Source organism: Diabrotica undecimpunctata, chromosome 2 (genome assembly GCF_040954645.1).
Source record: "Diabrotica undecimpunctata isolate CICGRU chromosome 2, icDiaUnde3, whole genome shotgun sequence".
NCBI lineage: Eukaryota > Metazoa > Arthropoda > Insecta > Coleoptera > Chrysomelidae > Diabrotica > Diabrotica undecimpunctata.
The window spans coordinates 114,821,357-114,959,892 of NC_092804.1; the positions used below are offsets into that span (position 1 = coordinate 114,821,357).

Sequence of the window (138,536 nt, forward strand, 5' to 3'; positions counted from 1 at the left end):
GGTAACATTCTACGAAGAGTATAGCAGACAGAGATTATAATCTTGAAAAACTAAATACTTGAATATATACATTACAACAAATCTTGAAATAATATCAATAAAGATAAAAAATGTTATTACCTTGATATAATTGTTAATAATAATTACATAAATAATGATTTAATTAAGACTATAAGAGATAAGGACTGAAAGTAATAAATACTTAAATATTTTGCAAAGAGATGATACTTGAGGTTGGAAATAGGGATGCGGCCGCTCTAAACAGTTCGATTGATATGTATCTGTAACATTCCCTCCAGTTACACAACCATGAGATTCTTCTTCTTAATATACTTCTCCTGTTCTAAATTTTCCTTTGTATAATCAATTTAAGTATGTCGTATGTCTCACCATGCATGACATACCCCAGGTATTGCACTTTTTTTGGTTATTTTCATTCTTTGTGTGTATATATACAGTGATGAGTGCCTTAAGAACCGGCAAAATAACGCAAAAGATAGAAACCATAATACTTTGTGAAATAAAAAGAGATGAAAGTAGTAGAGGTGAGAAATTATCGATAGAAACCTCTAATTTACATTAAATTACATTAGGACTATCGATAGTTTCCCACCTTTAGACGTTAGCTTATGAGCTAGTTGACTTCAGTCATAATATTACAAGTATGACGTCGAACATTTACATTTTTTAAATTTCGCATAAAGTATAAATCGATTGAAGGCAATAAAGCAAATGTAAGTAAACAGTTTAATTAGTAGTAATTTGATAATTAATTCTGTGTTGACGAATACAGAATTACAAGCTATGATAATTCTGTATTGAGAAGAGTGTATGCGACGTCACAAATCATAGTTTATTATTGATCAATATTTTAATTTTGGATAAAAAAATACTCCTACTTAAACTGTTTTACTTACATTACGTGATACGTATTACTATGACCGAAGTCAACCAGCTCATAAGCTAACGTCTAAAGGTGGGAAATTTTCGATAATTCTAATGTAACGTAAAGTAAATTATAGGTTAATATCGATAATTTCTCACCTCTACTACTTTCATCTCTTTTTATTTCACAACGTATTATGTTTTCTATCTTTTGCGTTATTTTGCCGGTTCTTAAGGCACTCATCCCTGTATATATATATATACAGTTCGAATTTACCACAAACCTTTAATTTTAAATATAGAATATATCGTGTGCGGTACATCATTAGACACGTATTTTGCTGTATAATTCACGCATCCATGATTATGCTTTTCATTTAACTCTGTTCTTAAAACAGTTCATAAAACCATAGCAGGAGTACTAGAGAAGCCCAAGGGTACAAACAGGCCACGGGAGAATGCCATCACCCCTTCCAACAAAGAATTGCTAAAAAATCAAGTAATTAACTTAAATATAGCTTATCCCAATAATATGCCCAAGCACCCCATTAGAAACTCACTTATGTCCCTTAGAAAGAGGCTGATGAAGCAGCCATTAGGACTCGTCCAAGGAAACATAATCAAGACCATAATATGGAAGACTGCTTGTTGAAAAATCGGAAGATCGGGAGGACGTGCAAACCCTAGTCTACACGATGGACAAGTTCTGCTATAAATCATTAAGGGTTGCTTATTTCAAGACGGATTACAGAATTGAAAAGTAGAAAAGAAAGTCCTCCAGAATAGTGAGGCAACATCGGCAAAACTTACTGAAACAAGAGCCCTCGATTTACGAGGGCAAAATAAGAGGTCTATTGGGCATTAGAGGAGAGCATATATCTAGCCGATTTGTTGTAATCACCGAGACACAAACCAATTTTCGTTACTTTGCAATGAAAGAAGAACACAGCAATAACTGCGGAAATATTAATGTTCCATAAAGTATCTCAAACTCTCAAAGGACCACTCAGATAAGTATTCCCTTACGGCAAAAGGAATGAGGTGAATACTCATAATGGTGACCCAAAAAACTTTTTAACACGCACTTTTGTGTGACTAAAGTAACAAATTGTTCTGAAGCTATTTTCTTGTTGCATTTTAAATTAATTACTATTTAAATGGGAATAAGCCACAATTAAAGGTTAAAATACGTTTGTTGACGTTTCAATTTCCACTTCGGAAATCGTTCTCAAAATACAAACATTAGTAAATTTACAATGTTTAACTTAAATGTAAATTTAAACAATTTACTAATGTTTGTATTTTGAGAACGATTTCCGAAGTGGAAATTGAAACGTCAATAAACGTATTTTAACCTTTAATTGTGGCTTATTCCCATTTAAATAGTAATTAAAGCAACAAATTATTATCACTAGACACATGGCAGCACACTGGATACGCTGACTTATGATTCTAGAGAAAACTGGCTGACTGAAGTGTTAATTTAATATTATTATTATTTACAGTTCTATAAATTATTAGTCATAGATTGTATTTGGGGCTTTTTTATTTGTACTTTTTATTTCTAATTGAATCACTTATTTAATAATCCCCATAAGTCACAAAACTAAAACTTAGGAAAAAAGACAAAACTGTGTGAGGTAAACACGAAGATTTCTACATGTTAAAAGTTGACCTAATTCCATTTATACACTATTTCTTGACTTTTCCACTCCAATATATTTTGAAAAAAAGATTGAGAATAAGTTCTATATAAGTTCAAACTTGATTTACTTATGGGATTTCCCAAATAAATTGCTCAGCGTCACCTAAAACTAAACTTTATAAAGAATTGAAACAAAATACACATAGTACTGTAATTTATATTAAAAAGAACAAAAATATTATTACAGCTCAAAAAAAAAAACGAAAATAAACAATCTTTTTATGATTAATTGGAATCTTTCCATTGGGATATGCCAATGCTTCAGGCAATATTATTTTACTTTTTTTATTATTTATTGTTAAGCCTGAAGGTGTGATTGGCTAATCCGTTAATAAAATAATGTGCTACAACCAAGTTTAAGTTCTCGTAGGAGTGGTCAAAATGCATGAATTGGCTTATTTTTAGTTAAACCTTCTGATTCCTTGGAATATTTTTGCCACTGGATTTCGGAGATAACATGTTTTTTTTTGTGGTACTCTGCCCACCATCTTTTGTATAAAATTACATCTTCAGCATAGACTAAGCTGACTAAGAAAACAAAAATCTTCAGCATAGACTAACACCACAATAAAGCAGTTATTTTTACATTTTTATCAGCTATTCATATTCTTCCATGGTATATATACGGCCTACTTTTCTAATTTTTCTGTTAATCACCGCAAAATCATTATCACAAGGTAGGAAGGAATGACCCCTAATAGAGAAATAATGGTCAATGATGTTAAATTTTTCGAGCGAAATCAAAGCGGAAAAAAACCTTAACACAATGTGGTTTTTATTTTGCGCTCCACAACCGTCAGAGAAAACTGAAGATATTTCTGTTGTTGCTTATAAAATACCTCGTTAGAAATGAGCAAACTTCATTCGGCTCCTTCGTACCGTTATCCTCATGATACAGGAAGAACGTTGCTTTTCCTGTTTTATTATTGTTAATACAAAAAATATTCACTGTTACCTGGCGAAGATAGAAAACCTCTTGCACCAGAATTTGTGGCCGTTGAAGGTTCTGCATAAGATGTATAGAAATAATTCCAATTTACTCGTTGGATTCAGCCATTTCTTTAACAAACTTCATTTGAATTAAAAATTTCTTAGCTTGACGTAGATGAATCATTTTCTCGGCGGCAGCAACTCTCTTTGTATTATCGTTCAAATGCGTACTATTTATTTTCATTGCAAGCTCCTCACACACTCATGTGTCTACCTGAGGTTTTCCAAATGATAATTCAAAATCTTCCTTAAAAACTTTTCTGTAGAATGAATACTTAACAGTGGCATATTCCGGAAATTTTTCTGTAAACATTTTGTACATAAGAGTGATATCTAGTTTCTCATTTAAATAATACTTTTCCTTGCTAATATAGTGAGCTAACTTTGTGGGATATGATTTAATATGTTCACGAATAGCATCTTTAATAATACCAGAAATTGTATTGCCTGGTTTTTTTACTTTTTCCCCGTTTGTCGAATGGTGATTCTCTTGCACTTAGGAGAATACAAGCCGCCTCACTCGGCCAATTGTTACTCCGTGAAGAAAACAGAAGGTTAATTTACAAATGGTAATTTTTCTATTAGGGATTAATATTGAGTATACATAGCTACTACTTCTATTAGGTTGTGAAGACTTACCAAGTTCTTTTCTTCTACGTCGTTGCTTAACTCAAATTGCGAAAATTAGGCTATTTTTTCCGCACCTAAAAATTAAGTACATATTAACAAATTTAGATTGATCAGTAAACAAAAAATTGTTTTCAATGAAAACTTTTTATTGGAAAACAACAAATTATCAACTTAATTGCAATGTTTGGAGGATAGAGAAGGAACTGCAGGAACATTCTTCCCATTCCAATTGATTTATTCGTTTCCTTTGACTCTAGCTCGTTTTATTATTTCATTTCTATATTCGTAGGGTTTTTTTATAACTTTATTTTTCTGATTAGTTAAATTAATATCGTTATGGTCACTGTCGCTTTCACTCATTTTAAAATATTTTGTCCAGATAATACAAATAAGTAATCCACAATATTATTACTACTGTATTCATATTTACTACACATTTATTTATCTACGTGCATTCACAACACAAGATTGAACTTACTTGAAAATTATTGGCATAATAAAGGAGAAACTCCTTAGTCATGTACTTATGGTGTTTCTCTAATATATCGCCAAATCATACTTCTGTACAAATAAATTACGCATGCACTGACTGAACGCGCTTCTTTACAAAAATGTGTATTTACAGTTTAAAAGACCATTATACAGGGTGAGTCATGAGGAACTTTACATACTTCTACCATATGTAGAGTCCCTCAGGGAGCATATCATGTGGCCACTAAAAAATGTCAACTCCTCTTCTTTAATAATTAACAGGGTGATTTGTGTAATTGACCATTTATTTCATTTTACTGTAGTGTTTATACGGCTTATTTGATTTTTTAAATTTTTGCATGATACAGTACACTACTATCAAGCATTCGACTGGTATTAGCTAAACTAAAGAATTCCAGGACTGGCTTTGGAAAAATTAATTTAGGGATTCGTATTAAATATTACACCCTGTATAAATTTTTTTTAAAATGCAATAAGTGATTTTCAAACTACATAAATAGCCAATGAAAACGACATATGCGACAATGTTGTCGCACTTTTATTAAATTTTTAGTGAACGATCAAATCTTACCAAAAATAGAACAACCATAATGAAGTATCAAATTATAAGGTATTAATTTAAACAAATGTTATAAATTTCAAACATTTTAATTAAAATGAGTTCCTACAACATAATCTAATACGTAGAAAATTAACATCTTTACTGTCACTTTGTATTATCTCTACGATAGAATCAATTGTTTTTCAATTTTAAATTTTTACTCATAGATCGTATTGGGGCATTATTTTCGATAAATAATAAATTAAATTGATTAAAAAGTCAAACCTCTTGTATGTGTTAGTTTTTGTTGATTGTAAATGATTAAAATTTTATGTCAAATAATAATACATTGCATCAACTGTACTAAATAAAAATAAATCTAAAAAAGTTTAAAATGAAGGTTGGCGTTGACCGTTTGACGTTTCTTGATATTTTATACCCATTGTCATTATTGTCATCATCAATTGTTATTTATGTGTACAAGAATACATATTTCTTCTGTCATATCTACGTTAAGTACATTGTTTTAGTTTTGGTAGAGCTTTTGTTACTTTCGTTCAAAATGCCATATCAGTTTTCGACCACAGAATATGCAGACATAATATTTGTTTATGGATTCTGCAATGGGAATGAACGCTGGGAACGCTGCTAGTAGAGAATATCGCAGGAGATTTCCTAATCGTCGAACTCCCAGTCATCCAATATTTGGGTCAGTTTTTAATTATTTGCGAGAAAATGGCACTTTTCCTAGTGGAACAACAGAGCGACATGTAGATGAAGCGCAGGAAGATGACATTATGGATGCCGTTACGATGAACCCTACAATAAGCACTAGACAAGTAAGTCGAGAACTCAATGTTACTCAATCAAAAGTAAGTAGAGTCTTACAAAAAAATAATCTATACCCATATCACATTCAAATGGTTCAGCGACTACATGCTGGAGATGAGATCGATAGGTTGGAATTTTGTAGATGGATTAACAATAATCGACCAACGCTATACAGGACACTATTTACAGATGAAGCCCAATTTACCAGAGACGGGATAAATGATTCACGAAATTCACATGTGTGGGCAGAAGAAAATCCCCATGCTATTCGAGAACGTCGTTATTAGTTAAGGTTTTCGGTTAACGTGTGGATTGGTGTCATAAATAACCAATTAGTAGGTCCTCACTTTTTTGATGGTCCTTTAACAGGGCAGGTCTATTTGAACTTTCTACAAAATATTTTGCCGAATTTGCTTGCCAACGCGAACGTTGCTATCCGAGGGATGTATTTTCAGCATGATGGGGCACCCCCACACTTTTTACTGGCAGTGAGACAACATCTCAATAATGTTTATGGCAACAGGTGGATAGGACGTGCAAGTCCTATTTCGTGGCCTTCAAGATCCCCTGATTTCAATCCCGTTGATTACCATATTTGGGGACGATTGAAGCAACTAGTTTACGCAGTGAATATTAATAACCGACAACAATTAATTGATAGAATTATACATTGTTGTAATACTATTAGAAACGATCCCCAGAGTATCCGTAATTCAATACGTCAATTAACAATTCGGCAACAAAAATGTGTACAGGCTGCAGAGTTCCATTTCGAAAATCTATTTTGAATTATTTTTAGTTTTTTTTTAATTGTTCTTCGTTATTGTTAGTAGTTACTGTTTTTTGTTGTGCAGTGACTCAGTTTATCATTTCAATTAAAATGTTTGAAATTTATAACATTTGTTTAAATTAATTACCTTATAATTTGATACTTCATTATGGTTGTTCTATTTTTGGTAAGATTTGATCGTTCACTAAAAATTTAATAAAAGTGCAACAACATTGTCGCATATGTCGTTTTCATTGGCTGTTTATGTAGTTTGAAAATCACTAATTGCATTTTAAAAAAAATTTATACAGGGTGTAATATTTAATACGAATCGATAAATTAATTTTTCCAAAGCCAGTCCTGGAATTTTTTAGTTTAGCTAATACCAGTCGAATGCTTGATAGTAGTGTACTGTATCATGCAAAAATTAAAAAAATCAAATGAGCCGTATAAACACTACAGTAAAATGAAATAAATGGTCAATTACACAAATCACCCTGTTAATTAATAAAGAAGAGGAGTTGACATTTTTTAGTGGCCACATGATATGCTCCCTGAGAGACTCTACATATGGTAGAAGTATGTAAAGTTCCTCATGACTCACCCTGTATATACATATATATACATATATATATATATATATATATATATATATATATATATATATATATATATATATATATATATATATCAAATAAGTGATTCAATTATGAAATCGACAAAAATACGTACAATTTTTGGATACATTTTTGGCAATTTTTGATTGCCCTTCCCATTCTAATATCCTAGTTTCTATATCGTTCTATTTAAAACCAATTCTCTAGTGTTAAGGAAAAAGGGCATAAGTCGAAATCTGTTGTTTTTCAGGAGGATTTATTAAAGGTTTCATTCTTGTCATATAAATCCATTTTTAAATTAAACTACCATTTATACTAATATTATAATACAATATATTAACCAAACCTATAGACAATAATAAAGTAGATTATATATTTTCAAATTGATGCTTTTTAATTGACTTAAGTCTTCCGGATCTGACTTTGATTGCGATTGCTGACTTAAGTCTATATGAACTAACATCCTAGCCAAGTATAGTAATATTGATAAGACTGTTATTATGGTTAAATAATGATAAGTATAATAATATTCGAATAACATCTAGAAACACAGATAAATACTGAAACGTAAAATAATAGATGACATTTTATTAGCTGAAAAAAACATTACAAGTAAAATACATCACTGAAAATGTTTATTACGACTCTTCTAAGTCTGGATTTTCGGCGTCTGGATCTAGGTCTTCTAAATCTGGGTCAACGTCAGCTGTTATATTTGAATTTACAAGTTGCTCATAAAAGCTTTTGTACACATCTGGAATAAGGGGTAGTAATTTCAAGAGATCATCTTTGTTGGCCTTGCAGATTGCAAGTGACTCTGTATATTTTTTGATAAAGAGAGTGCAACCGGACGGCCACGGCGATTTAAATTCAGAATGGAGAACTCTTCTGTTCCTTGAAGTGATTTTTTACAATAAATCAGTCCCCGTGCCTTTGTGTATCTGAGCCATTTGCAGTCGTGCTATAGAAATTTTCGTTTTTCACTATCTTGTTTTCTTTTTACAAAGACACTTTTCAACAAGGCTGCAAAGTCATAAAAATCATCTTGTGACATTTCAAGCACTTGGAAAGGTTTTTTTTTATTTGCGCATCGTATTAATGTCGCCCAATGATGTGGGTAATTCTTCATAATTCTTTTACATCTTTCTGCTTTCTGACATTTTTACGTTCGCAAAAACACAAGTAAATACAAATTTTTATCACTGAAAAGCAATACGTGTGTTTTATTGTAACGGGTCATAAGGAATTAAGTCAGCCTATCCTTGGCAATTGTAAATATACGATTGTAAGATTGCCGCGGTAAAAAGACTTTAGTCAACATAAGTCCGTTTGTCCAAACAGAACCGGTTTTACACGACTTGCGTCTATTAGATCAATAGATATTAAAGCTTTTAGAAATACAATAGACTTATGTCCTTTGGATCTCAACTAAATTGATTAAATTTCATGTCGCCAGTATACTTAAGTCAATATAGTAAAAATTTGACTTATGCCCTTTTTCCCCAAAACTAGAGAATTATTCTGTTATTTTGGCGAAATATAAAAACATTGTCTTCATAAAAAATAATAAAAATACATATTCTTGTAGTGTTTCTCTTGCCAAATAATTTATATACAATAAAATTCTGCTATTTTAAAATACACAGTGCAAAGTACAAAATCTTTGCAACACTTATATAAAATTTATCCCACTACTTAAAATAATGAGATACGTATAAAAAAGAAATTTTTTAGATTAATTTAGTAATCTTAATAACTGAGTCAAAATGAAAGTTTTAATTTGTGGAATAATCTGTTTATTCGCTCTTTGCGAAGCTAATCCATTAAATCCATCGAGTCATGAAGTAGTGTCCAGAGCTTTAGAGAGCATTGATTATAATAATATCATTCCCAAGGAGTTGATCACTAGACTAAAGTTTTTAACTGAAGCTGATATCTTAGGGTTAGTATTTACTGATTACTGTATTTGTAATGGGAGATTTGATATAATTCTAGTTTATAACTCACCGTTTTTTAGTATGGGTAACTACACCCATTTTGGATGTGTTTGTACTGTCATGACGATTTATTATTATTAATCTCTAGCCATTTTCTTGTTTACTCAGAGAATTGTTTTATAACTTGACTTGCAATTTTTGTTTTCCAAAACAGGCGTTTCCAATCCATCCGTTTAAATTGAAAATATCATTTTCGTCGAAAATTTTTTGTAATTTTGTAGCAATAGATGTAATCATAAATATTTTTACGATATTCGTATAATTTTTTGTCGTGTCATTTCGAAGTCGTGAATTTATTTACGTTTAATAGTTTTAGCTCTAGATATCCAATATTTATCAGAGTACTGATAACCAAACAAAACTAGAATAATTGTCATAGTTTGCGTTTATCATTAAAAATATTAGGTACTCAATCTTGTCATACTTAGGCAAGGATATTTCTTTGCACTATATTTCATCTATTGTAAAATCTAGGTTTTTAATTCGTTGGATAATTATATCTCTAATGTTTTCGATCAATCCCAATATTATTGACACGTGGTTTTCCTACCCTATATGACATGACCAGGAATTAGTTTTTCTGATGTTTCGTCTTCCAATTCTACTCGATGACGGTTATACAGGTGATAATAAGTTAATTGACAAGAACTCCAATCGTTGTCATATCGCCGCACTCGCAGATGAAATTTCAACAAGAAATAATTCCAGGCAATTGCCTATAAGCACGCAACATAATGCATTATTACAAAACACCGGCAGTGAAATGCTATACACCTTTAATTTTAATCTTCTTTATACTTATTTTTACTCATTTTCTCGACTCATATTTTGTTTTCTTATTTCGTTATCCAAAATATTATTTATGGACTGATCGTAATTAATATTAGATTTGCATACGTTAAACCTGTATCTTCATTTTTTTTTCTTCTTATTGAGCATTCTACTTTCGAAGGTTGGGAATCCAAATGATAAATGTGGCTTTGGAAACTGCTACACGCAAGATTTCTGCGGATGAGAAACGAACGAGACCAACCAAAGATGGTAAAACCAACTCCAGCTCTTCCAGTTATGAGTTCTGGCATCTTTCTGTTAGCAGTTTTTTTTGTTTACTTATGCTCATGAAACTGATGTTAGAAACTCTTTAATAGAGGAATTAGTAGGACAAGAACAAGATTTAAACCCAGTAGAAGTGAAAAATTAAGTATATATTACAATTTAAGACTTTTAAAAGTAAATAAAATATTATTTAATCTGTACCAGTATCCATGTTGTCATTTAGCAGTGTGAATAAAAAATAATTGTTTACTTTAAGAATTCAGTTAGAGTATAAGTACAATCTTATTAGATTCAGCTATAAGTTTAAGTACATTCTGAAAAATTTGTATTATACTTATAAGTATAAGCAAAATAATATTTTGCTTATACTTATAAGTGTATACTAAAAAATTTAAGTTTAAACTAACAACAGGAAACACAAATCTAGAAAAAACTAATAAAAACCAGCCGTATTCTATTTTGGTCAACAGATTTTTCAGTTTATTTAGTTATTTATTACAACCATGAGCAGACACACGTTTGTAAAAGTGTTAAAAATGAGTTCCGAGTACTACAGTGAATCTCTTGAATCCGAAGTCGGTGAAGAACAAAGTGGCAATTTGCGCTTTATAGAGGCTTTATCTAATCACAAAGTTTTATTTGATAAATCGCAGTTGCCATTAGTAAGAAAAAATAAGGAAATTTCCCTAATTAAAATGCAGGAATCATACCAAACGATTTATGGCAAAAGTATTAATGTAAAACAATTGAAAAAAAAAGATTCAAAATATGAAAAACGAATTAAAAAAGAAAACAGATATGAAAGCAACTGGAAATGAAAAAATTATTTTGAAAGATTGGGAAACAAAAATTGCTGGATATTATAGATAAAGATGAGAAAAACCCAACATTGCATAATATTCCTGGAGCGGCGACAACGCGATTGAAGCCATTGGAAAATGTGGAAATGCAAAAACCAGCGAAGACAAGTTTTAGTCAGACCTCCTCCTACTTCATCTTATATTACACCATCACAAGCATCATCCTTGCCAACTCAAATTTGAAATGCAGGACCATCGAAGAAATATCTATATTTTTTGTCTAGGATTTAATGCTCCTCCCCTTGTTTCTCCAGTGTCTTCAAGGAAATTTTCTGCTAACAACTCCACATTAATTCTCGAAAAACGATATAAATTATGATATTCCTCATCCCGACACTCACTTCGTTGAGAATAATATTTTCGACGTCTGATGTTCATAAATTGAGCCATTTTTAAACGTGTTCGATTGAAGTTCTATACAAGACTAATTTTTAAGCTGCACATTACCTGACTTAAAAAATTCAAAGTTGTTACTTTAAAATTTCAGTAATGCTGTATTTTATTAACATATAAATACATTAAAAAAAGACAGAACATACTTAAAGCAAACAGAATAAACGTTATATAGATTACTTTATATAGAAAGAGTTATTAAGTAACTTTATTAATTATGAGTAAGTAATTGACGGTTTTGCAGAATTAAAACTGAGAAAAAAGGCAATATAACAAATCAATCTGGGTATATTTTTTAAGTACTATTATTTGTTTTAATAAAATATGTTTATTTAATTTTTGTACATGTATATTATCTTTTTCCGTTTTTTTCTTGGGATCCGATAACTAAATGGAGCTGCATACTATATGCCTTGAAACTGAACTACCAAACGAAAAGTATGTGTCATGACTGAAAAATAGGCCCGAAATGTTGCCTAGGGCCCGCTTTAGTCTTGGTCCGCCACTGAATACCCTAAATATTTAAAATTATTGTACATTTTATCTATTAACTATTATTGTTAATTAACATATTATCTTTTAGAGGCAGCGAAATTAAAGTAGTTCTGAATCAATATGCAGATACAATATTCAACAATTTACAGAATTTTATTAGAAACCACAACTGGCAGAATATCGATATTCCAGATACGCACTTGAAGGTATGTATTCCAAAAAAAAAATCTATTATCTTTGGATCTAAATTTATTTTGACTAACCCTATCTCCCTATAGTACCTATAAAAAATATCAGTTATAGTTTTTATCACAATTTGCTTACATACAACACAAAAATTTTACAGATAATTATTGTTTTTAAATTATGAAAATAACGATCTTATACTTGTTGAATTAATTATATACACAAGTATCTAATATATAGTACGCCTTAAAATAATCAAAAATGAAGTAAAGATAAATTCATAGATTTGGAAACTTATTTTTTATTTATTAGAAGTACGATAACAATCAGTTCACAAATACACATACTTACGAGCATTATTAATTTACAAGTGGGATCCAGATATACAAATAAAAACACGAATAGAACACTCTAGGAACTTCTTCTTCTTCAAGTGCCCTGTCCGTTGCGAACGTTGGCTATTAACATGGCAATTCTGATCTTATTTGCGGCGCTTCTGAATAGTTCGACCGATGTGAGCCCGAACCACTTCCTCAGATTTTGGAGCCACGAGTGTCTTCTCCTGCCTGGCCCTCGCTTACTGTCTATTTTTCCCTGGACAATCAATTGCAGTAGACGGTACTTATCGTGTCTCAATATGTGGCCTAGATATTCAAGCTTTCTTTGTTTAATTGTATTCACGATTTCTTTCTCCTTTCCGATTCTTTGGATTACCTCTGTGTTGGTGACATGTTCGGTCCAGGATATACGAAGAATGCGTCGGTACACCCACATTTCGAATGCTTCTAGTTTTCTCGTGAGCGTCTCCGTCAGCGTCCAGGCCTCCACACCATACAGTAAGATCGGAAAAATGTAGCATTTAACTAGACGTAGTTTTAGGGGAAGAGACAAATCCCTGCTTATGAGGAGCTTTTTCATATTGCTAAATGCTGCTCTAGCTCGTTCTATTCTCTAGGAACACGTACAATAAATGGAAGTAACTTTATATATATATATATATATATATATATATATATATATATATATATATATATATAGAAAAGAAATTTAATCTTTGCAGATTAGTTAAATAGTAAACTCTTAAATATTGGGGAAATCTGCAAGAAAGACTCTAATGTGTATCAATGTGCGTCCCAGGAACGCAACTCAACAATATTGGCAATATTATTTTAAAGTCGTCTACTTTAAAATGTATATAATATATGTCTGAATTGTCAGATAGATGAGTCAGATAAAATTAAATTATTAGAGGAATTTTAAGTAAAGTAACAAAAAAACAAAATTTGTTTAATTTACTAATGTTTGTATTTTGATAACGATTTCCGAAGTGGAAATTGAAACGTCAATAAACGTACTTTAACCTTTAACTGTAGCTATATATATATATATATATATATATATATATATATATATATATATATATATATATATATATATATATATATATCCGAAAACTAAGCTTAGACATCTTAATTAGAGTTATTAAATGAAACGTTTGGCCAGTATTTCTGTATGGAGTTGAAGCCTGGACATCAAAATTAAATACCATGAGACGGCTAGAAGCCTTTGAGATGTGACTTTATTGCAAAATGCTCAGAATATAATGGACACAACACATTACGAATTGAACATGTCCCAGACACAACAAAAATGCTCCAGAACCAAAAAAGTCGCAGAGGGAAATCGTGTCAGACTCAGCCAATAAAGCGACACACACAGTTTGGAGAAAGTCTCTATCGCAATAAACTTTTGCGCAGACGGGTACTCTAAATAAGAGTTAGAACTTTAACAACGACTAAGAAAAGAAATATTTCGTACCTAGGCCACATAATGAGAGAAGATAGAGGGTCGAAGAGAAGTAGGTGGAAGAGCCATGTCGACGACTTTAAAATAATATTGCCAATATTGTTGAGTTGCGTTCCTGGGACGACTTTACTTTTAAGATAGTTCATTTGATTACATGAAATCAACTTTAACTTGAGAATATCCGCCAGAAAAGATCATAACATGTAATTCGTCTTTAAAAAGACAAACACATGCCATGATGACATTAAAATTCTCCTGTTAGTGATTCCATAGTAAATTATGAGGGAAAAACCAGGAAAAAAAACCTCATAATACTATCCCGACATGGTAAGTATTTGGTCGTGCATTTAATTTACCTTCAATAAACACCAAATTCTGATTGTATATGTTTGTTATTTAAAAAACATAAATGATGTATTCTCTATAATGTTACTGACTTACCAATACTGGTATTTTCCTTTTAATAACTTCCTCTTTCAATATGGGTAACCAGATCCTACTACATTCTGCCGAGGAATTCGCGACACAATTGGTCTCATTTAGCATAATTAGAGCCGCTTCTTTGATTTTTCTCTTTTTACCATCCGTTTCTTTTAGGACTATATTTGAATCATTCCATTGAAGCCTATGTTCATTATCCCATGCGTGTTTACATATTTGAGATCTATCAAATTCTCTATGTTTAATATAGGATTGATTACTTATTCTAACATATAATGGCCTTGATGTTTCACCTAAATAAAACTGATCGCATTCACAAGGTATTTTATAAATGCAATTCTTTGTCCTTTCTTGTTCATTGTTAGGTTTGGTTTTGGACAAAATAGATCTCAACGTGTTTGTTGTTTTGAATGTTGTTGAAATGAATATTTTGATGTAGGGATCGCAAACCTACAGTACTCGAGTGCACCAGAGGAAGAAGACATAAGATGTATTTCTCCATCATTGAGAATTAACGGCTATAGATCTGCTTTTGAGTTCTACTCGTATTAATATAGTATCTTTTCTCTGAGAGTACCATATCAAAAACTATGTGTGATTATCTCGCTCACCTAATATTGTCGTCTATTTCGGGTGCATTTATGATAACTTCGTTCCTCAATCTCTTCTTATGAATTTTGCCCATTATCATTGTCAAATTCCTGAATCTTGGCAGGTTTTAATATGCTTTTCTCTTTAAAATACATACTCGTTTGTTATAATATAATATATGTTTGACATAGTTTCACTTGGAAATTATTTGTTTCCCTAGTCGGTCTCTTAAGACATTTTATTGCAACTGCTGTTATAGTTATCTGATATTTAGCTTACTGCATCATGCTTTTTAGAGATAAATTTTTTTAGCAAATGTCACACTTTTAAATGTTTGGATATATAGTTTTTTTTTTTACTTACCCTGAGACTGCATGCTCAGTTTTATTATTATTATTACGTAATCAGAATCAAACCATGCCTACCTAGTTATTCTGAAAAGCTTGTATGTCAGGTATAAGGAGGTAACTAGGATTTATGCATGCCTCTATGATTTTTGTCATGATTAAAATTTTCTTCCTATGGTAGTATAATTTTTGTCGCTAAAAATCGTCAGTTCTACACCGGTTCTAAGCACATTGGCTTATTTTTCATCTTTTGTTAATTATTAGATTTTAGAGACTGCAGTATACTTGCTATACAAGCTCTTCGCTGCATCACTGTGCTAAATGTTCACCTGTAGGTTCTCTGATTGAGATCAGTGACACTTATTTGGGACCGATACTTTCTGTCATGCTCTCTAGATTTTTATTTATGGAATAATAAAAACCACTCATTTCTGAGTCTTCTTCTGAACTATATCTTTTTGTCTTGTATTCATTCTATTCCTGCGAGTTGAGACGAAATTCTTTCAGGCGAAAGTACTTCCATGCCGTGCCAAACCCATACTAGCCCAGAATTCGTCAGCACTTTGGAGCATCGTTTATATAATACTTTTCTTTCTGCGCCATGTATTTCTGGATATAATGGTGTTATACCTTAAGATTAGATAACGCAATAGTCACAGGCCAAATTTTACCATATGATAAATTAGTTGTGGTATGGTTGTCTAGTGATTTGCCTATTAAGCATAATGGAGATGTACATGTGTATTTTATGTGTGGGTGTGTGTTTGTTTTATATATTTCTGATAATTATCAGAAATATATAAAACTGATATCTGATAATTATCAGATTATTATATAATCTGATAATAATTTATCAAGCTGTTTGCTTTGCAAGTTTTAGAAAGCACAGTGGTAAAAATTTTAATTCGGTTTCGCCAGGTAGAAATCGTTTGATTTCTCTTTTTGTTTTGAGATGGCGTAGTTACGTCCCTATATAGTTATTTTGATAACTGTTGTTTAGGACGGGAAAGATTTTTGTTTTGGTTCAGAACAGTGGCTATACTGTTCTGAGGAGACCTAAAGAGGTAGAAATACGCATTAGCTGCTTGTCGCTGCCTTGTATCGAAACAAAAATCTAATACCGTCATTATGTTTTATTACTTTACTCCGTTTCACGAGTAGCAGAAACTGAATTCACTACGAATTTTGACCATGATGAACGGCATGTGGAATGCAATTTTAGATTCCCTTGCCGAGCAATTTATCGACCTGTTTGCTTTGCAAGTTTTAGAAAGCACAGTGGTAAAAATTTGAATTCGGTTTCGCCAGTTACGTCCGTATATAGTGTTACGTAAAAATATGAGTCATAGTTTTAACCTGTAACATGTTTTTATTCTAATATGTTGTAGAGTTTACGAGAGGCATCTATTTACCTGAACGACCTTCCAGAAACGGTCGAGCCGATGTAAAAATACCCGTTTGCCTTACCGTTATAATTTCGCCGCTAATCGAGAAGGCTGTTCGATGATTCTAGCGTAAAGGCAATGGCATATATAAAGGACATTTTATTTGGAAGGAACAGTTAATTCTCAAGAGTCGCGCTCGCGATATTATTGTTACGCTCGCCTACTAATAAATTATTGTATATGTAGTGATAAATAAACTTATATAAATTATCGTGCCTTTTAATAAATTAAAGTAGGAACAATATAATAAATTAGTAAAGACATTATAAATTAAAGACATAACAATTAATAAATTCACAACAAATGGTGTCAGAGTGAGATCGAACATAAATTAGACTTATAATAATAATACAAGTGAATATAAAATAAATTGTGAAAATGGCTACGATTTATGAGCTGACAGTGACTAATTTAAGAAGACATCTTGAAGACAGAGAATTAGCTTCCACCGGAAAAAAGGCTGAGTTAGTCCAACGACTAAAGAACGCTTTGCTAGAAGAAGGACTAGATCCAGAGACTTATATATTTGAAGACAAACATGATGCTGTCATCTCGTCGATTTCGAAATTGGAGAACAAAGTTTCTGACGATATTTCGAAAGTTTCTTCTGATGTAGCCAAAGTTTCTGGTGATGTAGCCAAAGTTTCCGGCGACATCGCATCATTGGAGAACAAAGTATCCGGCGACATCGCTTCTTTAGAAAGCAAAGTTTCTAACGAGATTTCTTCTCTGGAAAGCAAAGTCTCTGCTAACATCTCTTCGGAAATCTCTAAAGTCACTTCTGAGATGTCTGCCCTGGACGATAGAATATCTTCATTAAAAAACCAAGTTGCTGCCGATATGTTAGCCTTCGAAGAAAAGATATGGAAAGAGATGGAAAAGAAGATGGAGGAAACAGGGACAGCAGAGAGAGGTAACAATCCGATTACAGTGGAGATAAAAGAAGACGAGACGAAATTTAAGTTGGAGACACGGCCGAAATTTGAAGGAAGTGGAGGTTCTATTCATGTTAAAGTCCCAACTTTCGACGGAAAATCATCATGGAACAACTACATGAAACAGTTCGAATCAGCCGCAAGAGCGAATGGATGGTCTGAAAAAGAAAAGGCTGTAAACCTGACTATCGCTCTTCGAGGAGATGCCTTAGATGTGCTGCAGACCATAGCCGTAGAGGAGACCGATGATTTCGAACAACTGAAGAAGAGGTTAAATATGCGATATGGCCACGAACATTTGGAGCATGTATATCAGTCGCAGCTTAAAAATCGTAGACAGAAGAAAGATGAGGCTCTTCAAGAATATGAGGTAGATATTGCCAGATTAGTACGATATGCTTATCCAACAGCTCCCGAAGACATGATGGAAAAATTGGCCGTTCAAACGTTTATTGATGGTCTTCGTGATCATGAAATGCAGAGAACACTACGATTAGCTCGTCACAAGACGCTGGTTGATGTCTTATCCGCCGCCCTCGAATACGAGTCAGCTACGCAGGCCTCTGGCGGGTACAGTAAAGTTAGGACTGTAAAAGAGGAAGGAGATGAAGATAAACTTGACCAGCTCTTTAATTTGATAAAAAGCATGACATGCAAGAAAACGAAGACCATAAAATCAAGAAACTCACCATCGGAAAAACCAGAACGAGTCGGCTTTAGGGGAGCAGCTTCGACCCGGAACCTTTCCAAAGACCCTCTTATACTAATAGCTTCTTTGAAATGTCGTGAAGATAGTGTATATGTAGATGGAGAAATAAATGGTAAAAGACATACGTTGTTGGTGGATACCGGAGCGACCAGAACCATTATACGTCCAACAGTTATAAACAGCCGTAAGAAACTGTTACCAACGAGGTTGCGACTTCGGACCGCTACAGGTGAAAATGCCAACATTCATGGAGAAATCCAGGTACAATTGGGAATTGGAGCAGAAAAGTTCGTCCATACTGTTATAGTTGCTGACATCGAAGAGGATGTTATATTAGGAATGGACGTAATGAATATGCATGGATTCCAATTGGATTTTAAGAATAAGGTAATCAAAGTTGGCAACGAGGAGGTATTTCTTCATCCACATAATGACAACACTGTGCAAGCAGCCATTACAGAAGATACAGTCGTGCCTGCGAGAAGCGAAACGATCATAGTAGCGCGACTACAGGGAATTGTAGACGAAGGGAGACCTGTTATGATGGAGCCTTGGAACCACGACGATGAGGTTGGCCGTGGAATCATAATTGGAAAGGAATTGGTGACTTCGGCTAAAGAAATTCCTGTGAGACTTATCAATGTCAACGACTACCCAGTGACCATTAAGAAAGAGACAAAAGTAGGAACTTGTGTACCTGTGACATCCATAATCCGTCAGGCGACAACATCTGATAATTCCAACGACAAATTCGACCAAATGGTTGCAGTTGCAGGACAGTCTCTAAATCAGATGGAAAAAAGGAAATTAAGGGAATTTCTTCGGCAGTATCGTGATATTTTCGTACCGAAAGGAGGAAAGACGGGAAGAACTACCGTTGTTAAGCATAAAATTGATACTGGTAATGCTAAGCCAATTCGTCAAACAGCTCGACGATTACCACAGGCGAAAAGAGAGGAAGCTGAAACGATTGTTCAGGAAATGAAGAAAGACGGGGTGATAGAACCTTCTACGAGCCCATGGGTCTCTCCGGTGGTCCTGGTTAAGAAGAAAGACGGAACGACGAGGTTCTGTGTGGATTACCGTTTGCTGAACAACGTTACCAAGAAAGATAGTTATCCTCTGCCTCGGATCGATGACACATTGGACACATTGGCTGGAAGTAAATTGTTTTCTACTTTGGATTTGAAGTCTGGATACTGGCAGGTAGAAATGGACCCAGTAGATAAAGAAAAGACAGCCTTCACCACAGGATCTGGATTGTGGCAATTCAACGTTATGCCATTTGGACTCTGTAATGCTCCTGCGACATTTGAGAGGCTTATGGAAAATGTGTTGAGAGGGTTATCTTGGAAAACATGCCTGGTTTATTTAGATGACATAATCGTCTTGGGGGAGACATTCGAAGATCATTTGAGGAATTTAGAAAACGTTTTTAATCGACTTAAAGCTGCCCAATTGATGCTAAACCCCAAGAAGTGCCAGCTATTTCAAGGTAAAGTCAATTATCTGGGTCATATAGTCAGTAAAGAAGGAGTGGCCGTGGATAAGGGAAAAATCGATTCCATTAAGGAATGGCCAAAACCAACTGACAAACATCAAGTGAGAAGTTTTCTTGGACTATGTACTTACTACCGGAGGTTTATTAAGAAGTTTGCAGATATCGCTAAGCCATTAACGCGACTTACAGAGGAAGCAAGAGAATACCGCTGGGATATAGACTGCCAAAATGCCTTTGAAACGTTGAAAAAGCATTTAATAACAGCACCAATTTTGGGGTATCCACTGCCAGAAGGAGAGTTCATCTTAGATACGGATGCAAGTAACGTGGGAATTGGAGGAGTGCTGTCTCAGATTCAAGGAGGACAGGAACGAGTCCTCGGATATTTTAGTAAAGTCCTTTCAAAACCTGAGCGGAATTATTGCGTCACGAGAAGAGAACTTCTGGCAGTAGTGAAATCAGTAGAGCACTTCTATCAATACCTCTATGGAAGGAAGTTTTTAATCCGAACCGACCATGCCGCCCTTAAGTGGTTGATGCAGTTTAAGAATCCAGAGGGTCAGATAGCCAGGTGGATCGAACGACTCCAAGAATACGATTTTAAGATTGAGCACCGAGCCGGAGTTAGCCACAGAAACGCTGATTCTCTTTCCAGAAGGCCATGCCCAGCAGAGTGTCCCCACTGCAACAAAACGGAATCCAAGGAAGCAGCAGTGCTAAGAACGACGATTGTCAACGACGACTGGACGCCTACTAAGATAAGGGAAGAACAAGAGAGAGATCCAGTTATACAGAAAATCCGAAAATGGAAAGAGGAAAACCGTCGACCACCTTGGCAGGAAATATCAAACCTATGCTCAGTAGTTAAGACGTATTGGGCCCAGTGGGACTCATTTATCATCGAAGATGGCTTGTTTAAACGAGTCCTGGAAAATGATGACGGTTCAGAGAAGAGAAGACAGTTGGTGATCCCAAAGAGCAGAATAGCCGAAGTACTTCGTCAGTTACACGACAGTCCATCGGGAGGGCATTTTGGTGTAAGGAAAACCCTTCAGCGAATTCGGGAACGGTTTTATTGGATGAACAGTTCCGACGACGTAAAAGACTGGTGTAAGAAATGTACTATTTGTGCTACGAGTAACGGGCCTCACCGGAAAAGGAGAGCTCCTATGAGACAATATAATGTTGGAAGCCCGTTTGAAAGAATAGCTTTGGACATTGCAGGGCCATTTCCAGAAAGTGAAAATGGGGGCAAGTACATGTTGGTAGTAATGGATTACTTCACTAAGTGGGTCGAGATTTACGCACTTCCAGACCAGAAGGCCGCCACCGTTGCAGATAAGTTGATCCAAGAATATATCAGCCGATTTGGAGTGCCTTTGGAGATCCATAGTGACCAAGGCAGGAACTTCGAAAGTGATCTATTCCAAGGAATATGTGATAGACTAGGCATGAAGAAAACAAGAACTACCGCGTATCATCCGCAATCGGATGGTATGGTAGAACGAATGAATAGGACAGTTGGCAAGTATTTGACAAAGATGGTGTCCGATCATCAGCGAGACTGGGACCAATACCTTCCGTTCTTCACAATGGCCTACAGATCTGCTGTTAACGAATCAACGGGCCAGACACCAGCCAGAGTCCTATTCGGACGCGAAATGCGACTACCTTGTGATCTAGAATTTGGGTGTCGACCTGGAGAAGATGTAGCAGGTGAAGATTATGTGATCGAATTACGAAGAAGAATGGACGATGTACATGAGTTGGTCCGTTCCCACCTTCAGATCGCTAGCGACCGAATGAAGAAACGGTACGATACACAAGCCGAAAAGGGTTGCTTTAAGAAGAACGACAAAGTATGGCTGTATAATCCCAAGAAGCGAAAAGGTTGTTCTCCCAAATTGCAGCAGTTTTGGGAAGGTCCATACCTTATCATGGAGAAGATCAACGATGTCATCTACCGAATAAGCAAGATTCCGAGGGGAAAGCCGATGATAGTACACCATAACCGGTTGGCATCTTTCGAAGGTGACCACGACGTAGATGAAGAAGTGGAAGTAAACCAAGTCCAAGATGTGTTTGACCTCACGTTTGAGGAATTCATGGGTGCCTATGGAGGTACCGGTAAAGCGAGACATGGTGTTACCACTGAAGAAAAGCAAGATCTACTCGCGCTCCCCGATGACTACTCGCTGGCCCTTACCATCCCGGCCAGTATCAAAGACGCACCAGGGTTGGCATCCGTCTTTCGAAGGAAGTTTGGTCGAGTTGCAGAACTTCAATGCCAAGTGCCAGCTCCCGGTAAAACCTTGAAACTCCAAGATGCATCACGTTACCTTTTCTACCTGGTAACAAAAGACACTGCCCGTGACCAACCTACCTACCGAGATGTATGGGAAGCCTTACTTCAATTGAGAGGGCACGTACTAGAGTCCGACGTGCAAAAGTTAGCCATGCCAAAGTTGGAGTGCCGCCAATTAGATTGGAGGGTTATCCGAAATATGGTGGAGGAGATCTTTAAAGACACCGAAGTCCAGGTGTTAGTCTGTTGCAATCCGCATAGTTACTGGTGCGGAGAGAAAACCGTCCCTTGTCATTTTTATACAACTGGAAGTTGTAAAAGAGGGTCCAGTTGCCGATACCAGCATACCGTTCCAGTTCTAGCCCCGACAAGGTTCCAGGAGGAACCATCTTTTGAGAGGGGGGCAATGTTACGTAAAAATATGAGTCATAGTTTTAACCTGTAACATGTTTTTATTCTAATATGTTGTAGAGTTTACGAGAGGCATCTATTTACCTGAACGACCTTCCAGAAACGGTCGAGCCGATGTAAAAATACCCGTTTGCCTTACCGTTATAATTTCGCCGCTAATCGAGAAGGCTGTTCGATGATTCTAGCGTAAAGGCAATGGCATATATAAAGGACATTTTATTTGGAAGGAACAGTTAATTCTCAAGAGTCGCGCTCGCGATATTATTGTTACGCTCGCCTACTAATAAATTATTGTATATGTAGTGATAAATAAACTTATATAAATTATCGTGCCTTTTAATAAATTAAAGTAGGAACAATATAATAAATTAGTAAAGACATTATAAATTAAAGACATAACAATTAATAAATTCACAACAATAGTTATTTTAATAACTATTGTCTATGACGGGAAAGATTTTTGTTTTGGTTTAAAGCAGTGGCTATACCGTTCTGAGGAGACCTAAAGAGGTCGAAATACGTATAAGCGGCTTATCGCTGCCCTGTATCGAAACAAAAATCTAATACCGTCATTATGTTTTATTACTTTACTCCGTTTCACGAGTACCAGAAACTGAATTCACTACGAATTTTGACCATGATGAACGGCATGTGGAATGCAATTTTAGATTCCCTTGCCGAGTAATTTATCAACCTGTTTGCTTTTCAAGTTTTAGAAAGCACAGTGATAAAAATTTGAATTCGGTTTCGCCAGGTAGAAATCGTTTGATTTCTCTTTTTGTTTTTATATTTTTGATAGTTTTTTGCATTAGCTTTTTTGAGTGCTTGTTCAAAATATTTCAGAATACCACCTCAAATGTGTTATTTTTCCTTGCCATATAACTTTTCACTTGAATAGGTACAAATTCTATGTGGTTCAGTTCACAGTATTTAGAAGGAAGTTTAAGTGCTAAAATATTCCATTTTTATCATTTTATCGATAATGTATTTTACACAACGATGTTTGCAATAGCTCTTTTTTACCTTATCGTCTTTAAACAGTTTTTAGAAAGTTATTATAATTATTTAGAATTATTTTTCAAGCAGTTGTGGACAATTTTTAAGATAGTCTTGAATGATATGCAAACCAATTTTCACAATGTGTTACATGTGCTACAATGATCTGCTCAAAGTATTCCTCGGAAACATTAGCCTTTTTATTATCATCCTTGTAACCAACAGCGTGAAACCACTGAAATTATACTTAAAGACCATTTAGAAGGCTCTCCGCACTACTTGATGTTGATAGGTGATAGTGTTGATAGAATAGTCTTTTTCTTTACACGGATACTTCTATTTCCATAAACTTTCGTTTAGCCAGTGTTATAGCTTGTATCATACGATCCTAACATATTTCTCATTTATTAGTACTTAGACATAGACCTAGAATAGGAACTAGATATAGTATCAGATCACTACTCAGTAATAATGACGGTAAGCGATACTATGTTTATAAAGGAAGAGAACCCAATATTGCCTAACAAGACAACGGATTGGATAGTCTTGGTACAGAAATTAGAAATCAGAATAGAACTAAACTTGAAAGCTCAGCTTGAAAATAATTGAAGAGCTTGACCAATAAGCAGAGACATTATACAACAGGTAGCGTGGGTGTCATACTAAGTCAGTTAAAAGAAGGACAAAAGATAACCGAACTTGCCGAAATTACTGAACTGAGATAAGAATTATGGTTGCTGAAAAAAGGTGGCTGAGAAAAAAGGGCAGCAATGCAAAACAACTAAATAAAACCAGTTTTGTAAAAGATATAATCTTTTAGCGAAAGTCGCTATCGCTTTATTAAATTAAATGGCCAAATATATGGCCTAGGAGGACAAATTCGTTAAACTTCCCGTGCTCGAATCGGTATCAATAAAGTGTTATGATCATTTCGGCCTAGCCCAGCCTCATCAGACACTTTGGGCTGATACAAATTCAAACTCGGAAAGTCCAACGAATGTCTCCCAAAACTTCACTACAACAGTAGTTAGCTACAAAGGCGCCACCTGCTTTGGCGGCCGTGAACGAAAACGATATGATAATATCGTTTTCTGTATCCTCTGCGCTATGCGAAATGTGTAAAAGATATAATCTTTTAGCGAAAGCCGCTATCGCTTTATTAAATTAAATGGCCAAATATATGGCCTAGGAGGACAAATTCGTTAAACTTCCCGTGCTCGAATCGGTATCAATAAAGTGTTATGATCATTTCGGCCTAGCCCAGCCTCATCAGACACTTTGGGCTGATACCGTTTTCGTTCACGGCCGCCAAAGCAGGTGGCGCCTTTGTAGCTAACTACTGTTGTAGTGAAGTTTTGGGAGACATTCGTTGGACTTTCCGAGTTTGAATTTGTATCAGCCCAAAGTGTCTGATGAGGCTGGGCTAGGCCGAAATGATCATAACACTTTATTGATACCGATTCGAGCACGGGAAGTTTAACGAATTTGTCCTCCTAGGCCATATATTTGGCCATTTAATTTAATAAAGCGATAGCGGCTTTCGCTAAAAGATTATATCTTTTACACATTTCGCATAGCGCAGAGGATACAGAAAACGATATTATCATATCGTTTTCGTTCACGGCCGCCAAAGCAGGTGGCGCCTTTGTAGCTAACTACTGTTGTAGTGAAGTTTTGGGAGACATTCGTTGGACTTTCCGAGTTTGAATTTGTATCAGCCCAAAGTGTCTGATGAGACTGGGCTAGGCCGAAATGATCATAACACTTTATTGATACCGATTCGAGCACGGGAAGTTTAACGAATTTGTCCTCCTAGGCCATATATTTGGCCATTTAAAACCAGTTTTAATCAACTAACTCAAAATATAAGCAGAAAAATTTTAAAAAATAAACACGAATTAATAAACAAATTTTTAAGGGTGTTTACTTATAAAAAAGATAGTGATTACTTAATATGGAGAGCGACGAGGAGACTCAAGAAGACAATAAAACAAAATCCGTCCATTAGAAAATCTGATGAAGCATCAGCTAAAAGTAACTAAGAGAAAAATTACATATTTGCTGATCAATTTGTAAAATACTTTTAAAGCTCATGATTATATGCAATCTTAAATTGACAATTTTCCAACAATGAATGAAAATATTAGAGAAACAATGCAATTAGTAACACTTAAAAAAATTAAAACTGAAATGCTAAAAAACATTAATCCAAGAAACACACGGGGTATGACTTTATATCTGAAGAAAACTTGAAAAACATGTCCAGAAAAGCAATAGTATAAGCTATTAAATATATTTAATGCGTAGATTAGTTTCAAATACTTCCCAAGATGCTTACAGGTAGCGAAAATAGCAGAACAGTAGAACAGAAATAATAGCAGAACCCAGAAAACCATCAAATGAGGTAACATCATATCGGCCAATATCGTTACTGTCAGTGATTTGAAAATTGTTTGAAAAAGTTTTACAAAAAGTTAAAAACCTATAAGATTGATTGATTGGCGGTCAGACTAGTAGGACGTGTGTAGTGTCGCTCCGAAATTAAATTCCAATTTTGGGTGGTTTCGAGTGTAATCTGCATGCAAGTTAGTGTAAAGTGTGTTTGAAAGGGACCTTTATGTAAGTAAATAATCAGTTATCTGATTTTGAACTGTATTAAATTGATAGTTTTAATTGCCCTACGGATAAAAGTGAAACTTCTGAGTGGTCGAAACGAGTTGAGCTTTTTACGCTAGACGGGTGATTAAGAACGATAAACAATAATAATTATCAACAAAAACAATAGGTCTGTTATTCAGGTTTCGGTAAAACTATACAGAATTATAAAGGCTGAATTAATTTGCTGTTTTGATATTTATTGTATTTTGTATTTACAAGTGGTAGAAGTCGAAACTGATTAGGATCGAGAATAATTGATAAGATTTAACTGTAGAGGTAGGCGCGGCGCTTGTCGAGATCCGTAACCGTTATTTATAATATTTATATTTATAAATACTTTAATTACTTGAATAAGAAGAAAAATGGCGGATGGTAAGGTTGATGAAGATGGTAAAAGAAAAAGCAAAGAGGAGATAGATATATTTAGCAGGAGCAGAAAAGTGAGCCGAACGCCAGACAGGTCGAAACCAACAACGAATGAAACCAGCAGCCAGAACGAAATGATGGAACTAATGAGACAAATAGCAAGCGATAATAAAAAGAAAAACAACGACCTGGAAGAGATAAAAAATACAATGGGTAATATGATTGAGGAACTAAAAGAAATTAGGAAGGAAAATAGTGAATACAAATTGCAAATGAAAGAAATAATACGAGAAAATGAAAATCTAAAGAAAGAAATGACAGCGATGAAACAAAAAATAGATAAAATAGAAATAGCATTGGAAGCATGCCAGAAAGAAAAGAAGAAAAATAACCTAATTATGAGAGGCTTACCAATAGACACAATAGAAGCAGAGCAACTGGAGAACTTCATAGAAACAAAAATGGGAGTAAAATCAGAAATAAATAGGGTACAAAAGATAAATGAAACAATGTGTGTTATCGAATGTAAAAAATTCGAAGATAAAATGAAAATACTGAAAGCCAAGGGTAAACTAATAAACTATAAGCAACATAGAGTATATATAGAATGTGACCTAACATTAAAAGAGATAGAGATACAAAGAAATCTTACGAAGATAGCAGCAGATGAAAAGACTAATGGAAAAAGGACAAAAATTGGATATGGTTTCATAATTATTGAAGGCATTAAGTGGAAATGGAATCCAAAAAAAAGCCAGATAGAAAAAATAACATACAATACAGAACCAACTAGTTCAAAAAACTAGCTGAAGAAAACACAATAACGGACCGAGAAACAAAACAGGCACAGAACAGGGACATGAGCAGATCTAAAGATAATAACACAAACGGGAGTAAAAACAAATTGAAGTACAACTTAAACACAGAAAAGAACAAAACAATTTGGAAAATGGCATCATGGAATGTGAGAGGTATAAAGGGGAAGGAAATAGAACTGGGGGAAGAAATTAGAGATAAGAACATTGAAATAGTAGCTATAACAGAGACAAAGAAAAAAGGAAAAGGATCAATAATATTAGAAAACGGAATGTTACTAATATACAGTGGAGTGGAAGAAACGAAGAGAGCTCAGGCAGGAGTAGCGTGCATGATAAAGAAGGAGAGTATCAACAAAATAAAAAATTGGATATATTACAACGAACGTATACTAAGAGTAGACATAGATATGGATACAGAGGAAACCAATACAAACCTAATCATATGTTATGGACCAGATGAAGACGCAACAAAAAACGAAAAGAATGAATTCTGGGACAAATTACAAGAAGTGATAAATGATTGTACAGAGAAAATTGTGATCACAGGAGACATGAACAGTAGAGTGGGGAAAGAAACAGAAAAATGGAACAATGTCATCGGACCTTATGGGGAGGACAAACTAAACAAAAATGGAAAATTACTACTCGAATTCTGTCTAGACAATAACCTGGTGATTATGAACACACACTTCCAACATAAAAGGGTACACAAGATCACAAGAGAAGTCAAATCAAGAGACGAACAATCAATTATAGACTATACTATAGTGCAAAAAACAGAGAAGAACTGGATAAGAGACGTAAGGGTAAAAAGAAGTTATGAAATTGGTAGTGACCACTATCTACTAGAAACCACATTCAAAAGCAAAAGAAAAGAAATAAAAAGAAATGAGAACATATACAGAAAACACAAAGAAATAATAAAAATTTATAAACTAAGGGAAGAAACAACGAGAATAAGATACTCAGAAGGACTAGAGAAAGAGATGGATAATGAACATGAAATAACAGAAACAATAGAAGAAGAATGGGGAAAATTTAAAAATGCGATGATAAAAACAGCTAAATCAATATGTGGAACCACAAGAAATAACAACAGAGGAAAACGAACATCTTGGTGGAACGATGAAGTGAAAAGAGAAATAAAAGAAAAGAAGAAATTATGGAAAGAATACATCCAAGACAAAACACAACAAAAATATGAAAATTATAAGAGACAAAGAACAAAAGTTAAAGAGATAGTTAAAAAAGAGAAAAAGAAAAGTTGGGAAAAATTCGGGGAAAAAATGGAAGAAAACAGCACAGAAAACGTAAAATTATTTTACAGAAAACTGAAAAACCTAAGAAGCAACAAAGAAACGAAACTGAAACAAATAATGAACAAGGAAGGAACAATAATAAACGACGATAAGACAATAATGGAAAGATGGAAGGAACATTTTCAGCTGATACTGAATGGAAATCAAGCGAATACAATGGAGAAGGAAAGCCACAACAGGAGAGTATCCATGAGAAACACGGAAAATACAGAAACTATAGAAAAAGAAGAACTGGAAGAAGCAATAAGAAAGATAAAGATTGGAAAAGCACCAGGAAGCGATGAAGTAGCACCAGATATGATGAAATATATAGGAGTAAAAGCAAAAGAAAAATTGTTATACATATATAACCTAATATGGAAGAGAAAAGTAATACCCAGAGAATGGACAAATGCAGTAATTATACCTATATACAAGAAAGGAAACACAAGAGACTGTAGGAACTATAGAGGTATATCACTACTATGTATAGCAGCAAAAGTATACGAAACCATAATAGAAAGGAAAATTAGAAAAGAAATAGAACATAAATTAGAGGATGTACAAAGTGGATTCAGGAAAGGACACAACACACAAGACCATATATTCACCATGCAACAAGTAATAGAAAAAGCCTTAAAGAAAAATAAAGAAATACATCTGAGCTTTATAGATATGGAAAAAGCATTCGACTCAGTCAAAAGAAAAAAAATATGGGAAAGCCTAAAGAAGAAACAAGTAAGTGAAGAACTGATAGAAGCAACAAAGAGTATATACATGAAAACAACAAATACAGTAAGAATGTTAAATATACAGTCAGAACCATTTCAAACAACCCAAGGAGTTAGACAAGGGGGAAGTCTCAGCCCAGTACTATTCATAAATGTAATAGATGAGATAGTGAAAGAATGTAAGAAAACATTCAAGAAATACGGCATCGGTTGTAACAGAATGCAAATGATAAATGCTGAGATGTGTATATTTGCAGACGACATAGTATTAATTGCGGAAACTGCAGAAAAACTGAAATACAACTTAAAGAAATGGAACCTAGAAGCAAGCAAATACAACTTAAACGTAAACAAAGAGAAGACTCAAATAATGAAAATATCAAGGAAACAAGGGACGGAAGATCAAATAGAAGTAATGATAGACCAACAAAAAATAATACAGACAAATTCATACAAATACTTAGGAACAGTAATCAACAAGAAAGGAGACATCGAGGATGATCTTAACAACAGAATGGAAAACACAGGAAAACTATTCCAAGCACTAAATAGAGGATTCCTTAATAACAAAGAAATATCAACAAAGACCAAGATGACAATATACAAAACAATATATAGACCTACAGTGACATATGGAGCAGAAAATTGGATATTAAACAAAAGACATCAGAGCAGAATTCAGGCAGCAGAGATGGAATACCTCAGAAGAACGATAGGAGTTAAAAGAACTGATAGAATCAGAAATAAAGAAATAAGAGAAAGACTCAAAATCAAACCGATACTCGAGTCAATCAAAGAGAAAAAATTGGCATGGTTCGGACATCTAACTCGGATGGACAATAATAGACAAGTTAAAAGAGTGTGGGACGCCAAACCAATAGGGAAGAACAGAAGAGGAAGGCCCATTAAAGAATGGAACAGTGACATCTCGCAGATACTACAGAGTAAGGGTAAGACTTGGCAGGAAGCAACACAGATGGCATCCAATAGGAAGGAATGGAGAAAGTTCGTTAAGAGCTAGGACACCTCAGAAGACTGTCAAATAGTGTAATGTAATGAATTGTATTTTAAACGGCCCAACACCTAAAGGTACAAATGGGTCTACTGATTAAGTAAAGTAAAGTAAAGTAAAAACCTATAATAGAACACAAATGTATTATCCCTCCAGATCAATTTGGGTTTGTAAATAATCACGCAATACTAAATCAGGTTCACAGAATCAGTGATCAAATAGAAAAAGCTCTAGAGAAAAAAAAAAGTATGTCTGGCAGTTTTTCTGCATGTTGCCCAGGTTTTTGACAAAGTCTAGCATAATGGGCTAGGATACAAACTGGATTTACTTTTGCCTGAAGAACATACTTAATTACTAAAATCGTATATTACTGAGAGATTTTTCAAAATAAAATATGAAGAATGTTACTCTAACTTGAGAACAATAAGTGCTGGAGTACCCCAGGGCAGTGTTTTAGATCGATTACTACATCTTCTGTACACCTACGGTATACAGAAGTAAAAGTTAAATTGCAAGAGGTACTCAATGAGGTTAATGCATAGACCAAGCAATGGCGTCTAAACTCAATGGGACTATATCAATACATGTAGATTTCACCAATAGAAAATAAATAAGACACCGATAGTATTAAATGGTACTACTATACCATATGCCAATACAGCAAAATATCTGGGCATGAATCTAGATGTCAGGCTAAAATGGAAAGAACACATTAAAAAGAAAAAAAAAAGAAAATTAAACATTAAACATAAAAAATTGCACTAGCTCCTTGGAAGAAAATCGCAGCTGTCAATACATATTAAGCTCATGATAAATATTTATAAAGTACTGAAGTCGGTATGAACATATGGCATACAGCTCTGGGGATGTGCCAGTGCGATTAACAGCAAAATTATTCAAAGTTCAGAATAATGTACTGAGGGACATTGTAAATGCTCCCTGGTACATACGAAGTAATGACCTATATATAATGAAATGGCTGCAGATGTGATTAAAGTATTTGCAAAGAAGCGTGAAAACAGACTTTATAACCATGTAAACGTAGAGACCATTCAACTCCTGGATCAGAATAGAATAGTGAGAAGATTCAAAAGAACTAAAGCTTTGGAGTTAGTGTAAAACCTATTTAGTGCAAATAGTTTATGTCTGAAAGTTTTGTGCGCGTTAAGTGCTATGTACAAGGCGTTAAAAAAAATAAGAAACACCATTGGGGAGATCTCAATAAACATCAGTTTTAAGATTTTAATAGAAAAATGTTGCTCGTTAGTCTAATATTTTGTGTCTAGTTGTAAATAACCAAGTCACCGCTTAGGTGTTTCTTTTTAATAAAAATAAATTAGTAATGAAGGGTACGATTGTCTATTTATATTTATTTGTAAATGTATCTTTACCGCAAAAAATCGAAACTTTGTTAAACGTCTTTTATTACCTCATAAATCTTTTTTATTACCATAATCTATTTTTATTAATTCAGACCCTTTGAAAAATATTATTTACATAATATGTGATAATACGCCTAAGTAAAGGAGAATTGACTCTCTCTCTCTCTATGTCTTTCTCTATCTCTCGCTTTATTTTTCTCTTCTTCTCACTCATACTTCCTGTCGCTCAATACCAAGTCAAATTTAATTATTTAAAAGTATTTTGTTTTACGTATTCTTATGATGATTATTCTTTCGATGATTTTTTCTTTTGTGATATTTAATTACGCCTGGCTTTAAACGTATATTTTAGATTTCTGTTGCTTATTTTTATATCTTTTATTTTTGTGTTTGTGTTTGTTTTCTTTTGTGTTTTACCTAGTTTACTAGATTTTTTTTGTTGTTTTTAGAACAATTTTTTGATAAGGTTCATATTATTTGTTCCAAGTTCTATAGGTCTTTTAGTTTTTAAATTTCTTTTTCATCTTGTGTATTATATTATTGATTAATTATAAAGTATTATCGATACCGATTGTTTATTCATATTTGACATATGGATTTGCATAATTTATTTTGAGTTATTGTTGTAAATTCTCATTGACGATTATTATTTTGAATGAGATTTGTCAGATAGGGTCGTTATAGATAACGAGATGCGTCATACAGATTTAATTTTTTAATCTACGAAATAATGAGTAGTATTGTATTTAAATTTTGCTATAAAAAAATAAATAAAAAATATGACAACGTAATCAGTTTTCTACTTCTCAAAACAATTTTAAAAATTCACGGCAAAAATTGTAAATTGCAATTTAGAGTCAAATGTTTTATGAAAGTACTGGAAGTAGAAAAAAGTTTTTTTTACTTCCAGCACTAGCTACCTACGCTCAGGAAGCGTAACTACCTGACTTGATAATGGCAATTGCGACCTTGCCGAAACGTCATCAAAACAATGGTTCTTCTCAAAACCATACTTATTTAACGCTAAGTCGAACCCGGAAATTCATAGACAGCATATATAGCTCCCGCGTAAATTTCAATTGTGTACTATATGTTTAAGTAGTACTATAAATGTTAATATTCCTAAATGTTTCTCAGGTACAACCTAAGAAATATTTATAATAATAATTACCTCAATCGAATGTTCCAAATAATATTTTCTCACAATAAATGCAAGAATAAGTAGATAGATAGGGTTCCTTCTGGAGCGGAAGTGACGTCACACGTCGATCGTCAAGCGTACGTATCCTCATGGGTCAAGGCCACGCCCCCCTCGTGACGTAGGAACGTGCCTAGGGTCTCGAGGCCACGCCCCTCGACCAATGGTGACGTAGGAACGTACCTCGTGTCTCTAGACCACGCCCCTCGGCCAATGGTGGCGTAGGAACGTCCCCCCATGTCTTGCTGACCAATGGTGGACGTCCTCGTGACGTCGGAACGTGTCGTCGACCAATGGCAGCATAGCAGCGTCAGTTGTGGGAATAGCAACACCCCCAGCGACCAATGACAGCTCAGAATTTGAATAAACATCATAGAAATGGCGGTATAGCGATGAGGGACCAATGGTGACATAGTAACGCCCTCCTCGTGACGTCGGAACGTGTCGTCGACCAATGACAGCATAGCAGCGTCAGTAGTGGGAATATCAGGCCAATGGTGGCATAGTAACGCCCTCCTCATGACGTCGGAACGTGTCGTCGACCAATGACAGCATAGCAGCGTCAGTGGTGGGAATAGCAGGCCAATGGTGGCATAGTAACGCCCTCCTCGTGACGTCGGAACGTGTCGTCGACCAATGACAGCATAGCAGCGTCAGTGGTGGGAATAGCAGGCCAATGGTGGCATAGGAACGTCCCCCAATGTCTTGCTGACCAATGGAGGACGTCCTCGTGACGTCGGAATGTGTCGTCAACCAATGACAGCATAGCAGCGTCAGTGGTGGGAATAGCAGGCCAATGGTGGCATAGGAACTTCCCCCAATGTCTTGCTGACCAATGGTGGACGTCCTCGTGACGTCGGAACGTGTCGTTGACCAATGGCAGCATAGCAGCGTCAGTGGTGGGAATAGCAACACCCCCAGCGACCAATGACAGCTTAGAATTTGAATAAACAACATAGAAATGGCGGTATAGCGATGAGGGACCAATGGTGACATAGTAACACCCTCCTCGTGACGTTAGAACGTTTTCCTCGACCAATGATGCCACAGAAACGTGTCCTCGACCAATGGTGGACATCCTCGTGACGTTGGAGGCCAATGGTGTGCATCAACGGCCAATGAGAAAGACGTGCATCGACTAATGGTGGAGTCGTACCACAATATTAACGAAAAGACGCCCCCAGTCCCCCCCATTCCCCCGAAAAGACGCCCCCCCAATAATAACGAAGCTACACGTCAACGTAACCAATGAGAACGATGTTCAATCGCTGGTCGGTGACTGCGTTCTATGAATTGACAAAGAGAAGAAGACGAATGACAGACAAAGAGAGCCATTTTTCCTCGTATTTTTTTGTAATTAAAACCTACAACCATTAGCGTAAAACTTCTAAATTTTTTCAATTTATATTTTACGAGTTACCTCGTATATATTTTATCGATTACCATAATAACAAAAATTCGTTTATTTTTCAATTTATACTTTACATGATCAGTTGAAATCTTTATAAAATAGATCTTGCTACTGAGAATAATGACATCATCGGATACGCCGGCTATTAAAAATGTCTCACGCGATCACGATATATAGCCGGAAACACGTGCATATTCCAATTTCATTATTTAATGTGAGATAAAATATATTCGCATGGAGGCAGGAAGCAGGTGCACATTCCGTTGTATTTAATAATTAAGCCCGGCATGTGATGCATAAATGAATAGTCTTACGAAATATTGCGCAACATAGTTTTAGCGTGGGAGAGGCAGTTAGATAAAGAGCAGATGCACTACATATCGTCAGTTCAATTCTGATCATCCTTCAGACAAGTTGTGTGTTTTGTGCAGCGTCAGCAATTATACAAAGTACCGTTCGGAGAAGTTCTGTGTTTGTGAAGTGCCGGCAATTATATATACAAAAGTAAGTTTTATAATACTTAACCTTTTTTATATCATTTAGAATTCATCATTATCTTTACTAATTTCCAATTCTTAATAATTTTTCTGATTTAAACATTTTATTCAAATTACTTGGTTATATTCTCCGTTCTAAAAAAAAAATGTTTGTAAATAGTGCGGTATTTGTAATTTTTTGTTTCTATGAAAGTTTTGTTAGTTAAAACTATTTCATTGTTAAATTAAAAAATATACATATTATAATAGATAGAATTTTTGTAAAATAATATTGCTAGTCAAAGATATTTCACTGTTAAATTAAGAAACTGCTAGTCAAAGATATGTTACTGTTAAATTAAGAAAATACATATTGTTGCAGATGGACCTAAAAAAGATTAATGCATCCTCTCTGCTTACAGAGAAGAAAATCAAGACAATTAGAAAGCTGAACAGCCTACCCGTAGGAGTACCCCAGAAGATAATTGCGGCAAGAGAAGTCGATACGAAATTTGGGAAATCCATCCTTATTGAATTAGAAAAGGAGGTGACGTTCTTGCCGCAAAGGGTGGTTGAACTCTACAGGCCGCATTTGGAACATTTCAGCGAGGGAAAGTACAGCTTGGTGTTCCGAGGAAACGTTGCCAGTGGAAAGGTGCAGCCAGCCGCCTCGTTTGAAATAATAGAAAATTAGAGGATTAAGAAAATATTGGTGAGTTTTTCATTTATTGATTTATTGCTTTTTACTTAATCATGAGTAACATTGGTGATCTTAGTAGTGACATTGTACAACATTTAATTCAAGCGCGTGATGTTTTGTTTCGAAATTATACACCGCGAGAAGCGAATATTTGGTTAAATCACATTAAAAGGCATTTGACTTTGTTTACTAAAGCGATTCGGTGTGGGGACTTGGAATTAGCTAAATTACGGCAACTACAGACAAACGCGGGGCATTTAAAGACAATTAAATCGGAAATTCAAAATTTCGGTCTTCGCGTGGGTGGTGGAATTACTAAACATCGTCGGGTTAAATGGGAAGATGTAAATTCCGCATTCAAGAGTAGAATCAGAACAGGTATAATTATTAATCTAGGACACAAAGATTTAATGCAATTTTTCGGGGATTGTTTTAAGTTATTTAGAATTCGAATTAAAAACATTTAAAAAAAATAAAATATGATAAAATGTAATATGACATTATGTGGAGAATTTAATAGAAAATCAAATCAAGGAGGTGATTTTCTCCACTAACCAATTTAAATATTTTAATACCAAAAACGAAGCCATAGACGCAGGAACGGACTTGGTTTTATGGTTTCACACAAACATAGTCGATAAATTAATGTCTAAGCTATCGGAATTTGAAGAAACGGGATCAGGGTGGGCTTTGAAAAAAATAGTTTCTTTAGAAGTCAATATAAATAAATATGAAGTGGGAAATGGAGCTACGTCGTTCATTAGACTACCAGAACAAATCCAAAAGAAGCACGCATGTATTAATATCAAAAACGATGATGAAGCATGCTTTTTTTGGAGCATAGTTTCAGCGATTTATCCAGCTAAATGCAGTTCAGATCGTACATCTTCATATCCACATTATGCGACTGTCTTAAATATCGATGGGCTAGAGACACCTATGACTATAAAGGGTATTTCAAAATTTGAAAAGTTAAATAATATTTCTGTAAACGTGTACGGGTTAGAAATGAATGTTGCTAAAGAGAGAACATTTTACGTAACAACGCCGGTAAGGCTATGCAAAACCAAATTAACTAAACATGTAAATTTATTGATTGTACAAGATAAATATTTTCCAAAATTGAATGACTACGAAGCACCTATGGCTCACGATGAATCTGTAGAAATTAAGTATCATTATTGTATGATTAAAGATATGTCTCGACTTATGTCCAGGCAGTTAAGTAAGAAACGTAATAAAAAATTTTTATGTGATAGGTGTTTGAATTATTTTAGTAGTTTTGATAGATTAAATGATCATGCAAAATACTGTGAGAAAATTAATGAATGTAAAGTTTCTTTTCCATCATATCAGAATGTTGAATTTAAAAATCATATTTATAAACAAACAACTCCTTTTGTAGTCTATGCCGATTTTGAGTCAATGTTGAACAAAGTTAAAAATAGTCCATTAAAATGCAAAACAATTAAGTATCAGCAGCATAAAGCCTTTAGTGCAGGTTATTACGTAAAATGCTCTTACGATGAATCTCTATCGTTTTACCGAAGTTACGCAGGTGAAGATTGCATGGAGTGGTTTGCCAAGGAAATGACGTTGTTGGCGGCATTTGTGCAAGGAAAAATTAAAGATATTGTACCTATGAATGTCACACCCAGTTTTAATGCATCTAATTGTCACATTTGCGAAAAAACGTTTTCACATAAGGATGTAATTGTTCGTGATCATGACCATTTTACCGGAGATTTTCGAGGATTCGCACACCAAGTGTGTAACTTAAATTTCAAAAAACTTTTCGTTGTCCCAATTTTTTTTCATAATCTTAGCGGTTACGATTCGCATATGATGATTAGAGATCTTGCGAAAAATGGTAGTATCAGCTTACTACCAATAAATAAGGAAAAGTATATTTCATTTACAATATACGATTCTGAGGTCAGTATTAAGTTGAGGTTCGTTGATTCACTGAGATTTTTAAATTCATCATTGGACAAGTTGGCTGCCACATTGCAACCTGAGGATTTAAGATATTTAGCTAGCGAATTTCCAAATACCACTCCCGAACAAATGGAATTATTGAAACGAAAAGGCATATTCCCGTACGAATATATTGAGTCTTTCAATAAATTGAATGAAACGCAACTACCATCAATTGATAAATTTTACAGCTCATTATCGGGTGAACACATCTCCAAAAATATGTATCATCATGCTCAGAATGTTTGGCAGTCATTCGGTATTAAAAATATTTTGGAATATAGTATGTTGTACATGAAAACTGATATTATGTTACTGACTTGCATTTTTGAAAATTTTCGACAAAAATGTCGAAGTACATACAGTCTTGATCCTGCATGGTACTATACCATGCCTGGATTTTCTTGGGATGCAATGCTTAAATATACTGGATGTAAACTTGAACTGCTGAATGATATCGATAAAATCATGTTTATTGAGAAAGCTATCCGAGGTGGTATAAGTCAAGTAAGTAATCGGTATTCTGAGGCAAATAACAAATACATGCATAATTATGATCCATCAAAGCCTAGTAAATATGTGCTATATTTAGATGTCAACAATTTGTATGGTTGGGCAATGTCTCAATTCTTACCATATGGGGGTTTCGAGTGGGTCGATACCAATATTGATGTCTTGTCTATTCCTGACGATGGAGATACAGGATACATACTACAAGTGGATTTGGAATACCCAGAACACTTGCATGACTTACATCGAGATTTACCGTTTTGTTGCGAACATCGTGTGCCACCAAGAAGTAAGCTTCCAAAACTTATGACCACCTTGTACCATAAAAAAGAGTACACTTTGCATTATCGCAATCTAAAACAAGCTCTGAATGCAGGACTCAAACTAACAAAAATCCATAAAGTGTTGAAATTCAAACAGAGCGCTTGGCTTAAGCCATATATCGATCTTAATACAAAATTGCGAACTGCAGCAACTACAGCATTTGAAAAAGACTTGTACAAGTTAGCCAACAACGCCATATTTGGTAAAACGATGGAAAACATTAGGAAACATCGCATTGTAAAACTTGTATCAAAATGGGATGGAAGATATGGAGCGAAAAATTTGATTGCTAGTCCAAGATTTCATAATAGAACTGTGTTTAATGAAAATTTAATGGCAATCGAACTTAACAAAACAGAGCTCATTTTCAACAAACCATTGTACATCGGCATGTCAATTTTAGATATATCCAAAGTGTGTATGTACGATTTTCATTATAACTTTATGCTGCCATATATGGGAGTTGAAAATTGTAAGCTAATGTATGGGGACACTGATAGTTTTATCTATGAATTAAAATGTTATGACGTTTACAGAGATGTTATTAAAGCAAATTTATCCAAATTCGATACATCAGACTATTCTGAGAATAATATTTATGGAATACCTCAAGTCAACAAAAAAGTTCTCGGAATGATGAAAGATGAGGCAAACGGTCGCATTATGACTCATTTTGTCGGACTTAGATCTAAAATGTATTCGTTTAAGATTAGTACGACGGATGAGGATCGAAATGCATTGTGGGATAAATACAAGAATAATATGGATGATGCAAATATTGAAAGACTTGCAAATAATTTAGGCGTCACAAAAAAATCTAAGGGTGTAAAATATTCAACGGTAAAAAATGACATTACTTTCGATGATTATGTTAAGTGTTTAAACGAATTTACAACTAAAAGTGTATCCCAATCAACGTTTCGTTCCTACGCCCATGATCTTTTTACAATAACACAAGAAAAAATTGCATTAAGTCCGTATGACGATAAACGTTACTTGCAACAAAATTCTCATGACACTTTACCTTGGGGTCATTATGAAACCACAATGATTGAGTAAAAACAAAAATTAATAAATGAAAACATAACCAATTTTTTTATAGCTTTATCAATCTCCACACGAAAATGGACTGGCTATTTGTTAAATGAATATGTAGAATGATAATTGTAATTTAGTGAAAATCAACATTTGTAATTATTATAAGTAGAAAATAAAAACTCTAAAAAATATACATTGTTTTCCTGTAATTTTAAGTCTCAGCTTATCTTTTACAGCGTTGTGAGACATTCAACGTGAAAATAAAAAAAGACATGTTTGCATAAATAGCATTTATTTTGATTATTACATAAAATCATTTACAACTTTAATTTTATAATAATATAAATATTCTCTTAAAGCATTACTTAACAAAGAGTCTGTGGAAATTTCGCAAAACGCAGTTAGAGCTTCAAGTGGTCCATATAAACTGCTTCTGCTGCAAAAGTTTGATTGTATCAAATCGATAACATTTCTATAATAAGCATAAAAGTGTAAATTATCCAATAACGATACACGATGACACACCAGACTGCTGTTTACTTCTAGGATTTGGTTGACATCACTTTCATCTAGATAGTATTCCAGACCATGCTTTTTAATAACAAGGAACTTGGTTGAATCATACACTATTTGTTTAATTTTACAATAGTCTCCACACTGAAACTCGATAGGATTGTAATCATCTTGAGAGGTGCTGTTAAAGAAATCGCAAATCTTCTGCTTAAAAATTCCGATTATATCATCCCACTCGAACGTGTTTAAACTAATTCTTGCATTCTTGTTGTGCTGACACAAAATAATGGCTGATGAGAAATGACGAGCTGGAGAAAGGCCAACTTTGATTATACAGTTGACAAGCGGAAAGGATGCTTCTAGTAAATAATATGGTTCATTTTTGGCTGCTTCTTCGAATTTCGCCAAAACTCCATCTAATTCAGCATCATAATCGATATCATCTGATGGTGAAGCAGCAGCTACCACCATATCGTCTGATGAACTATAACCACTATCTTGAGAACTCATATTGATGAACTGGCAGGAACAACTGGGTATGAGCTTGCAGCATTTATGAAATTTATACTTTTTGTCACCCCCCACTCATTTAGTGTATATCTACGCGGTGTATGTAAAAGTAGATCCTAAATGATATCTTTAACGTTAATCCAACTATTATGGCTACTATCGAATCCCAACCATTGAACATACATCTTATTTCCACGTCTGCGCAGTACTTTCTCTACTAAATATATGTCTTTATTTTTTGTTTTCTGTAATTCTTCTTCGTAGAATGCTCCTTTGATAGGTGCTCCAGTCATATCTTCAATCAAGTATGTTGTGGGATTCGTTATTTTAATTTCAGTAATTTTAAACAGTTCTGTTGTCCAATTCGGTTTATATCCCTTATCGAAAATGTGTTTATTTTTACTAATGCGAACCACGTCACCAACTTTCAATTTTCTTGGACCGGCAATTTTCAAGTGAGTATAATATTATTAGTATTTTCGTTAGATTTATTAACATCAATAGGTCTAAGTCGAATTTTGCTGTGTTTCGTGTTGTTGTACTCTTTTGTAATTTGAGGCAAGATATCAATCCATTTGTAAGTTCCATTAAGACTGAAATACTTGTAAAGTTTTTCCTTCAATGTTCGAATAACTCGTTCACATATGGCTGCTTTTTTAACACTAAAGGTATTATAGTGATTAATACTATGCTGTTTCATGAGATTTTGAAACTTGGAATTAAAAAATTCTGTGCCTTGGTCTGTTTGTAAATTTTTCGGACATCGTCGAGTATGAGCGAGAATATCCGAAAATGTTCGAGTAATTTCCTCACCTGTTTTCGTCTTTAATGGTCGAGTCCACACAAACTTTGAAAAACAATCAATTACAACAAGAATGAGCTTGTAAGATTTATTTTGACTGGCATAAGGCCTCATCTCAGCAAGGTCCATTTGCCACAAATCGTCTAGTCCTTTAATGATTGTTCGTCGACGAGGATAATTTTTTCGTACAGGCTTGTGTAGCTCGTTAACTAGTTGTATCTTCTCCTCGGTAAATGCCATGTCTAGCTTCCAACGATTCGATTCTTTGAACTAACGCTAATTCGTTGTTCCGTTAGCTTTATAATGTAAGAGGTAATCTTCCATTACATTAAGACGCTCATCTAAATCATGTGATTTAAGATCCGCCGTTTTAATCTTTTTTTCTATTTCCAACGTTTTCATCATAATTTGTGCATTTTGGTTGGCGGCATCTGTAATATTCTTCGTCATTTCTTGTTTAAATATATCAAGATCATTTTTAAATTCATGCATTTGTTTTGATAAATCAGATATTTTCGAAGCAGTCATTTTATTCTCATCAGACAACTCGTTAACTTTTTTACTTAAATTAACTTCTATTTTACTAATGGAGTTTGAGATTTTTTGTTCGAGTTGAGTATCTTTTTGAATTCTATTTTTTTGTATCAAATTAATCTCTTTTCTTAGAAAAGTTTTCGCACGAACAATGCTGTCATCTACATATTTCTTATTGGAAAGATGATTACCTGCTACAGGAGGATCTCGTGTAATGTCTTTATGTACTTCATGTATCTGGTTTTGTAAATCCAAAATGGATTGCTTTAAGCCTTCACGTAGCTTTTTAACAACTTGTTCATTAGAACGGTAATGATGACGACCAAACTTGTCAACACTCATGTTGGAAATGATGTTCCAATAATCCAAACATTAATATATAATATCTGCTTCACGTAATTCGTTGATAATGGCAACAATTTCGTTATTGTGAGATGTGTTTCCTGCTTCTTGGGAAGCAACCAGCAATTTGAGTCTGTCGCATAGTTCGTTTGGATCATCCCAATATACATATTCAATAGGATTATCGTTGTAGATCAAATGAGAATTATCGACGAGCCCTGACCCTTTGGAGCTAGATGGTGAAGATAACGATGTTCGAGGAGACGTTGTCATCGATGATGAACGAGTCGTTTTTGCTAAACGAACAAGACCTTCGAAAGGTTGTCTCTTTAATGCAGTAGATCGAGTTTTCGGTGGCGATTTCTTTGTTGTTTCATCGGTAGGTTTAAATAGCGGTTTAATAATATGATGATATTTTTTCCCAGTTGCACCTTTAAGACGACCTTTGGAATCCAGATGAACTTCTGTACTATTTAATAAACTTTTATAGTGCTTTAAATCTGTATCATTATAATCTTCAGGGTTATCATAGAAAATTAGTTGGTATAGACCTGGCGTTCCCGGCACCCATCCTCCTTCCCCACTACCATCACTGATAACTTGTATACTACCTTTGTTTTTGTTAAAGTTTATTCGTCGTTTACCCAACATCCAGCCAATTTCATCATTGTAAATAGGTCCGTAGTTTTTATCAATTTTATTATCTTTCATCCAAAATTCTTTTATATACTTATGGCTCATTGGAGGATATTGCTCGATATATTCATCAATAGCCTCTTTCGAAACATTATTAGGATCAAATATATCATGTTCGTTAACTTGATCGATTGATACTGCATCGGAAAATACATCGTCATCTCTGGCTTCTTTTTTTATCTCTTCCTCCGTTTTCACCTCTTCTTTTTTAACGTGTCTAAGCTTGTTATTAATAGCATGATGCAACGTTTTTGACGATTGCGCAATATCTGTTAGAGGTTTAGCTATGGGCTTAAAGAGTTTATTTAGCGACTCATCTTGTTCTGTTTTACCTAACTTTAATGCCAAATACTTTTTGCGAATGACACGAGCTAGTTCGGCAACTTTACGCGTGCGCGCAGCTACCTCTTTGTCTGACATATTGTTATACAATGCGTGTTTTTCGATCATACCTACAGTTTTATAAACTTGTCGAAACCTTTACGATATCGTCCGTTAGAAATATCGAAATCCTTAACAATGACGAATGTACCGTATTTGTCCTTCCAACATTCGGAACAAAATTGTTTAAATTGCTCAAATGTCATATCAGGTGATACGTGGTCATCAAAGACGTGTTTCAAATTGAGCTCATCTTGCTTAAACAATACAATAAGATTCGCATTATCACGTAAAAGTTGTTTGCCTGCTCGACTGTATGATTGACATAGGTATGCACAATCAATGTCTTTATGTCTACCCATACAGTAATATTCACGTATTGTTTGTTGTGGATCCGTTGATACGTCATCAAATATGAATATTGAGTTTGGTTTAGCTTTACTTGGGCTTATAACATCATCATTATCTTTAAATGGAAAATAACCTACTTCTTTCACAGACTCCAACACTTCCTTCAAAAATTGATACTTGGGCTGAAACAACGACTTTGAATAAACGTAAACATTTTTGAATTTAGCGCCATTCAGGTCAAAAAGTAATGCCAACATAACATTAGTTTTTCCACATCCGCTTGGACCACATATGATAGCACGAAATGAATGTGGTAGCAATGCACCATGTTTGCTGGTTCTTGTCACGTTGTCGACAAAATCCAAGTTTTCCACTGCTAGTGTCTTGTCTTGTTGAATGACCTTCATCTTGTGATTGAGATGTATTTTGTACACATGGTTATATAAAGACATTTTTCAAAAAGCGATTCATTTCAATGTTGATCGTTCAAGGTGAAGGAGTGTTGAATTCTCTGATCAATAGTCTACCGTTTGAATTGCATGCTCCTGGTTACCAATATCTAGGACCTGGAACTAAATTACAGAAACGTCTAGCTCGTGGAGATCCGGGGATAAATCCGTTAGATCGAGCTGCGAGAGATCACGATCTCGCATATTCCCAAAGTAATTCATTGAAAGATCGACATAAAGCAGATTGGGTGTTGGAAAATAAAGCGTGGGAACGAGTTAAAGCAAAAGACGCATCTTTGGGTGAAAAAACCGCTGCCTGGTTAACTACTACAGCAATGAAAGCTAAACGAAAACTGGGTATGGGTATGAAACGTGGTAAAGGTGTTGGTTCATTTAAGCGACATGTGTTACAGCCAATTATCAAAACATTGAAACGTGCTCCTCCGTCACCAAATCTGCGTAAATCCGCTCTACTTGCACTTGCAGCAGCTAGAACAGCCGTTAAGAATGTAGGTGGGAAGAAAAATGTACGTGTTCCAAGAATTATTCCATTTGAACCAAAATCTGGTGGGATTTTACCTTTAATCCCAATCTTTGCAGGCCTATCAGCTCTCGGAAGCCTCGCTGGGGGCGCAAGCGCGATAGCGAAAACTGTTATCGATTCAAAGAATGCTCAAAAGAAACTAGAAGAAGATAAACGTCACAACAATGCAATGGAACATCTAGGCAAAGGATTATACCTGCGAAAAAACGCTAAAGGTGGCTTTGGATTATATTTAAAAAAGACAAAAAACTTCCGCTGAAGCTACCTAATAGGCCTTTAACCAATGTGGATTTAAATAGATTTGTTAAACTACTTAAAATTTCAAATTTCCGCGGCGTGTTCATGCGAGATAATTTACCACGTAGCCCTCGTAAACATGAATGTGCTATTATTAATCTCGACATTTCCACAAACCCCGGTACACATTGGGTAGCTTACAGAAAGATAAACAACGATATAGAGTACTTTGATTCATATGGTTGCTTGAAACCACCGCGAGAACTAGTATCCTACTTGAACGGTGGAAGAATTTTCTACAATAACGACCAATATCAAAGTTATAACCAAATTAACTGTGGACATCTTTGTTTAAAGTTTCTCTACAATGGAACCATCTAACGATATATTGAGAAGTGCCATTTGCATTTTTATGAAAAATATAACGAGCGTTGTTTGGTATGAACTACCTCAAGATATTCGTCGCGCACTAGAAGATTATTTACCCTGCAAGAAAGACTATGATAGACATGAATGGAGTGATGTTTGCGGCATGTATATGGAAAGTAGATGTGTATTTTGTAATGTGTCATATTATGAGAAAAATTTGTAACAGTATAAGAATAAATAAAGGAATTTTTAACATATTTTGCTATTTAATTTCATACACCTATTCAAATGTATCAGTCATGTCTCGATTGTTGACCTTGACAAGTACTTCCAACGAGTTTTCGTTTACTCCTCAAGTACCTCTTGTGCTTGACCCTAACCGACAGTATTATGTAGCAGTGTTGGGATTTCATACATTTAATTCGATTCCAAACATCGATGGCGAAAAGTTTTACTACTACGAGAAAAATGATCGAAAAAAGTTGTGTAGCATCGATATTCCGTCTGGATCTTATGAAATTACCGATATCGAAACGTATATTTATAACGCATTAATCGATAAATATAATTCGATTCGAGATAATGAGTTCATCTTAAGACCCAACAACAATACGCTCAAGTGTGAAATCTTTAGTCAAGATCATGCTGTTACTTTCGAGAAAGATGACAGTCTCGGCAAAATATTGGGTTTCTCATCAAACAGAATATTGGTGCCAGGAAAAATGCATTCTTCGGACCAACCTGTAAACATTATAAAAGTATCGAGCCTACTTTTTGAATGCAACATTACCGAAGGCGCCTTTTACGAGGACAGACCTGCGCACACCGTTCTACATTTTCCGATAAGTGTTGATCCTGGTTTCTCTATTGACGAACGTCCTCATAATCCTATATACATACCAGTAAGCAATAGCATACGTGAAATTGCCAACATTACCGTTAGCGTACTCGATCAAGATTTAAGACCAGTCAACTTTAGAGGAGAGAAAAGTACACTTCATTTGGATTTTAAGGAAACGATATAGATGGGTTTAATTATAAAACAAAGCTCTACGCATCAATATCCATTAGTCTCACGCAAATCTTACAAGCGACGTGACGTGTCTGCTGTCAATAAAGCCTTTCTTGTTTCCATTGGATTACAGCTAAAAGATGTCAAAACGTCAATACATTCGACGACAGGTTCAGGAACCTCAACCAGCTATTTTAGATCTGTACCAGAAACCTCAGTTCGACGATACTATTAGAAAAGAAGAATTTCGTACATATACACCTTACATCAAGTCATTTAATAATAGCGACGTTGTCGAGTTTATCATCAATCAATCAGATGCATTTTTTGCCATACACGAAACACTTTTGGAAATTAAAGGAAGTATAAAGAAAGTGGGTACTGGAACTGTTTCTCTTGCACCGAATGCTGGAGCCTTCTTGTTTGATACATGTACATACATCCAAAGTTCACACGACATGGAAATAGTTCGAGATCCTGGTGTAGTTAGCACTATTCGCAGTTTGTTGTGTTACACTCCTGACGATTCCAAGTATCTCAGTACTCCAGGATGGAACTATCCCAATAATCCACATTTATCGGGAGACAGCTTTAGTTTACTGATTCCGATAAAACATATTTTCAACATTTTCAACGATTACAATAAATTAACCTATGGTCGTCAAGTGTTTCGATTTGTTCGAGCACGTAATGATAGATAACGCCGATAACCATACCTTTCCGTAAATGGGAACTTAATGAACTACCTTCACTTACGGCTGGATCCCGACGTGAGATATGGAGTGTAAAGACAACTTCAGCTGTTGAACGTCCACGCTATGTCATTGTAGCTTTTCAAACTTCTAAACGAGATGACATTCACGCCAATCCAACGTTATTCGATAACATTAAGGTGTCCAGCGTACGAGTGGTTAGTAATGGTGAATATTGGCCTAACGAGAGAATGCAATTGGATTTTGCGAAAAATGATTATGCTATAGCTCACTACAACTATACCCAATTCTTTCCCAGTTATACTCATTCGTCAACAAAACATCCAATTTTGGATTATAATGCTTTTAAAAAATATGCTTTGTTTACTTTCGACTGCTCCAAACAGGATGATACGTCATTTAGATCGGGAACCGTTGATATTAAGTTGGAAATCGAAGCAGATGAAGGTTTTCCTGCAGGCACTCGAGCGTACTGTTTAATTGTCCACGACAGTCTACTCGAATACTTTCCTCTAACTGAAGTTATCAAAAATATCATTTAACTTGACTTATTCAATCATATCCAATTCAGTATACTATCAGCCATCATGAGGATCGCATTAGTTGACATTCAAGGATTCACCGTAGATGGGTGGTTTGTTCCCAAAGAACTCAGCATTGAAATTGGCTTTAAACATTGCCATTATATATTTAAACCTCCACAACCGTTTGCTACATTAAGTAATCAAGATAAGAAGACTGCTGTGTACTTGGAGAAAAACGTGCATGGTCTTCGGTATTCTAATGGAGATGTTAAATATTCAAAAATAAATAAAATACTGGAATCTAAGTTGTTGTATGCAGCTGACTACATCTACGTTCGCGGAGAACAACAAGCAGAATTTTTAAGATGCAAATGTTATATGCTTGACGTCTGTCCCATAATTATTGATGTTTGCAAGTTTGATGATTCTCCATACTCCACTGGAGGCTTTGCTCCACATGAATACAACTGCCACGCTACTGGACTATTTTCCTGCTCCTCGATAAATGTGGATCACCTCCGTCAATGGCTGTGTAACAAAATATTACCTATATAAATTGGATTTTTTTTTTAATAAAAGATTAAAAGTTTTATTTTAATTTTATTTTAACAGTTTTACATATTTATTTTAATGCAAGATGATTCGCATTTACGATTTACAAGAAATTTTTTAATGATATTAATCGCTATAAAGGCATTTATTACGAATATAATACTTAAGAGTATAATCGATAAACCATATTGATCGATGTCATCATTATTAGTTTTGTACCATTTTGAATCACTTTCGGTGTTATTTGGGGATATTAGCTTGATCTTATAGAATGCTCCTCCTGATTTTGGTATCGCTTTGAAAAATACTGGAAGCTGTCCATAATTCACCACTTCATGATCCATTAGAGTCCAGTTCGGTCGATTACAATCAGTTTTTTCATCATTAAAACATATCGCCTGGTTCTTAACGTTGTTTGGAACGTTTGTATAAAGGACATTGTTAACAATAGCTGTAAGGATGATGAATGAGGTTGTTAGTGGAGGCATCTTGTCGGTTGAATTCTTTTTAACGGGTATTGTGTTGTTTTAGGTAACTTTCTTTCTGACAAATTAAACTCTGCAAATCGTTTTTCAATTGCAGTTCTATCTTCGTACCACTGTATGTCGGCTTTTAACTTTTGTATTTTTTCGTACAACTCTTCTAATCTACACCGTATGGAAGTCATCGATGAAATAAATGTCTTTCGCTCCAAAAGCCAATATAAATAATATTCTTAATCACCCCCACTACCCTGGTATAATAAATAGAAATAAATGTTTTAATCCTTTATTCAAAAATACTGTTATTTAATTCACTAATTGTATCTTCCTTATAATAATACAAATATTCCCTTAATGCTAAACTTACAATACTAGTATCACAAGAAGCCTCACAAAATGAATATAAAATGTCTATTGGTTGTAAATCGTTTTTGAATGAAGTAGCAATTTTTAACGCATTGCAATAGTAATCTAAAAATCTCAGTCCTTCGAGAAAACGAATGCGTGGTAAAATTAACTTTTCATTTCCTTCAATAAGATTTTTAACATCTTTTTCAAATATCTGCAAAGTAACACCAAGTTTCTTAACATTGAGCCATTTAAGTTGATCTGTCGCTTGAGTTTCAATTGCTAACAATTCACAACATTCTGGAGGTTCATCTTCACAATAGCATTGCAGAGGCATCAGGAAAAACTGATTATATTTACGATTAAGTTCATCGATGAATTGGATCCAATCACATATACCGAACGATATCTCATTATTCTCGCTGCTTAATTTAACACCCGGTCCAAATGATCGAGCTGAACTTAATCCAACTAATACTTTTAAATGCTCAAAATTATACAAAGTATTAAGCAGCATCATTTCACTTTTGGCTCTTACTTCCACACTGTTCATGTTGTAATGACTACGTTTTACGAAATAACGCTGTGAACATGAACACGTTTAATTATATCTTCTTACCTCTCCACACCTGCCTCTCCCACGCTAAAACTATGTTGCGCAATATTTCGTAAGACTATTCATTTATGCATCACATGCCGGGCTTAATTATTAACTTCCTGCCTCCATGAGAGAATATATTTTATCTTACATTAAATAATCGAATTGGAATGTGCACGTGTTTCCGGCTATATATCGTGATCGCGTGAGACATTTTTAATAGCCGGCGTATCCGATGATGTCATTATTCTCAGTAGCAAGATCTATTTTATAAAGATTTCAACTGATCATGTAAAGTATAAATTGAAAAATAAACGAATTTTTGTTATTATGGTAATCGATAAAATATATACGAGGTAACTCGTAAAATATAAATTGAAAAAATTTAGAAGTTTTACGCTAATGGTTGTAGGTTTTAATTACAAAAAAATACGAGGAAAAATTGCTCTCTTTGTCTGTCATTCGTCTTCTTCTCTTTGTCAATTCATAGAACGTAGTCACCGACCAGCGATTGAACATCGTTCTCATTGGTTACGTTGGACGTGTAGCTTCGTTATTATTGGGGGGGCGTCTTTTCGGGAGGAATGGGGGGACTGGGGGCGTCTTTTCGTTAATATTGTGGTACGACTCCACCATTAGTCGATGCACGTCTTTCTCATTGGCCGTTGATGCACACCATTGGCCTCCAACGTCACGAGGATGTCCACCATTGGTCGAAGACACGTTTCTGTGGCATCATTGGTCGAGGAAAACGTTCTAACGTCACGAGGAGGGTGTTACTATGTCACCATTGGTCCCTCATCGCTATACCGCCATTTCTATGTTGTTTATTCAAATTCTAAGCTGTCATTGGTCGCTGGGGGTGTTGCTATTCCCACCACTGACGCTGCTATGCTGCCATTGGTCAACGACACGTTCCGATGTCACGAGGACGTCCACCATTGGTCAGCAAGACATTGGGGGACGTTCCTATGCCACCATTGGCCTGCTATTCCCACCACTGACGCTGCTATGCTGTCATTGGTTGACGACACGTTCCGACGTCACGAGGACGTCCTCCATTGGTCAGCAAGACATTGGGGGACGTTCCTATGCCACCATTGGCCTGCTATTCCCACCACTGACGCTGCTATGCTGTCATTGGTCGACGACACGTTCCGACGTCACGAGGAGGGCGTTACTATGCCACCATTGGCCTGCTATTCCCACCACTGACGCTGCTATGCTGTCATTGGTCGACGACACGTTCCGACGTCACGAGGAGGGCGTTACTATGCCACCATTGGCCTGATATTCCCACTACTGACGCTGCTATGCTGTCATTGGTCGACGACACGTTCCGACGTCACGAGGAGGGCGTTACTATGTCACCATTGGTCCCTCATCGCTATACCGCCATTTCTATGATGTTTATTCAAATTCTGAGCTGTCATTGGTCGCTGGGGGTGTTGCTATTCCCACCACTGACGCTGCTATGCTGCCATTGGTCGACGACACGTTCCGACGTCGCGAGGACGTCCACCATTGGTCAGCAAGACATGGGGGGACGTTCCTACGCCACCATTGGCCGAGGGGCGTGGTCTAGAGACATGAGGTACGTTCCTACGTCACCATTGGTCGAGGGGCGTGGCCTCGAGACCCTAGGCACGTTCCTACGTCACGAGGGGGGCGTGGCCTTGACCCATGAGGATACGTACGCTTGACGATCGACGTGTGACGTCACTTCCGCTCCAGAAGGAACCCTATCTATCTACTAGAATATATTTTGTGGTGTTTCCAATTAGCAGCGTTAGCGTTAGAAACCATATTAAATCTTATATATTTATTCAGTTTTTTGCGTTCCTATGTTGTTTGTGTAGGCCATTTGTTAAGTGATCACTGCACACTCTTACAGAGGGAGTAAGGAATAAAGGAAACTTATCGAATTGATGTGTGTATGTATTTATATGGGTTTATTCAATGTACAAGTGTTGTATGAGGCCTTTTCAAAGGTATATAGTCAAAAAAATGATGGAAATATATTAATATGAACAATCTTATCCATTTTTTATTCTAGGTGATACATCTAAATATACATCTCTTTAATTATTCAATACAACTTTTAAAATTTCTGCATTTCATTACTTGTAATCTAAGTACATCATATCATCATCAGCCCATACTCGTTCACTGTTAAAAATAGGCCTCCTGGAGAAACTTCCACTCAGGTCTATTTTGAGCGGTTGCAATCCAGTTGGCACATATATCCTCTCTATGTCGCCAGTCTATTTCGTGGGTGGTTTTCCGGGTTTCATCTATCTGCTCTCAAAATCTTTTTGGTACATCTATTATCTTTCACTCTAGTAATGTGTCCTGCCCACTATCACTTTATTTTAGCTATGTGTTTTATAATGTCCTCTACACCACTTTTTCTATGAATTTCCTTGTTTCTAACCCTATCTCTCAACATTATACCCAACAATGATCTTTCCATTATACGTTAAGTCACTTTTGGTAATTTTCGTGCAGATGTCTTTGTTAGAGTAAGTATCCCTGCTCCATATGTAAGAATAGACAGGACACATTGATTAAAAGCTCTTCTTTTTAAGCTGATAGGTATATCACCTTTAAAAACATCACGCTGTCTTTCATATGCAGTTCAGCACTTTAATTATCCCTGCTGATTTTTACCATATGCCCAAGGTATATGTAGCTGTCAACAACTTCAATGTCGATGTCTTCTACCTTTTGAAGGATGACTTAGAACTAAATACGTCATCGTTTTTGTCTTTTGGTAACTAATATTCAGACCTACTTTACGTGCTGCATCGCTGAGTTCACTTAATATATAATTGGCAATTTTTAGGTCATCTAAAATCAGAAGAATATCACCTGCTAATTGTAGATGACTTTCCATCTCACCATCAATATTTATTTCTTTATTTTATCATTTCAGTGATTTCAAAGCATGTTCAGGTACAGTAATGAACAACTTAGATAACATAATATCTCCCTGTCGGATAACTCTCCTGATATGTATTAATATTGATAGGACTGTGCAGATTTATAGTTGTTGTAGCATTGCTATATATTTTTTTTATGTTGGTGTACCTATGATCAATTCGACACTCTTTTAATGTCTTTAGAAGTGAGGGTGGTTCGATAGTATCAAACCCTTTATGGAAGTCTATAAACGTTAGAACTAGAGGTCTTTGATGCACTGTAGATGGTCATTTGTACCGTAGTTGGAGCGAAAACCAGCCTGTCCTCTTGGCTAATGCAGTTCAAATATTGTTTATAATCTATTGGTTATTATTCTTGCGTAAAATTTGTATAAATGGTTGAGTATGGAAATTGGTCTGTAATTCTATAGTAATTCTATAGTATATAATTTGGTTTGTGTATAATATAGTGTGAAACTCTTCGACTATTCCTAGTATTTTGTGTCTGTCTTATGTTACATCACCCTATTTATCCTTAAACTTGAAGAAGAGTGAAATGTGAAGGCTCTCATGACCGGTCAGGTGCAATTCATGAGCGTATGAATATTTATACATATTGTACGCAATCTTCATTGTAAAATCTATAAGGATACTACCATTTGTACTCACCCAACTCACTCCGTCATCACTGATTTCGTCAACTGTAAATTTAACTTACATGTATTAATAGCGATATTGGCAGCGACGTAGTCTTGAATATGGAGAAATTACGTAGACGTAGTCTATAATTTGTAGTGTATTTAATTTTTTTCACTGATTTAAAATAAGTATCCTACTTTTACATTCCATTATATATGATTTAAGTTTAAAAATATTTCAACTAAGGTCTGCTTTATTATATTTTTGTTAAAATATATAATATACAATAGTTCTAAAATAAAATAAAATTTGTCATGTGTTACAGGTTAAACGCCACAGCAAAAATATTGTTTTTTTCTGTTGGGCCGAAATTTTCTTTGCATGTTTTTGGTTAGTAGTTGATTAATTATAAGTATTATGGTAATTAAAATTTATTTTAAAAGTAAAAATTTGTCAATATTAAAAAAAGTTTTTGGCGGTCCCCAGGGACCGCCACGGCCACAGAGTATAATTTTATTGGCACAGCACTAGCGGTCCCCTCCACGGTCCAGCTGAAATTCTTGTCGTGACTTGTTTTATTGTATTGGTTAGTTGTGCATCGAGTGAGCTTTGAGCAACATCAGTTTATTATGGCTTCGGAGCGTACAAAAAGGATGTTTTTGCTTGCAAAACTTGCCGTAGCTGATAACGAAGGTAAGCAAATAATAATTTACGTAATGATAAATACAAAAAATGGTTTAGTTTACTAGAAATGGGCATATGCAGGTAATATTTAATTAGAGAATTAAGTTATTACTTAAGTTTAATTTGCCGATTACCTACACGCAGGGCAGGTTTCACCAACAACAAATAAATCGTTGAATAGTTATTGGTCGGATAAAGTTTATTAGTCGATTATATTTTTACTGTTTCAATAAAATTTTGATAATATAAAGTTAAACTGACGAATTTTCTTTGTTGTAGATATTTAAAGCAAGATTAACTTGTCAATTTATTCGAAGAATAAATATTTATTTAATAAATAGGTAAAATAAGTCTTATTTGACGTTAGTCAAACGTAGATGTGTCAGTTTTATTTGTCGAATCACTTTACTCATCTAATAAACTACCTACTATTCGTCGTTTGTAAAACCGGCCACTAGAAAACTAAATCAAATATCTTTTAAATTATAAAATACAATTCTGGATATAAAACTACCATTTAACTTTATGTAAGTATTTATTTTTCTTTTTAGATCTTACCGATAATGAAACAGACGACGAGCCATTTTCTTCTAATTCAATGGAAGATCCCAACTACTCTCCTGAATATTTGAATTCCGAAGATGAGGTGATCCCGGTGGTTGAAGATGATCCAGTTTATGTAGAAACAGTAGAAGATACAAACAACATTGGTTCGAATTTGAAAGAACAAAGCGATTCATCTTCAGAGACATCAGAAAATGAAGTTTACAGGCAGCCAGGTTGGAGCATTCCGCAAGGAATTCACCAAAATTTTTTACCTACTTACCATGAGTCCGAAGGAATACGACCAGAATTTGCAGCAGCATTGGTCAATGAAACCCCTTTCGATTATTTTTCTGCATTTGTAGATAAGGATATCATCGAGACCATGGTTCACCAATCAAACCTTTATGCGACTCAAATACTAACTTCTGGAGAGGATGTTCCAGAAGGTTCCAGATTACATCAGTGGACTCCAACTACGACTACCGAAATGTATAAGTTTTTAGGTCTCATAGGATACATGGGATTGGTAAATATGCCCACAATACGTCATTACTGGAGTCGAAATACATTATATAGTAGCTTTGTACCAAAGGTGATGAGTCGAAATCGGTTTGAGTTATTGATGCAGGTTTGGCATTTTACAGATAATACATTGTGTCCACCAGGTGATCGCACATTTAAAGTTCAGCCTCTTGTTGATACACTTGTAAAAAAATATCAACAGGTATATACGCCAGGAAATACATTCTGCATAGATGAATCGCTTATTCCATTTCAAGGACGTCTTATATTTAAGCAATACTTACTGCTTAAAACCCATAAATATGGAATAAAAGTATTCAAACTGTGCTCTGGAGGAGGGTATACATGGAACATGAAGATTTATTGCGGAAAAGAACAAGACGCAGGAGCTAGTGTTCCTACAAAAGTCGTAATGACTCTTTCTGAACAACTTTTGGATGCAGGAAGAACAGTAGTTACCGACAATTATTATACAAGTTTAGATCTAGCAAACAAACTGTTAGATAGACAAACACACCTCTTGGGTACACTTCGATCAAATCGACGCGGTAATCCAAAAGAAGTTACATACAAGAAGCTAAAACGTGGAGAAATTGTAGGAAGAGAGAATGAAAGAGGAATTTGTATTATGAAATGGCGTGACAAAAGGGATGTCTTACTTTTGTCCACAAGACATACAGATTCAATGGAAGAAGTAAAAGTCAGAGACCAAACAAAGTATAAGCCAACTGCTGTTCTGGAGTACAACAAGGGAAAGAGTTCTATAGACCTTTCTGATCAAATGGCATCCTATAATTCAGCTTTGAGAAAGAGTATAAAGTGGTATCGCAAAGTTGCAATTGAAGTTCTGTTTGGTACTACAATGGTTAATTCGCACCACCTGTATAAAATTATTAATAATTCCCGTATATCTATTACTGAGTTTCGCGAAAAAGTGTACAAAGATATGCTGTTTTATGAAAAAGAAGACAAAGAAAATGTGGGGAATGAAACACCTAAAAAAAAGCGAAAATCTGAACATATTTTTAGCAAAAAGGAAGGACCTTCACACAAAACAAGAAAGTATTGCAAAGGATGTTACCAGAAAAAAAGAGAAGGAAAAATTTCCAAAAATAACGTAAAAAAAGTTAATACCTTCTGTCAAGATTGTGACGAACATGTGTGCATTGAATGTTTCAATATTAGTCACAAATAAATTCAGTTTTTTTAATTACTTTGTTTCACAATTAAATGTTTATTTCTTAGTTTTTTCTAAATATACACACACTTGCATAAAAAATTATTGTTTTATTGTTTGCATAAAAAAAAACAAAACAACAGATAAACTTTTATATCTAAGCCTAAGCTGTACGCCTAGAGGTCCATTGGATTTGATAAAATCAATGAAATTGTCGGTCCCTTGGTCCACAGGAAAAAAACACTGAAAGCATAACAAAGCGGTCCCAATGGACCGCTCTGGCCCGGTGCAATAGTATAGGATCGGTCCCAAGGGACTGCCATGGCGTTTAACCTGTTAATTATCTAAACAGGGCATGCTATCCAATATCTTTTACTGAAGCGCGGTTTACATTTTTTTTTAAACAGAAAATTTTTCCGTGTCTCTGGCCCTTTACATTTCTTTATCACATTTGTTTTAAATTTTTTAGATAACTGGTGGAAGTGTGGATTTAACTAGAGGTAATTTAAATGACCTTGATACAATTGCTAGAGGAGGAGATGTTATTCTTACATACGAAGGGGATAACAAAAAACTTGTTATTGAACTTCCAATTACTTTTGGAGATTTACGAGTAAGTATTATTTTTTGAGGTCACATAAATGCATAGATTGATTTAATATGTATATGTTCCTTTAGCAATTATTATTCAGTAAGGTAAACTGATCTACAATGATATATCTTCAACAAAACTTGATTTATAATTATCTATTTACGAACATTTATTTTTAACGTCTTTAATTGATGCCGCGTTGCATAACCCTTAAAAACTTTATACTAAAAACTTGCAAAATATGTCATTTTATGGGTATATCACTATATGTTCCAGTAAACTCAAAACCTTAGAAGCCTTTGTTAAACAAGATAAAACAACATAATGGTATATAGAACTATAATACTCAACTAACAATAAATATAAGGAAATAGCCGAAGCCAAAGATATGATTGCTGCAATAAAAATTAGACGCTTACTGTGGGCAGGACATTTGCCAGAGCCAATCAAAGCTACCCTGTAAGAATTATTCTATTGGTAAAACCCGAGGGAACTAAACAAAGAAATAAACCAAAGTTAAGATTAACATGTGGTCTATGAATAGACCAGATAAAAATTAGGTATAGATACAAATGCTAGGAATCGGTGTGGCAAGCTGACACCAAATTTCATAGAATAAGACCGAATGTAAAAATAGGTTTAGGAAGATTAAGGCTCAACTAGGGTCATAGCACCACTAACGATGATAATGATCTGCCAGTTGATGATTTTATTGCTATAATAATTTTAAGATTTATTATGGCGCGTTTATCGAAAAAGAATAGAAAATTAAAAAAATAATAATAATGCTTGCTAGAAAGGTATGTCAATTATTTAATAATAAATACCCAGAACATACCATTTCTGTCTACAATTAGTAAAATAGCAAAACAATTTCGTATAACTAGGCACATAACGCATGTTCGTATTGCAAGAATAATCCGTAATGAAAGATAACTGTGGAAAAATAATAAATAGATATCACGCAGATACTTAGAAAAAATACTTTCCTCGGACGAACATTTTCTTTAAACCATACTATCAACCGACAAAATTGTCTTTATTGGCAGGGCTGATCCAAGAGAGTAGGCCGTCCGTGTGCAAAGTCCTAATGCCGCCCTCCCTCTAGAGAATGTTTCATATTTATATTATGACTTAACGTTTACATAAACTCATCTATTTGTCTAATAATGGGAAGTAAAACACTAATAAAAATGCAAATAAAATTTGAAACGTAAAAGTTTATTTTTTGACCAGCCAGATCGCCACCCGCGTGCAAAGACCTAATGTGCCGCCTACCTCTAGAGAATATTTTATTTTTACTTAACAATGACATAAACTCATCTATCGGTCTAAGAATAAAAAATAAACTACTAAGAAAAATGTAAATAAAATTTGAAACGTCAAGGTTTATTTTTTGGTCAGCCAGATTATAAAAGTGAAAAAATACTCCAAGATACTAAAAAAAAAAACAAAAATAAAACCTTTTAAATAGAAATAGACATTTTATAATTATAAATAAAAAACAACAGTAATCAGTCAGAAAATACAATCTAATAACAACAAGTACTTAATAGTAAATCTCATAAAGAGGAAAGTATATAAATCTGTCCTTCTTCAAAGACTACCTAATAGTCCTAATAACTGAAGGGTTTGAACGGTGAAGGTGCTATGTTACAAATAACTAAATGTGAGATAATCTAGCTTAAAGTTTTTTTATTTCATTAAATTTTGAATCTATAATCTTTCAGATAACAAATGTTTCGCAAGCAATTTTTTTTCAAAAATATAAATTTCTTTCTTTAAAAAAAAATAAAATATGTACATAGGACCTATGTCTACCAACTTATTAGGCTGTAGGCTACACGAAAACAATTACATAATGCTATGTGTAGATCAGAATACAATGCAAATATGGAACACAAACATGTAGGACGCTACCCTTTTTAATTGCCCTGCAAAATTGCTTCGTAATACCATCTTCTGTGTTCAAGGGGTACATATAGCAATAACTGTTTGATGTTATTTTTTCCCTACAGACAAACTGCCAATCTTCTTGTTTATCCATAAAACTACAAAGTTTGGGGGTATAACACACATTATTTTATTTGTCTTATTGGTAGACCTATAACGTTGAATGTCCACTTTCTTGAGCGGCATGTTGGGGTCGCAACTATATTTGAACAGATAACTACCAAATTTATCTATCCTAATCCATTTGATGCCATCCCTAAAGTAAACAGTCTCTTAAAGGAGGTCTTTTTTTCAGTTTACAAGTTTTAGAGGTGTAGCTAATTCCTTAATGTTCGTAAAGTGAGGTTCCATATCTATAACCTGGTTTCCTTTGGTTGTTTGCAGTATTATATGTCGATAATCATTTGGTAAGAACAGATTGGGCTGTTTCCATAGGTTCTTTTCGATACGACGAAAGTCACGGTCTGAGTCTAGGTAAGAGTGACCCACCTCTGGAAATTTGTGTTTTATAGTTTTGAAGTACCCTTTCAACATCATGTACTGATACACTACATGATTTTGCAGATGCAAAATATGCAGATGCAGGTGCAGATACATTTCAGATTTTTTTCTCGAAGTCTATCACTTTCAACCGCACTCAACAGTGAACTTGAAACTTCTGTACTGCCACGATTTGCTATGTCTTCTGTCCAGGTAAAAGATGGGCCCCTGTCTACATTATTTGAAATTATATGCAGGCCGAGATTGTAAAATGACATATGTCTTTTATAAAAAGCTTTTGATGTGAACAACTGAGGCAATCCCATAGTATGTTGAAGATTCATAATGACGTATGAAACATCGTTCAACACATTGACACTTTCCCTATCTGTTTTTTGAGCCTCAAATGCAGATTTATAAATATGAACATGTTTTTCTGAACATTGTTTACTATCACATGTAGTATATGTGCACTATAATACACTCTCTTTACTAAGAATTTGTCTAACGCTTAGTCTAGTACGCATTGCTCAATGTAAAGCTTGTACATTTAGGTACTAACAACAACGGTGATAATTATTTTTTGTTTGGATTGTCAGCTCTAGAATAATGAGACAACTCAGGAGGAAACAAAGCAATATGTTCGATAACATATTTTTTACATCTGGATCAAGCTTAGTAGGCCTGTTTTTATGCTTGCCCCGTCTGTCTAAGTCAGACATACTATAATACTGTATTTAAAAGAACCAGTTTTATGCCTGATTTCATTCTTGCGTTTTCGCAGAGGTTCCCTTTTAGACATTGATTTAAAAATAATTACATTTTCCCGTTAAAATCATATTTGTAGAAGTCATAATAAATTGAATTTCTTGCATCCTGGTTAATCCTAGTTGAACATTTTATTCGGCACTTCGTATTACAAATAATGTTATCTTCAATAATGCGCTTGGCAGGAATCACTACACCATTACGAGATAAGTAACTTTCTCCACATTCTCCTGCTTTAGCAGCTACATTTTTTTTTGGCATTATTGTTTGTTTTTTTCTGTCGTTTCCTGGACAATTTAGGTTTTTTACTTGTGGTTCTATATTTAAAGTAGCCTGGTCACTATTAATAGAGTTACTTACCAGTTTATCCTCAACACACCTACTGTTTGTAATTGAAATGGGAATTTGTCGGTTTACCGCATAACTTTCTTCACCAGGCCGTAGATGTATTTTTCTGCAGAATTTGTACTTATTGGAGGGGATTCTAGAATATTAGCTTTATCTGGACAAGAAAGAAACCTTCTAGAAGGAGAAGTAAGAGAATACAAATTCATCACTTGATGGATCGTCGAAAATGCAACTGGCATCTTGATTTTCACCCGAAACCAATTAAATACAGTAGCTTAAAACATTATATTGTATTATTATAATTATAACATTGCGTTTAAATTGTTATTTGATAAAATATTATCTACTTTAACTTTTAACACAACCCCAAAATCGTAGATGTAAGGAGAGCAATGTTTTAATTTATTTGTAATGGTAATTTATTTTAGTATATATTAAATTAATATTTAGTATATTACTTATTAACTACGGCCAGTTATTTCATCAAGCTTACCTTCATAACTGTCTTTTGATTTCTTAAGCACCAATTCTAGTATTTGTATTTTGTTTCTGTCAACAAAGCACAGTGACTAAGTGGATGAAGGTGGTATGTGCATGATGAAGACACATAGCACCTTTTTCTTCCAAATATTCTGCATGTTAGTGTATCATAACCCCTTCAGCGGCTGACTAAATATTAAATTATGTCCAGAAATTTTCAAATTATTGTAAAATAACAACGGGGAGTAAGACAAGGAGACGCCATCTCTCCCAAACTATTTACCCTTGCTCTAGAAGACATTTTTTAAAAACTAGAATGGAACAACAAGGGTATTAACGTCGACGGATCATACTTAAATCACTTGAGATTCGCAGATGACATAGTTTTAATAGCCGATAATATCCAAGAGCTAAATGATTTGTTACAACAATTAAATGCAGTTTCAGGAACGGTAGGCTTAAAAATGAACTACAATAAAACGAAAATACTGAGCCGAGACCTGACAAATATAACAATATAAAATCATAACATAGAAAATGTTGAACATTATGTATATCTAGGTCATGTCATCAAACTAGGAAAACCAAATCAAGATGCTGAAATTAAAAGAAGAACACAACTGGCATGGGGCGCTTTCGGCAAACTAGCATATATCTTGAAAAACACCTCCATTCCTGTAAACTTAAAGAAAAAGTTGTATAACACATGCATACTACCAGTTTGTACCTAGGGCTTGGAGACAGTAGCCCTTAAAAAAAATCTGCTAAAAAATTAGAAACAACACAAAGAGCAATGGAACGAATCATGCTTGGAATATCACTGAGAGACAAGATTAGAAACACCGAAATAAGACGTAAAACGAAGATTAGGAATATTGTGGAAGAAATTACAAAAATGAAATGGCGCTGGGAAGGTCACGTAGCCCGATATAATGACAACAGATGGACACGGAGAATTCTAGAATGGAGACCAAGGACGACAACAAGAAGCATTGAAAGACCTCAAAAAAGATGGGTAGATGACATAAGAGCAGTGGCAGGCAAACAGTGGATTAGATTGGCGCAAGACAGGGAAAGATGGAAGCAATTGGGAGAGACCTACATTCAGGAGTGGATGGAAATTGATTGACAAAGAGAGTAACATAACATCTTCACCTTTCAAGCCCTTTAAGTATTTATAAATTAAATTTTCTGGCTTTCTGGGAAGCAAATTTGTTAATAATTTCGGTGTGATATCAATTTTTTCAAAGAATTCGGGTTCGATAGAGATGATGGCCGAATATGTAAACCTTTCTTGTGTCATTATTTTTAAAGTATTTTTTAATAATTTTTAATTTACTAAAACTACTTGCGCCTTAAGCCACAGAAACAGGTAAGGTTAAAAAAAATTCTTAATACCAGTGCAAAATTTGGAAAACTGGGAATGAGATCTTTTTGATTATAGTTTTTAATATTTCAGTTTACTGTTTTTCACGTAGATAGATATCTTTAAATGAAGTCATTTCATTAAAGAGTTGTGTATTGTCTGTATCTTTCATGATACTTTCTTCCTCCTCGACCTGTAAAATACCTTATAAAAGCCTGGTCCATGTAGTCTTTTGTAAGGTTATCATTAGAAATGTTATGAAACTGATATAGAAAGCCGAATATTGAATAACACTTAGATAATAAGGTAAATCTTTTATTTAAAGAGCAGATGACATGTTCAAGAATTGCAAAGTAGAAAGCAGACCTGAACTGCTATTTGAAACTGATTCATCACTGCCCCCGTAATCAAATAAACGGAAATTTTTCCTAAGCTTCGAGATGAGAAATTCAGAATCAATTATTAAATCTCTAACAAGTTTTGTTGTTGATTTGACAAATGTTTTAAAATTATCGTCAGATCTTTAAAATTCCAAATATTTTTTAAGTTTATCTAAGCCTTAAGTACATTCAGCGATATTAAATTTATAAATTTGAAGCATTTTACTTTAAACATCAATTTTTCATACTAAATCATAGGAACACCAAAATTTTAATGTTTCCAGCCTGTTAATCATTAATTTAGCACCCATTTGATGTCTCTGGTGAGATCATCAATTAAGGTAATTAATGCAGTAATAATATCCTTTAGGTCTTGTTTTAAGGGTCAAATAGTATTGATGAGACTTTTCCACTCTGCTTCAGTTAACGGTTTTAAAGTTAGACTTTTCACGTGCTCTTTTAGTAAATCCCATCGATATAGGGACGCAGAAAAGTAATACTAAACATCTTAAACTATATCAAAAAACCAGAATTTTTACCACTAGACCTGGCAGCATCATTAACGACGAAATTTAATTATGAGCCATACTTCTTATTCTTCTTCTTAGTCGTTAACCTGATGCAGGTATCGTGATATCATGAAGCTATTAACTAAATTTCCCAATGTTCCTCCACGTTTTTCTATCTTCTGCCATTCTAGCACATTCTGACAATGGAGCGCCAATGGTAGCAACAATATGGTTCGTGTATCATTTGGGAGATCTACCTCTATTTCTTTTGCCTTCTACTTTTCCCTGGATGGTAAGTTTTTCAATACCATTTCTTCGAAGGACATGTCCAAAATAGCTTATTATTTGTTCTGATATTTGTGTTCTTAGTCTTTTCTTTATGTTTAGCTGGTCCAGTATGGATTCATTTGTTCTTCGGGCCACCCATGGTATTCTAAGCATTCGTCTCCAGCAGTACATCTCAAATACATCTATGTTCTTTTTGTCTTTCTCAGTAAGGGTCCAGCATTCCGATGCATAAGTAAAAACTGGAAAAACTAGACTTCTTATTAGTCTCATTTTTGTATCGGTAGTTATTTCATGGCTTTTCCAAATTTTTGTTAATTTTGCCATAGCGCTTTTTGCGATTGCTGACCGCCGCTTTATTTCTTCAGTACAGCCTCCTTTGTTGGTTATTAATGAGCCCAGGTACACAAATTTATCTACAACAGCGATATTGTTTATCATGACCAGATGATTTTGATTGTTGTTAGCTCTGTCAATTATCATGATTCTCGTTTTATCTCTGTTTATTTTAAGACCCATCGTTAAGCTTACGTCTTCTATCCGTTGTAGCAGGTGAATCAATTCAGCTTCAGAACTAGCGAGGATAGTAGTATCATCTGCATATCTCAAGTTGCAAATCTTCTTCCCGCCAATGGTGATGCCACCGTTCCAGCCCTCAGTAGCTTTCCGCATTATCCATTCACCATAGATGTTAAATAGAATTGGGCTTAGTATGCAGCCTTGTCTCATGCCCTTTGTGACCCTGAAACTATCGGTTAGTTCCCCATTTATTCTAACTCTGGCATAATTGTTATTGTACAGGCTTTTAATTAGCAGTATCAGATGATTGGGGACTCCCATTTCAGACAAAACCTGCCACATTTTACTCCAGTTGACCAAATCGAAAGCTTTACTATAATCTATGAAGCACAAATATGTTGTGATGTTAAATTCTCTGGATTTTTCTACAATCTGCCGTACGTTTAAAATTTGTTCTCTAGTACCACGTCCGGGAACGAAACCTGCTTGTTCCTCCGCAATGTTAGGTAGTAAAAAGGGCTTTATCCTCTCGAGAATTATGTGTAAGAGTATCTTACTGCAATGCGCAATTAGAGCAATTGTTCGATAGTTACTACATAAATCTTTCGCTCCCTTTTTATGTATGGGAATATATAGTGATTGTGTCCAGTCCTCAGGCCATTTACCTGTCTCCCACACTCTTTGACAAATTTGATGTATTATATCCACTCCAACGTCATCTAGGGCCCAAATCATTTCAATAGGTATGTTATCTGGACTGGCAGCTTTCTGACTTTTTTGCCTCATAATTGCTGCTTCAACTTCACTTTTGAGTACGTCAGGTTCCGTCACCAAACTGGCATCTTCTTGTTGTGATGGGGCGTCTGTGCTTTCCTCCATCATCAGTCGTCCACAGTATTCTTTCTATCTGTGTAAAATATCTTTTTTAGAAGTGAGTAGAGTTCCGTTATCATCTTTGATAGCAAGGTAGTTTGGTGTAAAGGAACGCGTTATCTGCTTTATTTTTTTAAACATGTCTCTGGTCTCAGTTTTGGTTTTATGCCCTTCTATTTCCATGCAGATTTTGTTCAAGTGTGTGTTCTTGTCCTTTTTGCAGAGTCGTTTTATTTGACCGTTCAGTGCTTTATAGGCCTCTTTATCACTTTCACTGTTCAGTCCTGTGGCTTTTAAGCACTTCCTCTCCTGTATTTTAGTCCACGTGGAGTCTGTTATCCATTGTTTCCTTCTTTCTTTCTTTCTTTCTTTCCTATGAGCCATACACGGCACGTATAATTCTTTAGGGCTGCTATCAAGAATCCGTTTCCAAAGCCCTACATTTTTTTCCTTTCATGTTCGATTTATTACCGAACCACTGACTCCGTATATCTTCAAATACGAGCTGCAGACTAGGTATCGGCACAGTATATTGCTTAAAAAGAATACTTTTTAAGCAATATACTGTGGTATCAGTTTCCCTAATAGAAAATTGTACAGACCTCCAGTAGTACCTTACTATCGCTAGTTTTCACACACCTAATTCCAAACGTTATTTGTTGTATGTGTCTAATATTTAGTGAAGAGTCGGCATATTAATAGGCATTTTTGACAATATGTGTTATCTTGTTACGAATGGAGTCGGCTAAAATTGAAAATGCTGCCCAAAGTAGTGTGAAATATTATTTTATTATTTTTACATCTACTCGTATTATTAATGTGTTCTGAAATAACTTAATCTTTGGCCAACATCTCTACTGCCTTATAAAAAATTACCATTGTCTCTATGATTCAACTTCGCACACACTTTGTGATCCACCCACTTTGTTCACAAACAAAAATATTTCGCTTCGGAACATTCTTCTTCAACTCTTCTGTCATTTTAACCCTACCAAATACAAATATTGAAGGTAAAACTACATTATCTGTCGCATTGATAGATAGTAGCATAGTTACATTTCTGCCTCTCTCCCGACATGATTTTATTAACCTGCTTTTTTACTTTCTATGACAGAATCATTCAGGCATTATCATGGACCACAGAAACTCCCGTCTCATCGCAGTTAAACACCGTTAAATTTTGATAGCAGTGCTTACTATTTATTAAAGAAGAGATCCACTTGTGGTTAATTGAAACCGACAGCTCTTTGAATACTTATTGACTGTGGTTTTCGCAACGAAAGTTGATGATGGCGGCTCAAAAATTCATAATAAAACTTGTCTTCTGCAATCTTTTTTTTTTATTAAATTGATGAGGAAGTTTTAAGTGCTGAGCTAACTTGAAAGCAAATCTTTAATTTTTTTCTTTATAGGCATTATCTTGTTGTCTAAATAAAAAATTACTCAACTAATTTGGTTTCTAGCTCTTCAAAAAATATCTTCTTAAAATGACCCATAAATGGCTTCATATCCAGTCCTTACCTCCTCTTAGCTATTTGATTATGTCTGTCAGCATGCTTTTTGGGGCAGAAAAATGAGAATAAGCTTATGTAATAGTAATTTTGTTTTCCAATACTTACTGATTACCATTTTCATTGAGTCTTCTGACCAAACACCATTTTTTTCTCTTTCTGTATCGTGTTCAATGTACCTGAAAAAAAAAATGAATTAGTAAGATAGCAAACAATATTTAGTGTCCGGTACTGGGAAATTCATAACTGTCCGATACTGGGAAAACGTGGTAGGGAGATGATTTAATGTTTTCCTTAAAAACTAATGTTTATAATTAAGTTACTTCTATGCATTCGCTATGTAAGTAGCATTAACACAAACTATAAGAAAATAAAATCTACTCACCAGGCATCACAGTTTAAAAGCTTAAAACTTAGGTCGGTAAGCCGTCAACTCAACAAAAATATATTTCTCACTCACTGTTACTATAAGACAAGCACGAAATGATCACAGCCCGAAAGTGGTATGGAGCTTATACCGCTAGATTGCATACCCCTGCTATCTAGCGGACTTAAGAGGAAACACACTCTGTCCGGTACTGGGAAAATCTCCCCGATATACTGATAACTATTCTCAAGGTCTTCTGTAACATACCTTACAGGAAGAAACAGATACTAATAAATAATGAGTTTATGCAGGATTTTAGAGTAGGATAATAAATCATCTTCAATCGCAAATTCTTCCAAATATTTGTATTCACAAATTTCTTTTAGCTATGGCTAAGAAATCCTTAGAATAGTTATACTACGCTTTCTAATTAGCATATCGAGGGCAAGACATGGTAGCTCTACAATCCTTTTCCTACTCAGAAACAAGTCAATAGCTTGTGTGTTTTGTCTGTCCACTAACCCTTCACTTCTAAGAATAGATATAATTTTCTCGCTTTCTAAAACCTTCGAAAATTAAGGAAATCCCTTTCACACAAGTCGATCCTCAATCCTAAAGTATAATTAGGGCTAATCTCGCATGAGACAAAATATCCACTCTTTAGAGAAAATTTAAGCTCTTATACGAATTTTAAAAAGTATTACTTTATTTGTATATTATCCTTCGAGTTAAGCAGGTCAACTTGGTGATAAGTTGTTTATTCAGATCATGTCTTTTAACTGTTTTGCTAATTTCGATTTTTTTATTAATTATAGACTTGGGTCTCACTTCTGTTTGCCATCGTATCTCGTATCCCGTATCTTACATATAGTATCTTCTACCTTGCATCCTGCCGCTAGTTATAAAACTCTATGCTGCACGTTGGATACATAGATATCATTATGCTGCTTCATTACCTATGACACTGTGCGTGTTCCTGTTAAAAAAATCGCCGAACTGTTTATTGGCGCCAGTCCACAAAAGCTACTGCATGTACCTCTCAAAAACGTGCTACTGTGAACCTGTAACTACAGTTTGTTGCTATATTCGTTTGTTATATTCGACCCAAAAGCTGATTTTTACAAGCAGAGACACTAAATCCTCTTGAAAGTGATTTACAACATTGCAATATTTTATTGTTTTTTGTGACAAAGGACTATTTATATTAAGTACGGTCAAATTACTGCTGATTAATTTATATGTATACAGGGTGGTCCTTAAGTAATTGTACAAAAAGAAACAGTAGATTCTACACTTTAAAATATTACGATTTAAGCCAAATTGCTTTAATAAAATGTTGATATTAAGAAAGATACAGGGTGTTAAAGTGCAAATTAAAAATTTTATTTTTGGCTATAACTTTCATGTTTGTAAACATTTATGCATAAAAATTTACAACTGGGTACTTTTAAATATGAGAAATTATAATTTGATGCACACTTTGATGTAGCGGATAGAGGGCGCCACATATGCCACATATGTGGCATAAATTTGCACTTAACTTTTTTGCTCTTTGAGTGAACTGTATTTGTGGTACAAAATATTAAAGATACATTATTTCAACAAAAAAAAGGTATACTTGTTAATAACTTTTAAACTCAATAGTTTTCGAGATAATCGCATTTTACAAATCAGCTGCATATTTCTGAGTTAAGGCAATTACCCCAGGCAACGAAGGAAAAATAGACAAAAACATTAATAAATCTAAATTTTGGTATAAAATACCAATAACTAAAGTTAATAGTTAACGAAATATTAAATAAAATAAATATATCAGCAGGATAATTAATAATAGAATATGACAAAAAACAGAATAATAGGATTTTACATCAAACATTTTATATTTTATGTTAAATTAAAGTCGTAATCAAAACATTTTGTTTACAAACCAAATTAAGAAATAGTTAAACTAAATTACTAAACTTTTTGTTAAAGTAAGTGTTCGATATGTCTACCATTTTCATTAATTCATTTGTCAATATATTCCATAAAAATCATCTCATATTAAATAGCATCATTGGTTCTAAAGAAACTGTTGCAGTATTTATTTCTTCCCATATTTGGTTGCAAATGTTTATGGCATTCTTATAGACACGTTGTTTTAATACGCCCCATACACCAAAATCAAGCGGATTAAATTCTGGGCTACGTGGTGGCTATAATGTATAATGGACGAATCTATATCCAAATCTTATAGTATATTATGTCGCAAAGGTTAAATAATGTATTAAACTGTGATGTATCTCATTCATTGGTTACTTATATACACTCATATAAGCTTACGAGTAACTATAATTACATATCGAACAAATGGACTATTATGATAATGATGATAATATTATGAACTAACGAACTAATATTATGCTGAACTAAATTGCCTGTTTGTTTACTATATTTATAACAATATCGGTTATTAGGCCAACGATGATGTTTTTGTAAAAATGCTGAGTCTTTAAGGTAAGATTTGTAGCAAAAGTATTATGAAACAAGACACGTGTGTTATTTCATACCTGTGATTTAGTTTCCATTTGTCATAATAAAAATGGGTAAACAACAATTTACGTAATGAATAATAAGTATTATTTTGGGTTTTTTTATAAATTAAATAATTATATGAATATCTCACCACATTGCCAAGGAATATGACTGCCACGTCCAATCCAACGTTCAGAAAAGGTATATTTAACTATGTTCTCAACGCCTTCTCTCTAGAATGTGGTGGTGTACCATCTTACATAAACCATATATTTTGGTTTTTCAGCATTTTACAATAGGGAAAAAGTAATACAACGCCAGTAGGTATAGAAATTTAAGAAGCGATAGAAAAGGGAAATTGTATACATGATGACGGCCAGCGTCTGAATACGGACACGGCACTTAAAGAAGAAGATGAAGAATATTTTCTCCAATAAGACATTTAGCAGCCATAACAAAAATTTTGTAATGTTACATTATCATCTTTGAGTTGTTTTAATAAGAATAAACTATGAATTATGCTTATCTACAGGTATTGAGTGCTTTACCGCACAAATATCACAACTAAGAATTATGAGGCAGCTGACTTATAAAATGCGATTATCTCGAAAACGGTTAAAGTTTGAGGTTACTAACAAGTATACCTTTTCTTTGTAAAAATAATGTATGTTTAATATTTTTTAACACAAATAGAGGTAACTTTAAGAGCAAAAAAGTTAAGCGCAAATCTATGCCACACCTGTGGCATATGTGGCGCCATCTATCAGTAACATTAATTTATGTATAAAATTATAATTTATCCTACTTAAAAGCGTCCAATTATAAATTTTTGTCCAAAAATATTTACAAACGTAAAAGTTATAGCGAAAAATACAATTTTAAATTTCCACTTTAACACCCTGTATCTTTCTCAATATCAACATTTTATTAAAGCAAGTTGGCTTAAATCGTAATATTTTAAAGTGCAGAATCTATGGTTTCTGTTTGTACAATTACTTTAGGACCACCCTGTATATTTATTTTTTTGCTTACTTGTATTAAAATACCCATAGTGTTTAGTATTTATAAAAAAATATGGTGATCACTAAATATTATTCCTGTTGGAATACGCAACTATTTCAAGCTTTGGAAAAAGTAGGTCTTAAGATGAACTTGGAAAAAACAAAAATAATGACAAATACACCGAACATTAGAGAAATAACGTAAGCGAATACATCTACCTGGGACAGATAATGGAAGTTAACAAAGAAAATCAAACTGCCGAAATTATTAGAAGAATAAGATTAGCGTGGGCAGGATTTGGAAAACTGAGTTGGATCTTGAGAAGCACTAAAATAGAACAATATTTGAAAACCAGAATTTACGATCAGTGTATCCTCCCTATACTCACGTATGATTCACAGACGTGGACACTCACCAAGTCTAATATGGATAAAATAGTTAAAACAAATAAATGGATTAGAATCAAAACCAAAGTAAAAGACGCAGGAGAACATGCTGCCAAATTAAAATGGAGCTTCGCAGGACACAATGCCCGACTGAAAGATAAAAGATGGAACCACGAAATACAACAATGGAGACCATGGTTAGGAAAGAGATGCAGACGAAGACCACAAATGAGATGGGCTGATGAGACATTAAGAAGATTGGAGAACACAATTGGAAGCAAGTGGCGCAAAATAGAAAACACTGGATTGATTTGGTCGAGGCCTATGTCCAAAGTTGGATTACTTGGCTTGAATAAGAAGAAGAAGAATTCCTGTTGAACATGCAACATATTATAACTTACATTTAACTTTGTTCAACCTCATCTTTTTTAAGTTATCAACATAACACTGTTAGAGCAAAGGCTTATGCTTTTATTTCAACACATAAGTAGTGAATAATTGTTTTACTATATTTGACATCGTCTTTTTTAGGTACCTATGATTTATTGCTTAACTTTATTAATTTATCTGCTTATGTGTATTGTATATTATGTCTTATCGTTAGTGCTTACCGCGGGATATAATTAAACTCGTCATTTCTATTTGGTTTCCGTCTAGTAACCATCTGTATCTTTCTCGTATTATTTTCGTCTTATTTTCTTTCCGTTCTCGTTAATTTTTATCTTTCCCGTTATTGTTCTTATGTTATTTTCTGTCCAGTCTCTTATTTACTAGGTTTCCCTATTCCTTTTAAAAATAGGGTGGCGCCCAAAATTATCTTCTCTATCGTATTTCTTTCTCCATCTTACTCGTTGATCTTCTGTAGTCTAGCCCTGTCGAACCCCAACCAAGATACCTCTACCAGACTGAAGTCCGGACTTTAATATCGTTCTTTGTGTAAACCTCCTTTTTGTTTACAAAGAGAGTGCAATACTGAGTGCAGATCTCTTAAGTGACTTTACCTCTACATTGATCTGACAATTGTCCCGATTTCCATAATTCTATTAAACCCAGCTGTTAATGTATTTTCTGTCTCTCCGTCCACACTTCTTCAGAGATATAATCGGGTACAACTAATTTATCTTTCTTAATTTTCTGTACTGGCTAAGCAATTTTCTCATTTTCAAATTTTTTCACCGTTTCTGTTACTGTCAACGCTAGTTCTATTGATTTCTTAAGGAAATAAATTTTTCTATACTTGCCATGAACTAATTATGAACCAATACAGTATAATAATTTTCCTTTATATTTTCTTTTAGTTTCACTATCATCACCACACCAAAGCCTTATTCATTAGCATGAGTGGCGAAATCGATGGTACTGTTAAACATGTACAGATATCTGCTGTAGCAAGTTTGGACCTTAATGCAAACACTATTTTTTTGGATCATTATGACATGAAACATTCTGGGTAAGTATAAATTTTTGTATATTATTCTAGTTCAATTATTACGTAGTTTTTTTTAACAATCTAGAAAATCTTTTAATGTCATATTTCGCGTTTTCAAAAGGTACTCTAAAATGTACAAAGCGACGAAGCAATAAATTGGATAAGTTAAGAAAATGAGTCTTAAAACCTATTTGCAAACCAGAACACAAAAAGGCACAAAAACAGCAAGAAAAACTTCTGTTTTAAATCGTACAAAAGCACGAAACTAGGAAACGTTCGGTTATATGTATAAGGCAATCAAATCTATATAAATCAAATTATTTAAATTAAATCTAAACGAGAGTTCGGGAATATAAGGAATACATTAATCGACAAAAGAATAGAAATCTGAATAATCACATAAAAAATGTATAATACGCGAAAGAGTCTAGACGGATGAGCAGAGTACTTAAAAGATTCAGCTTGAAACAAATAGAAGTAGCTGTAAATAACAGAAAAAATCTGTGGGAAAAAACATCAATCAGCATCTATTTATAAGCTGTGTTACATTTCAGTTATGTAATATAATTAGCAGTTTTAGCCGAAATCCCTTAAAATATTCATTTCAATAGTAAATATTAACTGTGAGGGAATATTGTGTTAAATAATAAATAATATATAAATCAGGTTATTTACAAAAAACTGCTGGTAACATATTTACAGAAAAAATCTTGCAACAAACGTCCAACATAATGTAGAGACATATGTACTTAAAATAATCTAGATACTGAAGAAGTTCCCGAAGAATTCCGAGGTACCTTAATAAATTCCGAGGTATAATACCAGTATTCGCTATGTACTAACAAATCAATAATTTAAAATTCTTTTTATAAAGTAATGGGATAATAATATTAAAATAATAATACATGGAGTGTATTAATACTGTTGTAATACATCTAATAATATTAATACTGTTGTGGCGAAGCTTAATCATCTGTTGAATATGAATGATTTGAAACTAATGGCTTCCACTCGAAACCACCTAGTCCAAATGCTTTAGAAAGTTTCTCAAATGATATCCGTATGCACTTCATACTAGACAAGTGTCGTGTTCTAGGTGGTTCTAGATATGTATAGTCAGAGGAAAGGTTCAACCCGGAGCTTCCGAACAAAAGAAAATTATGTTAAACATTAAATTTTCTTCCAGCTAATTTAACTGTAAATTTCGTAGAAATATATCTTTTACCTGATCTGGTTTATAGCTCTACACTTAATTGTATATCCACTCCTTCGTAGGGGCTTGAAAAATTGAGTAGTAATATGATCTCGTGGTAGATTTTAAATTCGCATAATACAGCGATGATATTGTACTTTGCGTGCAAAAAACTCGTTGAAAAGGTAATAAGTCGAAGGATCTCGGATATGGATGCAAGTTAATATATAGTTGTTCGAAAAGTCATGGCAGAAATGAAGTAGGTATTATTGTGAACAACAAATGGAAGAAACATCTTGTACGGGTAACCAGAAAATGTAATAGAATGATGAGAGTCCACCTGGATACAGGCAATACCAACGTGAACATTATATGTACGTACGCCCCACAGTTAGGGTGCGAAGAACAGGAAAATGAAGAATTTTGGACATCACCTTGTATGTTTTATTGAAGCTGATTTGAATGGACATATTGGTGGAGAGAGCAATCACAGAAAGAGTTTATGAAGGTTTGGGGATGGGAATAGGAAATTATAAAGAAAATAGTGTGATTGCAGTGATATTGGATTTGGCGGTCATTAATACATTCTTTATGAAGACTGAAGACATAATATAGTAGCGAGGGATGGGAAAGTCAGATAGATTTTGTGCTGAGGTTACCAACTGTAAAGTGATAAAGGGTGAGTGTGTAGCTAGTCAACACCTACCGGTGATAGTGGATACGGAGACAAAGGTGATGTGGAAAGAAAAGCAAGTAGGACACCAGAAAGTAAAGTGTAAATGACTGGTGGGAAGCCAACAATAAAGTTGTGGTACAAGTGGAAGAGGAAGTGCTGAGAAAAATATTTTGTTAAGGGCCTCCTAGAGACAAAGAAACTTGGTATTGGAGCAATGAAGTGCAATATAAGGTTAGAGAGAAAAAAAAACTATAAAGACGTACGACAGAGAGAAGATAAGAATATGCACAATTTAGCAAAGAAGAAAGCAAAGTGCGCTCTAGCTACTGCTAAGGAAAGATCGTCTGCACAGCTATATGAATAGTTGAAAACACTTAAGAGGATGGAAAGGTTATACAGCATTGTTAAAGCAAGGAAGAAGTAATCAAAGGACTTATTAAGGCAGATTAAGCTTGCGAATGGAAGGGTGTTAAGAACCGATGTTGAAATAAAGTAAAGATGGTATGAGTACTTTAGAGAGTTAATAAATGGAATAACACCAGAGGAGAAATAGAGGATGCGGGATCCCAAATCAGAATGTAATACCGGGGATAGCGAGAGATGAAGTTATCGAGGCGTTTATTAGGATGAAGAATAGTAAGGCAGTATGACCTAATGGAATACTTATGGAGGTTTAAAAGGCTCTAGAAGTGGAAGGAGTTGATATTTCGTGGAAAATGATAAGTAAGATATGTGAGGAAGAAAGGATGCCCAATGCACACACACACACACACACAGAGAGAGAGAGAGAGAGAGAGAGAGAGAGAGAGAGAGAGAGAGAGAGAGAGAGAGAGAGAGAGAGAGAGAGAGAGTATGTGATGGTATTATTGTATAAAGATAAAGGGGATATTCAGGACTGTAAGAAATATAGAAGATTAAAGTTAATGTCGCACACAAATAAAATTTGAAAATTTTATTTCGCCGTTTTTGGTCTTTTTTCTTCATTTTTTATGTAGTTTTCGAAAAGTGTTTTTTATATTTGTTTACTCTCTTGAATTCCTTTTTTCCTCCTTTTATCATTCCTCCTCGTTTTTCAATATTTTTTTCGGTTGTTTTGGTATAAGTATATCGTTTTAGTTTTAACCAAACTATACAACGAAATAATGCAACTACATAATTAGAAACAATATAAAAATTGAAGCAACAGAAGTTACTTGAAAATGATTCTAAAAGAAAGTGTTTTAAAATACACTTCGTTATATAACGCAAAAAAAGGAAGAAAGGAAATCTTGGATCAAGCAAATGATTGATATTAAATATTTGCATAAATGAAATAAGGATTGTAAGAGAAACAATAATGCACTTTTAAACCCTGTATTTTTAAAGTCCATATCAAAAAGGGGTAAATTTCGAAAAGAAAAATAGTTAACGAAGTCGAAAATCTTTCTTTTAAAAATTAGGAATTTAATAAATAAACGCGAAATAAACTTTTTTTTTGTTTTGGCAAAAATGTAGCATTTTCCTCATATATATTTTTCTAGCCATATATTTAAAATTCTGTTTTTATTTTAGAGATGTTAGTGTTCATTTTTCTGGAAATCCAGTAGTGGACTGGTTAGCCAACGCACTTAGTGCCGTAGTAACCACTTTCATGGGACAAGTTATTATTAATGTTATGGCCAAATTCATTAGAGACAACCTAAGAGATATTATTGAAAAACTCAACGAAGCTATTGCTAATATTATTAATAATTAAAAAACTTTTCTTTACCCCAATTATATTCTTAACTAAAAAAAAATAATAATAAATGATTATTAAATATATCGCATCTTTTAATTCACCTATAATGTTTAAATAAGAAAAGCACATCGGCTGTTACCTGGTAGAAATTATTGTTAATTAAGTATATGAATATAAAAAGTCCGTCTTTTACTATCAATTTTAATCAATCAATTTAGCGTCGCCAAAGGATGAGTTGAAAATAAAATACAAAGCAAAATCTAACTTAACAAAATCGTTTGGCTGTTCAATTATTAAAGATACGTAATAACAGCAAATTTTCGATATCTAGACCAAGTTTATAGTATTAAGTTTTGAGTTCTAGGATGTTACATTTTGGTTGATATTTTTTAAGATAAATTCGCATCCACCTAATGGTTATTATCGACTGGCTATATCTATATATATTATATATATATATATATATATATATATATATATATATATATATATATAAGAATAGGAAAAAAGAAGTACTTGTGACTCGTTTAGAACAAATATATAACTGTTTTGGATGGGTTGGAGTCAATAAAAATTGAGTTGGACTCCAACCCATCCAAAACAGTTATATATTTATATATATATATATATATATATATATATATTTATATATATATATATATATATATATACATATTCAAACAGGCAGTCAACGTAGACTAATCAGAGCAAAAGTTGTTTCAGAACTGAAACCAGAAAGAATAAAATTATTAGAAACCCAACAGTAACCAGTATAATTATTAAAAATTTAAAAAAAAATTAAGTTCAGTAACAAAGAATAACTGATAAAAGATTACATGACCAAATCGACAGCTCTCAAATAATGAAAATCATCCTTGATAGTGCCAAAGAAATCGGAGGACCTTCTGTTTTCGTTTTAATACCAAACCTCCACTGTATCTCCTTTTTGGCAGGATATCATTTCTATGTTTGTCGCGTCGTTACATTGATTTTTCACTGCTCTTCCACTCCATATATTATAAGATACTTTTTCTCTGAAGATTCATACCGAATAATGACTCTATCGCACTTTACTAAATAAAGGCTTTGTTTTTCTGTATCTTTCATATTCTTCACCCTCTTGCCATTCCTCTCCTGATGTCATAAACTTTTCTCTGGTCAATAATACCGAAGAACCTGTCGGACACTTTTCTACCAAGAAGTCAGTGGCGGATCCCAGGGGGGGTGGTCACGGGGGTCATGACCACCCCCAAAACAAAATTAAATATCAATCAAATAATCCTAAAAAAAATAATTTAAAACCCATCAACCCTATAAGCAGGAAGTCAAGAGTTGAAATGATTCAAACTCATTTATTGTAGGGGTAAGTGTAGAATTATAGGGAAGCCTTTTTAAATTGTTTTTTTAAAAAAATCAACAATTCTGAATACAGTAATACCTCGATTAACAACCTGACTTCCGCGAATTCAAGGTTACGCGATTTTCAAATTTTAACAGTTTGTCATTTGAGTGCCAGAGAATCGTTCGACCATCGATGAGATAGAATTACCGCCCACACATTATTGCTTTTTCAATGTACATTCATGACATGACTTTTCGCACGAAATCAGCACATTTTTATTTTTTATTAAGTATTTCTTATCTTCAGTTTTGTCTACGAATTGGTTGTTTGTAATTTGATTATGTATTATAATTGTTGAGACTGTGTGCTACATTTTATAATTTATCTATCTTCTTCTTCTTCTTTGGGTGCCGTGTCCGTATTCAGACATTGGCCGTCATCATGTTTACAATTTTCTGAAACCTTTCTCTGTCGGCTGCTGCGCGAAATAATTCTTCTACTGTGGAACCACACCATTGTCTAATATTACGCAGCCATGAAAGTTTCTTTCGACCAATCCATCTCTTTCCTTCCACTTTTCCCTGTATTATAAGGCGAAGTAGATGGTATTTAGGTCCTCTAATTATATGGCCGAAGTATTCTGTTTTTTCCTCTTTATGGTGTTTATGAGCAGACGTTCTGAATTGATCATTTGAAGAACATCTTCATTGGAAGTGTGCGAAACCCACGATATCTTTAGAATTCGTCTATAGCACCACAATTCGAATGCTTCTAACTTGTTTAGCATTGTGGTTTTTAACGTCCATGTCTCACAAGCATACAATAGGATGGACCACACATAACATTTCATAATTTATCTATAATAAATATCAAAGTGAATATTGTTGTTGCATTAGCTCTGTCTGATACGTTAGGGAATACAAATAAAGAAATTGGGGGCTGCTGTCCAAGGTATTTGTGAAACTGTGAAACAGTAGTTTGTCTTATTAATGTTTTAGGTACAACTGTATCACTTAGTCGTCTTCTTCAGTCACCAAAACTGATTTTAAGCGGGTAATGAGGCCATAGAGGACACTAAATGCATTCTTCAAAATAAAAGATCAAATGCTGGATCTATTTATAGCAAACTTTACTATGAAGTAAACAAATAGCTGAACAACTAGACATTGAATTAAAGATGCCTCGTTTCTCGTCAAACCTGTCGTCAAAACCAATCTGCTAACTCTTGCGAAGAATATTTCCGAAGATCTATTTATTTACCCCTTTTAGACAATATCTTAACTTCCACCTTCCAGGATATTATTGGACCAACTACTTACTGCATATTCCACAGTAGAACAAGAGTTTTCACTGCGGATTCAAAAGTGGAAAAGAGTCGTGCAAAATAATTGAAAACTTCCTGATTGTATTTTAGAAATATTAGAAAACTTCTATATGCATACCTATGTATCCAAATATCAGAATATTTCTGCAAATATTAATTACACTGCCAGTTAGTGCAGCAACAACAGAGCGTTCTACACTTAAACCTCCAAAGACTTGGCTTAGAAATAGAACTTCTGTTAACTGGTTTAGCACTCATCAATGTGCATCCTGAAATTTCTCTAGATGTTGATGCAATCATAGAGCGATTTGCTAAATCGGATAGGCGAAAAGAATACATTTTTATAAAATTATATAATATTTACTTTTCTTATAGTATTTTTAATCAGTGAACTTTTATTTACCACTCGTTGCCGGCTGCTGCTGACGATTCGTGCACTTATAGCCTAATATGCCTAATTATAGAAATAACTATTCCTTAATCATATTATGTTTTTTGTTGAATAAATTAATTTAAATAAAATACTGTTTACACTTATTCTTAAGGTTTCTTCTTCATTACGGAAGGGTGGCCATAACTACAGCAAATTGCTGTCTATCTTAAGCCGTTCTTAGTATCGAATGTGTGTCCATGCCTGTCCAGTCTCTTACATTCTTCAGCCAGGAGCATTTTTTTCTTCGTGGACCTCTTTGTCCTTCTATTTTCCCTTGAATTATGAGTCGTAGAAAGTTATATTTTTCTTCTCTGTGAATATGTCCTAGATAACTCGTTTTTCTGTTGTTTACAATATTTAGGAGTTCTCTCTCAGTTCTCATTCTTCTCAGCACCTCGTTATTGGTCACGTGCTCTGTCCACGAAATCTTCAGCACTCTTCGAAAAACACACATTTCAAAGGCTTCTATACGCCTAATACTTGTAATTCCGAGAGTCCATGTTTCCACTCCGTATAGCAATAAGGAATAAATTAATGTTGTTACAAATTGATATCGGATATCCAACGATAAGATAGAGTTTATTAGGAATGTTAAATGCATTCATTAATGTTTATATTTACATTGAGTTATTGCATTTAAATTACTTAACTTTGGTTTATACTTATTTATCCTTGGTTTGTTCTTGATTTTGTAGCTATAGTATAGGTGGGTTTAAATTAATTGTCTTTAAAATACTTAGTTTAAATTGACAGTCCTTGATTTTTCAGTATTTATATTTTATTAACTTTCCTTTGGTTTAATAGTCTTGTACACTTGATTTTACTGAGTATGTGGGTTTAAATTATTTTTTTTGTTTAAGTTTAAGACCCCTTAATGTTGTACTAGTGTTAATCGTAAAGGTGCAACAATCTAAATCCTATATCAAAATCACCCTCAAGACCCATGACCCCCCCCTCCACCCCGACAAAAAATTTCTGGGGATCAGCCACTGAAACTTGCAATCTAAATCCTGTATCAAAATCACCCTCAAGACCCATGACCCCCCCTGACGAAAATTTCTAGATCCGCCACTGCAAGAAGTAATCTTTGCTTTTTATAAGATTTGGTAATTATTGGCTGCTTTTAAAGGATAATTAAGAAATTTCTTCTTTTTTCAATTTATATGATTGCATTAATGGTTTTTAGGTAGGAGTATGATTACTTGTTTTGTATTGTCTCTCGTTTACTGTCGTTCTATTTTACTTCTGCTATTGGGTATTTGTGATACAGCATTGAATTCCTCCTCATATTCGATTACCTTTTCGATTGTCAATTTATATCGGAGATGCACGCCTCCGGTAACTGATGGTTCTTTATTTCCTTTAAAGCCTTTCCTTTATTTACTTCTCACATTGTGATGGGTAAAAGTACTTCAGATTCCTGATTTATAAGAGTGTCTAGTCTTCTTCTTCTTCTTTTTATGTGGACCTGACTCTTGTCTGTTTTTCAATGTGCCTCCAGTAAGTTGTCTTTCCGTGGTCTTCCTACTCATCATCTTTCTATTGGGGAACCGTCTCTTGCCGTCTTTACTACTCTATTTGTTGTCATTCGGCTTATATAATCGTTCCATTCTACTATTTTATTTCTTACCCAGTTCTTGATTTTCTCCACCTTGCATATCTACGTCTTATATCTGTACTTCTAGCTCTGTCCAATCGTGTCTTACCATCAATTTTTTCAAGTATTTTTATATTTGCTATTTCTAACATCATTTTTGTCCTCTCTGTGTGAGGTCGTATTTCTGTCAAATATGTCGGTATTGGTCTGATGACTGTTTTGTAAATTCGGCCTTTCATTTATTTTCCAATATTTGAATTTCTCCATACGGTTTTATTCGGATAGCCTGCGGCTCTGTTTGCTCTATTCACTTGATCCACTTTAGTTTCGAACTTTCCGTAGCTGGATAATGTGCTGCCTAGATATTTAAACTCGATCACTTGTTCTCTTATCTGACCTTCCAGTTCCAATTTAGATCTTAGTAAATTTGCGATTATAACCGTGCATTTTGTCATTTTTAGGGAAGTTAACATGTTACATTATTTGGCGGTTATATTAAATTGTTGCAGCATTCATTGTAAATCATCTTCACTTTGAGAGAGTAGTATTGCGTCGTCTGCATAGCAGATTATTTTAAGTTGTTTTTCTTCCATTTTGTATCCTTTTTTAGTTCTTTCTTTTTTTATTATTTCGTCCATAATCAGGTTGAACAATAGACTACTCAGGGAATCTCCCTGTCTTATCCCATTGCCAGCATGAATGAAATCGGTTAGTTCGTCTTTGACTTTTACTTTTATTGTGTAGTTTTGGTATATATTTTCGATTGTTTTGATTACTCCTAGAGGTATCTCTCTTGCGTACAATGGATAAGTGGATAACGTCCTTTAATTTGAAACGAAACATAGATATGGAGGTTTGTTGTATTCTAATGATTTCTCTTGCACTAATATAGAATTCATTGGATTCGTTGTAGGAAATTGTGAGAATATCTGTAAGATGTTTAGCAAGTTTACTATTGGAAGCATCAATGGAAGAGACAATAGGCCTCATTGAAATAGTGAGTTTGTGAACTTTAGGGCAGGCAGTGTATAAAACCTGGGTGCAACTGCATTGTAAATTTTTATGGATTTTGCAACCTCTGTTGTTATGGATTTGGAAGAAGCTAAATTCGAAATCAGCTTGTTTGCCTTTTGTTGGAGGGTGCACACCGGACTGTTCTTAAGTTTGATGTAAATTTTTATGTCATTCAGTAAACTATTACTTTTTTCAATGTAATCGTTCTTATACACTGCCACTGTTACATTTCTCTTGTCACTCATAACAATGTAAATTTCTGGATGTGATTTTAAAAATTGTTTGCACTCATTGTATATTGTGTTCAAAAAATGTCCTTCTTTACTTGTTTTATGTAGAAAGTTAGTGATACCATTAGTGCTTTGAGATCTCACAATAACCTTTTCTTGGGGTTCTAGACCAGAGATCTCAAAGCACTAATTATATCACTAACTTTCTAGTTTTGTAATTTTACCTCAAATATTAAGCTTTTCAACGATACGCAAAAAATCTAAAACAAAATGGTATTTTTACATTAGATTGTTAATAATTAAAAAATACACCGAAATCTCTGCAGAAAGCGTATAGGTTTTCTTTATATAGGCTGATAATAGTTAAAAAAAAATTAAATCGGTATCTGAATTTGTCACTGTCCCGAAAAGGGTGTATTTTTTACTTATTTCCCTGTACCTAGTAATGATTCAGTGGGAAAATTAAGAAAACTTAAACGTGACTTGAAAATACCACCAAAAAGTGGTATGAGAGGTAGACCTGAGCACTTAATAAATGGGATGACAAATAAAAGAGGGCCAGAATCATCTTCGTCGACTTATATGGATTTGGCTGTTTGCAAATTTTCATAAATACATAAAATATTTTGCAACTTTATTTTAAAAAACTTTGCGAAATGCAGCACAATGTATTTCCGTTATGTTTCCATTAAACTACAAAAAATGGTTTTGCGTAGTCAACGGATATCGATCAAACATTTAGTGAAATATATAGCATTTAGATAACCAAATCCATATAGTAATGGAATATGAGTACAGAAGACCAATTTCAAAATTTACCACAAAGTGACCAGCACACGTCACAAGACTTATCAACAGAGATGTGCATTTCAGTATTACAAGAAATGGTAGACCTACTATTAATTTTAAAATCGATAGGACACTGGCCAGATATTGACAGTGATATCTTCGAGTATGATACACTCGAACAAAGATTTAAAAAAGAAATTTATCAACATGGAAATGCTTCAGGAAGTTTGTCTCCTCAAAATTTTAGTTTCATTACATTATTTGGTACTAATCTACTAGAAGAATTAAAGTGTGAACGGAGCTATTTAAAATTTTCAAATTTAATTGCTACAATACAAAAAATGCAACTAGATGAAGAATTGTTATTGAGTGAAACTTCTAAAAAAGAAGTTTATGTGAAAAAGCTGCAAGTGAGTTTAGATAGTGAAAGAGATATTTCAGTACATAAACTTATATCATCTATGGAAAGTATTGGCAAAATTAAAGATCAAATTGAAGTAAGTACCTCAAATTTTAAACTTTATTTAATTATTAAAAATATTGATTTGTTTCTTGTACACATTTGTGACAAATTAAAGAATGAAGAGGAAAAGAATTTTTAAAGTGTGCAAAAATTTATTTACTAGCTGAGAGCTTTCGGCTTACAAAGCCATCCTCAGAGCTATGCTACAATAGAACAATAATATAAGTAACTAATTTGATGTTTACAATTTTTAACTTGTTCAAAACTTAACAAAACTTAACTTAAAAAATCTTACTTAGCCTCCAGTCTATTTTTGTAAAAAGTATATATGTGTAAGAGCAAACTGATAGGACGGTAGTTTTTTAGATCTGACATTTCCCTTGCCTGTGTAATAAAACAAAGACTGCATTGTTCCAGTATATGTATATATATATTATTATGATATTGTAATTTGAGCTAATTTAAAGAAAAAACAGTTGTTAATTATAGTAAAGTTTAATAAAGTGATAAAAATAAAACATTAATTAATTTAATTAATCATCATCAGTTGGCGCTACAGCCCTTCGTGAGCCTTGGCCTGCTTCAAAACATTCTTCCATCCTTCCCTAGCGAGTGTCTGTCTTCTCCAGCCCCTCACTCCAATCTCCCTCAGATCTTCCTGTACATCGTCCAGATATCTGAGTTTAGGTCGCCCCCTTCTTCTTCTTCCGACCGGCCTGTTTAGCATAGTTATTTTAAAGGGGAACACTCTCATCCATCCGCATAACGTGGCCCACCCACCTTAGGCGGCTTATTTTGATGGTCTTCACAATATCTGCATCACCAAAAAGTCTAATAGAGTTCAAAGTTATATCGCCTTCTCCACAGACCCTGTTGGTTTTAAATGGTTTTGAAACATCCTCTTGTACGCGCACTTTACATTCGACTTTCATCATTGTCATTTTAATTAATTCTACCAATCCTTTCAGTATTCCTAATTCGATCATCGCCGAATATAATTGGGACCTGTCAATAGTATCGTACGCTGCCTTAAAGTCTACGAAGATGTAATGGCAGTCTATGTCGTACTCCGTCGTTTTTTCTAATATTTGTCTGATGGATGATATGTGATCAATGGTAGATTTATTTTTCAAGAAGTCTGTTTGGTAGGATCCTATTATATTGTCAGTATACCGTGCCAGTCGTTCGTTAAGTATCAGGGACACGATTTTATATACTGTATTAAGAAGGGAAATCCCTCTAAAGTTGGAACATTCAAGAACGTTTCCTTTTTTGTGTATGGGGCATATAATTCCAGTATTCCAATCTTCTGGTAACGCGCGTTCTTGCCATACCTGTATTAGTAGTTTGTGAAGGAGGGTTACAAATGTTTGACCGCCACATTTAAATATTTCTGCGGGTAGGTTTTCTGCTCCGGGTGACTTATTTCTGGCTAGAGACTGAATTGCTTTGTTTATTTCTTCCAAAGTTGGTAGTTCAGTATCCTCCTGTTCTATTTCTATATCATATCTACCTTCAGCTCTACTTTCTCCATTAAGTAGCGTACTAAAATGTTCCTGCCATCTTTCTAGTACTTCCACTCTCTCGTTTAAAAGAATTCCGTTAAGGGCCTTGACTTGGTTCGCTTGTGGCTTGAAAACTTTTCTTTTTGTGTTAACCTGTTTGTAAAATTTTCTGTATTCGTGTTCTCTATTAAGGTTTTCCATTTCTTTGAACTCTTTATTGATTTGTTGCCGCTTTTTCTGTTTGTGTTTTAGTTTTTCCTCTCGTCTCTTTACTCGATATTCTTCAACATTGCTCCTAGTCCTTCTGTTGATCATTTTCAGATACGCGTCGTTTTTCTCTTTCGTTACTCGTTGGCATTCCTCATCAAACCAGTTGTTTCGCTGTCTCTTGGGTACTTCACCCAGCACTTCCTCTGCGGTCTCTTTGAGCGTGGTTTTCATAAACTCCCAATTTGTGTTAAGTTCAGTGGGGTATACCTCACTTCTGGGATGTTCTGATATTTTACGATCTAAGCACATTTGGAAGTTTCTTTCGACTTCAGTACACTTTAATTTATCAACATTATATTTGATTATTTTTGGTTTAGTTTTATCGTTCCTGGCGTTTGATTTTAATTAATATTCTATTCAAATATATTGGAAAAACTTTAATGACAAATGCCAAATTTTAATTCTATTGTTTAAATTTTATCTCAGGGTTTTCTCTAGGTGCTGAAATACCTTCACCTTGTAATATTGGAAAAATATGCAACAAGAGTACAAGGAAAATAAAATAAATGTTAAATAATAATTATTCAAATATATTGATCAAATACCTTGCAAAAATTTACATGCAACATATACAAAAAAAATAATATCAAATATGGATATCGGTATATATGCCCTACTCTCACAAATTTGAAAACAAAACTTCTTCTTCTTTTGCCACTCCTATCGGAGATTTGAAATCATCAAGGCTATCGTGACCTTGTTTACAGCTGACCTAAAGACACAAACAAAGCTACGCAGTCCAAATTTAATCCCACTGGATTGTTTTCCTATACTAACTTTTTGAGCTTATTAATAATTAAACAACAATTACAACAACAACAACTTAACAATTAAAAAAAAAACGGTAAAAACCTTTCGGTAGCTAGATAACTCTCTCGACTTTGATGTTGTTCCTTTTACGGCACAGCAACAGATAACCCAACTCTCTTCTTCAAAACCAGCTTCTCCTAGCAATTTCCTTTCCACTCTCTCTTTCTCGACCAATCACATTCTAGCATTTTCAAACACACAAAATTCCATTTATTTAATTTCTATAAAACGCCCAAATTATACATTTTTGTTTTTTTTCTTAAGCCTCCAACAAACAACTTTACATAAATTAACTTTCTAACGGCTTCCGACAACAAAGGATCGTTAGTCGATCGTAGTAGTAAAGGACATTCCAAACATTGTTAAACGTAAATCGGTTTTTTCGAATTTTTGAAACGAAATCATATTCTATTCATCCTTAAATTTATACCTAATATGTTAATCTATTTTCGAGTCCACTCTAATGTTTGTTCACTGAAATTTGTGTATGCAAATAACTTTCACCGGAAAGAATCTTTAAATATGCACTGATCACTTGCTTACATATAGAAATACCAGAAATACAATCTTGTCAAAATTTTCTCCTTCTCTGGATTTCAAAAACTTTATGCATATTTGTGAATCTTAACAAATATAATATATGTATATATATATATATATATATATATATATATATATATATATATATATATATATATATATATATATTATAGAGCTACACTAAATGGGGATATTTTTTAATGACGTTCAATGTTTTTTACCATAATAATCTTGTTAATTTTAGAATTTCTATATACAAAGTGAAATTAAAATCAATTATTTAAAATCTTGGGAAAATTCTAAATTAGAAATGCAAGAAATTATATTTTCCAAATTAATCGAAGAGAAAACCGAAGAAATTAAAACAATGGAGGCCAAGATAAACCAAGACATTAGAGTACATAAAGAGATTGAAAACGCCATGAGTCAAATTATTCAGGTAAATCCGTAATATGAGAACCTAAATCCGTAAGTTAAAGGATTTATGTTAATAATAAATAATAATAAAAGCATTATTCATCATTGCATTTTTCTTTAAACACTCTAACATATATATGCAATATTTTTTGCATTTAGCTGACAATTAAACATAATATTATGTGTAACTAATCTACGGTCTTCCGATTTCTAGCCTATAATTCGCCTTAAGTACTGATAAACAGTCTAACATGTGGTTTGCTAAATTAGAGGAGTAGATAGATTTAGACCTCAGTGCGTTTTGACGGTTCTCGTATTCCTATAGAACAAGATACTGGTACGTCAAGACCACTTATCTCTCATTAAACATTGTATGTCAAACACTTATTTCATCTTCAAAATCAATTCTACAGACAAATAAATGCTCCCCACTATCTCCAGTAATTGCCAATATATTTATCAAAGACTTTGAGACACGAGCACTATCCACATCAATGCTCAAACCCACATCTTGGTTACGATATGTTGACGATACATTCGTCATTTGGTCCCATGGCAGGGAAGCTTTGGTGTCTTTTCAGAATGGTATACATCCTAGTATCTAGTTCACGATGGAGGTGGAAACTGATTCATCTCTACCGTTTCTCGACGTTATCATAAATAAAAACCAATCCCAAGGTTTTCACGCTCTGTTTATTTAAAACCCACCCATACCAATCGTTACTTGCATGCCAACTCTCATCATCTACCTTCACAAATTAATTCAGTCATTAATACCCTTTTCTCCAGATCAATACGCTTTTGCAATGATGAAAGTAGACCCGCTGATGCAAATCGGTTACCGCGAAAATCACATCAATCATCCACAAAAATCAATCTCCCACTGAATCTCAACTCAAAGACTCAGACTCTCATCATACGAATGCTTTTATATCTTACATCAAAGGTGTCACCGACAAAATCGACGAAATTCTTAAATTAAGAGCTTCTATAAACCATCCGCTTCTATAAACCAAAAATTATCCGAGAAGCCACAGAAATTGAAAAGGCCAAATTGTCTCAATAAAAGAGATGGCGGCATATAGTTACCTTCGACTTGGAGACCTCTCATAAAGAAAATACCGTCCGTAGAAATGACGCCTCCTCTATTCCCAGCTCCAGTAATGCATTAATTATTGATCAGTGTAGTAGTGTCTGGGGGCTCGGAATCCTTGAATAAGACATCAAAGAGGATGTTGAAAGCTCGGCGCAATGATTATCGACGCGGTTCAACCCGGAAGACCGTTAAGTTTTATATAAATATAATTTAATTATATTTATAAGTATAATTAAATTATATTTATATTAAATATATATTTAATATAATTTTTAGGAAAAGTTATTCCTGATTAAAAATTGTACATGGTCTAAAACCTAAAATGTAATAAGTTTTTAGCCACTTTTTATTTCGGAAATTATATTCGTTCACTCTCTTACTAATTACTTAAATGCTTAAGTTTCCAATCTGGTGGTATTTCCTCGCGTGTCAGGGTTGGATTCTGTCCACCAAACTATTGAGGCTAACGTTCAAATGGTACGGATTCGAATGTTGTTTGGTCGAATCGAGAAAAATGTTAATTTGCTCAGTGGCACCCGTTTTTATGGCCAAATTCACATTTGATTTTTTTTTCACTATAAAGCGTACGCCGTGATGGGATAAAAAATTCGAATTGGACATCAACGGCGCTTGTATCTAGGGTACGCTCCTTCATATGATCTGAGTTTTATAAATCTAGTAGAATACCAAAAAAGCGTACATTGTATAAAGATAATTTTTTAGTTTCCTGTTTACTGTGTCTGGCGTAGTATATAAGATATATATACTACGATAATATTTGGTACGATGATATTTAGTTTTGAATAAATTATCGTATCGTGCATGAACGATTACTTCTAACTTCTAATTGCGTTCTCACAATGGCAAAACGATTACAATTTTTTGTTAATAAATTAATAATGGGACTATTTTTATATATTATAAATTTTAACACATTTTGACGATCACTGTCAAAGATTTCTCGCCAGCACATCCTAGATGTTAGTATTGTTAAATTTTCAATTGTTATTTTAAAGCATATTTGATGTAGTGGACAGTATTATTCATCCTTGGCATGCGACAAGCTCCGCATTCTAATCCCAGCAGCTATCGAACAGGTGGAAGCTATCGAAATTAATTAATTAATAAGATGGTGAATGGACATATCATTAATTATAATTACAAACTAATGCGTAATTGTTAATAATTATTAAAACCTTTTTTAATAACTTTGTCCTATAGTCTTAAAAATAAAACTAATTACTTTTAAACTAAATTCACTTCATCAGATTTATATTATTACACACCTCATATATAACTGAAAAGATTTAAATCTCACAGATGTATTTTAGGTTTCAGATGATGAAAAAATTTTTATGGAGAATGACATTTTGTTCTAAAATTATTTTTTAAAAATATTCCAATTTACTGAGACACACTACATATGTATATTTTAAATAACGATTTATTATATGAGCATAATTTTTAAGGGATTTGAAGAGAGAGTTGAAGAATGGAAAAAGAAGTATTATGAAAAATCAAAAGAAATGAATGAAAAATTAGATGTCCTGCAAACGAAACAAAATAAGCAATTGGAAATTATAGCGAACTACAAGGAATTGGTATTATATTTATTATTAATACATTAATACAATAAAGATAATATTTTAAATTACCGGTCGTAAATAGGAGAACAACCATAAAATAAATATTTCCTAATTTAAATATTAAATTTACAATCAACTTCAAAGAGAGCTAGAAATAAATATGTTCATCTTGTACATCATACCTATACCCTACTGGACTGTCTGACCTTGTTACCTGCTTTACACAAGTTAACTTTTGCGTCCCTTTACTATCTTAAATTGTTGAGCCAATGAGTCGTTCTCCGCGTTTCTACATGTTGTCTTCGAAATATGTTAACGTGTTATTTAATGTTTCTGAGAACATGACTAAAATGTAGTTTAAGTAGTGTTGGTTTAGTGTCGTTACTGTAGTTAGTATCGTAATATTTATATAATATTACACACACGACCCATTTATTACAACTATTAGATGTGTCAGTCTTTAGAAGTCTGAAAAATAGTTGGGACAAGGCACTCAGTAAGTGACAGAGGGAAAACCCTTCAAAAAAAAAATCCTAAAGAAATATTTGTACAAATGATAACCAAGCTAGCACATGTAATACCTAGTATGAATAATATTAACGGATTTAAAGTCACAGGAATTTATGATGTCGATTAACAAGATCCTAACAGAGATGCAATTCCTACATCAATATTCAAAAAAGATGATTTGCTTAAGTACAAAAATAATCTTCCCAATCCCACTATAGTACACTTGGAAGCCACTGCTTTGAATGTCCAACACTCAGTAACTATCCCTTCCTCAGCCACAGTACAATCAGAAGACATTAGGCCTACATCTTCAGCAGCAGTACAATCAGATGCGAGTCCTATTATAGCCACTGGAAATCAAGAAGACTACAATTATTCAAATGTAGGACAACAAACATCCCATACTTCTTCAGATACGGTACAATCAGATGTCTCGAACGGTTTAATCCTAACAGAACAGCCAGAAACTTCTGTCTCTACGTTTGCAATGGTTGAAAGAACAGAAGCTAGTTCTACAAACGAAGTTCAAGTAGAAAAATAAAGCCCTGTCTCACCAATTGGACCTTCGTTACAAACACGTAAATTATTTGAGGAATTGTTGTTAGAAATTATGAAAAAAGATAAAAGACTACAGAATTCAGGGAAGAAACGAAAAAGACACTAACTGTGAAATTATCACCTGCAAAGATTACCTAATAAAAAAAGAACAAGAAGAGGAAGAAAAAATGAAAGAAATGTAAAAAAATATGAAAAGAAAGGCCATACCAAAAGCTAAACGAAGTAGACCTACACTAAGCTTTTTAAAAACACAAGAAAAAGAACAGTTTTAATTGTATATCAGAAAGTAGTGACGATGTTGATTTGCAAGATGTTGTAGAAGACAATGAAAGATATTTAGATAGCGAAAAGACATTTTAGATGTTCTGTAATAATATTGATAAGCAGATTTGTGGAAATTTTCAGTAACTAAGCCTTAACCAAATTGTCACATACAATTCACCAAACATATTCACCAAAAAAGTTGGTGAATATGTAATCTTTAAGTATGAAGAAGAATATTTTCCAGGAAAAATCTTAAGCTTTACAGATGACCAGGTTGAAATTTCATCGATGAAGAAATCTTTGAAGTCTTGGAAGTGGCCAGATATGCAGATATTGGAAAATATGATTGGGATGACGTTATTGGTGCAATTGAAGAACCAAAGAATATTTCTAAAAAACGGTTTTTTCATGTGAAAGAATTGCAGCATTTGTGGGACATTATATGATATTATAAACGCTTCTTTACTAATCTTATTTTTCAATTTGCAGTTTCTGTTTCCTGAAGAATTTTGCTTATGTTACGATAAATATTATGGCGCATAAAACTGTAAATATATTATTTCTAATTCTTTTCTATTCTAGTAATTTCGCCGCTCAGTTAAAAGACCTGTTTGCCAACCTGAATTCTGATGGGTCACCCACGATTCGATTCGATTCGAAATTTCCAGAAGCAGGCCAAACAAAACCAGTATGAGTGACTTTCTCGGCTCTTCGAAAGGGAATCGCCGCAATTCTTGAATAACGGCATTTTATATTTAAAGAGGAATATTGTTGTAAACAGTTAGCTAGTTTTTGAACATGAAGTCGAGTTTTTAGATCGAGATATAATTGTACGCGGAAATAAATATAAATAAATATTGTGATAAATTAGTGAATATTGTAATAAAGACTAAATAAATTTGAAAGTGTTATAAATAGAACCTTTGATAATAAATAAAGACAATAAATTAGATTAATAAGAATATAACACTTAGAAATGTATTAGTTTTGAATTGTTCAGTTTTAATAAACTCTTTAAATAAAAGTTTATAAACTCTTTAATGTAATGGCATTAAATACAAGTTGTTAGCTGCAAACTGTGTTTAATTTGTTCATAAACCTTATCTGCTATACGAGACGATACTCTTACATAGAGTCTGAATTCAAATCCGCTCAATTTGAATTATTGTTTGAGGTTTCATTGAAAAGTGTAAAGATATGCATTCAGGCCCAGATAGCCCACAATGATTTCTACCAGCTCTTATGAGATTTTAGATTGGCTGCTCCAGTTACCAATGTTAATTGAGGTAACTGGACCCACGATAGGTACAATTTTATTATACAATTTTATTATTTTATTATTACTAAAATACTTTCAATCAAATTAAGGTTCCATATATTTAAATAGTATTAAATAAAGGCCATGTTTTTATACAAATAGTTAAAAATTTGAATAAAAAATCTAAAAAATGACTTTAACCAAGACTACGGTTTCGAAATTGAGAGTGGCACATGACAGAGACGAATGGAACGATCTATGCTGGGAGTGACGTTGCGGGACCGAATAAGAAACAAAGATCTGCGAAGAAAGACGAGTATTGCTGATGTTGTGGAACGCATAGCGAAACTTAAATGGAATGTAGAGAGAATGCATTACTCACGATGGACGAGCCAAATTACACTTGAAGGCTTGGAGGCCAAGAGCAGACAAACGTAGTAGAGGAAGACCATCTACACGTTGGGCTGACGACATCAGGCGTATCATCAAAAATTGGCAACAAAGGGCACAAAATCGCAAAGAATGGAGGAGTTTAAGGAAGGCCTATGTCCAGCAGTGAACGTGATAAATGAAGGCTGGATGATGATGACGAGTTTAAAATTTACTTATACTTTGATCATTAGGTAACTGTTGTAAAAATCATTTTACAAACAGTACTTTACTACTAATGCAAAGCATCCACATGGCACCGCACATGGAGGAACTGCAATTATAATTAGGTCATCGATAAGGCATCTCCAAATAAATGAATTTCGTAAAAACTATATACAAGCATAAATAACTGGAATGTTCCACTGACTGTTAGTGCAATATACAGTCCACCACGACACACAATAAACAAACAGCAATATCATGAGTTTTTCAACACACTCGGAAGTAGGTTTCTTGTGGGAGGCGGTGCAATGCTAAACACACTTACTGGGGATCTAGATTAATAAATCCGAAAGGCAGATAACTGTATATGACAATGAATAGTAATAATCTTAGATATATACCAACAGATGAACCCACATACATGTTTAGATATATATGTATGTTTGTTTTTTTGACTACAACAAAGTCTTCGACACTGTAAAGCATGACTCGTTAATCTTCTCTTCTTCAAGTGCCATCTCCGCGGCGGAGGTCGGCAATCATCATAGCTATTCGAACTTTTGAGACGGCTGCTCTGAAAAGTTCATTTGATGTACATCCGTACCATTCTCTCAGGTTGCGCAGCCATGACATTCTACGCCTCCCTATGCTTCTCTTTCCTTGGATCTTTCCCTGCATGATCAGTTGGAGCAAGATGTATTTCTCTCCACGTGTAATATGTCCGAGATATTCCAATTTTTTTGTTTTTATTGAATTTAAAATTTCCATTTCTTTGTTCATCCTTCTCAGAACCTCTTTGTTTGTGACGTGTTCTGTCCATGATATTTTCAGAATTCTTCTATACACCCACAGCTCAAATGATTCCAGTTTTTTCATTGATGTAGCATTCAAGGTCCAAGATTCCATTCCATAAAATAAGGTCGAAAAAACATAGCACCTCGCCAACCTAACTCTTAGTTCCAGTTTTAAATCCCTGGTACATAGAACTCTTCTCATTTTGTTGAAATTGACTCGTTAATACATATACTTAAAAACATAAATATTGACTCGGAGATATTGTAATAATTAATAAATATGGACAGGAAGCCGTGTGTAATAATTTGTGTAGACAGATTGGAAACGGAAAAAGTTAAAATTAGACAGGGTGTTTTATCACCAACCTTGATACCAACGCATATTCAAAAATATATAGATAATAGCACTTTTAGACGAAAGGGCTGGTATCAAAATCAATGGCGTATTCATATGCATATACGATATGCTGATGACACAATACTGATAGAAGAGAACATCACTGATCTTCAAATAATTTTAGATAAGGTTACTGCAACAAGTAATGAGTTCGGTCTGTCATTAAATATAAAGCAAAATCTAAGTTTATTATAAAGAAACATATTCCAAATATTGATCTCCGTGTGAAGAACAAAGTTATAGAAAGAATACAAAATATAACTATTTGCGGGCAAACATAAATGAAACAAAGATATAAGAATAATAAGAATTTTAAAAATATCTTAAGCAGATAGTGACCCATGAAGAAATATGCTCAAAATAAACAAAGACTATTAAATATTGTATCCAGTTAAAGTGAGAAAACTTCAATATTTGAAACATATAATCCGTGGTAAAAAATTCAATATCATACAGTTGATAATGCAAGGCAAGATTCAAGATGAACGCAGCATAGGACAAAGAAGAATGTCCTGGTTGAGAAATCTCAGAGAATATTTTGTACACAATTCCATATAATTTTTCCGTGTAGCAAAATTAAAGATAAGGATAGCAATGATGATGGCCAACCTCCATGGCCGAGAAGGCACGTGAAGAAGAAAGAAGTAGATGGGATCATCGTTCAACACGATTATAATGGTAATATCGGCAAATTTTTAGAATTTTACATCAACAATTTTTTGATTGATTGATTGATTTTATATCAACAATTGATTTAGTTAATATGGCTGAAGTACTAGACAAACAGAAATTAGCTCAGACAGTATTTCTTTCTGAACAAATCTTCAGAGAAGCACTGGGAGAAGTTTCGGAGGGTATCAAAGTAAACGGAGAGGTAATCAATAATATTAGATATGCTGACGACACAGTTATTATCGCAAATGACTGCAACGAGCTTCAAAGACTCATGCAAAGCATACACACAGCAAGTCAAGAATATGGTTTAGAACTCAATACAACCAAAACTAAATGCATGCTCATCAGCAGAACACAACAACCTCCGATGCAACTGACATTAAACAACCGAAAAATAGAACAAGTGGAGACATACACATACCTTGGAACCACAGTCAACACAAAATGGGACCAGTCAACAGAAATAAGATCACGAATTGAAAAAGCGCGAAACGCGTTCAACAATATGAAAAAGTGGTTCACAAGCAAAATCTCAATGGAACTAAAATTAAGACTGGTCAAGTGTTATGTCTTCCCGGTCTTGTTCTATGGAGCAGAGGCATGGACCACAACGGAAGCCACCCTGAAGAAACTAGAATCCTTTGAGCTGTGGATATATCGCCGTATTCTTCGGATATCCTGGACAGACCACATCACTAATGTGGAAGTAATGCAGAGAATAGGCAAAAGCAAAGAAATAATCTTCACCGTAAAGAAACGGAAGCTTGAGTACTTCGGACATGTCATGAGGCATACTAAGTACCGGCTGCTACAGTTAATAGTCCAAGGAATAATCGACAGTAGGAGAGGACCGGGAAGAAGACGACACTCATGGATGCATAACCTGCGACAATGGTTCGGACTAACATCGACCGAACTGTTCAGAGGTGCCGTAAACAAAGTCAAAATAGCCTTGTTAATAGCCAACGTCCGAAACGGATAGGGCAAAGGAAGAAGAAGTATTTCTTAACTGACAAGTACCAGTCAACAGACACCTGCACACAATGAGGCTGAAACCTGAAACTGTCAATCATATCGTGTATGACTGCAAGGCATTAGTGACTTCAAAAACATATGATACCCAACTTCTACAAACCATGAATGAATGGAAGATGTGCAATAAGCCAACTGGCTGCAGTACAACTGGTTTTTAAGACAACGTAAGTTCAGTACATATCTTCTCTATATACATTCGTCTTGTCTTGAAGACTCTGGAAAGTCATTAAAAATCATAATATTCGCTAAGTTAAAACATAGTAATCTCAAAAAACTGAATTATCATTTGTTCCAAAACTTTAAGTTTTACGATCTGGACAAAATCCCATAACTGCACAGGAAGATTGTCACATAACATAATTACTGACTAACAAACTGATACTATTTGAAACCTATAAGCGACAGAAGAGACCAAAACGGTGAAATAAAACGATGTATCGAAATTGCCGGTGCCACTTCCATTAAAATACAAAAAATTTCCAATCGAGATAAAAGCATTACCCTTATGTACCTTTCAGGTGATATTTAAGTATATTTTCGAACGAATATCAAGGTCGTAGCAACGTTACAGATTATTAGAATGGCATTTAACTTAATCTGTGTGATCTTTTCCTACAATTTATTTTTTATTTAATTCAATTTGATTGCATAGCCTCCAAATTATTATCTAAAATGATGTACATGAATTATCTTCATCACTTATCATGAATCTAAATTTTTAGTATGCAAAGAGACAACAGGAAATAGACGACTATAAGAAACACAAAATCGAGCAAGAGAGATTAAGATTAGAAAAAGAAGAGAAGAACAAGAAAGCTACAACAATTCAAGCTTGGTGGAGAGGCGTTATGGTTAGAAAAGGTTTTGGAAAGTTCAGAAAGAAGAAAGAGAAAAAAGGCAAAAAGAAGAGCACCGATAAGAAAGAAAAGAAATGAATATTTCATTTTATCCACAATATTTTTTTTTGTAACAATCTTAAAGTACTTTACAATAAAAAATAATCTTTTGTAATATCATATTATTATCGTTTACCAACTTCCTTGTATTTTTTATTAGGATTTCGTATTGCAAACGCACTGACAATAAGTATATAGTTACATGCTCCTACCGTAAGCTCGACTAATTGGGTCGAATAACTAATAGTTGGCGGAAAGGTATGTACTTTCGATCTGAAAGTCCGAATCATCATCATCGGTGATATTACAGGCCTAATTGAGCCTCAACCTTCCTCAGCCGTTTCTGTTAATTCTTATACATACATCTCTAATTTTTTATATTCCACAAATCTCCCTTTTTGTGCAATGGACATATGATTCCTTTCATCTGGCATATATTCCTGTTTCCAAACTTTGACTATTATGTTGTCTTCTTCTTAAGGTGCCCTCTCCATTACTGAAGGTTGGCTATAACTACAGCAAATTGCTCTCTATCTTGAACTGTTCTTAATATCGAATGTGTGTCCATCCCTATCCACTCTCTTATATTTTTGAGCCAGGAGCATTTTCTTCTTTCTTTTACTTTTCCTTCCATTATCAGTCGTAGGAAGTTGTATTTTTCTCCTCTGTAAATATGTCCTAGATAACTCGTTTTTCTGGTTTTTACAATATTTAGGAGTTCTCTCTCAGTCCCCATTCTTCTCAGCACCTCGTTATTGGTCACGCGCTCTGTCCAAGAGATCTTCAACATCCTTCGAAAAACCCACATCTAAAAGGCTTCTACACGTCTCATACTTGCGATTCCGAGAGTCCATGTTTCCACTCCGTATAGCAATATGGAATACATGAATGTTTTTACAAATTGGTATCGGATATCCAACGATAACGTAGAGTTTATTAGGAATTTTTTCATTCTTTGAAAAGCAGACCTAGCATACTCTATACGAGCACGTATTTCCACTTCGTAGTCAAGATCGTTTGTTATCCAGTAACCAAGATACTGAAATTTTGGTACGGGTTCTATCTGTTTGTTGTAGATACGAATATTAATGTCGACATTTGGTGCACGTGTAACGGCCATTACTTTTGTTTTATTTGTGTATATATTCAGCCCCAAGCTATCTCCCTATCTAGTTATGGTATTCAAAAGTCGTTGCAAAACCTCAGCACTGTCCGCAATAATGACGGTGTCGTCTGCGTATCTTAAGTTGTTTACATATTCTCCGTTGATTTTTATTCCTTCTTCAATATTTTCGAGGGAATTTTGGAAGATCTTTTCGGAATATGTATTAAACAATAGTGGAGAAAGTACACTTGGTGTATAATGGTGTTACATCCATGTTTGATATACCTATATGAGGAGATACGGTTGAATTCTGGAGGCTTGTTGTTGAGGTGTGTAATTGCGTCCCTCGTTTCCAATACTGAAGAAAGAGGTACATGGGTATTGTTTCCTGGTCTCTGGGGTGACGTATCATTTTGTTCTTTGGTGGCAAGTAGTATTGGAAGTGCTCAACCCATCTGCTTTGTACTGCGTCACTGGTACTAAATAGATATGTCCAATTTGTTTCCCAAACATTTTCAGCGGTGGTTTAAATGCTTTTCCTCTATTGTTTAAGATTTAATAGAACTTGATAGTCCAAATATTACTAAAAGTTCCATATTCCCTATTTATTTAGTTACATTCTGAGAAAACAAAAAAAAATGACTTGCCACAGATTTCGTATAATAAAATTCACAATTGAAGAGTGGAAGTTTCAAAGATGTTAAGTGCCAAAATTTTTATTTTGAGTTATTGTCATAGAAACGTTGTATGTGCCATACTCTATGTTCTAACAAAAGCGCTAGGTACCATTCCTAATACTAAACTTTGTATAGGGACTTGCACCAGCGGTATGTGCCATGCTTGCTTTACAAAGCGGTTTTATGCCAGACTGTCTTTAATATTATTAATTTTTTTGTGATTAAAAGGTACAGTTTGTTGCAATGAGTGAAGTGAAAACAGGAAGAAGTACTGATATTGGCAGCTTTGGAAATGAACAAACACAACTTGGGGAGACTGGCAAAGCGTATAAGGCTAGAAAACGTAAAGACATATGTTGCACTCTGTTTTACTTTATATATTTTTTATTTTTAGGTGATTCGTAATTGCAAATTTAATTGTACAACTATCAATTATCCCTAGAGAAAATCCGTGTTTGAAAAGTTTTACCGAGAGAACACCAAAACTCAAGGTACTTATATCATGGGTCTTATACAGCTCCTAAAGGTTAGTAGGCGCCTACATGGTACCTGGAAGGTACTGAGGTTCTGGAAGATAGTAGACGTCAAACAACAGTAAGATACACCCTACCAAATGAAGATGAAGCCTTTGCTCTCATATGTAAGAATACATTCATGAATATCTTTGTTGCAACAAGGAAAAAACTTCTCTGGAAATTCTTATAAATAAAAAGAAACTTCGCGAATCTTCTTTCTCAGATAATAGGTCTCATAAAAAATTTCTATATTCTGATGATCGCTTTGCTATAAAAGAGCACATTAATTCAATCCCCCGATGTTGGTCATTATACGAGGGCAAAGTCCAGTAAAGAATACCCAAAATAAACTGTTCAGAGTTTATCAAGAGCGATATCCAGATACTAAAGCAACTTATAAATTCCATAGATCTGTTTTCAAACGCGAATTTCCAAATTTGTCTTTTCGACGACCTCGAATGGATACATGTCACACATGTGATAGATTGTACTGTGAAATCCGTATAAACAAAGTTAGCCACAAAAGTAGCCATCAGTCAAAATATGAGCCAGAACTTCAGTACAAGAAAACCGAAAAGGCAAGAGAATTACTCAAGCACGACACAATATTCACAACAACCTGGTAGGGATAATTCATAATGTCGTGGACCTGACGTAATCATTTAGTGACGTCGATCTACGAGCGAAACAATAATATCAGGCATTGCTAAAAAAGCATGCAGTTCTCTTCAGTACGTTATCGTAGCGAGACAGAGAAGAACTAGTTTTTGAGTTAGTGAAATATTGTTACGATAAATTCTGACCCAAAACCGTAAACATATTTATTACTAATATTCTCATTCATTCACGTATTTTCTAGGTAATACCTACCTGACACACGATGGGTCCCCCTCCGCTATAAAAACAACAATCGAACTTTCTGGAGACGAGCCGATGTAAAAATACCAGTTTCGAGACCATTCGCCGCTCTGTCTAGTCAAGAAGGCTATCGACTTTTCTAGTCTAACGGTATTGGGTATATAACAGGATCTTTTTGGAGAAAACAACCAGTCAGAAAAGAAGATCGCGACGCGTTTCAAATGTCACGTCCGTATAGATAAATTTTGTAATTATTAGTCAAATAAATTGTTTTACAGTGGTTTAATAAATTGATATAAAATATTGTGTTTTAGTAAATTAAAATAAGAACAATAAATTAGAATTAATAAAAACATAACAATATCTTTAATATTTTTTTTTTTTTTGTGAACAATATTTTTAATATTCTATCATTTTTTGGATCATTCTGAATAAAAAAGGTTAATTGTAATTTTTCTCTAAAGTTGATCGTTTTCAACTTATAAACAATTTAAAACTGAAAAAAAAAAAATCTAACAATGATGATTTAAGCCTCAAAAACACACAATTATTTTTAAATTCACCAAACCTTGTTCTATCAGTTTCTGATACTTTAGTTTAGGCTTATTTAATTTAAAAACATTGTTTTTAGTTGTTTGAGACCCTTATCACAACCTAAAAATGGATTTATACAAAACTGTTTAATAAACTAGGACCACTTGTCACAGCTCTCCAATTACAACTTTGGAACATATGTAGGGGACTCGAATAATGCCTCCGTGTTCCTGTGGCACGAAGGACTCTCGGGACGTGGCGCAAACGAAATTGTGTCGTGACTGCTTTTTAAATAGTGGCTTTACTAACAAAAAAGACATCATTATTTGGAGCGGCAACTGTGGTGGCCAAAATAAAAATAAATTTATTTTGTTTGTGTTGATGCTTTTGGTTTCTAATGGCGTATACGATTCTATAGAGCAAAGATTTTTGGTAAGCGGCCACAGTTTCATGTCTTGCTACAGGGATTTTGCCCTAATAGAAAAACGGAAAAAACTATGAAAGCATTCGTGCCGGAGGATTTGATCAACGTTATTACTTTCGCAAGATACATTCCACCTTTTGATATCAACGTGAATAGCTTTGGTTTTTGGAACATCAAAGAGGCTGCTGAGAAAATGTTAAATACCACTAAACTACAAGTTAGCAAATCAGCTAGAATACGTGTTGAAAAAGAGAATCCTATAAACATCAAAACCACCCCTTCATTTTCAGAATTTGATTTATGGCGTAAAACTAAAATTTTAAAAAAGAATACGACGCTATGATTAAAAAAAATAGTGATAGCGGAACCCGAAAACAAAGTATAAGCGAACAAGAAAAAGAACCTCTATTCAATGATAACGCACCTCAACAGTCCTCAGGACCAACAGTTCTATAAAAATTTACAAGGAGTAGTTGAAACTGCACAAGAAGACTCTGCTGAAAACACTAACATTAAATAATGATATATTCCGTCTCGTTACTGAAGAAAAGTAGGTGGAAACTTCTTCTTATTAAAAAAAAAAGAAGTTTCTTCGTTGCGTTTCTTTATAAAATTATTATATTTTTAGATGAAGTTTTCCGTTTTGTTATATACAGATTTTTTGTATAAATAAACAAACAAAATTTATCCTTGGTTTTCTTAACATTTTTACTAAATATCTCAAAATGTTGGTTTTGGCCCTTAGCTCTTTTGAAACTTCCACTCTTCAATTGAAATGGGTTTAAAAGGGCTTTTTCGTTTCCATTTTCGTTAAATAAATAAGTTACGTAGGTATTATAATAAATATATTATAATAAATCCTATATTAACTAAAATAGAAATCACAGAGGCGAGAAGAAATAAAGACAATATTTTTAAATACTTTTTTTTTATTTATATTATAAGTTCTAATTTAGTTTGTAATTCTTATTTTATTGACCACTTACACTTTAGACTATTATTTTTTTCCTAATTGGATCAACATCTCACAATCATTTATCACATCCTCAAAGTTAGAATGTTTATGAATCATAAAGAAACCTTGCACTTGAGCAGGACTGACTTTAGCATTAAACTTCGTAACTTTTTCGGCAAATAATTTAGATTGAGAAGCAGCCTCCTCACCGTCATAAAATCTAAGGAACATCCTTTCGATTTGGTCTTGGGAACACCAACCGATATATTCCTGCATATCAACACGACCTGGCCTAATCAATGCTGGATCCAATCTAAAAAATACAATATGAAATTGGTAAAGGTTACAAAATACAACCAATTTGAATAAACATAATATATTCAACTAAACGCAAGGGCAAGATTATTAAAAAAACTTATCTTCAATTTCAAATTGAATTCATTTAATCGTCATTTAATAAACAAATCGTTTTGTTTTCTTCTAAATAACGAATAAGCCACGAAAACAGTAATTAAAATTTAAAAAAAAGGTCTACTAACTAGAGCTTATTTCGTAAGACGGTCGTAACAAAATCAATACTAAAACTTACTCTGCAACTTGTATTGGTTCCGATCATAATCGAGTAGCATATTTACACATGCTCCTATACGTCGGCACCAGAGTGCTGAAATCAATGAGCCTTTAATACACACTATTACGCTACAAACGCTCCTTGATTTCGGTACCCGTGCATACATGAAGGTGGCTGTAAGCAAATTTGGCTGTATCTGTATCGTATCTACTTTCGCGAGGCAGCGTGTTTTTGGCTGTTATGTTAGTATAGTTATTATTGTCAGTGTGAAGTACACGTGTTTGTTATTACTTACATATTATGGAGGAGGAATATGCTTAAACTATAAAGTCTGTTTTAAAGCGTATTGACCCAGTACGTAAGATTGTATTGGGCAAAGTGATAAACAAAGATAAATATACTGTGGAAGTAAAAACAAAATTTTGTGATGACTTTGAAAGTGAATGCAGAAACTGGATAAAGAAATACTCGGTAGAAACACATACTGACTGGATAGTATCAAATACATTTCCAAATTTAACAAAACTAACTTTTCTCAAAGATTTTGTGTCCCAACATTCTAGGAGAAACAAATCCCGAAATAGTAATCGACTTCGAAATAGAAACTTCAACTGTCAAGCTACACTGGTAGTAAAGATACGTAAAATCACAAAGGATACAAGAAAAAATGATTTGTTGATTAACACATCGATAAAGGTATGAAACAGTGATTTAACGAATATTCTCATTCACGAAATTCGTGCGAATGTTTTGCAAATATGAATGTCAGAAAAAAAATTTGAAGATAATATTAATTTATTAAAATAAAAATCCATTCACTTCTCATTTTTATATTAATTAAGTAAATGTGACTTAATTTCGTATAATCACATTATCAGCCTTCATTTTATTTTATTATTCGGTTTTATATGTAAGAAAGCTTAAGATTCAGATTGATTTACACTAAATTAACGGAAGTGACAGTTGAGTCAATATTATATTAAGACTGTTATAATATGATATTGTTAATATATTATGTCTACAACTTCAGTTGGATGAGTTCAGATAAATTCAACAATTCAGCAATTTTCGGAACGACATACAAATGTACACAACTCGCCCAAACGCGACTATCGGCAAGCTAGATAATACTGCCCAACAATGAAAACGCTTTGCGGTTGTAAAAATAGCTGTTTCTTATGTATTCTTAACTGTATTTAGCTTCTATATTTAACTTATGTATTTAGCTTCTTCCAAATCCATAACAACAGAGGTTGCAAAATCCATGAAAATTTACAATGCAGTTGCACCCAGGTTTTATACACTGCCTAAAGTTTACAAACCCACTATTTCAATGAGGCCTATTGTCTCTTCCATTGATGCTCCCAATAGTAAACTTGCTAAACACCTTACAGATATTCTCACAATTTCCTACAACGAATCCGATGAATTCTATATTAGAGATACTTTCACGTTTAGTAACTTCATTAACAATGTTAAAGTTCCGAATAATTATATATTGATTAGGTTAGATGTTGTGTCACTGTTTACAAACTTACTACTAGATGCTATTCTGAACAGCATCAAAAATAACTGGAACAGCATCTCTCCGCATACCAAGATCAGTTTAGATGATTTCATAAGAATTTTAACATTTATATTTGACTCTAACATCTTTTTGTTCAATGGTAATTTTTTTAAACAAATATTTGGCACTCCAATGGGCAGTAAAATATCCCCAATACTATGTAACTTTGTTTTGGATGAACTTATAACAACGTGTAAAGAAAATATACCATTTCACATTCCTTTTATTAAACGATATGTAGATGATTTGATTTTATCGGTCCCTGAAAACAAAGTAACTGATGTTTTAAACACATTTAACTCCCAATGTGAACACCTAAAGTTTACGGTTGAGAGAGAGGCAGATGGTATGATTCCTTTTTTAGACATGCTTATCCATCGTGGCAGTGATGGCATGCTAAGAACGGAGTGGTATCGTAAACCTTGTTTTAGTAACCGTTTCATAAATTTTCATTCTTAACATCCATCCATGATGAAAACAAATTTGGTTTTGACCTTAAAAACTAGAGTTACTAACTTGTCACACATCGATTTCAGGGACAAGGGACTAAAAAAGTTGAGATCTATACTACTAGAGAACTCCTACCCCATAAGGCTTTTAAATAAAAAAAAAATTTCGGTTCTCCTTTTCCTTCGCAATTTTCCAACAACCAAAATTTTTATAACAATGAGGTCCGACAATTGACATTGACATACAACACTTCAATAATACCATCTAAAATAACTTATGCTTTATTACCCTACATTCCAGTTCTGACACCTAAGCTAATGAACATTTTCAAAAATGTTCATTAGCAAAATGTCAGATGAAAAACTAGATATATTCTCAATTTATGTAAAAAATAATAAAAATAAGCAAACGGCAAGAAGAGAATATAGGCTGATTTATCCAGATCGACAGACTCCTTCTGCAAATACATTTTTATATAATTATCGCCATGTCATAAATGAAAAAATGTTTGAACGGAAGAAACGTACTATTGTAGGAAATGATGATGAAGATCTTAATACTTTGCTTTACTTTGAAGGTAAAAATTAAATACTTAAATAATAGATTAAATCCATAATAACATTTTTATTTTAGAAAATTCCGAAACTAGTCTAAACAATGCTACTAATGCATTAGAGAAAAGCCGTGCGACGATACATAGAGTTTTAAAAAAGCACAACTATAAGCCGTACAAAATATTACCGGTACAAGAACTTACCGATGTTTATAATAGAAAGCGTTTACAGTTCTGTCAAGACATGCTTACAAATTTGAACAATGATCCTAATTATTTTTATAACATTTTATGGACAGATGAATCAAATTTTTCAACTTCGGGCATTTTTAATAGAAGAAATAGGTATTCGTGGGAACAGAAAAATAATAGAAAAAGAAAAATTAAGCAAATAAAAAAGTCAGGAAGAAGATCAATAAATGTGTGACGCGGAATAGTTCAAAACAAAATAGTTGGACCATTGTTTTATGATTATAAATTAATTGGGGAATCATATTTGGACACAGTCATTGCAGAACTGGATGAGTTATTAAATCAAAATTATACACAAAATCAATTAAATAGTATGGAAGGGTACCATTACATGACCACCAAATAGTCCCGACTTAACACGATGTGATAGCTTTTTATGGGTTTTTTTAGAAGAAAAATTGTATTTTGATTCAAATAAAAATATTAACACTATCACGGCAAAAGTTCGCGCGGAAAATGAAAATTTAAATGGTCATAATAACACAATATCTGACGCATTAGAAAATTTGAGACAAAGATATTATTACTTGTGCATTGATAACAATGGAGGGTACTTTGAGCATCTATCATAATCTTAAATGTAGTATTGTATCTTAAATGTAGTATTGTATCCTAAATGTTGTAAGTGATTAATTTTCTTGACTTTCTAAATATATTTTTTTCTTATCTTAGTATAGTATAGTAGTACCATACGCCATAATAGAACAAAACTAATGCTACACTATGTTATATATTTGTAATGCAGGGCTACTCAAAACTATAAAAAAATACAGGGTGTCCCATTTGAAATATTGAAGATGCATTTTATTGGGCACTGCCTGTATAAAAAATTTGGTCTGTTGCTACACTACACAGATAAAATAATACAACTTTTATTTGAAACTTTTTGTTGTAATCCTGAAATTAAGGAAAATAAACGGGGGGTCAAAATATAATGAGAAACCCTGTACAGTTATATTAAAAAAAAAGGGTACAAGTATTAGAAAGAGAAGTTAACGTCATCCTATTTGTGTAAAACCGGCTGGGATTTTTGGAGGTTATCAAATGTCATAAGTGATCAAAAATGCAACTCATAGACGTCAAAGACGTTTAATTTGATAGAAGGTTTAACGTTACGTACAATAAAAAATTAATATGCCTCGTCATTTAAGTGAGATTGAAAAGGCTCAAATAATTACGAAAATGGAAGAAGGATGGTCAATTCGTGCGCTAGCAAATTTCTATAATAGAAATTTGAAAACAATCTTCAGAATTAAGCAACGATGGGTCCAACAACAATCATTAAAAAGAAAAGTTGGTTCAGGGCGTTCCAAAGTATCCACTCCTCAACAAGATGCTGCTTTAGTTCAATTCTTAAGAGATAATCCATTTGCGACGTCGAAGGATTCAAGGATTCATACGGGATTTCCTGGTGCCCAACCTACTGTAAGCAGAAGGATCAATGAATCTGAATTAAAGAACCGACCAGCTGCTAAAAAACCGTTAGTAACTGTTGAACATCGGCAAGCAAGAGTAATATTTGCACTAAACTATATTTACCGCAACCCACAATTTTGGAACAACGTCATTTTTACTGATGAAAAGACTTTTCAGTCGACCTATAACGGTCAAATCCGTGTTTATCGTCCAGCCAATACTAGGTTTGAAGAACGATATATTCACTCTCATAATAAATCTGGACGTTTTTCTGTAAATGTATGGGGTTGGATTAGTATACATGGACCCGGTGTTTGTTGGCGATTAGAGGGAAGATTTACTGCCGACAATTACATTAACGTTTTGGAACACGTAATGCTCCCTTCTATTGAGCAATTGTATCCTAATAATACTTTTATATATCAACAAGATAATTGTTCAGTCCACACTGCCCATGCCGTAAGGAATTGGTTTCAAACGCAAAACCTGGAAGTATTGCCATGGCCTGCGCACAGTCCAGATATAAATCCAATTGAAAACATTTGGGGCATAATTGTTAAAAAAATATATAAAAGAAATTTTATGCGACAAAATTCAGATCAATTGTGGGATACAATCTTAGAGTGCTGGGAAGATCTTGATCCAAATATGATATCTAATATAATTCAAAGTATGCCAAATAGACTAAATAAAGTCATAGAAGCAGACGGTTCTATCACCAAATACTAAATTCTATTTGTAAGTCATTAAAATTATTCTTTATATAATTGTTGAATAAATGGTTTCGTCTAATTAATGCTCAACGTCAATGATTTATATTTTTAATAACCTGTGACATTTGATAACCTCCAAAAATCCCAGCCGGTTTTACACAAATAGGATGACGTTAACTTCTCTTTCTAATACTTGTACCCTTTTTTTGAATATAACTACAATATGTAGAGGTAAAATTATAATTTAATACTAATAACAAATATTTCTTAAATTTTAATTCTAGGTCCGAAAACTTTGAAGGTCGTACTAGGAAAAGTATTATATTATTAAAAGCAAGCAAAAATGTTATTTGGAAAAGAATGTTTACATTGCAGTGAAATAAGATGCTTTTATAGTATGTATACTAACACCTCTTATGAAACGTGCGCATAATGAAACCTTTGGTAATGAAATTGTATTTATCCACACAACAGGTTCTTGTGATCAGACAGACTCAAATATTACATTTATGATTGGAGCAAGTAAAGTTGGCGCCATTCCCCTGGGCTGTGTTATTCATACTTCTCAAAATGAAGAATGCTACACAAATGCTTTTATGGCATTAAAAGAAGCTATTGGACAATGTGTTTTTTTCGATAAACGTCCGTCTGTAATTATGACAGACGATAGTATTGCCGAATGTAATGCTTTAAGTAAGGTTTCCCTTCATCAAAATTATTATTATGTTCTTTTCATGTGTGTCAGGCAATGTGGCGGTGGCTTTGGGATATCATTCATAATATTGAAAATATGCATCGGAAGTCGATTATGTGAATGTTCCGCCAAATCGTTTTTGAAAGAGATATTATTGCTGGTGAGGAGATGATGAGAGAGTTTTTATCACATGACATTATTTTGAAATATCTGCTATCACAAGAACACCTTTCACAATTCTGAGACCGAAGAACCGAATGGTGTATATGCTACAGATAATCGTATTTCACTCGTAGGCATACAAATAATACATTTAATACTATGGCTACTATTTATTTTGTATCAAACCAACTGAAACAACACTACGTTAGATGCTTAAGAATATGCACTAAGTCGTAAAACGAATTTAGATTTGCTACATAGACAATTTTGTATCAAAGCAAAAAATTTACAGGTTGATAAATTAAGTAATTCCACATTTCACGTGACTTCGTCTGACAAAACATTTGTATATGTAGTGCACTCCGACATCGAAATGTGTGACTGTTCTGCAGGCCAAGGGGGTGAATTCTGTAAACATTTGTGCGCCGTGGAGCTAAATGAGAAAATCTATTTAAAAAATTCCCCTATGCTATCTCTTGAAGATCGAATTTGTTTAGCAAAAATAAGTGAGGGTAAAGAAATTGACGAATCATTTTTCCAGAATATGAACGAGTTCAGCAGTTTCACAAGTAAACGCTGAAGTACTTTGCAACGGTTTCTTAAAGAGGGAATGATTTCTATAGAAATTCAGCGGTCTTATGTTGATGAAAACTGTAATGAGGAAATTGTTCAATTAGAGAACAAACTCGTTCATAAATATGGTTAAGAATAATCCCAGCCACCATATGGGAAAAATGCTAAACACATTCAATAAAAAGATGGAGTAATTCGTAAAGCTTTTTTCGACTTTTGTACATTGCTGTAAAAACGAAGAAGACCTATTGGCAGGAAAATATCTGTACAGCCAACTTCCATTAGTAGAAGAAATAACCAAAGAGCACTAAGTTGCGGATCGCATAGAATTCAGTCTTAGAAAAACAAAAGAATGAAAAGATCTAGAAATTTATCCAAAAACATAAATCTTAATCAACCTAATGCCAAAGGCCATAGTACAAATCACTAGTTGAAATTATCTCTTATTTTGTTGTGTCCAGTTATAAGTACCTACCTATACTTTTACATATAATAATAATACTAAATACAATAAATATTTATATGTATGCCTATAAATAAATAAAAAAATATATTGTTTTTTTTTAAATGCTCAAGTGAGTAATTATACCACATTTTTTAGATTTTGACAGTCAAAAATGTACCACCTTTTGTTCTACCACTTTCTACACCTTGTGTTATATTAAAGTCGGTTTACTTACTTTCATGTTTCACTGATGATGGTCTGATAGAACCGAAAACGTTTTGAAAATTGTAATCCTTTTGGATATTTTCATTATTTTAGTAATTTTAAAAAATATACCAGTTAAACTAGGAGTTTTTACTTCTTTCTAAGTATTTTTAAACGATGGTATACAACCAACCACAGAATTATAATACATTAAAAAAACTATAGAACTACAAAATTTTACCTTTCCTTATAATTCGTCGTCATAAAAACTATTCTAGCTTCAGTGCTAGCCACTCCGTCTAAACAATTTAACAACCCACTAAACGTAATTCTATTTAAACCCTCATAGGCTGCTTTTTGTAAGGCGGTATCTTCTCTTGATACAAATGCAGCATCAATATCTTCTAGTAAGATAATACTTTGCTGTGGAGCGACACTCAAAAGATGGTTGAGCCTGTCATCTGAGAGGCTTCGTTCTGATAAGTTCAGTATACAAATAGAAAATCCTAATTCACCCGCTAACGCTGTTATGTAAGATGATTTGCCACAACCTGGAGGCCCATAAAGAAGATAACCTAAAATATAGAAAACATTTTTTAGTGGTTTATACTTATTGTACATTATAAACTAATATCTACGTAGTAATAGTCATAACAGTCATAATAGTATTAAGTGGGACATTTACAAAAATGTTAAAAGATAAAACATAAATTAGGTAAGGCTATAACGGGATTTAATCTCACAAAAAAAATTTCAAAGCCGTTCTAGAACAACTTAATTAAAATTAAGATAAGGATAATGGATAAGATTAAAAAATGAAGAAAATAATATATTGCAAAATATATAATATAATAGGAGATATAAACTGCATATACAAGGTGTCTCAAAGAAGATTTTAGAATTTAATCTTACCCTACGCCGACCCTGTTCGAAATTAGATGGAAACGGTACTTCAGTTACCATGGAACAATGAACGACGACCTACTGTGCCTATGACTCGTCAAGACTAGGAATGATTTTCGAAATTTTGCCAGTCAACGCAGAGAGCAGACAGATAAAGTATTCGGAGAAAAAGAGATGAATGAACGCAGGACTCGACTACGTGATTTTTAAACGTAGTTTACAGGTCGAACTTACTTCTCATACCCAACTATTGGGTATCATCATGTAAGCAATCAAACAACAATATAAGTATATTTAACAAGATTATAAAGCCTTCAACACCTGTAAAATATTTGGGCACTAGACACAAAATTAAACTGCAATATACCTGCTTTGAGTACAAAATAAAAATGATTACGACAGCAACACATTTTTGAGAACTCACATACCAAAATGAAGGAATTAAGTTGCACGCATTCACCAAACCATTGGTAGATATCGAGTGGAATATGGTTCCGTAATATTTTCCAATTGCAAATATCCTGTTCTATACAATATAGAGGTAGCGGAAAATCAGCCTCCCAATAATCACCAAGATGTGTCATCCCAACCTCTCTAATGAACTGCTTTATCACAAGACCAAAACAAATCAGATTATGGATATATACAATAAGTTATTCAACTTATTCGGTTTCGAAATCAACAATGTTTGTATGTTGGAACCGTATTATCTTCAAGAAAGCAGACAGTCTTAGGCAAAGAAAATAATATATTTATAACACACTATGAACAGATTGTTGCTACTAATAGCCCGGTACAACATAAACCTACATACTTAAAGTTATTCATTTGTAAAACCAAATTTGGAAATAGACTGAAAGACTATGGTCCATGTCCTTTTATTAAAATGCCAATAAAGCTTTTATCTCTCTCTCTCTCTCTGTGTATCTCTATCTATCTCTCTCTCTCTGTGTATCTCTATCTATCTCTCTATCTCTATCTATCTCTCTATCTCTCTATCTCTCTCTCTCTATCTCTCTCTCTCTCTCTGTATCTCTCACTATATATCTCTCACTATGTATCTCCCTCTCACTCTCCCTCACCTTCATAACTTATTTGTAAATATGAAAAGGTTGAAATTACAGAAGAAACAGGAGACACAGAACAGATCTACATCAATTCTTGGAAGTAGTAGTAAATTATAAAATAGAATATAAAAAATTGATTTTCAACTACATATAGAGAATTGTCTTACCTCTTCGATATGGAATTCCTCTGTTTATATACCACCCTGGATTTGCAATAAACTCCTGACAATCAGTGAGAATTTTGTCACTTATTCCTTTGTCAAGGATAACAGAAGAAATTGGTCTCTTCCTTCTTGGGTGTCCTAATGTCCTCCATTCACTTCCCATTGCGGTGTACATTATTGTTTTTCCTTCATGTTTTTCTAATGCCATATGTCTAGCTAATAAAATTTTTTAATTAGAATCAAGTGAAATATACGAAATTGTTGAAAAAAGGTAGATTGGTGGATAGATAATATTCGAGTTACTTTTCCTTACACAATCAATTAAATTTATTTCACTTATATTATGCTATCACAGCTGTACTGTACGACAAAAATGAGTTGAACTGCCACTTTGGGCCACCAATAATCATGCGTAGTAATTTTACTAGTTAATTTTAGTTTCCGCTAATATATTTTCTATACTACATTATGAAGAAAAATGTCAAAATATTCAATTCGTTTTAAAATATTTAAAATTAAGTTATTTTGTCCGGTGATTTTTATTCCCTCCAATTTAATTTAATTGATTCCAATGAAACCCCAGTAGAGAGTAATAATTTGTCAAATCAAAGCAATCCTCTTCTTCACTGGAACCCGATTCTTCGGAGTGTTAAAGTTCATCGATGTCATTGGAATTTAAATTTATATATAAATATTTCGTCAATAACATTATCAAAATGTTTTTGGAAACAAAATCATCCTCAATTGTTACTACTTTAACATATTATCATATGTTCCGATCTTTGATAGGTTAAATTTTAAAAAACTTAAAACTAGATTTAAAGTGAAGTTTAGAGCTGTCCTTACCAATTCAACAGTATCCAGCTAAGAATAATATAGGTGCAATCTCAACACTTTTTGGCTACTTTGTCTTATTACAAAATTTACTGTATAAATCAAGGTTTGTACATTTTAATTATTTCATAGAATTCTGTCTGAAGCATGTTGCCTGGAATACCATATTTGTTGCTGTAAGACAATCTTTCATGCATCTTTTGTTGCAGTGGAGGTAGGAGTTTTATCTTCTCTGTTTTTATGATAATAACCATTATCAGACAAAATAATACTATTTGGAGACAAATTAAACAATAATATTTCTTTTAGTCACTGTTTATAATTATTGAAAATTATTTCCTATTAAATATTAAGATATTCAAAAGCTGCATTTGACAAAATAATTTTCATTTTCAGCACCAATAATTATTATCAGTTGTTGTCATAATCCTAAATAGTATTGCTTGTCCATACTATATTTGGAATGTAAATGTTTTATCAACAAAAATAATAGTTTCATTATAGCTTCTAAATCTTTTATTTGTTTGCAAATGATTCAGTCAAGTCTAAGGTCCCGCCTTTTCATCAAACGGCAATGTTTCTTTCTGTTTCTTTCCCAAACGGAACACCTTCTAAGAATTTTCTTCCTTAGTGTTTCACTGGTTTCTTATATCCATAATCTAGACATTGTTATGTGAAATAGTTTGTTGTACTTGGCTAAATAACTTGAACTTTTATGCCAGATTTTTTACATATTTCTAATATCGACAACACCATAATTTTATAGTAATGCTATGAAACGAATAATATGAGATGCATCATAAACTGACCATCCGCCTACATCCTTTTCTTCTTGCTGATTCTTATTGAACCTTCATGATTCAACTTTTCAAGATTTTTGTTGTATAGTACACACAAGAGTTATTGAGTTATAGTATGATGTTTATAATATTCTTCTTACCCAAAATCAAATTGTAAAATGTTGAGCCATTTATAAACATCTCTACTATATTTATTTAAAGAAAAAAAGCAAAGGAAACTAGTTCCAATTTTAATTTACCTAATTATAATATTTTGTTTAAAATAAGCCGTAAATGTTTTTATATACGATCCCCTAACAACTATATGTTGGAACAATCAGTTATTTTGTGAATATAATGCCAATTTGCCAAAATTCTTTTCTTTATTTTTTTTTTAATTGTAAATATGAAATTAACATTTTTATGATGTATGGAATTATTTTTGTGGCTTAAGTAATTATATATTTTATATTGATTACTATTTAATTAATTGTTTGATAATCAAAAACTGCTGATAACTAAATATTGAAACATTTTTTGCTTTTGCTCATGTTTCTGAAATTTTCTCAGACTGGTGCAAAGAAGATTTTGAAATCAAACATACGATTACGTAGTGCATTGTCAACAATAATTTTCATACATCAGTTTTATTATGAGTAAAATATAATAATGGTATGTGAAAAACATACATATGGATACATACATATATCATGACATTTGGATAAATCTACCAAAAATTGATGGAAGAACATGACACTAAAGTTTTGTCACATCCTTCTAGCAACCCAGATCTTAATCCAATAGAGACACTTTGGCACAAAATGAAGCAACACCTAAGAAATAACCCTCAGTGTAATTTGCCACAACTACATGCAAAATTGCAAGAAATACGGGACAGTTTTATCCCTGAATTCTGTGATGGCCTAGTTGATACAATGCCTAATAGAGCTCAGGCTGTTATTCAAGCTAAGGCCGACCTTATGCCTTATAATTTTTATTTTAATTTGTTAAAATCCTCTGGTTTCAATATTTAGTTGTAAGCATTTTTTGGCTATCAAACAATTAATTAAATAGTACTTAATCAACATAAATTATGTGATTAAACTGTAAAAATAATTCCATACATCATTATTAATGTTGTTAATTTCATATTCACAATTAAAAAAATTAAAATAAAAGAATTTCAGTAAATTGGTATTTTATTTGCAAAATAACTGCTTGTTTCAACATATAGTTGTTAGGGCTCATACCAAAATATTATATTCAAAATTAATTAATGATGTCAGACACTTCTTTATTATCATTAGTAACTAGGAACAAAATAATTTTTTCATTTGCAATATGAAGTACATATAAAACATACCCTCCTCTAGAATTTGAAAAAACATATTTTTATTTCTCCCAAATGCAGTTAATTGTACTGTTTCCCATGGTGTCCCCATATGTAGGTCCAGTGTATGCTGCTCTCTTGTACGTTCTACTCTTATCCAAGTTCTGCCATAGCTAAAATTAGAGAGATAAATTATAATTTTTAGATTTATAAAATTTGTAAATTATATGACAAAAAGTATTTTCGTGTTTTATTGAAATATGAAATAAATTATATAAAAAATATCATTTATTTTTATCAATGCACATTTAAGTAAAGTTTGTATATTATTAATGTACTAAAGGTATGTTGGAATGTAGAATTACAAAGGCATCAACTTGAATTTGAAAATTTAATTTTTTGAGTTTTCTAAAACTCATCAGGGGAAGGTGAAACACAAATTTGACAAACATTGAGTGAATTTTGGCATAGATAAGTGTTTTCAAGATTGTGACAGGTGTTCAAAGTGAACATATTTTATCAAGTATTGGACATCATTATTAATCAACTGAAATCATGTTTCCTAATGTCATGTTTTCCAAACAAATGAAATTACTTTCAATTTCAGTATTTTGCAACCTGCTGCTTTAGAAAATTTGAATTTAATTCTGATCTATTAAATAAAGTAAGAGTTTGTTAAAATAAATAAAAAAGACATATCTGAACTATTTGCCAGGGAAGTTTTCAGTTTTTGGTCCACATTCATCAAGATGTTTTCAAGAACTTGCTGATTTATTAATAATTATAAATCATTTTATGTCATGCAGATTTCATTAATGTACTGCATTAGTTTTATTTGTTACAACACCTGTGACGACAGCTATTGCTGAAAAATAATTTTCTAAAATAAAATTGATAAAAACCTACTTAAGAAACTCTATGGGACAAAACAGGATACGTAACTAGGCTATTCTATCTATTGAAAATTATATGGCTCGATCTTAAAACTTTGTTGATGTTAACGATACTTTTGCAGAACACTGGAACAGCTTGAGGAAAAGAATTTAATTAATAAATATCTTCTGAACAGTAAACTATTATTTTATTATAAGTATGTGATACCTATGCTTTTGAACATTGGATATTTAACTAAAATGGACACAATTATACTGTTGCATAACTATCTTAGTTTTATTAAAATTAAATTACAATGTGACAATTGTTCTTGGGGAACCATCCAATGAATTTGTCATGGGCCTTAGAGGGTAAGGTTATGTCACTGGCTATATAATACTTTTTATTTGAAGCAAATTAGAATATGCCACCGTAATTTGATCATCTACTTATTAAAATGTTATATATACCATAGAATCAGCTCAACATATATGTCTAAAATATATATACTTCAAATCCTTTGGTGTTGATGTTAGAAGAGGATTTGATTCCAAAATCCTTCTAGATATATTATATTCTTTATTTAAATTCTTTGGTATTTAGACACAACTGCAAAGGTATCTCTTGTTTATATAAGATTATATACAATGCAGTCCTGATTAGAGTAAAATTTCTCTTCTTATCTTTACACTAAGTGTGTCAGATTAATTAATTAGTACAGTTTAATGAAATTAGAGTATTTGGCACAAAGGTCCCATGACCAAGTACCATAGACAGAAAATGTCTCACCTGGTTTTAGAAGGTGAAAAAGAAATGTCAATTCCAACCATAAGAAAAATATAAAAAGTTGTTTGGTTTTACAATAATTGATATTTATTTAAAAAATACCAAAAATTTATTAAAATAAAACTCACCCCCTACCGGAAAAAGTGTGTTCCTATACTGGGAATAAAATCATATTTGGTCTTTATTAACCCACTATCCTTCTGTTCAAAACTAGTTTCAACACTTAAATGTTGTGTCTGTCTGGCACCTTTTGATGTCATCCATTGTAATAACCACTGATATGATTTATCTCGACAAGGCACTTCCAAAGTTATCATATAATGTCTTCTAAAAAGGATTAGGGAGCTCTGGAATGCTTTTCTTAATAAGGCTGCACCAGCACCAACACCAAACAGACCAAATCCAGCTCCAAAATAGGGATTATCGGACAAAGTGGAAATGAAGTCAGAAACTGGCATCTTGTCTACAGAAATTGCTTTTTATTTGATTTTCACATACTTAACTAATTACTCTTATTTGGCCTTTATTCTGATCCTGTAGTCATATTCTTATTCTTTGATGTAATGAACATAAATATAATAACCTTCTAGAATGTAAAATAAGGTTATATTCTTCTTCTTATTCTTTTTTTGGACTATGTCCTTGTTATATAATAATTATGCTAAGAGAGTAGGAGTAGACAGTAGACCATCGAGCAAAAAGACAAAAGAGGGAATCTAATCGTTATGAAAAGGCGACCAAAAAAGTGGCCTCTGATGGCGGACATATCCGGAACTGCGAATGCGCCAAATTTAAATTTTCCGACACTTATTAACAGTAGCTATAAAATAGTTTTCAGAATGTGTCTTAGACGAGAAAATTTTAATTAAATATTAACGATAACAGTCTAAAATGTGAAATAATTGTTAAAAAACTTATAATAAGACAATATAAATAAGATTTCATGTGACAGTTGGGACAAATAATAACAAAACCCAACTAAATTTGATTTCTTAAACAAGGAAAGACTCTCTTTCCTTGTTTAATTTGGCCTCTCAAGATGGCACTTCCTGTCTAACAATATTTTTGCCCCCACTACCTTTACATTCCCTCTTTTGTCTTTTTGCTCGATGCAGTAGACACAGACACTTTTTGTCTTGCTTCAGGAATCGGTGTCTACACTTACAACTACTTTATTCATCATTTGTTTGTTTTGGATTATTCTGCACGTAATAAGGCGTATTAAAATAAATGAGACTAATCAAGAGAAAAAGTATTTTTTTATATAGCCCGTGATTTTATTTTTCAATCATAGGTGACCAATAAATACTGGTTATTATTATCCAGATTTAGAAATACGCTCACAGTCCCTCTAAGTGGAAAAATGACTCATTCCAGATACCTACGGTATTAAAAGGATTGAGTTCTGGTGGGACTCTTTCCGTGTTATCGTGCCGTAGGTGACTTTTCAGTCTCCATTGTCTCTTTATCTGTATTTCATGATCTCTGTACTTGTGTTAGGTATTGCCACATCTATTATACTTAGTATTGTCTGTCTAGTAAGTTTATTAACTAGTATGAGATCCGGTCTATTATGTGCCACTGTGTGTGCACAATAAAGTTTATAGTTGTCGTTTTTTGGGCTTAACATCCATATCGGCATTTGCTGTTTTGTACTGAGAGAGTCTTTGACAATATATTTCAGGTAATTTTTAGTTGGAATAACCTTATCCAGAATGGTAAGTAGGAAACTCTCTGTTTTGGAAAACATCTTTCCTTATGTCAACCAATAGTACGACGATGTATTGTCGATATATTCTTGGCTGACCTCATTGAGGCGTCGTCCATACAGAGGCTTAGGTACTCATCCAGGTGCGGATTTTTTCTTGCTTAGTCAGGTGGTTTATGCCCATTTCTTGTTCCATCAGTTTAAGCGGTGTTGTGTCATCTACTGCGCAAATTGCTCGATATAAAGTAGATATCTCAGCCTGCGTCTACAGATAAGTAATTAAATTACCAACCTGTCTATCGAGTTGCTTACTTATGTCAGTAGGTACGTCCTCTTCTTCCTTGATAACGCGGTAATGTTGATCTCTCTACTACACTGCGTGGATGGTGTTTTATTAATTTGCGAGAAATGTTCTTACTTTCCTCTGAAGACTTTTTATATCCCTTTTTGATCACTTTCTGAACCTTTCCTCTGACTATATATAGAATACGGCACTTGTCTAGTCCAAAGCGCATACTGATATAATTTGAAAATATTTCCACAGTTTTCAACATCTGATCCCGATGGTTTCAACTGAAAGCCAATAAGAAGAGGTTAGTCTTTGTATGTGGGTATATTTTATTTTATAAAAACCCTTAAAAGGGCAACATCAAAAGCACGAACGTTTTCGGAACAACTGTTCCATCATCAGGTTAAAATACAGGTTACCATGCCTGAGCCACCAAAATATTTGGGTAAAAACCCTTTAAAATGTAATGTGTTACCAAAGATTGTACATGATGTTAATAATATTATATGATGTTTAATATTTTAATTAAATTTTACTTCAGGTAACATACACCCATGCTTAAGTGAGTTCCAGTGTCCGGAGAGTAAACCTCTTCAAACGGACTTCAGCTGGAGTTACCAGCTTCAGCTTGTCTGTGAGCACAGTGCGGTCCCAGTATAGCTTGTAGTTATCATTCTTAAGTATACTTTCAGGAACGTATTGTTTATATGGGAGATGGTTTGCTTGGAGAAGTCCCAGTTTGATGGCTAGGTATCTCTTGATAAAGGATCTTTCCTACTGAGTCGTGCCGTTCCTTATATTCAGTTGCAGCAAATGCCTGGCAACCCCCGGTAATGTGTTGGATGGTTTCTTGAGTTTGACATCCATATCGGCATTTGTCATTTTGGACCTGAGAGTCTTTGACGATATATTTCAGGTAATTTTTGGTTGGATGACTATTATTATTATCCAGATTTAGCCATACGGCTCACACTCCCTCTAAGGGGAAAATTCACTCATCCCAGATACCTACGGTATCAAAAGGATTGAGCTCTGGTGGGACTCTTTCCATGTTATCGAGTCCTAGGTGACTTGGTATGTCGGTGTATCTCCCAAAAATTTTCGTACGCATCTGGACGTCGAAAGTAACACAGCTTTCTGCATAATCTTATATAGATGTTCGTTTAGACCCAGCTTTTTTATGTTTTCTAGGAGGCTCTTCGGGATGACTCCAGTGGTAGAAAGAATAATGGGTATCGTCTGGGTACTTTCCATTCTCCATTGTCTCCTGATTTGTATTTCTAGATCTCTGTACTTGGCGATCTTTTCGTTGTATTTAACACGTAAATTATTGGTGTTGGGTATCGCCACATCAATAAGTGTTGTTTGCCTAGTAATTTTATTAACTAGTATGAGATCGGGTCTATTATGGGCCACTGGTTGGTCTGTAAGCACAGTGCGGTCCCAGTATAGCTTGTAGTTGTCATTTTCAAGCATTCTATCAGGGACGTATTGATAATAAGGAAGATGGTCGGTTTGGAGAAGTCCCAGTTTGTCAGCTAGTTCTTGGTGGATAATCTTTCCTACTGAGTCATGGCGTTCTTTATAATCAGTACCGACAAATGCCTGGCAGCCACCGGTAAGATGTTGGATGGTTTCTTGGGCTTGGCATCCATATCGGCATTTGTCATTTTGGACTTGAGGATCTTTAACAATATATTTCAGGTAATTTTTAGTTGGAATAACCTGATCCTGAATGGCAAGTAGGAAACCCTCAGTCTCGGGAAACATCTTTCCTGATGTCAACCAATAGTTCGACGCTGTATTGTCGACATATTCTTGGCTGATCTCATTGAGATGTCGCCCATGCAGAGGTTTACTCATCCAGGTGCGCATTTTGTCTTGTTTAGTCAGGTGGTTTATGCGCATTTCTTGTTCCCTCAGTTTAAGCGGCGTCGTATCATCTACTGCGCAAATTGCTCGATGTAAAGTAGATGTCTCAGCCTGTACCTGAAAATAAGTTCTTAAATTAGCAATTTGTTTATCCAATTGCTCACCTATATCCATAAGTCCTCTTCCCCCTTGATACCGCGGTAATGTTGTTCTCTCTACTGCACTGCGTGGGTGATGTTTTTGCGCCTTTGTGAGAAGTGTTCTTACTTTCCGCTGAAGACCCTCTATATCTGTTTTTGACCACTTTATAATACCAAATGAGTAGCTCAGCGCGGAACAGGCGTACGTATTTAATGCCTTAAACAAATTTTTACTATTAAGATATGACCGATTTAGTTGTCTTACTCTTCGTACGAACTCCGAAGTTAGTTCAGTTTTCATTTGTTTATGGTCAATTTTCCGCGCTTGTTTTACTCCGAGATATTTGTACATATCATTTTCACCCATTGCCTCGATGTTTTGGCCATCTTGCATATCGAAACCTCCGGGCTGAATCTTTCCTCTGACTATATTTAGTATACGGCACTTGTCTAGTCCAAAATTCATACTGATATCATTTGAGAAATTTTCTACAGTTTTTAGCATCTCATCTAGGTGGTTTCGAGTGGAAGCCATTAATTTTAAATCATCCATATACAACAGATGATTAAGCTTCGCTACAACAGTGTTGTTATTTTTGATGCTAAAACCTGAGTCAGTAGAGTTCAGCAGCTGAGATAGTGGGTTCATTGCTAGGCAGAACCAAAGTGGACTCAACGAGTCCCCCTGGAAAAGCCCCCGGTTAATAGGGATATTTTCAGTTTCGATATTAATTTCACCCGGTATTTGAAGGTGAATTTTAGTCTTCCACTCTGCCATTATATTCTTCAAAAAGGTCACGAGATTATCATCGACTTTATATATTTTCAATATATCTATAAGCCATTCATGCGGCACTGAATCAAAAGCCTTCTTGTAGTCAATGAAGGCAGTAAAAAGGTTTCTTTTTTTGGTGTATGCCTGGTTAGAAATGACTGAGTCGATAATAAGTTGTTCTTTGCAGCCCATGGAGCCCTTAGCGCATCCTTTCTGTTGAGGCTCTATGATATTGTTCAGAGCACAATGTTGGTAGATACGCCGGGCCACACAGGATGTGACCAATTTGTACAAAGTTGGAAGACAAGTAATTGGGCGGTACTTTGCTGGATCTTGGGTATTACTTTGATCCTTCGGTATTAGATAAGTGGTTCCCTGAGTAAGAAATGATGGTATTTCCTGTGAATTAGAAATAATATTATTAATAAATACTGTTAAAAGCTCATGAACACTCCAAAACTTCTTTAGCCAGAAGTTGTGAACTCCGTCTGGTCCAGGAGATTTCCAGTTATGAAGCTCTTTGATAATGTTCGAGACTTCTTCAGTGGTGAAAGGTTCATAAGGAATATTACTGTAGTGTTGACAGTTGTTCGTCGTTTGTTCAATCCATCCAGCATTGTTATTATGAGTAGCTGGCGTCGAAAGTTGGTTTCCCCAAAACTCATGAATTTCTTCTTGGCTTGGGTAGGATTTATTATTTGCATTTTCTACAGTGGAATTAAGTTTCCTATAGAAAGCCTTCTCTGCTTGCTCAAAAAGTATGTTGTCGCATTTCCGGTGGTTACTAACCTTGTACCTCCTCAGGCGGCCTGAGTAAACAGATAGTTTTTGTTTTAATGTGTCCAGGCATTGTTGAGGTGTGTTGTTTTCTGGATCATGTCGTGAGTGTCTTAGAGTGTTAAATAATATTTCTTCAGCTCTTTTGATGATTTTTATACTTCTTACTCCTCTTATGTATTCTGTTATTTGTCCAATGTCCCTACGCAGTAATTCAACCTTCCCCAGCAGTCGTTTTTCCCAGGGTGCTATTCTGTTACCAGTCCTTCCGATGTTGGTACCCCGTCGTGTTCTGATCTTAATGCCCATAACATTAGCAATTGCTGTTGCTGCACAGTAAATCAGCATATGCAAATATTCTAATGTGTGGGCTTCTGTGATATAATTGGGTAGGACTTCAGTATTCACAATTTGTAACAGCGCTCCTAGTTTTTTAGAAGAGTTTATTTTTGGTAGCGGTGGTCTGCTAAGTGGGTTTGTTCCACTAAACTCTTGTACAGCGCGTGCCATCTCGTTTACCAGACTATCGTGCAACTCGTTATTGTCCTGCTGTGTATTATTAGGTTGAGTTTCTTGTACGAGAAGCTCAGGAATCTGCTCGTTGGGGACTTCATTAGGGACTTGGTCTGCAACTTGCTCTTGGTTATGGATCTCCTGTTCAATTTCGCTTCTGATAATGTCGCGTCTAGTCTCTGGGATAAGATTGTTTCTTAAAATTACCCGGTATTGGTCTGCTACTCTTTGTTCAGATACTTGAATTTCTGGGTATTCCCTGCAAAATTCGGCATACAGTTGTTGTCGATAGCCGATCGTTTCTTGACCGAGGTTTGTCACCTTATAATAAAAGCGCAAAATATTTTCGTTTATGGACACAGTCCATTTCATGCGCTGCCTCGGTCGTCCCGCTTGAGTGAGCGCCGGCTGATGTTCCAGCGCAGCACCTTCAGCGGGTGGAGCTCTTGTTGTTGTTTGGCTCATTTGTGGTTCTTCTTGTTGTTGGGCTGTAGCTGATTGTATGACAGGGGCCCGCCTCCTCAACACCCTGCCACCGACGTCCCGCATGCTGTCACGTCCAGCGCCGGCTCCAGACGTGCCCTGGCGATCCCCAGGCAGCGACCCTAAACATAAATCATTAATCTCCATTTTCATGGGTGTGCATTTTATACCTACTGCCAGGTGTCAGTTTTTGTTCCACGGCAGGTATCCCTGCTACCCTCTGGGTATCGGTTCTAAGAATACCCAGAGAGCATCCCCCATTCGCAGGGGGCCGCGCCTGATAGAAGAACTGACAAAAACTCCCACAGGCTATTATTATTATTATTATTATTATTATTATTGACCATCCATAAGCATAATTATTTATTTAAACAAGCATTTAGAGTTTAGGTACTGCTAAATATACAACTATTAATACAATTCGATAATTGTATAAGTATGTAAAATTAGTAATTTATGTTAAATATTAAAAATAGCTCGATGGAACCTAATTGATCTTAGTACAAATGTGCACAAAAAAAATGAAAGCTCTTTAAAGTTACAAAATGAAAATAGAATTGTCCATTATTTTGTGAACTGTTTGATATTTTGCACTGAAAATGAAAACCTAGCTTTCTTATGGTAAAACCATCTAAAAATAAACAATAACAACATCTGTGCAGCCCATAACAATTTTATAAAAGTTGCGATCCCCCAAAATTTTCCCAGATTTTTGTATATGTTACAAGTAAATTATTATTGTGGCACCATTAATTTAACACAATATTTTTGAAACTATTTGACCTCCTATTATTTTTTGAAATGTTAGCGTTAGTTTAAATGGAGATACTGCCTCTTTTCATAAAGTATGCAAGAATTTTGAGTAACAAAAATAGGAGTTTTCATGTTATTTGCATATCGAAAAATATCCAGTATTACAAGAATCTGACTTATTGTACATCTTGCATTAAGTATTGTATCTACAAATCCTGGGTACATTCAGTTTATAAGATCTCAGCGAACACCCAATAGACGTTTTATTTATTCCCGATATACAGAAATCTTTATCAAAGCGACATCAAATTTTCTCAAAGTAACAGTAAGTTTTGTCAAAGCTGCCTTACTGTGCTCAAGGTGTGCCTGTAGGTCCCTGATTGGGGTTAGTGAGACCTCTTTGTGACAAAAACAGACGAAAATCTAGGTCTAATACTTAATGAAGAAGAGATAAAAGAAAAATCGACGGGAAGTTGAAGCAGCTATTGTGGGAGCTAACCAGTTTACAGAAGAAGAAAAGACCGACATTTTTAACGCTATAAAATGACGCCGCTGACATTTTCCGATCGATTCCTAAGGGCAAAGAAAACTGTTATCAGTTATCAGACTTTATTGAATCGAATGGAAAAAACACTATGGAGATGCCATCTAGGAAGACTATAAGATCCACAAGCAAACACCTACAAGAGTACAAAGCACAACTGTGAAGTAGAGTCCAGCATGAAGCAGATGTTACTCGTGTGGTGCGATTAGCTTACACATAATTCCCTGATAATGTTTTAGAGAAAATAGTGGGAGATACCTTATGTAGCGGTTTCAGAGAGAGAGAGATATATATATATATATATATAGAGAGAGAAAGAGCGAGTTACTCGCTGTTACACACGAACACCAGATCACTTCTTCTTTTTTCCGTATCATGTCCATTACTAAACATTGGCTATCATAATTTTATTCACCGCAGCTCTGAAGAGTGATGACGGATAGATTAAACCACTTAGGTTACGAACTTATGATGATCTTCTTCGATCGGGACCCTTCTTTTTACAAATTTTGCCTAAAATAATAAAATTGGAGACTACATATCGTTATATGTGTTGCATGATATAAGCAAAATACTCAAATTTTTATACTTTGTTTTTCACTACTTCGGGTTACTTTTTTTAGACGTTGTAGTACATCTTCATTTGTCGCTCTGTTAACCCAGGTTATGCTTAGCAGCCTTAAGTACACTCACGTTTCGTAAGCTTGAAGTTAATTTAATATCGATTTAGTGAGAGTCCAGCTTTCAACTCCACGCAATAATGTCAAGAAAATATAACAATTGACGAGTCTTATTTTTAGATTATTATTAATCTGAATCGTCCACATAATATTTTTTTCATTCGAAAGAACACTGTTCTGGCCTTTTCAATGCAGATTTTTATCTCGTTGCTCATATCAAAATTATTGTCATTTATTTAAATATTGTCAATAGTCAATAACATACGCAGTAAAGTATGTAGTTGTACACCGATGTTTTGCTGACTATCATCAGTTTTTAAAATATTAAGTTTTAAGCCGTATTTTTTGCATTCTACATTATTATCAATTAATAAGTGCAGTTCTTCCGCAGATTGTAAACAATACAGTTTCTTCTGCATATCTCAAATTACTGATCTTAATTCCTTCGACCGTGACACCAACATCAACCCTAGCTAATGCCTCTTTGATAATATGCTCGGAGTACAGATTAAAAAGCAGTGGTGACAAGTTGCACCCCTGTCTAACCCCACAGATAATTTTAATTGATTCAGAAGAATCAACGCCAATTCGGACATTTGCTTGCTGATAATAGTATAGATTTTGTATAATTATTTAGTCTTTGTCGTTTATTCCTACTCGTTAAAGAATTTTCATAAATTTTCCATGCTTCCTCAATGTCTATAAAGCACAAACACACAGGATGATTGACATCTCTAGACATCTTAACCAGTCATTGCACGCTTAATAGTGCTCCTTTTGTTCCAAGATTATTACGGAAACCAAATTGCGTATCACTAATTTCTCCTTCTAATCTAGCATAAATAATTCTAGAGTGAATTATCTGAACACAGATTTTTAAAACGTGACTCATAAGACTGATTATCTTATAGTCGTAGAACTTTTTAGCAATTCCTTTTTTTGGAAGCATTACAAATAGAGAGTTAAGGAGAGTTGGTATTTCCCTGTTCGCATATTTAGTTAAAAGGCTAAGTAGTGTTTTTTCTCTTTATTTTCAAGCATTTAAGTATTTCTGTTGATATTTCATCTTGTCCTGCAGCTTTTCTGCTTTTGGCTATTTTTATTGCATTTTCTAATTCTTACATTGTTATTCTGGGAGCTGTAATACAATTTTGTATTTCTTTTACTTGTTTTCAATTTTTTAGTTTATCGATATTCTTTCTCTACCAGCCTCTTTTATCTTTTCGTGCAAATCGTACTTCTTTGGTAGATCTTGAATTTCAAAACATTTCTCTTCAAACCACTTTTCTTTTGCAGTTCATATTTTTGTTTTTATTTATTCTATACGTGGCTGTATTTTCGACGATCTCGGTTTTTAAATTTCCTTCTTTTTTCCATAAAGTTTAATATATCATCATTCATCCGTCATCCAGTGTTGTTTTTTATATTTGATTTTGGGTAAGTCGGAAGTAATTTTGTTTATTACAATTTTAAAATGGTGCCAGTGATCTTTTCAATATTGTGAAACTCTTGGTTTTCTTCAAATTTATTCTCCAAACTAGTTGCGAGTGGTTGATAAAAGTAACATAAAGAGTTGACATCGAACCTGCGATTGGGTAGCAAGAGAATATGTTTTGACTACTTTTACCGAGTTTCAAAACGCTCATTTGTAGTAATTTAATCTTTTTGATTTGTCTTGATTTTTTCAGGACCACTTGTTTAAGCATTCCAAGCATAAGACTCCTTTTCAGCATTTTAAAAAAGGTACGTATAACAAAAAGTTTTACTTCATTACACAGTTCTACAAATCGATCCCCTCTATCGTTGCGTTCTCCAAGACCAAACTCTCCTACAACATTTTTTTCGTTTCCTTCATCAATCTTGACATTTAGACCTCCCATTAGTATTTTAATATCATTTAAAGAGCGCCTGTACCTAGGGCATCATTGAATAGCCAGTTGAAATTTTTAGACATAACGATATTTTCCTGTGAAAATCCTTACTTTTTGATCACCCCTTTGATCCTGTAATGTATAACTTTTGCCTATTCCTCTCATGCATGATCATTCTCTCACTTGATCCGCGAGTATTTATTTGGCAAATACTTTTTCTCACCTATCCTACATATCTGTGTTGTGTATTAATAGAACAAGTAGTTAATCAATATTAAAGTGAAACCTTACAACCATCTTACAACTAACCTTACTAACTCACTGGTCGCTATGTTACAACAACTCTATCTACCATATTGTCATCCCAAGGAATGTCTTAACTAGCATGGGTACCAAAACATTTTTTCCTTTCATAAAAGGATTTATTTTTACAAATCCAACCATTGAGGTGTTTATCTTATGCGACTGTTACGTCGTACAAGAACTTCTAGTTGGATTTCCACAGCAGGACTTTCATTTGCATTTTGGTTACCTATGTCTATAACTTCAGTTTGTTCGACATTGCCAAAAGGGCAATACATCATATCTCCGTTGTTATTGGTCCGATTGGAGCGTATGATGTGTTAAATGAAAGGGAAGGATATAACGAATTTAGTAAGATATAAAAAAAACCAAGACGGTTACCAAAAGGTTCTACACAGAATCACTAGTATAGTTGCATACGAGATATCATATGGATGATACTATACCTAACTAAAAGACAAATTTTGATTTATTGACTTAAAGAATGCCTCCGGACGAGTCCAAAATAGATAACTGATCGAATCCTAACATGCGACATAGCAGATGAAAGACGAGTATATAACGAATATATAAAGATATAAAAAAACAATTGAGGCGGCTATCAAAAGGGCACTCCAGAGTATCTTTATTATTAATAAACGTATAGTGACATACGAGATATCATAGGGCACTATAGATAAGAATAGATTTACTATAAGACAAATTTTAATTTATCGGCGTAAATAAGGCCTCTGGCTGAGCATAAAACAAACAGCCGATCGATTCCTAACATGCGACATAGCAAATGAAAGGGGAGGATGTAAAGAATATATTATGAACGAAAAAATAAACCAGGCGACTATCAAAAGTAGTTACACAGTACGTTCATTAATATTAAACGTATAGTTACATACGAGATATCATAGGGCACTGTGGATAAAAATAGATCAATTAAAAGACAAATTTGGCTTTATTGACTTAAAGAAGGCCTCTGACTGAGCACAAAATAAACAACTCATCGAATTCTAACATGCGACATCGCAAATGAAAAAGCAGAATATAACAAATACTATATTAAGGAAGAAAAAACAAACAAGGCGATTATCTACCAAAAGGACACTACACCGCATTTTTGTTATTAATGAACGTATAGCGACACACGAAATATCATAAGGTACTATGGACAAAAATAGATTTACTATAAGACAAATTTTGATTTATTTACTTAAAGAAGGCCTGTGACTGAGTCCAAAATAAACAACTGATCGAATCCTAACATGCGACGTAGCAGATGAAAGCCGAGTATATAACGAATATATTAAGATATTAAAAAAAACAAGGCAACTACCAAGAAGGCACTACACAGTATCTACACATAGAAAATGAAAGGGGAATATATATTAAATGTATTAAGGTAGAAAAAGCAAACAAAGCGAGTACCAAAAGAGCACTACAGATCATCTTCGGTATTATTGAATGTATAGCGACATTCGAGATATCACATGACACTATTGCCGATAATAGACATAATATAAGATAAATTTGCTTTATTGACGTAAAGAAGGCCTCTGACTAAGTACAAACAACTAGCCGAATATATGACACTTCAAATAAAACGACGTGAGACGTATAATACATATAATATATATAGCGTGCCATCAAAATATATATACAGGATGTAGTAAAAAATATGTCAGGTCAGAAGAGCGTCAGATCATACTACATATTTAGTTGGTTTACATGCAACAAGTTTATTATTAAAAAAATAATAATGAGTGACTGTAGATGGCAACTGATTGGTTCCCCCGTCACATGCGACGAGCAAAATCACTAGTGAACTTATAAAATCTTATTACCAATAAGCTATGAGCATTAAGTCACAAGTATCGAACTACTAAGAAGAATGAGAGAGAAAAAAGAAGTTTCGAACACTATCAAAGCTAAACATTTGTAGTAGGTATTAGGAGCATGTCATAGCTTAGGCGTTATAACTTGCCTTAAGTTATAATGCAACGAAAAATACTTCTCGAGACGGGCGCGAAAGAAGACTTATCTTATGCCTAAACAAATAGAGAAAATCTAAAATATATTTGCACAAGTAGGATACCTAACAAATATTTAAATAAAATACAAAAATAAAACAAAATATACCTATAGGAATGGAGGAAACTGCCCAAGAAAATAACGTGAATAAAATATTAAATTTATCCTTTTGTAGATTTTCATAAACTTTTTTTATAAAATTTTGACACTGTTTCGATGTCAACTCACCTCTTTCGATTGAAGGATTTCCATATATCCGTTGGTGGTAAAGGTTTTTTAATGGCATAAACATTAGTTTAGCAATGGAAAGAATTATTTATTTGTGTATTTTAAGAGAATTTGAAATTTATTCTTTTTTTGTGTGAATTTATAATATAAAATGAGATAAAATTCGTGCATGTAAAATTAAGTTTTTATTGAAAAACACTGCTTTTTTTCTTATGTGAACTCCTTATAAGTTTTTTAAAAGTTCTCCTTATTAATTAGATATTTATTTTTGAACAATATATAGAAGTTCATTTAAGAATATTTCATTGTTTTTATCAGAGATCAGAGAGTGTTTGTATAGAACTCAGAATGATCCTTCTTTTCCGTTTATTATCTTGCCTTAATATATATGTACATTGTAATTCTTTCAATTCCTTTTTGATTACCAAGGCCATTTTATGTATATGTACGAAGAAAATATTCACATATAGCCAAAAATGTAGAGATATCTACTATATAGTTCATCACAATGCTATAATATCTAACAGTGGAAACAAAAAAATATAAGTCTTTATTTTCGTTAACAGTGACCATTTTTCACGAAGCGATCAAATAAGATAATTTTTCATAACCGTATCCTAATTAATTTAATGCAAAATGATTCATTTCGCATTTTTCTTTTTTTTTTACATTTCGAAATACCTATTTTAATTAACTTACTTATTGTCATTTTAAGCAAGTTACGTCTATTTTTAAGACACGTATATGTTAATTAGGAAATGGGATTTTCTCGTTACTGCAGTGTTTTAAATCTATTTTAGTATTCAATTAACGTGAGAAAATAAGTATCGACAATTTAACTTTGCATGCTGGTTATTGTATTTTTAAAAATTCTGAAACTATGTAGGAGAGTTATTTTGAGTGCGGATATATATACAGGGTGAGTCATAATGTTAACACATTGTTACTACATGTTCATACAAGGGAAAATAATTCATTTAACAATAATGGATTTAAGATCACTCGTTTCTAAGCTACAGGGTAATAAATTTGTAAAATTAAATTAAATTTTTATTTATACATCAATTATTGTTCTACCCAAAATAGACAACAGAATGAACTGAATCAAAGATATAGGTAGTATAATAGCCACATGTGGAGATTTACATGAACTTTAAACACAAACAAAGAAACAAACAACTACATTTGTTCAAATAACGATAACAGAGAAGATTCATGGACAATCCTTAAAAACGCCATCGTTGTAGCTGGAGAAAACACAATAGAGAAAGTAGATCGAAGCAAAAGAAAACCCTGAACGACCGATAATAGATTAGATTTGATGAAGGTCAGACGCATAGTCAAAAATAAACACAAAAGTAAATGCAGGCAATTAAACAAGTAAATAAACCAAAAAAAATGAAGAAGCAGAAGAGATATGGTTAGGAGATATATGTAACGAAGTAGCAGAACTCCAGATTCAACCAAAAGATAGAGAATTACGCAAGAAATTTAAAGATGTTTCAAGTCTGTGCAAATCCAAACACCTTTTAATAATAACTGCTGAAACCAGAGAAATAGAACTTAATGGAATAATTTAGAGATGGCAGACCAGAACAAAGTCTCCAAGGTTGTCTCCACTGGCCATAACTGAAACAAGAGCACAGAAGGCACACGGTGAAGACGTAACGGTGGCTGAGCATTTCAAAAATTTAATTCCTGCTGCAACCAAATATCCAAATATCTGACACTCTTCTTTATCTTTATGTGATGATCCCAGAACAATATCTATGATGAGTAACGCAGCAAAAATTTTCTGACCGTATCTTAAATCTTTAACCGTATTTACACTCACAATATGGTTTCAGAGAGAGAACAAGAGATGTAATCTTAGGACTAACTTTAATCACTAAAAGATATTTGAAATGAAAAAAAAAAAACCTTTAGACCTGCTTTAATGATTACAAAAAGCCTTTGATTGAATCAAATATAAAAAAATTATAGAAATTCTCCAATAGTTGGGTTTGCATAGATGTGATATCACTATCACTTAAAACACGTATTGGAATCACAGAGGCTGCATTCGAACAAATAATGGTAACACTAAATTGGTAAACATTCTATTTATCCCTCCTTTATTCCTTCTTTATAGTTATTTGCCTCGAATAACTGGACTATCAGGGATTGATTAAAGCCAACAGAGTGGATCATTTTATGGTATGGAGCTAGTCTCTCGATATGAACTACCTTGGTTCTACAACTAGCTGAAAACTGGATACAGTAGATTATTTTCGTTGAAATTTCGGAAAAAGTCACTTGTTACGTGTGGAATTGTTTAACCATACCCTTTCAAAAGTTGTACCAGTATCATGCATGTTGAGCTTGGCCTTGGCTTTATCACTTTGAAGCTTCAAACTTTTACGAGCAAATTCGTAGACTTTTTCCAATTTTTCTTTTAAATTATCAATGTACGTCAGAGGTGAACTTTCTCCTTCGCGGGGAGGCGGTCTTCCGAAAATAAGATCTTGAGGAAACTTCATGTATCTTCCGATGATCATCATCGATGACATAGGCTAACAGGAATAGAGGAATTAAATTATTCCAATTTTTTGTTTATCAGCGACAAGCATTGAAAGATATTGACAAACAGTTCTATTATGCCTTTTGACCATTCTGTCTGATTGTGCCAGAAAGAAATTGTACAACGACTGCTTGCTCTACCTTTTCTACTGTTACATAAATCGCATTTCTTACACCAATCTTCTACATCTCGGCGACAATTGATCCAGTAAAATCTTTCTAGAACTCTGGCCAGTATTCTTTGACTCGAAAATGTCCTCCCGAAAGGCTACTTTGAAGTTATTGCAACACATTTTTATGTGTGATTTTGCCAGTACCACTTGTTGATCTGTACGTACTCCATCGGAAATTTTCCACTTCCGATATATTAGACAATTGGAAAGATACAGAGATTCCCATTGAACCCGGTACGCCTAGTATAATTCACCTGTATTTGGTTATTTCCTGCCAAATAGGTCTTACTGCATTCTTAAATCATTCTCCTATCACTTTTAAGTCCTTATCTTTCTGTTGATTCTTTTTAAAGTTTTCCATCATTATCTTCTTCATATATAACTGTGGTCCTCCGGAGACTTACTCTTTCGCTTACATTCTCTTTCTTCAAGCCGACACTGACTTTGAACCTGTAATTCTTTCAAAGCATCTTGGAATTATTTTAATTTGCCAAATTACCACCTATTCTCTTAACTATCCTATTTCATTTTTAATAATTGTTAGTTGCTTCTTCAAATGTGCAACTTCAGATTCCAGAGTATCTTTTTCACTTCTGTGGTCTCTTGTGGGATTTCTTGGAGACATATATCTACTAGTATTTCTAGTCCAACAATATAGTCCCCAAATGTGGGTAGTTTTAAAGTTTGGTCATTAAATGTGGGTAGTTTTAAAATTTTGCTAGTTCTAATTGCACCTATACCATACCAGAAAGATTCAGAAACTCAATCACATCAGTGAAAACCTATCCCGGGGCTGACGCTCAATCGGATCACAACCCAGTGGTGGGTAAACTGGGAATCAAACTAAAACGTATAGAAGGGAAGCCTAACAAAACCAAGATAAACATTAGGAAATTAAAGGATCCCAACATTAAACAACAAGTACAGGAATCCTTAAGAAGAAACATTGGAAACTTGAGTGAAACCGCACAAGACGCAGTTGCTAAATGGGAAGAACTAAAAAGAGCTGTTGAAATGACAAACAAGACACTTCTGTTACAGGAGCGCGTAAAGAAGAAAGAATGGATGACGGATGAAATCCTTGATATGATGGAAGAAAGAAGACAACACAAATGCAAAAGTCAAGTGAAGTATCAAGAAACAAGTCACAATATAAAAACAAAGATAAAGGAAGCGAAGGAACGCTGGCTGAAGGAGAAATGCGATGAAATCGAAGAGTGCAACAGAAGATATGGCTACCACAACATGCACAAAAAGATCAAAGAATTAACAACTAAAAAGAAAACCAATAATCCCCACCCGACACTAATAGACGCAGACGGTAACCTTATATCAGACGACTTGAAGCTCATTGACACATGGAAAGATTACGTAGAACGACTTTTTAACGATAAACGCAGAGCGACAGTGGACCAAGATGACGACATGACTGGACCCGAAATACTAAGGTCTGAAGTGGAAAAAGTCATTTCATCGCTAAAAAACGACAAAACACCAGGTCCCGACAACATACAGGGCGAGATCATAAAACTCCTATACGAAACGGATGACCACTTCCTCGACTTTCTGACAGGCCTTTTTAACACCTTTTACGACAAAGGGGAAATTCCGGAGGAATGGCTTCGATCGACCTTTGTAGCCATACCTAAAACACCAAGTGCAAAACACTGTGATCAACACCGCTTAATAAGCTTGATAAATCACATTACCAAAGTTTTCACCAAAATCATACACAATAGAATATATAACAAATGCGAAGCAAATATATCGGAGTCACAGTTCGGATTCCGAAGCGCATTGGGCACAAGAGAGGCGATCTTCAGTCTGCAAGTTTTAATTCAAAGATGCAGAGACATGCACAAGGACGTCCACTTGTGCTTCATCGACTTCTCCAAGGCGTTTGACAAGGTCAAACATGATAAACTCATGGAAATGCTCAGGAAGATGCATATTGATGGCAAGGATCTGCGCATAATAACCAGTCTCTATTGGAACCAAAGTGCTGAGATAAAGATGGGCAACTTACACAGTGGGAAGATAGATATTAAAAAGAGTGTACGACAGTGATGCGTCCTCTCGCCGCTCCTGTTCAATATATACTCTGAACAAATCTTCAGAGAAGCACTGGGAGAAGTTTCGGAGGGTATCAAAGTAAACGGAGAGGTAATCAATAATATTAGATATGCTGACGACACAGTTATTATCGCAAATGACTGCAACGAGCTTCAAAGACTCATGCAAAGCATATACACAGCAAGTCAAGAATATGGTTTAGAACTCAATACAACCAAAACTAAATGCATGCTCATCAGCAGAACACAACAACCTCCGATGCAATTGACATTAAACAACCGAAAAATAGAACAAGTGGAGACATACACATACCTTGGAACCACAGTCAACACAAAATGGGACCAGTCAACAGAAATAAGATCACGAATTGAAAAAGCGCGAAACGCGTTCAACAATATGAAAAAGTGGTTCACAAGCAAAATCTCAATGAAATTAAAATTAAGACTGGTCAAGTGTTATGTCTTCCCGGTCTTGTTCTATGGAGCAGAGGCATGGACCACAACGGAAGCCACCCTGAAGAAACTAGAATCCTTTGAGCTGTGGATATATCGCCGTATTCTTCAGATATCCTGGACAGACCACATCACTAACGTGGAAGTAATGCAGAGAATAGGCAAAAGCAAAGAAATAATCTTCACCGTAAAGAAACGGAAGCTTGAGTACTTCGGACATGTCATGAGGCATACTAAGTACCGGGTGCTACAGTTAATAGTCCAAGGAAGAATCGACAGTAGGAGGGGACCGGGAAGAAGACGACACTCATGGATGCATAACCTGCGACAATGGTTCGGACTAACATCGACCGAACTGTTGAGAGGTGCCATAAACGTAAAAAGTCAAAATAGCCTTGTTAATAGCCAACGTCCGAAACGAATAGGGCAAAGGAAGAAGAAGAATTGTACCTATCAACTATAGAAAATAAGAAAGCTATTAATTCAGATTCGACATTAGTTACTGAAACAATATTAGATAAAGAAGCTTGAGTAATAATTTTTTTTCTAACTGAATTATTTGTCTTTTAAATTCTCGTGAAGTTGAGATAAACTATGTATGATTTTTACCCCTGCTTTTCTACACCTCTCCTCTTTCTCCTCCCCGTCTTGCCTACGCTTCTCTTTATCTTCTTTTCACCGCTGTCACCAATGTAACACTTTTTTAAAATAACTTTATTGGGAACACCAACAATATTACAATACTTAGTTACAATAACTCAATGACAACTATACACTTCAAAATCTTAAATTCTACTGTTCTAAACTCTCAACAGCATCTATTATCATTATATATTTTTTCTGATGTTTCAAACTTATCTACGCATTTCAGGAATTTTCGTGTCATCACAGAATACACCAACCAACTGTTGGGTGGTGTATTCTGTGGTGTCATCTTGAATTTTCTAGAACTACTTCTTCTTTTTTGTGAAGAGACTTTTTCTATGTGGGATAAATCTTACGGAACTTTCGTAACAATATATAATCCGATCTTCGTCCACGGCAAGTTTAATGCCACAGTCAGAGAGAGAATGCAACAGGCTGTGACTGTAGTTACAGAATGAACTTCAAATGTTTCAAATGTAGGAGTTAACATCAGTCCTCTAAAGGGGAAAATCAAAAAATTTACCGAAAGAAGGAACTTTGAGGGATTGAGTCTTTTAACTCTAAATGGTATACATTTAAATCTTGTGAGTGAAGCAAAAAGGTGGCATCCCTAAGTTAAGCACGGTGAAAATACTAGCCCACTTCTGAATCACACAGGCTATGAGAGAACACCAACTATAACTATAAGAGAGTAGGCGAATATGGGATATTATAGACTGCGAGAAAACCTGAGCAACGTACCGGTCAGATCAGGACATAGCAACATAATAAATTAAACTAGGGATGCCAAATGGATGATGATCTCTAACCATGTGCCACTCAGATACAATCTGAAGTACTTTGTCAAGTGAACATTTGCCGACGAGAGGAATGAGACAAAGGAAACTCTCGACCCAGACTGCAGGGTTATACCTGGTATACGGACGGGTCTAAAACTGCTGAAGGGTCGGCCACAGAAATATTCAGTGTGCCAGTGTGCAGTGTGCAAGCAAAATTAACTTAAGGGTTTTCGAACAGAAGCGGATCAATGTATGCACAGATAGCCAAACAGCTATTGGGGCTCTCATAAGCCCTAAGGTGGACTCTAGGCTAGTGTAGGAATGTCGACACGAACTCGACAGACTGGCGGAACTTAACAGTGTTACACTGGTATGGGTTTTAGGACAATAAGGCATATATGACAATGCAAGAGCTGATGCATTTGCCAAAAGAGCATCAGCTACAAAATACTTCGATCCAGAGCCGGCCGTGGGAGTTCCAAAAATCATTATTTGCAACCGGAAAAAAGTCTGAATCTGAAGATAATACAACTCATACTGGGAAAATATACCCGATTAAACACATGGCAAGATGTATGTTGGACGGAAATGTGCTAATAGTACTGAAGTACTGTGGAAAATAATCACACATCAGCTTAGTCATAACAGGCTTCCTTACTGAACATTTGCCTGTTAAGGGACACCTGCATACAATAAGACTCTTTTATAGAGACTTGAGCTGCAGACTCTGTATCAGAGAACCTGAAACAATCAATCATAGTTTGCATGACTGTGAGATATTGGATGGCAGGCGGCAAACACTTTTTAAAGACAACGAAGCGACTCCAATTATATATGGTACCCGTCCATTAGACCTTATAAGCTGGTACAGGGTTTCACAATCCTTAATTGAGTATCATGAAGGAATGGAAAATGTAAAATAAACCAATTGGCTGCAGTACAACCGGTTTAACAGTCAGCTTCCAGAAAAAAATGTCGCAATTTTGAGATTTTTGTGTCTATTTAATAGGTAGAAATATTGGTGATTTACGACCTGGGAAGCCCTGCTCTCTTCGTTCTCTCTTTGCTTGTCGAATCTTGGTTTTCGAGAAGCATGATTAGGAATTTATCGTTCATTATTTACATATGGATAATTATGTAAGTGTTTTCTTCTTGCCTTTATTAAAATTTATTTGTTTTAATGGAACTTTCGGTTCCTATTCGGCATATGAAAACGACAGTTTCGCCATTTTTGATTAATGGGGTTAAAATGCTCTTACTCGGTTGTCAGTGCCTCGTCAACACTTATCATACCAATAACATATTCCACCAAATAAAAGTATATACACACAACCAAACTTTTATGGAATCACCATGTATTTCAAACCAATATTTATTTCTTTTGAAAAAACTTGTTTCTATAAAACAATCATAATACAGCTTGGATTATTTGCTTTAGTTGTAAACGAAAATATATAATCTAAAATCCACAAGCAAAATAAAATTACCATAGTGGCCTGTATACCAAGACAAAAGTTTTATATAAAAAATCCATTATAAAACATATATATATATATATATATATATATATATATATATATATATTCTAAAATTGCCCTTTCGGGTTACATCACAGAACGTTTTCGGACTAATTTAAGTCTATCATTAGTGCAGTTACCAGGTATACATAGGGAAGCCACTAAATATGTGGGTAAAAAGCCTTTAAATAATGTTAACTTTGTTAATTAATACATATTAGTTGTTAAATTTACATAATGTTGCAGTTTTAAACAGATTTACATCATGGCAACGCAAGACTTCCAGGTTGGTAACCCTCGGGAGTCTTGCGCTGCCTCCTACTCAACAAGTCTCTTTTAGACAATTCTTCAAGTAAGAACACAGAAGTGAATAAACTGTTAAAATATAATTTAGTTCCGCTAGGAACTTTGGCATATTAAGCAAATCCTAGTACTACATTTCCTCCTTGTCCGAGTCAATTATCAGGAAGCTTTGTATGTTCACCACAGTATGGTTCATCGTGAGATACAAATCCATCTGGGTTTGCTAAAACCCACAATTTAAACCCAAAACGAATAGGCTTGCCCCGTATGAATTGGTTTGTTGGATGACGTCGATAATACGGGGCTTTGCTCTCATCTATAGCAAATGAATTTCCAACTGGTACTTGCTTGAATGAATTATTTAAAAAATCAAACAGAGGGCAGACCTTGTAAAACCTGTCTGTGTTTATTTTCGAGTTATCATTTAGATGCAGATACCGTAATATATATTTGAATCGACGTCTCCGCATTACTTCTGCAACTATAGCTACCTTGCAGTCAGGTTCATTTTGCCAATATATTCGCTTACTCGGCAGTTGGCGGTAACCAGACAATAAAAATATTCACAAGAAGACAGAAATCAAAAGTTACATTTAAGCTATGCATTCATTTTTCCCAGCATAAAAATTAGTTTGTGTAATTACATGTTCTATTAAAGTATCGGCAAAAAAGCATTTGAAAGCGCGAAGCGGAGAATTTGCCGAATTTTTCAAAAAATTTATAATCAATGATCCAGAGGGTAGAGTAATGGCAGGTAAATTCCAACTGTTTTCTTTATGTTAAGACCAAATAGTGTTTGAAGATGCAATTACTTTTCGATTTTTGTTTTCAATAGTTTTTGAAATACTGTACTGTTTGAATAATATTCAGCAATTTCTTCGCGCAACTCAACAACCACTTGCGATCTGAGGATTCTACCTAGTAGATAAGTATATGATTCGGATTTCCTTCAGTTTCGTCATCTGATAAATCTGAATCTTCGTCAGTATCAGTTTCAGCAGATTCGATAGAGGGAACTATTCCTACAGACCGGATTCTTCTAAAAAAACTTGATCCTTAATTATCTTCGCAAGGTTTCGTAATCTCATATACTATCATAGCAATTGATTGGAACCCCCGCATGTGACGGACAAAATCAGTAGTTATATTATAAATACTTTCACAGCCTTTTTAGCAGCTACTCACTGTTTTCATATCTAATCTAAAACAGTCTAGAATTGATTAAACAGGCTATAGGAATAATAATTATTATTATTTAAGCGTTACCAACCGCTTTGATTGACTGTATCTTATTTTTCTATTCTTCACGGAAGTAATTTTTATCTGGTATGAAAGTATCAACGTGGCATAAAGATTTATTTTTTAGCTTTTTTACTAAGTGCAAAATTTTTTATAAACTTATTTTACAAAAAAATATGGGCCTATTTAATTGTAGCACAACGATTTTATCAGTATGTACCATCAATAACTTTCCCTCTCGTACAATGCTAATTATAAAACAGTTTAACATGAAATAGCCCAAATGCTGTAAACTTTTTATTTTTGAAGCCCTTTTGCGAAACCATGATTTGCATAAAAATTCAATGCAGTAACTTGTCTAAGTAGGTGTTCCCCTAATTATGCATAAAAGTGCATTGTTAACATTGC

General features: G+C 34.0%; 3 protein-coding genes across 3 annotated transcripts; 2 read left to right on the forward strand and 1 right to left on the reverse strand.

Moving 5' to 3' along the window:
- Window positions 1–9,190: 9,190 nt before the first annotated feature.
- On the forward strand, window positions 9,191–75,712 carry LOC140434791 (uncharacterized). The gene is made up of 5 exons (XM_072523305.1): window positions 9,191–9,402; window positions 12,350–12,467; window positions 56,749–56,892; window positions 71,911–72,062; window positions 75,461–75,712. The coding sequence occupies exons 1-5, from the start codon at window positions 9,227–9,229 to the stop codon at window positions 75,642–75,644; spliced, it is 774 nt and encodes a 257-aa protein (XP_072379406.1). The 5' UTR covers window positions 9,191–9,226; the 3' UTR covers window positions 75,645–75,712.
- A 6,712-nt stretch (window positions 75,713–82,424) lies between these two features.
- LOC140433416 (dynein regulatory complex protein 9-like) lies at window positions 82,425–96,066 on the forward strand. The gene is made up of 4 exons (XM_072521428.1): window positions 82,425–82,855; window positions 86,191–86,385; window positions 88,929–89,060; window positions 95,853–96,066. The coding sequence occupies exons 1-4, from the start codon at window positions 82,430–82,432 to the stop codon at window positions 96,063–96,065; spliced, it is 966 nt and encodes a 321-aa protein (XP_072377529.1). The 5' UTR covers window positions 82,425–82,429; the 3' UTR covers window position 96,066.
- Window positions 96,067–101,050: 4,984 nt separating this feature from the next.
- Bcs1 (mitochondrial chaperone BCS1) lies at window positions 101,051–116,069 on the reverse strand. Its single transcript, XM_072523306.1, has 5 exons — window positions 115,566–116,069; window positions 113,805–113,944; window positions 110,832–111,044; window positions 108,936–109,269; window positions 101,051–101,407 (listed from the first exon to the last, which is right to left on the reverse strand). The coding sequence occupies exons 1-5, from the start codon at window positions 115,886–115,888 to the stop codon at window positions 101,137–101,139; spliced, it is 1,281 nt and encodes a 426-aa protein (XP_072379407.1). The 5' UTR covers window positions 115,889–116,069; the 3' UTR covers window positions 101,051–101,136.
- Window positions 116,070–138,536: the final 22,467 nt, after the last annotated feature.

Bases quoted from the DNA above. Each gene is read 5' to 3' on its own strand.
- LOC140434791 (XM_072523305.1), top strand. From the start codon at position 9,227: ATGAAAGTTTTAATTTGTGGAATAATCTGTTTATTCGCTCTTTGCGAA. The intron at 56,893-71,910 runs GTAAGTATTATT...ATTTTCTTTTAG, and splicing joins TTACTTTTGGAGATTTACGA to TTTCACTATCATCACCACAC. The intron at 72,063-75,460 runs GTAAGTATAAAT...TTTTTATTTTAG, and splicing joins TATGACATGAAACATTCTGG to AGATGTTAGTGTTCATTTTT.
- LOC140433416 (XM_072521428.1), top strand. From the start codon at position 82,430: ATGTGCATTTCAGTATTACAAGAAATGGTAGACCTACTATTAATTTTA. The intron at 82,856-86,190 runs GTAAGTACCTCA...TGTTAATTTTAG, and splicing joins AAATTAAAGATCAAATTGAA to AATTTCTATATACAAAGTGA. The intron at 89,061-95,852 runs GTATTATATTTA...CTAAATTTTTAG, and splicing joins TAGCGAACTACAAGGAATTG to TATGCAAAGAGACAACAGGA.
- Bcs1 (XM_072523306.1), bottom strand. From the start codon at position 115,888: ATGCCAGTTTCTGACTTCATTTCCACTTTGTCCGATAATCCCTATTTT. The intron at 111,045-113,804 runs GTATGTTTTATA...AAATTTTATTAG, and splicing joins TTTTCAAATTCTAGAGGAGG to CTAGACATATGGCATTAGAA. The intron at 109,270-110,831 runs GTAAGACAATTC...TCTATATTTTAG, and splicing joins AGGAATTCCATATCGAAGAG to GTTATCTTCTTTATGGGCCT.